Genomic DNA, 144,179 nt, shown 5'->3' with positions numbered 1-144,179 from the left:
GACGCAACAAGCAAGAGTTGCGTATGAAATGTGTAAATTTACATATGAAATGAAATAAGTTTTTCAATGTTTTGAAAGTTGTAAATAAATGTTTTGCCTATGATGATTTTGGTCATTTTCGCCGCCTGATACTAAACATGGTAAAAATATCAGAAATATTTATCTTATCCATCTCAATCTGTAATGCCACTGAGATCATATATTGCACAAGACCGTCTTTCGTCTTCATACCAATGTGAACAGAATCAAGTTGCTCTGAGCTGGATGATGTTGAAAGTTTGGTATTCAGTATGTGGTGATCATGTCAGTCCTGATTACGAAGTGATATTGAATAATGAATGGGAATGAACTAACCTTTGTCCATCCCTTTTGCACACAGTATGGACATGGTTCATCATTTTGAGAATCAGCAATAGTTGCCCCTGGGTTAATTAGCTCGGTGCTAATGAAGATCAGGTGAAATCACGGGGCTTTTTGTTTTTATGCACATTAGCTAGTGATTGTATGGCACTAGTTTGAACTAGGGAATACATTTGTATGCACTCCACAAATCAGTTTGTGGATAAAAGATGAATTAAAAGATTAATATGACAAGGGGTGGGGGGAAGCAGTACTGATGACCATGCCTTTCTAGGGTAACCCTACAAGCTGGTAACTATCCATTTTAACTTTGATCTTGCACGAGCATGAATTTGTCCCTAGCAAAGATTGCATGACAAGAAACATTGCTAATCAGACTAAATGTACAGAAGAAATAGGAAGGTTGTGATTAAGTCCTGGAATGGACGATGCATTATGATGGAAGATAAGGGTGGGAACAGCGCAAAGTCTCAAGTTGGTAACTTGGTGCAGAAGTATTTCAGCTCATACATGGAAGTTTTAATAGAACATCGAGAAACATAATGGCAATTGATGTTGAGGCTCTGCCCACATCAAATGCTCCAGAAACCAAGCACCAAAACCACATGCTAACTGAAATTAGTTTGGAAGCATACATTATATATGCAAGTGACACTGTCACTGAGAGTGCTGCCTCGTTGAAGACTTAGGGCCCTGTCTCAGTATTGGATCTTTGGCACTTTATTAAACAATGTGCTTGTTGGAATATGAGGCTTAGTTAAAAAAAATGTTAATCAAACACAAAGATTTTCACATCTGAATTTGCAAGCGAGTTTTCACCATTTAGTTAAATGGCATCAAAAAACATCTGACACAAACTACAAACATCTACAATTTATACATAAGCAGTGACGGGAAAGACTAAAGTTTTAAGCAGAATCCAAAAGATGGATGAGTCAGATGTGAATTGCTGTTTTGGTCACAGTGAAACTATCTCATGCATGTTTAGCAATTGTAAACGGCAAGATATTTTAGCTGCCAAAAAAATGCACAATAAATCCTCAAAATGTTTGAAACCGATGTGCTAAATTGAAACAATTCAAGCAATAAGATTTATTTATCGAGGGGAAGTTTTGACAGGAAATATACACAGAATGGAAATCTACTTAAACCAACCAAATATCCAATGGAGATTTGGGCTTCTCAAACATCTATACTACCAGCAGAAACTGCAGAAAACAATAACTGCAAGACAAACCTCAAGACAGTGGAGTTCCGCAGGGGTCGTTGCTAGTAGCCGCACTATTCACGGTGTATATTAATGATTTGGACGCGGAGATTGAAGGCTTGGTGACAGAGTTTGTAGATTGATATGAAAATAGGTGGAGGGACAGGTAGTGTAGAGAAAGCAGGGATTCTGCAGAAGGGACCAAGTACAGGCAGGTGGGACTAGTGTAGCTGGGACATGTTGACTGGTGTGGGCCTGTTTCACTCTATGACTCACTGAACCCGGGTCTCTAGCGATGTAAGGCAGCACCTCTACCACTGTGCCACCCCCAGCAACTTTTGTTCTTGAACTATGGGTGACTTTAATAGCCTCGACCAGAAACATCACCCACGCCTTCTCTCCAGAAATGCTGCCTGACCCGCTGAGTTCCCCAAGCATGTTGTGCCCTTTTTATGATAGAGATCAAAGTATCTCAAAAAATCTGTAGGAAGGAACTGCAAATGGTGGTTTACACCGAAAATAGACACAAAACTCTGGAATAACTCAGTGGGACAGGCAGCATCTCCGGAAAGAAGGAACGGATGATGTTTCAGGTCGAGACCCTCCTTCTGACTTCCTCAACAGTCTGAAGAACGCAAAACGTCACCCATTCCTTCGCTCCAGAGATGCTGCCTGTCCCACTGAGTTACTCCAACAGTTTATGTCTATCTTTCCCTCAGAAAATCTGACAAGTATAAATCTGCAACTAATGTGTAGATTTTAAAAAGAGAAAAGTCATGTATGTAAATGTGCAACAGGTATGTATGATGGGTGTACACATGTAGTATATTTATAGTTAAATAAACCTGTGTGGCGCCACCCAGTGGTTGGGCCACTTACTGTGCGAACCCTCGGCGGGGGGGGGTAGGGTCACGTGACTGGGTAATGGCGGGAACAAGTTGTCACGAGGTATAAATATTGAGCCCCAGGTCAGCCTTCCCCCATTCGCATGTGTGTGTTGTCCTCTTTACTTCAGCAATAAAGACCTCTTTGTTTCACCATGCGTGGCTTGCTTATTCGCCCGCCATGCTTGCTGTATATGTCTCCGCAGTTCTGTGTCTTTTCACAACACTCTCAACACTTGACATTGTTGAAGTTAAAGCAATGAATGCCTCCATTACACACACGCACACATTGCAGTTCCAACATGTCAGCCAAAGTTCAAGCTTATCTGGTTTGCCTGAGACCTGCTTCATTGTTGGAAGTGTTCCAAATGAGCTCAGCACCGGTGACTAAGCAACAGACATTGCTCAATGCTAACCTTAAGATGGAGGGTAAGTTATTGATTAAGCTGCAGCAGATGGCATTGGTCTGAGGATCTGTACGGCATGATCCCAAGGTTGCATTGATTATTTTCTAATGGCCGTGGCTTCCTTCGATCTTCTAAAACCATGCAGTGCAAGGGAAGGCTATTCACCTCATCATGCCTATGCTACCTTTGTGTCAGGGTTGTTTCAAACCACTAAAAGATGGCTTCCCCTTGTCCTCGGTTGGGCCTTCAACTCTTGTGCATCCTACTTGGCTGGATGTTGTTTGGAGTTGCAACCAATTCGTCTGATCTCTCCTGCATTCAGCTCATTCCCATTCACTGGATCAGTTGGAAGAAGTTCTCACCAATACACAGACTTGCTGTATATTCAATACATCTTTCGGAGGATGATTAAACATTTATGAGAAAAGAAAAAATAAAGCTTCTGTGAAAGTAGCTGTGCTTTTTTTTTTTACTAATTGCAACCCATTTTATTGTTGCCCGATTGGGAAATTTAGAACGGCAGGTCTCAGCTTCAGAATTAAGGGTAAGTCACTTAGGATTGAAATCAGGACAGATTACATCAGTCAGAAGATTGATAGTTCTATCATAGGTAGACACCTACAGAAGGAAATTCAGCCATCTACTGTAGACTCCAAGGTCCAGAGAGTTGAGATACATATTCTTCAAACTTGACAAGCCAAATACAATTTGTGAAAACCCGTCATTAGCCTCAACCTGTAATTGCGATACATACCTGTAACATGTTGTAATATGCAATGCAAGTCTGCAATATATATGCTGGAGTACCTCAGCGTGACGGGCAGCATCTGCAGTTCCTTCCTACACATTGCAGTACAAATGTTCCCTCAATGGGGGAAAGCACTGTGGAGTATCTAATGCGTCTTGTGCATGTGATGTAATTGTATGTGTGATCAAATCAAACTAGGTCATTAGTTGTTCTACAGAAATATCACATATTCTGAAGATTCTGTGTATATCTTGGAGTGTATTTAACGCAACACAATTCCAGCACACAGGCCACTGGTGAATGAAGACATTTGCGTAGATTGCAACCACAGCATCTTTATTCTTGTCAAGTACATGCTTTAAATCTATAGAATGGAAATCATTTTATCCTGGCGATCTCAGGCCATCGTTTCCTTCAGATCTATAATTTTGCTGAATTCCTGTTAATTTGAGTGGATTCCTGTCCTTGGTTAAACACGCTTCCTTAAGCTGTCCGGAACATCATCCTCTTCCTCCACTTCACATGGGACAGGACAATCATTCAACATGTCCACCACTTCCTTACTCTCATTTACAATAGCTTATCCCTTGCACTTATCAGTCTTCAAGGATCCTCATTAGTCCTGGCCGTGCTCTTTTTCCTATAATAACAATGTAAAAATATGACTATGTTTTATTTTTAAAATGCTTTGTATCACTTCCATTTAACAGGCTGTGTGAGAGTTTGTTTATTCCTTTTAGATTTACATTCTCCGCAACTCTTCAGCTTTTATGGGTGGTGAGTAGAGCTTTACATCTGAGAGGTAGAAACAACTAAAGGGCCTGTCCCACGAGCATGCGATCTGCATGCGGCAAGCGAGACCAAACCCAAAGCGGGGGCCACGCGGAGGTCGAGTGAGTGACGTGAAATTCGAGCGAAGTCCACGTCGAGACGCTGCGCACGCCCATCGAGGCAGCTGCGGGACGGCAGGCCGTTGCCGTGCGGAATGTTTGAACACGGTCAGTTTTTCAGAGCCCCACGCGATGTCCGGACCAGCTCCGCACAAGTCCATACGGCTCCGGTGATTGAAGTGGGACCGGCCCCGCGAGGCCGTACGGTTCAAGCGACCACTTTACGTCGCGCTTGCCGCATGCAGTCGCATGCTGGTGGGACAGGCCCTTAAGTCATCGTGCTCGTGCATCTATTTTGTTGCCTCAGACGTTCTTGTCTTTGTTACCATTTAAATTCCCCTTCCCATTCTCATGCTGACCTTGTTTAGGTGACAACCTTCCTCCTTCCCTGCTGGATCTCCCAAGCTCCCCCCCTTCCCCAACAAGCTCCCCCCCCCCCCCCCCCCCCCCCCCCCCCCCCCCCCCCCCCTCCCCTGTGCTCCCCCCCCCCCCCCCCCCCCCATCCCATCTTTCCTGTGCTCCACCTGTGACTCTAGGACACAATCAGTCTGAAGGAGGGTTATGACCCAAAATGTAATCTGTCCATGGTCTCCAGAGGACCCACCTGACCTGCTGAGTTACTCCAGAACTTTGTGCCATTTTCTGGTTCTTTGTAAAACAGGGCCTTGCTTTAATTTCTTATTTCAAACCCCTCAGTAGCTTCAACTGCTCCCACACACATTTCTCTGCCTCTTTCTATAAATCCCTCAAGCCCTACAACTCTCTGAGATGTCTACACCCCTGTCCCACTTAGGAAACCTGAATGGAAACCTCTGCGCCCCCACCCAAAGTTTCCGTGCGGTTCCTGGAGGTTGCAGGTGGTTGCTGGAGGTTGCAGGTAGTGGAAGCAGGTAGGGAGACTGACAAAAACCTCCGGGAACCGCACGGAAATCTTGGGTGGGGCGCAAAGTCTCCAGAGGTTTCCGTTCAGGTTTCCTAAGTGGGACAGGGGCATAAGGCATCTTTTACACCCTGCTTATAGTTACTGCAACATCTGAGTCTCTGAATGCCGACATTTCTTCAAAAAATAAATTCTTCTGCCTTTCCCTCTTTAAGGAGAAAACCCCAACTTGCCCAACATTCCTTTCCTCTTTAAGATACACATTAAAACCTACCACCTTGCCAGCCTTTCAGTTACGTGCCACAACACCTCCTTATATTACTCAACATCAAAACCTGTTTGCCAAGGGCCCTTTGTAGCAGGTAAGGATATTTTACCACATGAAAGCTGGTTAAATATAATCAGATTGTTGATGCTGACATAAAGTGAAACACCTCAACTTTTGAATGATGTTTGAACTTGTTTTTTTCTTAATTGGAGGATTGGAGAAATACCTTTTAACAATTCAGCTAATTCTGCTCACAAGCAAAAAATTACTTTTTATTACTTATTAATTATTACTTTTGTGGCAGTGAATTTATTCAGGTATCGAGTATGTATGTGAGAAGCATTGGATCTAGTTACAAGAACAATTTACATCACTAGACACAAGGTTTTGTTTAATGGTGAAATTACATTAACTGAAGAGGGGTTAATGTATTACTTATTTTATACTGGGCCATGGAAATTATTATAATACATATTTAAAACGCAAATATCCTTATACATGGCAATGACTCAACTGTGCAATTAGGCAAGGAAAACATTTCTTTAACAGAATAGTCCAAGTGAATGGGTTATCAAATGTGAAATAGAGTCTTTGGATGAATTTCTGTCCACTTTGTGGACATTGTCTTCAGCTGATTTTCAAGTCCTTAAGGGGCTGTCCCACTGCGGTGACCTAATCTGCGTGTTTAGACGAGTTTGCACTAGACTCAAACTCGCAGCATGGTCGACACATTGTCCTATGAGCTCAAGAGAAGTTCCTGCACACCCGCAGCCTCAGTTTGGTCAAGGAAAATTTTTCAGCATGTTGAAAATTTTTCCACGAGTAAAAATTGGTCGGCATGGTTCTTTTGAAGTCGTAGTGCAGTGGAGTGGGGTCGCTATTGAGTTACAGGCAGTCGAGGGCAGCCGTAGGCCATCTCCTTTGCTGGCCAGGCATTTTAATTGGCTCATTGGATTTTTCAGGACCAAGGAAAACCGACCGGTAGGTTAAATGCCTGCTAATCTCTATTGTAAGTTGTCTGGCTTCTTAAAAGTGACACCACTGCCCCCGCCCCCCCCCCCACCCTTCTCCCCCCCCTTCTCCCTCCCCTTCTTTCCCCCCCCCCCCCCCCCGCTATCTAAAGGACTAACCGTACACTGTGCCAGCCGTCTTTTATCTTTCTGTTCATCGCGGGTGTGAATTTCAGACAGCGTTCCCCCGCTTTCCCTGGCCCCCGCCTTTGCGATGCGTTTGTGTGTGTGTGTGTGTGTGTGTGTGTGTGTGTGTGTGTGTGTGTGTGTGTGTGTGTGTGTGTGTGTGTGTGTGTGTGTGTGTGTGTGTGTGTGTGTGTGTGTGTGTGTGTGTGTGTGTGCGCGCGGGTCAGTCACGGTTTCATCGCTGACGGTCGATCAAGCTCGAGGTTTTCCAGGCATGTGCCCTCGAGCCTGAAGGTTGAAGACAGTCCCTGAAAGGTTGCGTCAGTGGGACGGGCCCTTTAGTGTCTGGATTCCTTTTGGTTCACCAACTAAAGACCAAGTGTGAGCATAGAAAGTGTGTAGAAAGCCTGGCAAGGATTACACCACTTGTAGTGGAGTCGGTCTCCATCAACATTCAAATTTTCCATCAGTAGTTACTGGATTGTGACAGTTTCCTCCGAGCTGAATCATCCTGCTACAACCAGAGAGCAGTGCTGAACTACTATCTACCTCATTGGTGACCCGACGGACTATCCTTGATCGGACTTTGCTAGCTTTACCTTACACAAAACATTATTTCCTTATCATGTATCCATACACTGTAAATGGCTCGATTGTAATCGTGTATGGCCTTTGGATAGCACGCAACAAAAGCTTTTCGCTGTACCTCGGTACACGTGACAATAAACCAAACCAAACTAAACTAAACTAATCTAAGCCTGACTGATGTTACTTGTCTCTCCCTCAGCCGCCTGCCCTGCGGCATGTGGAGTTCTGCAAGTGATAAACCAGCAGAAATCAACATTGCATCTGTGAAAAAATCGAACCCATCACCTTCTGCCTGGCAATGTCTGCATTTAGCCGAGCAATCAGGAAACTTGGCTCCAATTAAGGTATTCTTAGATTAGGCAATAAACAGTTCATTCAAAATTGGAAAGCAAACGTCACTGTGTGCTCAATGTCACCACAATGACCACGACAGCAGCAGATACATCAATCAGACTGGTGTTTCATTCAACCCTTAAGCCTGTTATTTCCTATTCCATTGTCTACAATCGCCACATAGGAAAGAACATTGATTTGTGATGATAAAATAGGTACGACTGGCTAGTGAGCAGCGATGTAATTTCTGAAACGGCCAAGGAGTCAATGTTCAAGTGTTTCTCTTTCGGATACCCTCTAGGTATGTCTTTAATTCAGATATAGTCACAAGTCTATTGCTAGATCAAGTAAAGACGGATCACAGTTAGGAAAGGCTTGAACTGATTTAGGGATGCTACACAAATATCAACATCAAATGGGAAATAAGTAGTTGTCCCACTGCCATGAATAGTCAGTGGGACTGGAGTCCACAAGCCTGTTCCATTCATGACCAGATAGTGACAAACATGAGCAGTGAGGCGGAGAGATTCCAAAAGGGAGGAGTGGGCGGGGAGGGGACAGGGGGTTGAAGGGGGCTGGGAAGGAGGGAGGTGGGGAGGGGCAGGGGGGAGGGGCAGAGGAAGGGTGGGAGGGACGGAAGTCTGGGAGGGGGGAATTGAGGAGGGGGGAAGTGAGTTGAAGAAAGCGCTGTTCCCTGGGGCTCCAATGTGAGGGGCTAGCTGGTGCACCTTACGAGTCGGGAGTGGGGTCGGAAGCCGAGATTCTAAACGGCTGGGAAGATGTTGGGAGCTGGGGATGGGTCGGCAGGTCATTCCATCCATCCGTGGTGCTTTGCAGACATGGGGGGGGGGGGGGGGGGGCGATTAGCCGGCCAGGGGTGTATTATCAAGTGAACTCTGTTGGTCCAGAAATCTGAATAATCCAGAAAGGCCGTGGAACCGAGGGTGTCTGAACCTGTACTGCCTCCCTGTCTGTACTCACCATGTTATATTCAGTTGCATCAGAATCTATGTACTGCAGTACCTATTGCTGGGATACACTGCTCACAGTTACAAGATATACTCCTTATCGCAGTCTATGAATTTTTATGAGACAATTCCTGTAATTCATGTAATTTGTTATAGGGGGGACCTCATTGAAACATACACTGGATAGTGGATGTGGAGAGGATGTTTCCACTAGTGGGAGAATCTAGGACTAGAGGGTCACAGCATCAAAATTAAAGGATGTTCTTTTAGGAAGGAGATGAGAAGAAATGTATTTAGTCAGAGGGTGGTGAATCTGTGGAATTATTCGCCGCAGATGGCTGTGAAGGTCAAGTCAGTGGGTATTTTTAAGCAGAGATAAATAGAGTCTTGTCACAGTTTATGGGGAGAAGGCAGGAGAATGAGGTTAGGAGGGAGAGATAGATCAGCTATGATTGAATGGCGGAGTAGACTTGATGAGCCGAAAGACCTAATTCTACTCCTATTCCTTATGACCTTAATACTCACAAAATCAACACTGTGGTCATCCTCACCCTGGCAATGCCCTCTGACCTTTGACCACACTGCAGATGCATACAACACTTGTACTACCAGGAGATTAGCAATAAATCTCTACATCCTTCCTATATTTGGTGAGTATTCTATTTCAAAATTCAGTACAGTATAGTCCAAACTCCTAGCATTAGGATAAAGCAAATACATTTACAGACGTTAGAGACCATCCCATTTCAACTACTTTATAGCATAAATGTGTGGAGTTTCAGCATTCAATTTCAAAGCAAGCCTGAAACCTAGCAGCACAAATATATCACATTTCTAGCACAAAACTCTGCAAAATGGTGTAGCTGGTGGGCAGCCGTGGTTAACTCTGCGTGTTGTTTTTGTGGACGCTAGTGTCCATGTCCTGCACAAGGGCCATAGTCCGCCATCTTTGGCTCGTGAAAGCTTCACAGCTCTTTTCTCAGATGATGCCCATTGTTCCTGTGCACAGCACCTCCCTCAACCCCCATCTCATTAGATCTAGCCAGTGACAACTGCCTATTGCGTGCCACCTCCTGCCTTCTCTATAATTGATGTTATGGTGGGATTGTGGTTTAAGAGGTGACGTTTTTGCAGTCCTGTAGTGGTTGGAAGCTTGACTTCACTTCCCTTTCTTACACTTGCTGGGACTTCAGGCCGAAGCCTTGCAGCTGTTGTCGGCGATGTTGTGGTTCGGTGGCCCCTCAGTCTCTGTGCTGAAAGTGAGTCGAAGTTTTTCTATATGCTGAGGATCAGAGATAAGCAAGAATGTGTATGTTATCTGCCTTACTTGAAACAACATTCTTTAGCTTTTCTAAGTGTAGGAAAGAACTGCAGATGCTGGTTTAATTTGAAGGTAGACACAAAATGCTGGAGTAACTCAGCGGGACAGGCAGCATCTCTGGAGAGAAGGAACGGGTGGCGTTTAGGGTCAAGGCCCGAATCAGTCTGAAGAATGGTCTCGTTGAGTTACTCCAGCATGTTGTGCCTAGTTCTTTAGCTTTTATTTGGATTGTGGATAGATTGATGACATGATGTAAGAGTGTATGGCCACTCAGCTGCAAACTTTCCACAATCTGCGGCCCTTGGCTGCTACGAGCTGGTCTGGAGCATTGCAAGGCGTGAATGATGACTGGAGATACAACTGAATCGATTTTTGGGAAGTTTGCAAATTAATCCACAGCCATGAGAGGCCACAGCCTCTACCCAAACTCAAGGTCTGGACGGCATTACATGTTTCAAAATGGCCTCCTTCAGTCCCACTGTCTCCGTAGATCTGCACATGTATTTGTGTGTGAAATCTTTCACTCTGGGTTCAGTCAACGCCATAACTTCTGCGCTCTCCACATTTGACTGCTCCCTCCCAAACCTGATGAGTTTAGCTGCTCATTCACCTCCGAGAATAAGAGACCGATTCACCTTACGAGAGGATGAATGGTGCAACCTATGCCGCAGCTCATCTAGTTGACCAGCCATCCCCTCAGCGGTGAGGTTAATGGACTTGCCACCTGAGTTCAAGACTATTGATCCCGAGATATGCATTTGAATCCCACCATTGCAGCTGGTGAATCTATTTTTGATTAATTGAACAGATCTGTAGTTTAGTCTAGAGATACAGCACGGAAACAGGCCCTTCGGCCCACTGGGTCCGTGCCGACTAACGATGCAGCTGCAGGGACAATCTATTTTTTTTACATTGCCAAATTAACAAATCTGTAGTTTGGAGTCTAGAGGATACCCCTCGCAGCACGGGGAAACAGTACAGACAGCGCCCGAATCGAACCTGGGTCTCTGGCGCTGTGAGGCAGCAACTCTATCTGCATCATCATATCGCCTCTGTAATTAAAATTAATTTGAGTAATGGTAATCAAAAGTCTTTCTGATTATCGGAAAAAATCACCTTGGTTACGAGTGGTATGGTATACAGATTCAAAATCTGCTGTTCTTATGTTTAATTCCAGACCCACCATCACTGGTTGACTCTTAGCTATCACAATTCGATGGATGCCAATGTTGTTCATGATGTTCGTATCATGTTCCATTATATCGAGCAACTTATTTTTCTATACCTTCTGCATCAATGGCTTTCCAAAGGCAGAGTTAAGTTTAGTTTAGTTCAGAGATACAGCACGGAAACAAGCCCTTCGGTCCACTGAGTCCGTGCCGACCAGCGATCCCCGTACATAAGGTCATAAGTGATATAGTCAGAACAGAACCGTTTAAGCTGCAATTCAATCACAGCTTTTCACTGTACCTCAGTACACGTGACAGTAAACTAAATCAAACTCATCTATCGTTAAAAAATACACACAAAGTGCTGGATGTAGCTTTACAGATCAGGCAGCGTCTCTGGAGAACATGTATGGGCAACATTTCAGCTTGAGACTCTTCTTTAGACTGATTGATATAGGGGGAAGAAAGCTGGATGAGAGGTGAGGAAAGGATAAATCCCGGCAAGTTGTTTTCATTGGCGGATGGTTGGACAAAGTCCAGAGCTAAAAGGACAAGAAGCATGAGATAAGGAAATGAGGAGAGAAGAGACACATAATGTGAAGCAGGGACTGAGGCCAGCTGGAGCTTCCAGTTGCTTACCATGTTATTTCTCCTCCCCATTTACACAGTGACCTTTCTGTCCTGGACCTCCTCCACTGCCAGAGTGCGGCAACAGGCAAATTGGAGAAACAGCATCTCATACTCCACCTGGGTAGCACCGCACGATGGCAGCCTCACCAACGCTGTCTTGTCCTTCTCTTCTTTTGTTGTTTGTAGTCTGTTGTTAAATGTGTGTTTTAGTGTATCTTTAGTTTTGTATTATGTGGAGTTTGGGGGGGGGGGGGGATTTTAAATCTCTTTCCTCGACAGAGATGCGACTTTTTCCGTATGGTGTCTCCGCCCGCACTGTGGCCTAACATCGTGGAGCTGGCGGTCCCTTGGCTGGGGTCAACTACGGGAGCTCCAACTACGGGAGCCTGCGGACTTAACATCATGGAGCTGGCGGTTCCTTAGTTAGGGATCGACTTTGTGAGCTCCAACTGCGGGAGCTTCGATCGCCCCAACTGTGGGTGGTTCGACCGTCCCGACCGCGGGAGAAAAGGAGGGATGATAATACGTTCTTGCCTTCCATCACTGTGCGCCGTGGTGGATGTTTATGTTAATTTTGTTGTAGTTGTGTGTCTTGTTGCTTTTTTGGTATGACTGTATGACAAATCAAACGCTTTGTATGTTTTTACATACATTGGCCAATAAATAAATTACAATTACAATTACAATGATACAAACATTGAATTCTCCAATTTGAAGTGACTAACATACAAATACACCTCCTTCAATCCTCCACCAGTTCCCCCCCTCTCTTCCCTGTGCCCCGCCTGATGCGCACCCATTTCTCCCATTCCCCCTCTCACTTATATTCCTTCCTCTAGCTTCACATTTCACACTTCCTGTATCCTTATTCCTTACCATCGCTGGCCTTTGTCCAATCATCTGCAAATCAAAATCCCCCCTCACCTGTATCCACCTATCACTCGCCCGTCTTTGCCCCACCCACTGCTCTCTCCCAGATTTCTCTCCCCTTTTATCAGTCTGAAGAAGAGTCCCAACCCGAACCAACACCTATCCATGTTCTCCGAAGAACATGACCCACTGGTTACTCAAACACTTTACGACTTTATTTTGTGAACCAGCATTTGCAGTTCCTTGTGTCTACATGCCTTTTGTTCATTTCGCAGTGCTGATGGCCTGATTGCATTGATCGCTTGCTTGTAGTTTGAAAGCTGCTCTAAACCTAGCCATACTTGCCTGTTTCAAGCAATACATTTGCTGAAAGAAGTATCTACACAGTCGCAGAGATTGTCCACCCTATTGATGTTGGATTATTACACAATATCACAGCATGAGACTGCAATGCTGGACAGTTTCTGCAGCCAAGATTAGCTGGAGAGGTGTGGCCTGAGGAGCATCAACTACCCTTTATGTCCATGGCTACTTAGAGTCATAGAGTCATACAGTGCAGAGACAGACCCTTTAGCCCAACTTGTCCACACTGGCCAATGTGTCCCAGCTACGCTCATACCACCTGCCTGCATTTGGTCCATATCCCTCTAAACCTGTCCTATCCATGTACCTGTCTAAATGTTTTTAAACATTGCGATAGTCCCTGCCTCAACGACCTCCACTGGCAGCTTGTTCTATACACCCACCACCCTTTGTGTGAAAAATTTACCCCTCGGATTCCTATTAAAACTTTTCCCCTTCATCTTAAACCTTGTCCTCTGGTCCTCGATTCCCCAACTCTGGGCAAGAGACTCTGTGCATCTACCTGATCTATTCCTCTCATGATTCTATACACCTCCATACCCCTCATCCTCCTGCGCTCCAAGGAATAGAGCCCCAGCCTACTCAACCTCCCCCTTATAGCTGACACCCTCGAGTCGTGACATTTTTAAGGTGGAGATCGACAGATTTTTGATTAGTACAGGTTAGTTAGTCAGGGGTTATGGGGCAAAATCAGTTAAATGGGGTTGGGAGGCAAAGATAGATCAGCCATGGCAGGAGTAGACTTAATGGGCCGAATGGCATCATTCTGCTCCTAGAACTTATGTACATGAGATGTTAGGTTAATTGGGCTCTGTGAATTAGTTGTTCTGTATCAGTGATTGATAGAATTGGGTGGAGGGGGGAGGGGGGCAGGAGAGGGGGTTAATAGAATGTGTTTAGTTTAGAGATTTAATTTTGAGATATTGCTTACAAACAGACCCTTTGGGCCACCAATCCATTGTTCATCCTAGTTCTATATTCTCCTTTCACATGCTGGGGAGAATTAGCAGAGGCCCAATTAAACTATAAAATCTTTGGGAAGTGGGCGAAATTGGAATGGAAACATAGAAACAGAAAATATGTGCAGGAGTAGGCCATTTGGCCCTTCGAGCCAGCACCGCCATTCAATATGATCATGGCTGATCAACGAAAATCAGTACCCCGTTCCGGCTTTTCCCCCATATCCCTTGACTCCCTTAGCCCTAACAGCTAAATCCAACTCTCTCTTGAAAACATCCAGTGAATACCCAGGGAAACCCGCACAGTCGCAAGGAGAACATATAAACTCCACACAGACAGTACCCGCTGCTGCCAGGTCTCTGGCGCTGTGTGGCAGCAGCTCAACCAACATTGCCACCGTGCTGTCTCTTAATACAGGGAGAATAAACAAATATGATTAATGTAAGGTTTGTGTAAATGGGTGATTGATGGCCAGCATGGATTCTGTGATTGGCTTTATGTTTCGAATGAAATGCCTTTTGCCACCTGAAGGCAATGTTGGCATCATTCTGGGGGATCACGTTAGAAGATAGTTTTAATGTCACTCCCTGGCTTGCAGTGCCGAGTTCTCCAATTGAAGCAACACACTCTGACCTCAATGTTTCGAATTTTTTTTATCATGAAATGTGCTATATCTGTAAAGTTCACTTGATTAAAGTTACTGGCAATGCCATTTGTAACGAGGATTCAATCATGTACCTCATGCAGGCAAATAAATTAAAAAACATCTCTGAGGCATCCAAGGTGTGGTTTAAATGGCAACATCCATTTTGAATGTGTTTCTCACAGTATCCTGGTCTGACAATAAAATGTAACAACTTAATTATGAGTTCAAGGATAAACAATGATGATATTATTTCACCAGATTCTGGAAATTTATCTCCACCATAATGGTTCTGATAATCTCTCAAATAGACCACACGTTCAGATGAACTGGAAGGGGTTGTCTACGCAAACATCATGTGTACGCAGATACAGTGAATGAAAAAAGTCTGAGAGCTCAGATGAATGGCAAATGCCAAGGAGATTGAATGGTAATGGTAGCGGTGCAGGCTCGAAGGGCCGAATGGCCTACTCCTGCACCTAATTTCTATGTTTCACCTAATTTCTATGTAATGAAGACAGAAACTAAATGCTGGAGTAACCCAGCGGGACAGGCAGCATCTCTGGTTAGAAGGAATGGGTGATGTTTCGGGTCGAGACCCTTCTTCAGATCGAGAGTCAGGGGAGAGGGAGACACAGAGAGAAGGAAGGGGAAGTGTGAAAAAGAGACAAAGGAGATGAGGTAGGAAAATGTAGAATAGATCATTGTTATCTAGGGGAAGGTGACACCGAAGTGTACAGAGATTTAGTTTTTAGAGATACAACGCGGGAACAGGCCCTTCAGCCCACCGAGTCCACGCCATCCTGATATCCCCGCACATTAACACTGGGGACAATTTTTCACATTTAACAAGTCAATTAACCTACAAACCTGTGTGTCTTTGGAGTGCGGGAGGAAACACAAGATCTCGGCGAAAACCCACGCAGGTCATGGGGAGAACGTGCAAACTCCGTATAGATAGTGATAAGGCGGAATTAAGTTAAAAATATAAGAAGATATGAAATTGGTTCCTGGGCTAGCTTACAGCTTATATTTAGTCTCAAATTAGGCTTTTCTGCAGTAGATTAATACAGAAAGCAAGTCTAGGCCTGCCTCAGCTTGCGGTGTATTGAGATAATAAATGCTATAACATTTGTCTCCCAAGTGATGAGAGAGGAAGCAGAGAAGTAGCTAGATCTGTTTGATGTATTTGAGAGGTAAAATATCTTACACCAAGTGTCCGATGTTTATGAGGGAGGCAGTGACGAGAGAGGAGAAGCTAGATTGATCTAAGGGGTTTTAACAACAGCGCCTGTATTCGGGATTGAACCTGGGTCTCTGGCGCTGCAAGTGTGGTAAGGCAGCAACACTACCGCTGTGCCACCGTGCCACCCGACAGAGAGGAAATGCAATCAGTGGGATAATGACCTCTGTCTAAGTGAGTGTGGACCGCTCATCGGATTTCATTCTTTTCATTGGTACTGTCTCTTCTTTTACAAATTATAATTATGTGAAATTGTGTCATTTATTCCGAGGTGCTTTGGAATCGTAGTCATAGAGGGGTACAGCATGGATACAAATCCTTTGCTCCAATGCATTTAGAATTGACATTAACTGCGTTAATCCTACATTTATCCCATTATTTTAATGCTCTCCGCATTCTCATTACTCCCACAAAGATTCTACCACTCACCTACACATGAGTGCCATTGTACTGTGGCCAAACATTCTCTCGGGTGTGGAAGGAAATCGGAGCAGGTAGAGGAAACAGTCTATGAGAGATTGTGCAAACTTCACACAGACAGAACCCAGATTGTTTAAGAAGGAACTGCAGATGCTGGAAAACCGAAGGTAGACAAAAATGCTGGAGAAACTCAGCGGGTGCAGCAGCATCTATGGAGCGAAGGAAATAGGCAACGTTTCGGGACGAAACGTTGCCTATTTCCTTCGCTCCATAGATGCTGCTGCACCCGCTGAGTTTCTCCAGCATTTTTGCCTACCCAGATTGAACCTGCATCTCTGATAAATGCAACACAGTTCCCCCACCATCTGCAGACAGTGAGTGCTACGATCAAACAGATCCGGCAAATGACCCTTTCCCTTGCAGATGGCTATCTAATATGTTTTGACTACTCAGCAAATGTTGTTTTGCGGGCATCACTTCTGGGCAAGTATTTTCCTGCCTTTTGACAGGCAATTCAATCGGAATGATCACCAGGAAAAGCCGGGAGTGGCTCGGGTATTGCCAGAGTTGCGAAAGAAATTGGATAAGTAAATGTGGTCACCATCCCATTGAACAGGCACTCAACTGATCTTGGCTTGAACAAAAAAATATATTTTCCTTCTCCACTTTCCCCTGCAGGTGTTGACTCATAATGAGACATAAGTCTCCAGGTGCCAGCCAGTCTTCCTCACATCAGAGCAACGATTGTGTGAGAATCAGAAGGTCATGAAGCACAGCCCCTGTCCCACTTAGGAAACCTGAACGGAAACCTCTGGAGACTTTGCGCCCCACCAAAGGTTTCCGTGCGGCTCCCGGAGGTTTTTGTCAGTCCCCCTACCTGCTTCCACTACCTGCAACCTCCGGCAACCACCTGCAACCTCCGGGAACCGCACGGAAATCTTGGGTGGGGCGCAAAGTCTCCAGAGGTTTCCGTTCAGGTTTCCTAAGTGGGACAGGGGCATTATAGAAACATAGAAACATAGAAATTAGGTGCAGGAGTAGGCCATTCGGCCCTTCGAGCCTGCACCGCCATTCAATATGATCATGGCTGATCATCCAACTCAGTATCCCGTGCCTGCCTTCTCTCCATACCCTCTGATCCCCTTGGCCACAAGGGCCACATCTAACTCCCTCTTAAATATAGCCAATGAACTGGCCTCAACTACCCTCTGTGGCAGAGAGTTCCAGAGATTCACCACTCTCTGTGTGAAAAAAGTTCTCCTCATCTCGGTTTTAAAGGATTTCCCCCTTATCCTTATGCTCATTTTGCACACTAATGTTCCTGGTGAAGTTACAGTCTTTCTATCTCTTGGTCAGAGAGATCGCAGCATTGGCATGCTTGTTACCAGCCGGGTATTATTCCTTTGTACCGAAGATAGACGCAAAAAAGCTGGAGTAACTCAGCGGGTCAGGCAGCATCTCTGGAGAAAAGGAATAGGTGACGTTTCGGGTCGAGACCCTTCTACAGATTGAAACATCACCTATTCCTTTTCATCAGTCTGGCGTATTCACCAGTTGATAATTGATGGGAGAGACCAAAATGTAACACTGAAAAAAAATCTGATTAGTAGATTTATCTTTGAAACACCATTTCCTGGGAATTTCTACTTATTAGTACCTTCTTTTCTTTTTCTACATAATAACTGTTGATAACCAAAGGTAGACACAAAGAGCTGGAGCAACAGTGGGTCAAGACAGCATTTCTGAAGAAAAGGAATGGGTGACATTTAGAGTCGAGACCCTTGTTTGGACCTCTGGAGAAAAGGAATGGGTGACGTTTCGGGTTGAATCTGAGTCTGAAGAAGGGTCTCGACCCGAAACATCACCCATTGCTTTTATCCAGTGATGCTGTCTGACCCGCTGAGTTACTCCAGGTTTTTGTGTCTATCTTCGATTTCAACCAGTATCGTCAGTTTCTTCCTACACAGCTGTTGATAACCTCCTTGCAATTTGAAAGCTTGAAACATGAAATCCTTTTCATCACAGCCGATGACTTCAGGAATGTACACCAATGTACACCACAAATGCCATCGGCATGCCTCCAGTCCCACAGAAGCCATTAACACTCTTGATAAGTCTTGCTGGCTTACAGACAGAGACACCAAGGAAAAGGGTAATCACAATCAATCAGAGTCCACGCCGACCAATCATCCCTGCGCGCTAACACTATCCTACACACACTAGGGACAATTTATAACAAAGCCAATTAACCTACAAACCTGTACGTCTTTGGAGTGCGGGAGGAAACCAGAGATCCCAAAGAAAATCCACGCAGGTCACGGGGAGAACATATACAGACAGCACCTGTAGTTGGGATCGAACCCGGGACCCTGGCGCTGTAAGGCAGCAACACTACCGCTGTACCACCGTGGAGCCGTAAGTTCTGCCTTGAGTTGGGGGACTTGGAACGTGTTCAAGGCCATTCCTTTCAGCCTGAATGAGTATATATCAGCTGTCACCGTCTTCATTAAGAAATGCATTGAAGGTTGCCGTCTGATAAAGACAGTTAGGATCCATCCTAACCAGAAACCATGGATGAACAAGGTGATTCACTCGCTGCTAAAGTCCAGATTGGAGAATTACAATAAGGTTACAATTGGTGTGCTGCAATGGCAAGTCAAATTTCACTACACCAATTGGTGTATGCGATATTAATGTCCTTTGTATCCTTCGTAGGGTGGTCCATAAGGCAATCGGGAATGTCAATTGAGAATTCCAGAACAAGCTAGAGGCTCAATTTAATCAAACAGATGCCAGGCAACTATGTGGGGGCTGAATACCGTGACAAGCTGAAACTAGGGGCAATCTCTGGAAACTACTTGTCTCTACTGGATGAGCTCAATAGGTTTTACGCCCATTTTGAACAGGCAACAAAGCTCCACCAGGTTCACCCCTTCCCCCACTGACTCTGTGTCATATATCTTGGTGGCAGAGATGAAATCCTCCATCGGGGGTAAACTCGTGGAATTGTGCGCATATCAACTGGCCACAGTCTTTGTTCACATCTTCAACATCTCACTTCTGCCAACTAATGTCACCATCTGCTTCATCCACCGTTCCAGTCCCCACGACCCCAACCTCCCTGCCTGCCTCAATGACTATCGCACAGTTGCTCCAGTATTGACCAGAATGAAATGCTTTGAAAAATTCCCAATGGCCCACATCTTCCTGACTATCTAGAGGAATGTGTTCAGGAAAGTTAGGTCAATGGAAGACGTTATCTCGCTTACATTACCTTCAATTCTGGATTGTTTCACAATATGAACACTATGTCACGATGCTACAGCATAGCCACCAACACCAGAATACCAAGTCAATGTTGAAGGGGGACCTCTTTGAAACTTGCAGAATGATGAAAGGCAGAGATAGAGTGGATGTGGAAAGGATGTTTCCACTGGTGGGAGAGTCTAGGACCAGAAGACCTAGACACTGAATTAAAGAGCGCTCTTTTATAAAGGAGATGAGGAGGAACTTCTTTAGTCAGAGGGTAGTTAATCTGTGGAACTCATTGCCGCAGAGAGCTGTGGAGGCCAAGTCAGTGGATATTTTTAAGGCAGAGATAGACAAATTCCCGAATAGAATGGGTGTCGAGGGTTATGGGGAGAAGGCAGGAAAATTGTATTAGGAGGCAGAGATCATCTATGATTGAATGGCAGAGTGGACTCGATGGGCTGAATGGCCTGATTCGACTCCTGTAACTTGTGAACTCATCTCTAAACTTTTTGTGCTTGGCATTGGGTCTCCATCTACAACTGGCCTTCCTGACTGGCACACCTCAGCCAGTTACCATTGGTCATGGCATTTCCTCCACCTTGATCCTCAGCACTGGAGCGCCCCTGTGTTAGGTGCCTAGTGCACTGCTCAACTGCCTGTACAGTGTGGCCAAGCACAGTGCCAACTTGATCGTTAAGTTCGTTAATGATACCAGTGTTGTCGGTCAGACCTGCAACAACAATGAGGCAAAGTATAGGAATGAGATGGCAACAGGAGTTCAAAATATCTGACATTGTCTTTTGATTATTAGGACAGGGGATTCCCAAAAACATTTGGGTTTTTCTTATGTCATTGAGTCATAGAGTGATACTGCGTGGAAACAGGCCCTTCGGCCCAACTTGCCCACACCGGCCAACATGTCCCAAATACACTAGTCCCACCAGCCCGCGTTTGGTCCATATCCCTCCAAACCTGTCCTATCCATATACCCGTCTAACTGCTGCACCATGCTACCCATAGATGCTGCTGCACCCGCTGAGTTTCTCCAGCTTTTTTGTGTACCCGTCTAACTGTTTCTTAAATATTGGGATAGCCCCTGCCTCAACTCTGGTAGTTTGCTTCATACACCCACCACCCCTTGTGCGAAAAAGTTACCCCTCAGATTCCTATTAAATCTTTTCCCCTTCAGCTTAAACATATGTCCTCTGGTCCTTGATTCACCTCCTCTTGGTAAGAGACTGTGCATCTATCCGATCTATTCCTCCCATGATTTTATACACCTCTATAAGATCACCTCTCATCCTCCTGAGCTCCAAGGAATAGAGTCCCAGTCTGCTCAACCTTTGATTGTCATTGATCTTTGCAACAAATTTGTGATGTGTTGGGGTACATTGATTCGATAGGTATCTCAATACTAGAAGCAAAACTGTGCTAAACTCACATCATAGTTTGTAAATTGTAACTTACATTGTGCACTTGGAAGCAATGCTGGGAGCTATCCTAATGGAGAAATCGGAAACTGCAGGCATGTGCAACACATGGGAACTGGGAGGTTGAAAATGTGTTGTTGAGTGGGAGATGCGGGTGCTTAGAAACTGGATTTCACCCAAAGCCCAAGCTCATCTCCGACAAGAAATTGTAAGATTGGACAAAAATATATTAGACCAACGTATGAGGATAAACAACAGGAATCGTACACTGAAACAGGAAATGCACAAATCCTCATTGGACACGGTCCTGTTAAAATCAGCTTCTGACAATTTGCTGTATACCTGAATGAGAAGGGAATTTGACCTCAAGACAATTGCGATGGTTCTTGAAGCTTCATTCGATGGTGGAATAGTTCCCGATTAAATCCTAGATTGCAAGATCATCATGGCAATACCTAAGGGTAGTTGAGGCCAGTTCATTGGCTATATTTAAGAGGGAGTTAGATGTGGCCCTTGTGGCCAAGGGAATCAGAGGGTATGGAGAGAAGGCAGGTACGGGATACTGAGTTGGATGATCAGCCATGATCATATTGAATGGCGGTGCAGGCTCGAAGGGCCGAATGGCCTACTCCTGCACCTAATTTCTATGTTTCTATGTTTTCCAAGGCTTCTCAGAGAACGTATTAAGCTGGGAAAATATTGAGTTTGTTCAGGACATAAGGCATTTGAAGCGTGGACATTTGACCAAGTTGGTACCTTTAAATTTGAAACAAGGAATGTGAGGAGAGTGACTTCAATACTTGTTCATTGTCAGAATGCTGTTCACATGTAACCAGGTGATGTAGGAAGTGCCATTGTTATAAATATGAGAAATGTACTAAATGTCATGAACTGTTGACTGCTGTGAAAATAACTCAACAGTTCAAAACAGGAATGGAGAATTGCAGACCATGTGGTTTCTCAACCAAAACGCAACAGGAACAGCTTCATGAAAATGTGTCGGAGAGAACTGCAGATGCTGGTTTAAATCGAAGGTAGACACAGAATGCTGGAGTAACACAGTGGGACATAGGCAGCATCTCTGGAGAGAAGGAATGGGTCGGAAGAAGGCTCAACCCGAAACGTCACACATTCCTTCTCTCCAGAGATGCTCCAGCATTTTGTGTCTACTTTATGAAAATGTACCGGCTCTGAAAGATTTCTTAAGGATACTTTCAATATGGTTATCTTCCATGTGTCACACATAATATGGGAGAACTAAATATGACCAACACAACACCGGCATAAGGAAGTAATGACATATTTAGTTGCATGAATGTGACACAACCACATTAACTGGTTATATGACCTTGCATTAGAGAGAGTCCAAAGTACAAAGTATTTTCACTTTGGAGTTCATTGACTGGATTATCAGTTATCAACATTAGGGAGAAAGAGAATAAAATGTGAGGTCTAATGTGACTCTTGCTGTAAACACGTTATGTACACAACACCGATGCCCTCTACTGGATCTGATGAGCAATTCTGCTTTATCACCATTAACCCACTGAGTCCATGTTTTACACGTTCGAAAAGACATTTAGTCCATCGACACTCTGCAGGATCGTAGATCATGCCAATTCCTGAAGCCTGTCTTCATTAGTCAATAACGTTATTGCTGGCCAATTTGGAGTGAATGAAACCTTCTCTAGTCAGAGGGTGGTGAATCTGTGGAATTTATTGCTGTGGAGGCCAAGTATTTGGGTGTTTTGAAAGCGGAGATTGATCGACACTTGATTAGTAAGGGTGTCAAAGGATACTGGTGGAAGGCAGGAGAAAGAGATAAAGAGAGAAAGATAGATCAGCCATGATTGAATGGTGGAGTAGTCTTGATGGGCCAATTCTGCCACTATGACATAAACGTATTATGAACTATGCTTAATTGTACAGTGGGTACCAAGTTTTGCACTTTTTTGGTGGGTGTGGAATAATGAATGTTCATGACAATATCTTTAAACAATCAGTATTAATTCATTGAGCAAAATGACAGTAAATTGACATCATGCAAGAGGAGCCTCCTGACCTATTTCACCCAAACCCATTTGACGAGGCAGTTGATGAAATAGTCCCAGTCCATGAATGGATTTCTCACCTGAAGTCAAGATAGTCTGATTGGTTTATGAATTTGTGACCATAGTTTCAGTATTCATCGTGGTGTAAGTAGCCACTTACATGTGTTTGGGAACAGTGTCTTTTCTGTAAATGTACCAAATACCTGCAGATGCTGAACGTCAGAAACAAAAGCTGGAAACACTCAACGGGTCAGGCAGCATTTGTGGAGAGAGAAGAAAGGTCTATGTTTTCAGGCCAATGATTCTTCATTAGGAAAACGTTAGGGGGACATGACAGAAGCATCCCCGTGGCGACCCTTGGAAGCGACAACGCGATTCACTCTGTGACGGTCGGGCGACAATTCTGTCAACATGTTGGACGACAACAACAGAGCTACATCGTCTGACACACGAGCAAACGGAGGAAAGCACGAGAAATTATGTGTGTGTTAATTGCAGAGAAGGGGAAGAGTAGAGAGGGAAGGCCTATAATAGAGGGGAGACAAGGTGGCAGTAATAAGGCTCATGTTGGAACAGTGAGTTGTAGAATATGAAAGTTATTAGATATCTGAAACAAAAGATATAAAAAAATGGCTAGGAAGGAACTAGAGATGGTGGTTTACACCGATGAAAGGCCCAAAACGCTGGAGTAACTCAGCAGGACAGGCAACATGCTCCTGCTCCCCAGACAGGCGTTCCTGCTCTCCAGAGACACTGCCTGTCCTGCTGAGTTACTCCAGCATTTTGTGTCTATCTCCAATATTTAAAAAATGTGCTGGACATACCCAGCAGATGAGACAGCATGAATGGAGAGGGGGGGAAACTGGCTTGATGATAACCAAAAATGACCAGCTCAATACAAGCAAGAAGGCCTGTAACCTTAGATCGTTATTGAGTCCCTAAGATTGCAACGTGCTTAGATGGAAGGTGAGTTGCTGCCCTTCAAGCTAACGATGGATTTTTTTGGAATAGTACAGAGCAATTAGAGTGGGAGTTAGATGGAAATTGACATGATGCACTTGAACTACAAGGGAAGAGAGGGGGAAAAAAGGATTTTGAGGACAGGATTGGATCATTTTTTGGTGGAGGCTGGAGGGACAAATTGATACATTGTTCTTTATTCTGTTCCAAATGCCACAGTGATTATTCATCATTGGAGGAACAGTTTTCCCAAAATGAGTTACTGCATAACTTCAGAATACCAAGTTTCAAGTAAGTTATAAAATTTGTAAAAGTCGTAATTATTAAATTTAAAAAACAGGCTGTCATGTTGGTGCAGCAGTAGAGTTGCTGCCTTACAGCACCAGAGTCCTGGGCTCAATCCGGTCTGTATGGAGTTTGTATGTTCTCTCTGTGAACTGCATGGGATTCCTCCAGGTGCTCCGGTTTCCTCCCACAAAAAGACATCCCTGTCTGTATGGAGTTTGCATGTTTGAATCCCCCATGTGGCAACTGTATGGGAAGGTTTTGAAACATCCTGAAGGGAACATGGTGTAGATCCGTTTTCACTCCCTCAAATGCGGGAGCATACATCAAATAAGACAATACAGATTTGTAGCCTAATCGTCTCTGGAATTCTCTAAACTTGATAAAAAACCCCCAAGGTAATTGTCCTTAGTGTGGCAGGTTTGAGAAGACGGGTGGTCAACTCCTATTTTCTTCTTCACTTGTGAGACAGCCCGATTTGTCCTGTGCTCCATTCCCTGCCCTGTACTCACCTGGATAGTGTTAGTGTGTGGGGATCGCTGGTCGGGGTGGACTCGTTGGTCTGTTTCCGCACTAGATCTCTAAACTAAAAAAAAATTCCAAAATGTAGTCCTCAGTTTTAAGTGTGTGTTTATTGGACAGTTATTGGAAAACAGTTTTTCCAATGTAAGGAAAAATAATTTTGTAAAAAAATGATACCTTGCAGTTATCACATCAAAGAATCCCAGAACCATCACAACATTGAAGGAAGCAACTTGACTTGTCAAACCTATAATGGTTTAATATGACAAAACCAGCTGGTCCCACGCCTCTCATAAGCCTGCAAATTATTTCCTTTCAGATACTTACCCAGCTCTCTCAACAAGCTACAACTGAACTGCAGAGATCAGTGAGGAGAGGTGACGACATCTCGTCCACAATAATGTTCACCACTGCCCGGCATGAACACTTTCTCAGTCATTTGCTGTATTCTGCTTACATTCCCAACTGTGTGGCCGAATTGGTGCTCTAACTCTATCTACAAGTTTGCAGATGACACCGCTGTGGTGGGCTGGATCGCGAACAATAACTAGAAAGTGTACCGGAAGGACATAGAGAAGTTAATATCAAGGTGTCAGGACAGCAACATCTCCCGCAAGACGGAGGAGCTAGTTATCAACTTCAGCAAGTGTGGTGGAGTACATGCCCCAGTCAGCATCAATGGTGTCAAAGTGGAAATGGTTTAAAGCTTCAAGTTCCTTGGCATTGATATTGCGACTGATCTGTCGAGGACCAACTACATTGATGTGACAGCCAAGAAGCACACCAACTTCTCTACTTCCTGAGGAAAGGCAGCATAAATCCAATGACTTTTACAAACTTCTACAGATGCACCACGGAAGGCGTATTGTTGGATTGCATCACAGCTTGGTTTGGGGACAACTTTGCCCAAAACCACAAGAAATTGCAGAGTTGTAGATGTGGAATTACACAGGCCACCATTGACTAGGTATGTTGCAAAGCGTACCTGAAACGTCGCTGAAAATCTGTCCCAGCCCGTGTGCGCGATTTTGGCGCCGTTTAGAGGGGGGCGGGTTTAAAACACGATTTTCCCTAGGCTGTTCAAATCGAGGATGTTCAGCCTAGTTAATTATTAACGAAAAATCGCTGGAAGATTCCGTCGCTTTAGCTATTATTACTTTTAAGGGCTTTATCTAATTGTTATAGTAGTGTAAAAATTAACCTCTAAACCCCCGACCGCCGGCAACGGGTCGGATCTCATACAGCAGACAACAGAAGGTAGGCTGTTTATTTTTACATTAAAAAGGGCTTCTTAAGATCCCTTTATACAAAGTTTAAAGTTGCGAGTAGCTCATTTTGGGCCCATTATATCCCGCAGTATTTTTCTGGGCATTTGAGGGCACAAATCTACCGCAATGTGAACGTTCTAAACCAGCGCGTTCACAGGAACCCACTAGAAAGCTGATTTAAATTGACTTTAATTTACAGCAATTGAACACTAAATTCCTTCCATTTGGCCTATAAATTAATGTAAATGAGATTTAAAAATCATGTTTTATTGTGAATTATTTGTGAATATTATTTGGACACTTAGGCTATTTAAAAATGTTAATCATTTATTAAGAAATAGATAGATGTTTAGATCTAGTAATTGAAGTTTGAAATTAGCTCCAATTGGGTAACTAACTAATTATATGCTTTAATTTCAGGTCATCCAAGTAAGATTGGTTTATATTTGTTTCAGAATGCTTCAATCTATGATAACTGAAATTTTCATTCAGTTCTCTTAATTTTTAAGAAAGTTATGGGCTTTTGACTGTCCACGATCACAGCTTTTTTGTTATGTCCATAGAAAATCAATAGGGAACAAGATGCTAATTTCCGAGTATGAAAATGGCCATAACTTTTTAAATACTTGAGATATGAAAGTGAATTAGGTGTCAAATTAAACTTATTTTTATGCTTTATCTGATGGGATAAATTACAGACTTGATTTTTTAAATCTCAAAATTTTGTAACATTGCTACATTGACTCCATCTACACTTCGTGCCACCTTGGAAAAGCAGCCAATATAATCAAAGACTTGTCTTCATAGCAAAAGGATTTGAGTATAGGAGCAGGGAGGTTCTACTGCAGTTGTACAGGGTCTTGGTGAGACCACACCAGGAGTATTGCGTACAGTTTTGGTCTCCAAATCTGAGGAAGGACATTATTGCCATAGAGGGAGTGCAGAGAAGGTTCACCAGACTGATTCATGGGATGTCAGGACTGTCTTATGAAGAAAGACTGGATAGACTTGGTTTATACTCTCTAGAATTTAGGAGACTGAGAGTGGATCTTATAGAAACTTACAAAATTCTTAAGGGGTTGGACAGGCTAGATGCAGGAAGATTACTCCCGATGTTGGGGAAGTCCAGGACAAGGGGTCACAGCTTAAGGATAAGGGGGAAATCCTTTAAAACTGCGATGAGAAGAACATTTTTCACACAGAGAGTGGTGAATCTCTGGAACTCTCTGCCACAGAGGGTAGTTGAGGCCAGTTCATTGGCTATATTTAAGAGGGAGTTAGATGTGGCCCTTGTGGCTAAGGGGATCAGGGGGTATGGAGAGAAGGCAGGTACGGGTTACTGAGTTGGATGATCAGCCATGATCTTATTGAATGGCGGTGCAGGCTCGAAGGGCCGAATGGCCTACTCCTGCACCTAATTTCTATGTTTCTATGTTTCTTACCCGAGTCATTCCTATTTCTCTTTACTCCCATCAGGCAGAGGGTACTGAAGCCCGAAAGCGTGCACACCAGACAGGAACAGCTTCTTCCCCTCTGTGTTAAGGCATCTGAACAGTCCTTCCATTAGCTAGGCTAGGCTACTGTCTGATTCACATCTACATTGAGGACATTGAACATTGTTTATGGAACTGATGCGCTACAATGCTGAGAACCACATTCGGCACTCTTTACCTTCCCCTATGCTCTTTCAATTGTACTTGAGTTTGACGTGATTGTATCTATGTACAGTATATCTGATCTGTTTGGATAGCGTGCATTGCAAAGCTTTTCACTGTCCCGCAGTACATGAGACAATAATAATCCTTAACCTAAGAAAACCTACACCTAATCTTTCACTACAGAGATGCAAGGAACTGCAGATGCTGGTTTACAAGAATTAAATGCTGCTTGACCCAGAGTTAAGCCCCTGTCCCACTTTCAGGACCTCTGCCGAGTTTGCCCTTGATTCATACCCGCAGCATGGTCGCCACGAGGTTGTAGGTGGTCTTCCTCATGCTCATGAGTGGTCTCCTCGTACTCGTGGCCTCAAGTAGGTCGCAGCGTTTTTTCCAGCCTGATAAAAAATGTCCACGAGTAAAAAATGGTGGCATGGAAATAATTTATACTTTTTACTCGTAGGTAGGTCGTGATGGCAGTCGTACATAGTCGTAGGTCAGTAACTGGCCCGAGAAAAAAAATGCAAACATGACCATTTTATTATGTGATCATTTTCCATATAACCATATAACAATTACAGCACGGAAACAGGCCATCTCGGCCCTACAAGTCCGTGCCAAACAACTTTTTTCCCTTAGTCCCACCTGCCTGCACTCATACCATAACCCTCCATTCCCTTCTCATCCATATGGCTATCCAATTTATTTTTAAATGATACCAACGAACCTGCCTCCACCACTTCCACTGGAAGCTCATTCCACACCGCTACCACTCTCTGAGTAAAGAAGTTCCCCCTCATGTTACCCCTAAACTTCTGTCCCTTAATTCTGAAGTCATGTCCTCTTGTTTGAATCTTCCCTATTCTCAAAGGGAAAAGCTTGTCCACATCAACTCTGTCTATCCCTCTCATCATTTTAAAGACCTCTATCAAGTCCCCCCTTAACCTTCTGCGCTCCAGAGAATAAAGACCTAACTTATTCAACCTTTCTTTGTAACTTAGTTGTTGAAACCCAATTTTCCACACGTAGCTAGTTGTGGTTGGTCTTAGGTGTGAAAGACTGAGGTCCAGGGGGGTGGTAGGAGGTCATAGACATAGTGGTAGGAGGTCTTTTACACCGGCGAGTCAACACGGCCGTGACATTTTTTTCAACTGGTCAAGGGTCATCCAAGTGGGACAGGCCCTTTACTTCAGCACTGTTTTTTTTTAAACTGTACTACGATTCTTGGTGTATAATCCAGACACAGAGAATCGATTAGTTGAACTATATTGACATCTCCCACCTTCTGCTGATCAAATCCTGGCTGCTGAATTATATTTTGCCAGGGCAGAATTGAAAAGCAAATGAAACTGGTTCAAATGAGCTATAATTCTTTACTATCTAATGTTTGTCACCATATTTGCTTGCATTCGTATAATGTCTATAATGTCTTGTTTTTGCAGTCATTTTCCTTTCACTGCCTTGTGTAGCTTATGTAACGTTTGTACAATATTTGCTTCTGTGTCATGGTTTATGTGGCTGTGATGCTGCTGCAGGGAAGTTTTTAAAATTTTTTAAACCTGCATGTCATAAAAATCATACCCATAGCAATAAACGTGACGTGACCCACTAGAAAAACCTGTCACCGTATTTGTCAGGCTTAAGACAAATAAAATGGTGCGGAAATAAATGGCGATCCAGAGAGCAAAATTTAGAAAGAGCAAATTAGAAACTTGGCTGTGGAGACATGTTTAGAGAATTTATTTAAAGATAGAAAGTTTTACAAAGGGCGATGCAGAAAGTAAAATTGAGATGATTAATGTTGGTAGACTGAACAAAATGGGAGGAAAGCACAGTTCTGAGGAAACCAGGATAGAGATGTCTATCCTATACCTATTACAGAAAGGCATCGAGCAAATGAAGAGTTCAACCCAATCTAAACACACGATTAGTGCTTGCAACCCAGGACAAGTGCAGTTTGACCAGTGCCCTATAAGGCCTCAGCAGTACACCTTTGCTTTTAGATTCTCGCCCACCCAAAATGAATGCTAACGTTGCATTTGCGTTCCTTACTACGGATTCAACCTTTTGAGACCTGTACCAGCACTCCCAGGTTCCTTTGCATCTTGGTCTTCTGCAGTGCGATCTGGGACGGGGAGGGAGAAAGTCAGGCTTGATCTGTTTCTTCTGACAATTACGTAGAAGTAACCCCGAAGTGAGATCTCCATTTAGAAAATTGTCAAAACTGTTATTCCTCCCATCAAAGTGCATGATATAGTACTTTGCTACGCTGTATTCTATCTGTCACTTCTCTGCCCACTCGCCCAACCAGTCCAAGTCCTGCTGCAATCTCCCTGCTTCCTACACTACCTACCCCTTCACTTATCTTCCTATCATCGGCAAACCTGGCCACAAAGCCTTCAATTCCATCCAAATCATTAATATGTGAAGAGTTGCGGCCCCAGCACCGACCCCTGCGGAACACCACTAGTCACCAGCAGCCAACCCGAGAAAGCCCCCACACTTTGCCTTCTGCCATTCGGCCCATCTTCTGTCCATGCCAGTATCATTGGCTCTCATCTTCATTAGCAGCCGCATGTATAGCATCTTATCAAAGGCCTTTGAAAAATCCAAGTAAACACCATCTCCCTGCCCTCCTTTATTTGTCCTGCTATTTACTTCCACAAAGATTTCCCACAAACATGTCAGGCAAGATCTCCCCTTCACAAAACCATGCCGACTTTGGCCTATTATATTATGGACTCGAAAACCTCATCTTTAATAATAATGGACTCTAAAATCTTACCAACTATTGAAGTCCAGCTAACCGCCTAGAGATGCCCCTCTTCTGTCTCGCTCCCTTCTTAAATAGTGGAGTAACATTTGCAATTTTCCAGTCTTCTGGGACCACTCCTGACTCTAACAATTCTTGAATGAGTACTGCCAATGCCCGCACAATTTCTAAAGCCACCTCTTTCAAACCCTGGCATGTTGTTCATCTGGTCTATGTGACTTATCTACCTTCACCCCTCTCAGCTTCCCAAGCATCACCTCCTTAGTGACAGCAACCCCACTAACACCTGCCCTCCGACTCTCTTGAATTTCTGGCATTTTGCTGGCACCTTCCGCTGTGAAGACTGAAATTTTCAATGTAATGTCTCCACAATTTCTTGAAGATTAAGACTAATTCTAATCTTTGGTCATTCTGTGGCCCGGGACATTCTGCTGTGGGCAAACTCTACCTTTCACCAATGTCAGGAAGTGTTTAAAGCCAGAAAGATCAGAGGTTGAAGCACCAACAATTGCAAATGAGTAGATTTATCAACCGTAAATGTGTTCTCTCTTGTGCAAAACCCAAGTAATTTTATTCTAGAATGTACATGAAAGATTCACATCTATGAATCACGTGTTTTATTAATAGTTTAGAACTGACCCAAAGTACTGTAAGAATATCTGTAAGTACAAATTCTAGAAAAAAAAACAATAGGAAAGCTTTTGGCAACGATATCCTACAAACAGTAACAGTTGATGAACAAGAACACAGATTACATCTTACTGTAACACATCACTTCAAGTGAAAAAAAAGCATAGCTGAAAAATCTTTTAACATTTCTTTCCATCACAATTTGAGCTTGTGTGACTCTTAAAACCTACAATGCCTTGGAATAAGATCTTTGCTTAAAAAAAAGAGGATAGTGTTACAGTAGTGACTCCATTGATGGCACGGGTCTCAATTGGTAGTTGCGGTGTCTTCAGTTGCTACATCATCCTCTGGTTTCCTTCGCCGCTCAGCAGGTGGTCGTGGCGGAGGGTTTGTGGGAGGCTGATGGATACTTTTACCTGGCTGCCGACCCTTAGACTGTTGTTCCTGTATGGGGCTCCATTCCTCTTTCCGCACGGCAGCCTAATGGGGAAAGATAATCAACCGCCTATTCACAAAGCATGACATCATACTCCTCTCACAGCTGCACATATCACTTTAAAGTTGTCTTCAACCATATCTTTCACTGAAAATAAATCTTCAAAGATTACAACGCAAGGTTTTAATGTGAACCGGTATCATTACAGAATACTGTCCAAAGTGTCATAAAGTAGCCACGATTCTCGTCAATACCATTGTGTGCTGTACGCAAGAACTATAACCAACGCATGCAATAGAGTGATACAGCACAGAAACAGGCTGTTGGGCCTAACCTGACCAGGCCGACCATGAATCCCATCTACATTAGTCCCACCAGCCTGTGTTTGGCCTATAACCCACCAAATCTCTCCTTATCCATGTATCTATCCAAATGCCTTTTAGATGTTGTTTTAGTACATTCCTCAACTACCTCCTCTGGCAGCTCATTCCATTTACCCACCACCTCAGTGTGTGAAAAAGTTACTCCTTAGGTTCTTATTAAATCTTTCCCCACTCAGCTTAAACCTTGATCGGCCTGGACAAGTTGGGTCCACGAGCCTGTTCTATGCTGTATGATTGCATGGTTCCCGATTCCCCTACTCTAGGTACCAGACTGTGCCTTTACCCTGTCTATTCCCCTCATAATTGTATACACCTCTATAAGATCACCTTTCATTCTCCTGCACTCCAAGAAATAAAATCCCCGCTTGCTCAACCTCTCTCTATACAGTGCCCTCCATAATGTTTGGGACAAAGACCCTTCATTTATTTATTTGCTTCTGTACTCCACAATTTGAGATGTGTAATAGAAAAAAAATCATATGTGGTAAAAGTGCACATTGTCAGATTTTATTAAGGGGTATTTTTATACATTTTTGTTTCACCATGTGGAAATTAGAGCAGTGTTTATACATAGTCTCCCCCATTGTTAAGCCTAAGGGTTGGCTGATGTTTCTAACAGTTTTATTCTTGTTTCTCCGTCTCATAATGGCTTCTTTGACTTTCATTGACACAACTTTGGTCCTCACGTTGATAAACAGCAATAAACGTTTCCAAAGGTGATGGAAAGACTGGAGGAAAGGCTAGTAACTGAGAGCTCTCTTATACCTGCATCAAGGAGGCATCTAAACACACCCGAGCAATTACAAGCACCTGTGAAGCCATGTGTCCCAAACATTAAGGTGCCCTGAAATGGGGAGACTATGTATAAACACTGCTGTAATTTCGACATGGTGAAACCAAAATGCACGAAAATGGCCTTTAATAAAATCTGACAATGTGCACTTTAACCCCATGTGATTTTTTTCTATTACAAATCTGAAATAGTGGAGTACAGAGGCAAATAAATAAATGATGGGTCTTTGTCCCAAACATTATGGAGGGCACTGTTGCTCAGGCCCTCACGTTCTGGCAACAGCCTCATAAATCTTCTCTGCACTCTTTCCAGCTCAACAACATCCTTTCTATAGCAGGGTAACCAAAACTGAACACAATACTCCAAAAGCGGTCTCACCAACATCTTGCAAAATAAAGTCCATACCCTGAGTACCCGACTCAATACCCTGACTGATGAAGGCCAATGTGCCGAAAGCCTTCTTGACCACCCTATCTATCTGCGACGCCAGTTTCAAGGAACTAAAAAACAAATTCTGTGGGCAGGGAAAGGCACAATTCTGTGGGCAGGGAAATGCTGCAATGGGATTCCTTAGAGGTTAAGAAATCCTGAAAAACACTAAATTTCCATTGGAAGCACTTCAAGGCTGAGGATGGTGTACCCACCCTCGTTCTGAGAGGTGCTGAAGTGTCCTGTGGCAGATGCTGCTGCAGACTGTCGGTGGTGCAACAGGGTGTTAGGGTGGAGGACCATAACCACACACCATGTACAAGTGCAACAGGTAGGGCAGAGAGAAAAATAAACAGCGTGCAGAATGTAGTGTTAGAACTGCAGAGAAAGTGCAGTTTGAAGAAAGTGTAAGGGCCGCAAAGAGATAGGTATACATCAGAAAAACTCGCTGAGTCCAAGTACCATCACAAATTATATCCTAAACATCAGGTGCAAGATTGAGCATCATCAGCTATTTTGTCATTCCACACCAAGAATGTAGTGTAGCTCTGCTGCTCCATCTTTCTGTAAAACTATTCATAGTTTCCAAACTATACATATTAGCAAGCCTTGCTAAAGCTGCTAAAACCAATCGCCTTTGGCTTGGTTTGACAATCTGAAATCTGAGGAAAGACATTCTTGCCATAGAGGGAGTACAGAGAAGATTCACCAGACTGATTCCTGGGAGGTCAGGACTTTCATATGAAGAAAGACTGGGTAGACTCGGCTTGTACACGCTAGAATTTAGAAGATTGAGAGGGGATCTTATAGAAACTTACAAAATTCGTAAGCGGTTGGACAGGCTAGATGCAGGAAGATTGTTCCCGATGTTGGGGAATTCCAAAACAAGGGGTCACACAGTTTAAGGATAAGGGGAAAATCTTTTAGGACCAAGATGAGAAAAACATTTTTCACACAGAGAGTGGTGAATCTCTGGAATTCTCTGCCACAGAGGGTAGTTGAGGCCAGTTCATTGGCTATATTTAAGAGGGAATTAGATGTGGCCCTTGTGGCTAAAAGTATCAGGGGGTATGGAGAGAAGGCAGGTACAGGATACTGAGTTGGATGATCAGCCATGATCATATTGAATGGCGGTGCAGGCTCGAAGGGCCGAATGGCCTACTCCTGCACCTAATTTCTGTGTTTCTATGAAATACAACTCACGGCTGCTTATATATAAACTGGTCACGAGTTAATGACAATGAGTCCCGATTGAGAACTGTACCATATGCTCATTTCATGAGAGCAAAATAAAATTATTGCAACAAACAATTAATCACACTTAATAACAGTTAAAAAAAAAACACGATATAGAAATTGAGAGAGATTACATTTCAGATGACAAATTCTACGAGAATATGAAAATACCTACCAGTAGATAAATGATGCTGGCAATGCCCAGGTTTACGGTGCCCAGAACGGTGGCTAACATAAATCCTCCAGGTACAGCAAGGCTGCAGAGAATTAAACAGAGGTCTGAATCTGTTAGCCTACTACTAAACCGCAACACAAGCCCGACATTGACAACTGGTTAAACATCTGAAGGTTTTATAAAATAACAATACTCTCTAAATGATTAGGCAATGGCACAAGTAAGAAAGTTCATCATACTGAATGTTATACAACCAAACACCATATTTTAAGGAATTGCGATGGAAAGTTGCAAATCCACTCATTATTTGTCTGTAAAAAGAAAATTAGGGGGAAAAAAAAATCCCTCGGATATCATGTTGTTAACGTCGCTGTCAAAACCAGAGACATGATATCTGCCTAGTGAATCGATCCTTGCATCAGGTCCAGTTAAGGCAAGTTGAATTAGAAAATAAATTAGAAAGGCATTGAGAGTGGAAGCTACTTTTTTGTTAAAGAGTTTGGAGATATAGCGCGGAAACAGGCCCTTCGGCCCACCCGTCCATACCGACCAGTGATCCCTGCACATTAATACTATCCTACAGACACTGGGGACAATTTACATTTATACCAGGCCAATTAACCTACAAAACTGCACCTCTTTGGAGCGTGGGAGGAAACCGAAGATCTCGGAGAAAACATACACAGGTCATGGGGTGAACGTACAAACTCCGTATAGACAAGCACCTGTAGTCAGGATCGAACCCGGGGCCCGGGTCTCTGGCACTGGAAGGCAGCAACTCTTCCGCTGCGCCACCGCGCTGCCCTAATCATTGGGACCACAATTGGGATTTTTATTTTCAAGAAAGAACTGCAGATGCAGATTGAAGAAGGGTTTCGGGCCGAAACGTTGCCTAGTTCCTTCGCTCCATAAATGCTGCCGCACCCGCTGAGTTTCTCCAGCACTTTTCTCTACCTGGGATTTTTATTTCTTTTGTCCAAATTTGCATAGAACCCTAGTTAGACTTCAGTTGCAGCACAGTGCACTGCATTCAACTCCATCTCACAAAGAATCCACAAAGATTTACAGTGCCAACTCAGTTTTAATGCACCTCATTATATCATGGTTTGGGATATGTCACAGGGAAATACATAATTGTTAGTTTCATTCATGACATGGGTAGCTTCAAATATGGGTGCAAGTTGACCCTGATGTCTGCATTATACTGAGGTAGTCCTCATCACCGCACATTTTGAAAGATGCCAACAACAAATAAGACAGTGAATGAGAATATACATCATAAAAAATGATGCGTGTCCTCAATTGATGTTTTAAAATGAAGTATTAGTGATTATCATAACCAGATATCATGGCCACCTAGATAGAGGCAGAAAAAGTCAACAGGTAATAAATAGTTATCTTGTCAAAAATGAAAATATGTACATTTGCTGACTAGGTACTGCAAAAATCTGCACAACTTTCATAAAGAACTAGGCAGAGTTTTAAAGGAATGTGCATTTGCAGTTTGTACCATGCGTGGAGAACAGCTCGGACATAGTAGTTCCGGGTCAAGGGACCAAACAATTTCACAACAGCTGCCAGGTAGCTTTGTCCCCTAAATGTAAAAATGAGACAAACAAATGATCAGCAGGTAGATCAAGAAACTACACAAAGCTCATTAAAAAAGTGCATTCTTATTATTTCAGACCCCACTTCCCTCTGTAGTTGCATCATTTATGTACTGTGCAAACTATTTTCATTTCCTTATTTAATTTACTCATGCTTAGTCATTTTTTAGATGTGGTCTGACTTTCACTATTGATATTTCACTTACGGTCTCTCCAAAGTCGTGCCCTTCCTCCTCTTCCCTCTTGGATATTCCAGCAGCATTATAAAAACTCCTGCCGCACTGAGTGGCTCAAGGTAAAGGAAACTAGCACAGCCACAATGATTCAGCAGGTACAATCTTTCGAAGGACATGCAACTTTTCTCCATGACCTATTAATTACGCTAAATTGACAGGACAGATGCTCGAAACTCACCAAAGATAGACACTAAAAAGCTGGAGTAACTCAGCGGGTCTGAACCCAAAACGTCACCTATTCCTTTTCTCCATAAGATGCTGTCTGACCCGCTGAGTTAATCCACCATTTTTTTTCAATCTTCGGTTTAAACCAGCATCTGCAGCTCCTTCCCACACTTGAGAAACTCGCCAGGTTCCTCCGCAATTTATCATACTTCTACATAATCTCTGTCAGAAGAAAAAAAAATTTCATCGCAAGACAGATGCAGATCAGCTAACCCAGGATGATTGTGAACAGCAAGTTGGAGACGGATAGTCCAAAACATGAGATTTTGGGAAATTTTCAGTACACGACCTGTTTGACTTTGGTCTCTACTCACTCAAGGGCCTGTCCCACTTGGGCGACATTTTCGGCGACAGCCTGAAAAGAGGTTGTCGCGGCGTGACACGATGTGACGCATGTAGTGATGCGCGGTGTCTCCCTGTCACCCTGGATTTTGGAATGTTCAAAATCTTCAGGCGACCACTTCATTAACATGTTGCGTGCCGTGTCACACGCTGACGTATGCTGTCCTGCGGGTGACGCCCGGTGACGCGGGTATATAAAGCGCCGATTTATCCATTAAAAAGTTATTGGTCTTTAGATTTATTGTAAATAAGTTCATTCCAATGCGTCTAATCGAGAGCATCCTTACCAACTACATCACAGTATGGTATGGCAACTGCTCTGTCTCCGACCGGAAGGCACTGCAGAGGGTGGTGAAAATTGCCCGACGCATCACCGGTTCCACGCTCCCCTCCATTGAGTCTGGCCAAAGCAAGCGCTGTCTGCGGAGGGCGCTCAGCATCGCCAAGGACTGCTCTCACCCCAACCATGGACTGTTTACCCTCCTACCATCCGGGAGGCGCTACAGGTCTCTCCGTTGCCGAACCAGCAGGTCGAGGAACAGCTTCTTTTTCCGGCGGCTGTCACTCTACTAAACAACGTACCTCGGTGACTGCCAATCACCCCCCCCCCCCCCCGGACACTTATTATTTATTTTTTATTCAAATCGTTTGCTATGTCGCTCTTCAAGGGAGATGCTAAATGCATTTCGTTGTCTCTGTACTGTACACTGACAATGACAATTAAAATTGAATCTGAATCTGAATCTGAATCTATTATACTTCGGTGTAACCTTCTTGTGTTGTGAAGGCGGGTGAAGCGGAGGATCATAGCTTGACGCGATGCTGCCGCGGACTGTCGTACTTGACGGTTTTTAGGTCGGCAGTCACTGACGTTCGCAGTCGCCGAAAAAATCGCAAAGTTAGACAGGCCCTTCAGTCTTCCAGAATGGTAGATCCAAAACAGAATTCAATTTCTGTCTCCTAAAGGGCCTGTCCCACTTACCCGACTTTTACAGACGACTGCTGGGTCGCCAAAATTTTCAACATGTTGAAAATTCAGCGGAGACCAGAAAGACGCTACGACTCTTTGGAGACCTCTCACGACCATACAACCTGTACAGTCGGAGAGTTCTCCAAAGAGTCGTAGCGTCTTTCTGGTCTCCGCTGAATTTTCAACATGCTGAAAATTTCGGCGACCTATCACGGGTGCAAGGTGCTCAAGCTTCACCAGGGATGATTTAGTTTTTATTCCTAAGATTACATCATACCTTAGTAATGAAGAGCAGAAACTGTATTTTGAGGGCCAGGTGAACATCCCAAATCCCTTCTGAAGATACTCATGCAAACTGTGCTTTCTCCAGATCTACAAATGTCAAGTCATAAGAGTCATACAGGGTGGAAACAGGCCCATTGGCTCAAGTTGCCCACACCAACCAACATATCCCATTTACACTAATCCCACCTATCTGCTTTTGGCCCATATTCCTCTAAACCTATCCTATCCATATACCTGTCCAAATGTTTCTTAAACATTGCAATATTACCTGCTTCAACTACCCCATCCAGCAGTTACCCCTCAGGTTCCTATTAAATCTTTCCCCCCTCACCTTAAACCTGTGAGTTTACCCGATCTATTCCTCTCATGATTTTGCACATTCTATAAAATCCACACCTCATCCTCTTGCACTCCAAGGAATAGTCCTAGTCCATTGCCCCTCTCTTCCTGGGTCTCCTCCATTGCCAGAGTGAGCAACAGCGGAAATTGGAGGAACAGCACCTCATATTCCGCCTGGGGACCTTGCGTCCGGATGGCATTAACATTGAATTCTCCCAATTTTGCTAGCCCTTGCTGTCTCCTCCCCTTCCTTAACCCTTTAGCTGTCTCCTCCCACCCTCCCATTCACCCGCCCTCGGGCTCCTCCTCCTTCCCTTTTTCCTTCCTTCTCCCCCCCACCCCCCATCAGTCTGAAGAAGGGTTTCGGCCCGAAACGTTGCCTATTTCCTTCGCTCCATAGATGCTGCTGCACCCGCTGAGTTTCCCCAGCAATTTTGTGTACCTTCGATCTTCCAGCATCTGCAGTTCCTTCTTGAACACGATAGTCCTAGCCTGTTCAATCTCTCCCTATAGCTCAGGCCCTCGAATCTTGGCAACATTCTCGCAAATCTTCTCTGCACCCTTTGCTGCTCGACAACATCTTTCCTAAAACACGATGCCCAAATCTGAAAACAATACTCTAAATGTAGCCTCACCAACATCTTACATAACTGCACCATGACCTCCCAACATCTATACTCAATCCTGTGACCGATGAAAGCCAAAGTGCGACCACTCCATCTACCTGCGACATCATTTTCAAGGAACTATGCACCTGCATTCCTATACCCCCCTGCTCTACAACACTCCCAAGAGCTCTACCATTCACTGTGTAGGTCCTGCCCATGTGGGACTCCTAAATGCAACACCTCACATCTCTCTGTATTAAATTCCATCAACCATTCCTCAGCCTACCTGCCCAACTGATCAAGATAATGCTGCAATTTTTGACCACCATCTTCACTATCTGCAATACCAACCACTTGTGTTTAATCCGCAAACTTCCTAATCATGTCATGTACGTTCTCATCCAAATTACTGATACTGATGATAAACAGCAATGGGCCCAGCAGCAAACCCTGAAGCCATCACTCGTCAAAGTACTGATATTTTTAATCAAATTGAAGAGCCGAGAGTGTTTTATTGTCATGTCCTGAAAAGGAACAATGGAATTCCTACTTGCAACAGCATGACAGGTATGCAGACATCGTTCTCTGTAGGTGCCATAATAAACAAACAAAAACTTTAAGAGTTATTAAAAAAACAAAAACAAAAACAGAGCTTCAAGGCTTCAAAGGCTTGAATCTGCCAACACCTTAGATTCTGTTCCTATTGCTGCCTGACAACAAATGACAAATAAAAGAAATTCCACTTTGTGATTGATGGCATTTGGCTGCAAAAGTTGCTGATTGTCATTTTCAGCTTTTAGCATTCTCTGGAAATGCGAGAACTCATCAGACCTCACCCTAACAGCACTTCAAATATCCACTGATTCATCCAATTAAAATTACATTGAATTAATGTGTAATGTTGACCACCCCCCCACCTCCCGCATCCTACACATACTGCACACAAATCAAATCTGTAGTCTAGTCTCACAACAAAAGGCACCGTCATTTCAAACTATGAGTAAGTCTGAACTATATCACTTTGCTGTACAGATTATCTCCAACCCTCCTCCACTCCAACAATGACTTGGCCCTGTAAACATATGGGTTACGCCTTTGAATGCAATGCAGCAAGTTTGGTAGAAAGATGAAAAGAGAGCTAGGGACCACGAAACAAACAAACAGCGAACAGCCAGTGAACCAATTAACAAGAATAAAACTTCACAGGCACCGTTTATAACTGGAGATCTTTAGGTCAGGTTACTGCATACACAAGGAAACTAATGGAGCGACCATTTGTAGAGTTAGACTAGGAATTCCCACTGAATAAACTGTGATCCTACAAACAATGAATGGGAAAAGGCTCTCTGCCCATAACTCTGTCTTTCTATCCCAATGAAATTCCCAATTTGGATACGATGGTCGAAACAACACATCAAATGGGAACAGAGAGTATTTGCATAAATGTGTCAATCTGGCTTCACGGTCATTAACTTGACCCACACTTGCAAGGCAGAGATAGATTCTCGATTAGTACGGATGTCAGGGGTTATGGGGAGAAGGCAGGAGGATGGGGTTAGGAGGGAGAGATAAAACAGCCATGATTGAATGGCAAGGTCTAGTGTGTCGGGAGCGGATAAGAAAGGGGGATGAAATAGAATTGATGTGAATGGGCGATGGATGGTTGGCATAGACTCGGTGGGCCGCAGAGCTGTATCTCTAATCTAAAGCTTCACAGGCACCAGTACAACAGCAGATCTTTAAGGCAGGTTAGGGCCTACACCAGGAAACTAATGGAGCAACCATTCATGACATAAGTGTGGGTAAAGTTACCCATTCAATAATTCTACCCACATTCACAATAAATAAAATTGCTCGGACCAATGTCAAACCCTTCTCCTAACCTTCGCCCACATCAACCAAGAAGCTGTTCTTGCAAGATGTGTATTGACTGCTTTACGATGTTTCATTCTGTGTGCAGGAGCAACACACTGGATCTCTGCTTGAGATGCAACATCCAATGGCATGACAATGTGGTGGTTGGCAGGTTTAGTTCATTATAAAGAAGATGTTATGTGGCAATATTATAAAGAGTTAGAATCTTTAATTATTTTACACAGTCAGCTTGGCGCATTGAGTTGTACACTCACATCGAAGAAAACCGATCAAACCAGTACACAAGCCGACATTTTGTTTTCTCTTTAATGGAATATTTTTCTTGGAAAGCAGTGACAGCATCAGTTAAAGTTAGCATGGATTTATAATGGGGAAATCATGCTTGACTAGCCTTTTGGAATGTTTTGAGAATGTAACAAGTAGAATGGATAAGGGAGAGCCAGGGAATGTGGTGTATCTGGACTTTCAAAAATCCTTTGACAAGGTCCCACACAAGAGATTAGTGTGCAAAATTAGAGCACATGGTATTGGGGGATAGGTTATTGACATGGATAGAGAACTGGTTGGCAGAGAGGAAGCAAAGAGAAGGAATTAACAGGTCCTTTTCAGAATGGCAGGCAGTGACTAGTGGAGTGCTGCAAGGCTCGGTGCTGGGTCCTCGGTTGTTTACAATATATATTAACGATTTAGACAAGGGAATTAAATGTAACATGTCTAAGCTTGCAGATGACACAAAAAGCTGGGTGGCAGTGTTAGCTGCGAGGAGGATGCTATGAGGCTGCAGGGTGACTTGGATAGGTTGGGTGAGCGGGCAGAAGCATGGCAGATGCAGTATAATGTGGATAAATGTGAGGTTATCCACTTTGGTGACAAGAACAGGAAGGCAGATTATTATCTGAATGGTGTCAGATTAGGAAAAGTAAATTGCAATGAGACCAGGGTGTGCTTGTACATCAGTCACTGAAAGTAAGCATGCAGGTACAGCAGGCAGTGAAGAAAGCTAATGGCATGTTGGCCTTCATTGCGAAAGGATATGAGTTTAGGAGCAAGGAGGTCCTACTGCAGTTGTACAGGGCCCTGGTGAGACCACACCTGGAGTATTGTGTGCAATTATGGTCTCCTAATTTGAGGAAGGACATTATTGCTATTGAGGGAGTGCAGCGTTGATTCACCAGGTTAATTCCCAGGATGTCAGAACTGACATATGATGAAAGAATGGGTCGACTGGGCTTGTATTCGCTGGAATTTAGAAGGATGAGAGGGTATCTTATAGAAACATAAAATTCTTCGAGGATTATATGGTTATATGATTGGATAGGGTAGATGCAGGAAAAATGTTCCCGATGTTGGGGGAGTCTAGAACCAGGGGTCAGTTTAAGAATAAGAGGTAGGCCATTTAGGACTGAGATGAGGAAAACTTTTTCAACCAGAGAGTTATGAATCTGTGGAATTCCCTGCCACAGAAGGCAGTGGAGCCAATTCTCTGGATGTTTTCAAGAGAGAGTTAGATCTAGCTCTTGGGGCTAAGGAAATCTAGGGATATGGGGAGTAAGCCAGAACGGGGTACTGATTTTGCATGATCAGCTATGATCATATTGAGTGGTGGTGCTGGCTCAAAGGGCCAAATGGCCGACTCCTGCACCTATTTTCTATGTTTCTATTCAAAAACACATGTGCTTTCCCCTTGGTGCCAACTATGAGCCTCTGAGACAGAAGGTTTTATCGTTAAGATAAGTAAAGTAGTGCCCAGCTGAATTCTGCATTGTGGAACATGCCGCTTTGGCCAGGACAAGGGGACCAGTGGACTTTTCTTCCACCCCGTCCCCCTCCCCTCGCAATTCCAAAATATCCTCATCAGATTTAGTCAATTAACACCGCAAAAAAATAATCTTATTTGTAAAATAGAGTTTTGAATGCAATTTGGCTGACAGGTGTCACGATATTACAATGAAAATCACAGAAATATTTCGTCAGCTGCAGAAACAAAAATATATAAATGATTCATACACTTACTGGCAGGGTGTAACTATCCCTAATTCTCTGACTTTAGTATTTCACAATATTTATCAATGACATGAAGGAATATATTGTATACCTAAATCTGCAATAATCCTAAAACGATAAGCATAGTAAATGTCGTATAAATAAGTTGATTGTTATAGACAAATTATGCAAGAGGAGAAGAGTGTAGTAAATGAATCCGAAGAGGAAGCCTGGCGTCACTCTGATTAAAGCATGAGGAAACAGAGCATTATCCAAATATTGAAAAATGTAGAGCTGTGGAGAAAATATAAGTTTACATACCACCAAAAGCTTGTGGGCGAGCACCAAAAAAAAAATTAACCAATGCTCATTGAAATGGACATAATGCTGGAGAAACTCAGCAGGTCAGGCAGCATCCCTGAATAACATGGATAGGTGACATTTTGGGTTGTGACCTTTCTCCAGTCTGAAGAAAGATCTCGACCTGAAACATCAGTGATCCATATTTGCCAGCAATACTGCCTGCCCTGCTGAAATACTCCAGCACTTTGCGTCCTTTTATCTATTAACGAGCATTTGGAGTTCTTTGTTTCTAATAATTCTTATGAAATGTTGGTATCTCAAAGAATCTGGATCATGACAGAGAAAGTTATATTTCAATGGTATAGAACATTGGAAATGCAAGTCAATTTGTCATTATGTCCTCAGTAACACACAGGCATTCAGCGGCACTTTTGTGTACTGATACTGATGATCAGTGTTTACACGTTGGCCAGTATCGCTGCACTTTGCGTGTTGGCCTTCTCCACTTGGATTGCCTATACATTCCTTGACCACTGCCTTCAGCTGCTTAGAACAAAACTTAAAATCTTCAGCCTTACTTGTAATGCCTTCCTTAGAGTAGCTCTTGTAACCAATATTTTTCGCACATATCCTGAATCATTCTTGCTCAATGTTAAATTATTGTTTGATCATACACCACAAATCATCTTGGAACACATCTCTATGTTAAACAGGTCCTATTAAAATGTAAGTCATTGCTTTAAGATGTCAATATAACAATAGGATTTTACACACATCACAGGAACCTAACTAACAATTCAGTTGTCTTATATAGAGTCTAAGGATATTGCTGCCAAAACAAACAGCTACTGCCCATGAGAAGCTGGGATTCATCCTCCTTGAACCACTGTCTAACACAGATTTATCAGAAGCGACTATCGTTGGACCATTGTTAATAAACGACACATTATCCTGGTGTACAACGTTACAAGGAGGAACAGAAACAGTTTAACTCACTGTTACGCCATTCCAGCATGCAATGGAATTCCAATCATCTGCCATCTCTCATTTCATATAATACTGCTCTAAATTATAAGCCCAGTAATCTCTAGTCAGTTTTATGCGCTGGCAGCCAGAGAATCGCTCATGGAATGATAAATGGGGTGGCTACATATTTTGTTTCTCATATCAACAGAAACCAAACGATGACACCTTTCCTGAAATCAGCATCAGCTAGAGGGTATTCTTAATGACAAAGTAAATTTGATTTCTAGATTATTCTGACAAAACTAATTTTTGATCATTTTCTGTAACTTTTATAAAAATCAATTAACATATTTTGCTACAACACGCTGTTACTGATGAAAACATTCATGTTTTGAAGGGGGGGGGAAGAGCACTGATGTGGGAGCAAAAATAAAAGGACAAGTTATAAAGAGCAAGTGGAATTTACGGGCAGTATAAAAGATACTGTAGATGGGAGGGGTTGATTGCCAGATGAGTGTGGAGGGTGAGAGGGTGGTGAAGTGAGAAACCAAGGTTGGAGGAAGAAAAGACATGGATACAATAGGTTTCAGGGGATCTGGACCAGCTGAGATGGTCGTAGTGGATAAGTTGGGCCGAAAAGGGCTACTACTATGACTGTAGTCATACTGCATGAGTGAAAGATGTGCTTAGAGTTTAGAGATACAGCATGGAAACAGGTCCTTCAGCCCACCAAACCCATCGAATACGTGCACACTAGTTCGATGTTATTCAACTTTCGCATCCTACGCACTAGGGGCAATTCACAGAAGCCAATTAAATCGCAAAACTCTGGACGTGGGTTGAAACCGGAGCAGCCGGAGGAAACCGACATGGTCACAGGTAGACCGCATACAAACTCCACACAGACAGCACCCGTAGTCAGAATCGAGCCAGAGTCTCTTCCACTGTGCCACCCTAAGTGCAAATGGTGGAATCTGATGGTGAAGGAGTGAGGCAAGAATTGGCAAGGGATCGGTGGATTCAGGTGGGGGGGCTGATGGCAGACATCAGGTGGAGGGATAGAAGGGTGGAGATAGTCCCCAAGGCAGGCAGAGATATGGAGAAGACTAAAAAGGGTGCACACCATGGAATCTGATAAGGGAGGTGGGCGGTGAAATGGAACAACAGTGGGAAGTAAGGTGGGTATCAGAGAAGGAGAGAGGGGGGAGTGAAAACTGTGAAGGGGTGGGAATTGAGCGGGTGGTGGAGGGGGAAGGATTGGGTGATGGGGCGGGATGATTTGAAGATAGCTGCGCATGGAGACCCCTCACGATAAAAAGGATACATGCCATACGCTGCAAACTGCCAGCCTTTAAACTGGCCGGCCACTCCTACCACACCGCCGATCACCAGAACTAGAATAAGGAAATACAAATGAAAAAGAAAATTGGGTTAAACATGGGGGAAAAAAAGCCAGATTACATCCCCAGACCCAAATATCATCATGTTGAAAATACGGATGGAATTACTGCACTGGGAACTGGTAGCTTCATACAAAAGACACATTCTGACATTCAAGGTGAGCAGATGAATCCCAGTGTTTAGTTTGTTGTTTAAAGCAGAGCAGAGACATGCCCTTTTACACCGGGACAGCGGCAACCCCCAGGCATTCCCGATCTGTAGAGGCGAGGGGAAGTTCGCCACTTAGTGCATGGAAGGTTGGCGGGTTCACCCTCCACGCCTAGTGGAGGACTAGTGGACACAAGTTTAGCGGAGTTTGGCGAGTGGCCGGGTTTACTCACTGAGGCCGGCGGCCAGCGCCTGCTCGTTTGCCCACATTGCCCACTCGATCTGCCCCATGGTCAAGCGCGCTGCCTGGCTCCCGGTCCGGTCCGATGTGATGTGATGTGGTCACGGCGGCTCCCGGGCTGAAGCTGCGACCCAGCACCGGCGGAGCTGAGCTTAATTGATGCTGTATTGCAGCAGCTCACTGAAACTCAGCGTCATTTCCCCCTTTGCCCTCTCGCTACGTGACCAATAGCGACTGCAACTGGGCGTTGTCAACAAACTCGGCTCCGAGAGACAGCAGAAAGAGGAAGCGAGCCCACATACACTGCTGGGCGGGCGGGCGGGCTGGTGTTCACCCGCTCAATCACACTCACTTCCTCATCGTCCCTCTAAGTCAGTGCTGTCTCGAATGGCGATCAACAGGGTACAAATCTATAATCTTTGGTACAAAGGGCGGGGGGAGATCTTCTAGTTTGCAAAAGAGGAGTTTCCTGGCGATTTCGCCAGGAAACTCCTCTTTTGCAAACTAGAAGATGTCGTTCAGCTTAGATAGACACACAATGCTGGAGTAACTCTCTAGCTCCAGAGATGTTGCATGTCGTTCAACTTGTTTCCTCTAAAACTCCTGCCACCCGTTTGCCCACGAAGTGAACTAGTGTAACCTCTGAGGTCAGGGGAATGGGCAAGAGTCGCTGGTTCGCACAATGTAACGCGAGCAATGGGTACCTGGAAATAGACACAAAAAGCTGGAGTAACTCAGCATCTCTGGGGAAAAGGAACGGGTGACCTTTCGGGTCGAGACCCTTCTTCAAACTGAGAGTCAGGGGAAAGGGAAACGAGAGATATAGACGGTGATGTAGAGAGATATAGACCAAATGAATGAAAGATATGCAAAAAAAGTAACGATGATAAAGTAAACGGGCCATTGTTAGCTGTGAGCTAGGTGAGGACGAATATGTGACGTGCTAAATAGGTAACTCAGAATTTAAGAAGCACTGTATTTTCCAAAGATGATCAGCCAAAAGAAACATTCGACCTAAAATAAACCAAAGATACTAGAGGAGCTCTATCATATTTGAAATAAACGTTGTTTCTCTTTCCGCGGATGAAACCGAGCTGCTGGGTATTGCAAGCATTTTCTATGTTTTTCTATTTTTAATTAAATAGTGATGTGACGCTGTTCAAAGCGTGAAAGCCAATTTGCAGGTGCAGCGAGTGATGAGGAAGATAAAAGATATGTGGAGCTTTTTTTTAAACAATAAAAAATGAACAGACAAGGAAGTAACTGCAATTTGAATAAGAGGACCATGGTGAATTTGCACGTAGACGTCGTGCACAGATTTGGATCTCTTGCCTGTGACGGAGTCAAGACTCACTAGGCAGGTTTGGCATGAGAGAAGAAATAGATAAGGACAATACGTTTAGAAGAATGTGAGGCCATCTCATTAGTTGACAATGATTGTTACAAAGTATGTAGACTGAATGTAGAAAGGACTCGATTTTGTTTGGGGAGGTAATGTTGAAAGTGCAATGCACAAAATGGGTATTGGAGAATCAACAATCCATTTCTGCGCCATATTTCACTTGGGCAGCTTACAACCCATCAGTATGAATTTTGATTTTTATAACTTCAAGTAACAATTGCATTTTTTTCTCTCTGTCCCTCCCCCACCCTCGTCATCCTACTAGTTTCACTGTCGTTCTGCTTAGTGTCACTGTTTATACACTCACCACCTTCTCTCCAGTCAACAATGGACCATTGTGGGCCCTGCCTTTCTTTGATCATGATTGCAGGCTTTGATTTCTCATATCTTTCATTCATTTGTTCTTTGTACCTTTTCATACCTCCAGTCTCTCTCTCTCTCGTGTGAAGGGTCTCAACCCGAAACATCACCTATTCTCTCTCCAGAGATGCTGTCTGACCCACGGAGTTACTCCAGCATTTTGTGTCTAAGGCATTCTACAACTCTACCAATTTTCTTTTCCACTGATTTCAAGTGGAATGTGTGTAAAGCAATCAGATGATTTATTTCACCAATTTGATTTTGTTGAAGTGAAATTTCATCACTAGTAATTCAAATGTTGTAAGGAATTGTTCCATTGTCAACAGGGTCAAAGTTTCAAGTGAATAACTGAGACACATAACTAAACTTTAAGGATTGCTATGACGTCTGTCATAATGGTTGTTGGCCAGGGTGGGCATTGTTTGCAAGTTGTGCCGAAGGGCCTATTTCCACACTGTATCACTCTATGACTCTATATGAGTTAGCTAAAACAAGCATTTCAATTGCAACATCTCAAGTATCATATTAACAAGGAACTTTACAATCATTATGCAATATTGGAAACATTATGGATAGATCACGCTAACCTGCATCATACACTTAGAAGACTGGGGAAAATATGCTTGCATCTATTTAAAATAATGACATAAAAGGGTGACACGGTGGTGCAGTTGGTAGTGTTGCTGCCTCTCAGTACGTGTAGTTCTGCCCGTGTCCTCCCACATTCCAAAGATGTGTAGGTTTGTAGGTTATTTGGATTCTATAAATTGCTCCTGATGTATAGGGAGTGGATGAGAAAGTGAGATAACCATAGAACTACAGTGAACAGATGATCAATAGCAGGTGTGGACTCAGTAAGCGAAAGGGCCTGCTTCCATACAGTCTTAGAAGTAAACTTAATGACACCGTTCAGTGGCCCCGACATCCACCATCGTGAAGTGCTTCAAGAGACTGGTGATGGTGAATGTTAACTCCAGCCTCCCTCTGCAGTTTGCCTACCATCACAACAGACCCACAACACACAGATGTCCTTGCTCTGGCTCTGTACGGATCAGCTGGCAGAGGTATTCACAGACATCTTTAACTTCTCACTACTCCATTCTGATGTCCCCACTGCTTCAAGACAACTATCATCCTGGTACCAAAAAGCAAGACAGCATACCTTAATAACTAGTCATACAGCGTGGAAGCAGGCCCTTTGTATCAACATGCCCCGTCTACACTAATCCCACCTGCCTGCATTTGGCCCGTTTCCTGCTAAATCTATCCTATCCATATACCTATCTAATGCTTCTTGCACATTGTGCTACCTGCCTCAACTACCTTCTCTAGCAGCTTGTTCCATACACTCACACCCCTTTCACCTTAAACCTATGACCTCCTGTTCTTAATTTCCCCTACTCATGGCAAAAGGCTCTGCATTTATCTGATCCTTATCCTCCTGCGCTCCAAGGAATAAAGTTCTAGCCTGGTCAACCGCTCCCTATAGCTCATGTTCTCGAGCCTTGGCAACATCCTTGTAAATCTTCTCTGCACCCTTTCCAACTGGACACCATCTTTCCTGTCACATGGTGACCAAAACTGAACGCAATACTCTATATGTGGCCTCACCAATGTCTTATATAATTGTAACATGGCCTCCCAATTTCTATACTCAATACTCTGACTGATGAGAGCCAAAGTGCCAAAAGCCTTTTTGACCACCCTATCTACATGTGACACCACTTTCAGGGAACTATGTACCCGTACTTCTGGATCCTTCTACTCTACAACATTCCCCTATCATTCACTGTGTAGGTCCTGTCCTGGTTGGACTTCCCTAAATGCAACATGTCACATTTTCCTGTATTAAATTCCCACAACCATTCCTCAGCCCAGTTGCCCAACCAATTAGGATCTTGCTGCAATTTTTGACAACCATGTATTGTATTGTATTCAAATTTAATGTCATTGTCTCAATTAGAGACAACGAAATGAATTTCCCTTTAGTCAGTATCATAAAAATAAATAATTAATAAATATTAAAACATATTAAAAAAATAAAATAGAAATTTTAAAAAAAGCACAAACATAGAAAGTCCACGACACAACACAACACAGTGGCACCAAGGTGAGGAAGGCACCATAGTCCAGCCAGCCTCCCCTCCGATCTTCCCAGATGTTCATCCGTGGTCGGGGCCTTCCGAGCACCCGCAGTCGCCGCACCGGGCAGCCCGATGTTCAGGCCCTCATGACGGGCTGGTGGAACGCCGACGCCGAACCCCGATGGTGAGCATCCTCCTCCTCCTCAGCGGCCCGGACCTCCCGATCAGTTGCCTCCCGCAGCCAGAGTCCGCAGCTCCCGAGTCTGCAGGTCGAGCCGGGCAGAGTCGCAGGACCCCGCGTTGTTAGTCAGCGTCGCCCGCGTTGGGAGCTCCGCAAACCGCAGCTCCATGATGTCGGTGCAGCTGGTCCAGCACTCCAGGCTCCAGACGGCGACCCCCGGTAAGGCATCGCGAGCCCCGCGATGTTCCAACGCTGTCCCGCCGCTGCTGGAGCTCCGGTCGATCCCGGCAGGAAAGGCCGCGCCAATCCAGGTAGGCCGCTGGGGAAGGGGGGGGGGGGGGGGGGGCAAGGACGAGACTCGAATAATAGTCGCATCCTCACCAGGAAGCGGCTGAAGGACGGTATCCCCCGCACCGTGCCCTCATCCCCCACATAAAGACATTTAAAAAATCATAAAAAACACACTTCGACATAACTAAAGAAACAAAAAAAACAAAAAGATACCCGGCTGAAGGTGGAGGCTGCTGGCACCAGCACAACCATCTACACTATCGACAATACCACCAAAATGGCCAACTTTCTAATTATGCCTGCATGCTCTCATCCAAATCATTGATATAGATGACAGATTAATGGACCCAATCACTGAACCCTGAGGCACTCACTAGTCATAGGCCTCCAGTCTAAAAAACCTTTCCATTCTCACGCTCTTGAAGCCAAATTTCTATCCAGTCGGCTAGCTCTCCTTGGATCCTAACCTTCCAGAGCAGCCTACCATGCCAAAGCTTGTCAAGTGTCTTGCTGAAATTCATGAGATACAATCTCCCACGTACAAAACCATCCTGACTTCCCCTTGTCCATCGCGATTAATATATACCATGTTCCTCACTGTGAATACTCTCTAGTAACTTTTCAACCACAGATGTTTGGCTCACTGGCTTGTAGTTCCCAGCCTTTCCCCTGCAGCCCTTCTTGAATAGAGGCACAGTCGCCATCTGCCAGTCTTCGGGCACCTTACATGTATTTAATGGCCACCTGCAAATCTCAGCCAGAGCATCTGCAATTTGCTCTCTAGCTTCCTACCATGTCCTTGGATAAATCCAACCAGGCCCAGGAGATATGTCTATCTTCATATGTATCAGGAACTTAGGCACCCCTGATGGTAATACTGACTACTCTCGAGCCACTTCCATTGACTGCCCCAAGTTCTTTGGTCCTCTTACCTTTATTCACAGTAAAAACAGAGGAGAAATACTTCCCGAGGACCTTACCCATCTCCCGTGGCTCTACAAGTTGACCGCTTTGATTCCCGAGGGTGCCCATTCTCTTTCACTGGACTACTGTCCGATGGCACAGACATCCACATCATGAGGTGCTTCGAGAGACTGGTGATAGTGTACCTTAACTCCAGCCTCCCAGCCAACCTTCATTCACTTTGGTTACGGTCATAACAGCTCCACAATAGATGCCATCTCTCCGGCTCTAATCTCTGGAACACCGCGGCATAAAGATTCCTATTTATAGACTATAGATCTGCTTTCAACGCCATTATCCCATGGGGTGAACAAAGGGGGGAAAAACCTAGGTGGATATGTGAGTGTGCGTGGGAGAGCAGTGGAGTAGGTCCTATTTCAGGTAAACCACACCCTTTGTATTCCCCTCCCACACACAATCACCCATCACTGATTTTTCTTCATCCTTCCACACACCCATTTCCATCTGCCCATCATCCACTCTGCATCTGGTTCCATTTACTTACTTTTATGATCATCTCCATCCCTATCTAATCATACTGCTATTTACTGGCAATCTTTCCTCTCAGTCCTGATGCATAATCTTAACCCAAAATATCAACTTACACATTTTACCATCACAGATGCTACTTGACCCACTGAGCTCTTCCAGCATTAGACGCTGGGACCTTTCAGACATTATAAATTTTGATAAAAGTTTGAAAATAGTAATGTACCTAGTTTGTGCTTTACTTGATATTAAAATAGGATTTTCAAATTAGGAAAATATTATTTGCTAAGAAACTAACATTTCTATTTATTTGATATGCAAGTTTCACTTCAATACATTATTAAAAATGTTGCTACTTCCTTAGAGTAAATGAAAATGATACTCTTAGATATACTCTTAATAGACTTACACTCTTAATAAACTGGGCGGCACGGTGGCACAGCGTCAGAGTTGCAACCTTACAGAGCTTGCAGCGCCAGACCCGGTTTCGACCCAAACTACGGGCGCTGTCTGTATGGAGTTTGTACGTTCTCCCCATGACCACGTGGGTTTTCTCCAAGATCTTCGGTTTCCTCCCACACACCAAAGATGCACAGGTTTGTAAGTTAATTGGCTTGGTATAAGTGTAACTTGTCTCTAGTGCGTGAAGGGATCGCTGGTCGGTGCGGACGCAGTGGGCTGAAGGTCTTGTTTCCACGCTATGTATCTACACTAAAAAAACTAGACTAAAATTATTCACGCAATAGCATAATCTGTTGATGATTTAATTATATACAAATTCAGTTTTTCCTCACTGTAACTTCTGCATTGCATGGTTTATTTAAATACTGTTTGGCATGTACAGCTGCTCCAAAATTGGATCTAGCACAAACAGATATATACAAAATCAGCAAAAGTATCCAAAATAACAACGTTTTATAGTTCACGGTAGAATGTTGGCTCACCACTATAAATCACCTTACACAAAATAAAAGAGGTAAATAATTTTGAAAGCCCCAAGTAAATCAGAATATGAACTCAAATTGCATATATTGACGCCCATCCCACCTCATCAAATGGACTGATTATTGGCTGGTGGGTGGGAAAGAAAGCACGGCAAATAAAACCATTTATTTGTAAATAACCAGAAATAATAAATATAAAATGCCAATAATCCTGAGAAAGTGTACAATAAAAAAAAACGGGCATAGATAACCAATTTGCCAACTTTGCCATTAAACATGTGCTTGAATAACAATGTTCACCTCCGCAAGCACAGCTTTTCCTACAAATGTACCATTAGATTTGGATTTAAGTCAGTAATACTATTTCAAAATATTCTCTTTTAATAAATTTTGTATGTTTTTTGGGAAAAAGTGTTAATATATTTAATAAATGTTGTATGTTCTTTGGGAAAAAGTATTATTCTGATTGCACACATGACCAATTTAACTTTTTGAAAAAAGCAAAATCTACTGCATTTACAGTTGCAATTGCAAATTCTGCAGTTTATCAGTTATTACAATGTGCATGTAAAGGAAATACAGTAGTTAACTAATTAGACACAGGGATGTTACACTACTTTGGTGAATCTCTGAGTGGTGAATCTCTGGAACTCTCTGCCACAGAGGGTAGTTGAGGCCAGTTCATTGGCTATATTTAAGAGGGAGTTAGATGTGGCCCTTGTGGCCAAGGGAATCAGAGGGTATGGAGAGAAGGCAGGTACGGGATACTGAGTTGGATGATCAGCCATGATCATATTAAATGGCGGTGCAGGCTCGAAGGGCCGAATGGCCTACTCCTGCACCTAATTTCTATGTTTCTACTTGTTAAAGCCAAGTGATTTTTCAGATGTGCAGCTTATCGTTTTGCACATCAGCAGAATTCACCCGAGTGAAACACTAATTACAAATTCTACATCCTGAATTTGATTGGGAGCAAATGATTAGTTCTAGTAAGAATATTGACTGGGATTTCATTAGGTTACATTAGAAAGTTTTGGATAAAGATATTGCTGAATATACACAGCAGTTATTATTGCTGTACTAGCAGCGATTTTGTGCTCTTTATTTTAACTAGTGGATATGACCAGGATTCGGGAATACAAATTTTAAATTATAATAATAGGCTGTGAGTTCTAAGGGGAATGAGTTGATGAACAATATATTGAAAACCATACTTCACATTTCCACCTATACACCGTGTTAGGACTGTATCCAAGCACCATTTGTATTTTGTTGATACAGACTAAAAGCAGTGACTGCATCTTGAACATACAAGTTATATCATACATACAGGTCAAGATTGTTAGTTAACATGAACGTCTTGCAACTTGTCCACTTTTTGCAAAAAACTGTCGTTCAGTCACTATTGCTTGGCAAGTCCATCTTCTCCAATGAGATGGTGGTTGATGTCTTCTATCAACTGTGGCCCTGGTCCTGCCTTTATAAAATGATACAAACATTTAGAGCAAATATTAAATTCAAAAAAGAACAATGTGCCATGAACAAAGAAACATTTAACTAGTGGTACTCTGCTTCTGAAGGAGGTATTAGGGTATTTCTACTTTCAATCATCTCCAGAAATAAATACAGGCAGCCTTCAAATTAGAAAATTTTGAAATTCATTCCAATCCCAAGGTGGAAAAACATCCTCTCAAAGGAAACTATTTCAACGTTATTTCATCTAACCTATATAATTCTATACAAAACAATCTTATTCAGAACAAGATGGGAGATTCTAAATACATTTCAACTGTTTCTAAAGTTAGAACAGCTCTACTGGTTCTAAAGTTAGTAAAGTAGTATGAAACAGGTGAACTCTTATTCTGGAACAAGGTGCCCTCTGAAGCTAGCTACCCCAGATATGGCAAACAACCTCTTAGCACCCATGTTATAAATCCACCCTCATTCTTCCACACTCCAATGAGTATAGGTCCAATTTTCTTGACATGTCAACCCCTTTATTCCGGGAATCAACTTAGTGCATCTTCACTGTGCTGCCTCAAATGCATACAAATTCTGCTTCAAATACATAAGCAGTACTCAGCAAAATTCTGTAAAGTTAAAATAACACTTCCCTAATTTGTATGTTGCATATTGCTTTCAACATTCCATTAGCTTTTCTAATTAATTGCTGTATATACATGCTGACCATTTATGTTTCATGTTTGTGGACTCCAGATTCCTTTGTAATGCAAACAAGTTATCGTCTCTATGTAAATAACAATGTTCTTTTTTCATTCTTTCTGAAGAAGACAACCTTGCATTATGCTCCAATCTGCCAATATCTTTCCCACTCGCGTATCCTTATCTATATCCCTCTGCAGACTCTTTATTCTTCGCACAACTTGTATTTGCTTTAGGCATTGCAGGTACACTCTGTCCTTCTATTTAAGATCAATATGGATTAGAATAGAAGATGCCCAACACTAATTCCAGTGACAACTGGCTAGTTACTTGATTAGAATTCTTACCAGGATTAGCCTGGGACAGCATGCAATGCATATCTGTGGTATATAGAAATGACAGGGAATACAAACGATGTGAAAAAACATTTAGCTGCAAGTGAATTAAAAATATTTTAAAAATATATATATGTTTTAAAACTCAAAACTCTTGAGAGTCTATTCTATCCTGAGTATTGGAATTATTTATGTAATTCCCAATTTCCAGCAATTTCTCTGTTCTTAGCCTTGTCAGTGAAAAAAAATAATCAATTGTATATAAAGGTAATTTTATAACAATTATATTCAGGGCTTCTGTATTCACAGATCGAGTTCCAGAACCCCAGTAGTCTGATCAAGAATATTTTGCTTCAACTATCCTCTACTCTAATTATGTTAAATTCATGCTTCTAATTTGGGCCTTTCTGCTCAGGTAAATCAGGTTTGTGTTTGTGCTTCTCATACTTTAATGCACCTTGCAGAAATCACCCGTGTACATAGATAACAATCCTGTTAATCAATCTCACCTTAGAATTAAACTTCTTCACTTCAGGTGACATCATTGTGAATTTCCCCTGCACCCTCTAATGTTATCACATGTTTCATACAACTGTTAACTGATCAGTTTTTCCCCTTACATTTCCCTGCAGTTTTAATCAATGGTTTGGTTAATAAAGTATACCAATCCATTCTAAACCACCTCATCCTTTCCTATGAGATCTGTAGATGCAGCCTCAGCACCCAACCATTTATTGCACAATCCTCATGCCTTCCATGTCCTCCCCAGGTGCATTAGCTCACATTTCCTGCAATGATTTCCGATGCTACTTCTTTTGCCAATCTGACCAGTCTATTGGTGTGTTCCTGCTACCTTCTTCCTCGCTATTAAGATTGACAATAATGCCCCCAACAATGTCTTTAAAGAAAAGGAATCAAATGATGCAAACCACAAAAAGGTGCTATTACAGAATCCAATTCCACACAGACTGAAGCAGTTAAATCAGGAGGCAAGGCCATGTTCTGAAGATATAGATTTGCTAAACAAAGAGCAGACAGAATAAAACATTTTCATGCAGACAGAATCCTGAAACCGGGGAAAAAGCAGCAGAGAGGAAGTAATATTTTAAAGAGTTACTTGAGTATTAATGATGTATCGAATGCCACCCTTAATTGGATCCATGCGGATGCTCGACTTCAGTGGCTCTGATAGAGGGACTGGATTTACAGGCAAACCTTTCAGGAACCTAGAAAACAAAAGTTGTGAGGAATGTTAGGAGAAAAAACACCGTTCCTTGGTATTCACAATTTCCCTCTCAAACAAATAGAGAAGTTTTCATTGCACTATTTTGTGGAGCATAGGAATTCTCATGCAATACAGGAGATGCAACCCTTATAATTTACCTCTTCGCTTCCCACCATCTTTCCTCACAGGGTAGCGGAGAAATTTTCTACGTGAAGCAGCAATTCACGTACTTCTTTCAATCTAGCATTCTGCATTCAGTGTATACAATGTGATCTTCTCTACACAGCGGAGGCCAAATGCAGATTGGGTGTCAACTTGGTGAAGCATCAGATTCAGTCCCCGGATGAGAGCTCCCTGCAGCTTGACACATTCATTCTCCATTCCACTGACTAGTCTGTGGTCTCCTGCACTAGGCGAACAAGGCCAAATGCAAACTTGAGAAACAGCACCTTAACTTCTGTCTGAAATTGCTGTAGCCTTCCAGTCTTGTTACTGATTTCTTCAAATTCAGGTAACTAATTTATCTGTATACATAGAAACATAGAAATTAGGTGCAGAAGTAGGCCATTCGGCCCTTCGAGCCTGCACCGCCATTCAATATGATCATGGCTGATCATCCAACTCAGTATCCCGTACCTGCCTTCTCTCCATACCCCCTGATCCCCTTAGCCACAAGGGCCACATCTAACTCCCTCTTAAATATAGCCAATGAACTGGCCTCAACTACCCTCTGTGGCAGAGAGTTCCAGAGATTCACCACTCTCTGCGTGAAAAAAGTTCTTCTCATCTCGAAAGGATTTCCCCTTCATCCTTAAGCTGTGACCCCTTGTCCTGGACTTCCCTAACATCGGGAACAATCTTCCTGCATCTAGCCTGTCCAACCCCTTAAGAATTTTGTAAGTTTCTATAAGATCCCCTCTCAATCTTCTAAATTCTAGAGAGTATAAACCAAGTCTATCCAGTCTTTCTTCATAAGACAGTCCTGACATCCCAGGAATCAGTCTGGTGAACCGTCTCTGCACTCCCTCTATGGCAATAATGTCCTTCCTCAGATTTGGAGACCAAAACTGTACGCAATACTCCAGGTGTGTTCTCACCAAGACCCTGTACAACTGCAGTAGAACCTCTGCTCCTATACTCAATCCTTTTGCAATGAAAGCTAAAATACCATTCGCTTTCTTTACTGCCTGCTGCACCTGCATGCCTACCTTCAATGACTGGTGTACCATGACACCCAGGTCTCGCTGCATCTCCCCCTTTCCCAATCGGCCACCATTTAGATAATAGTCTGCTTTCCTGTTTTTGCCCCACCAAAATGGATAACCTCACATTTATCCACATTACACTGCATCTGCCAAACATTTGCCCACTCACCCACCCTATCCAAGTCACCCTGCAGTCTCCTAGCATCCTCCTCACAGCTAACACTGCCCCCCAGCTTAGTGTCATCCGCAAACTTGGAGATATTGCCTTCAATTCCCTCATCCAGATCATTAATATATATTGTAAATAGCTGGGGTCCCAGTACTGAGCCTTGGGGTACCCCACTAGTCACTGCCTGCCATTGTGAAAAGGGCCCATTTACTCCTACTCTTTGCTTCCTGTTTGCCAGCCAGTTCTCTATCCACATCAATACTGAACCCCCAATGCCTTGTGCTTTAAGTTTGTATACTAATCTCTTATGTGGGACCTTGTCGAAAGCCTTCTGGAAGTCCAGATACACCACATCCACTGGTTCTCCCCTATCCACGCTACTAGTTACATCCTCGAAAAATTCTATAAGATTCGTCAGACATGATTTACCTTTCGTAAATCCATGCTGACTTTGTCCAATGATTTCACCACTTTCCAAATGTGCTGCTATCCCATCTTTAATAACTGACCCTAGCAGTTTCCCCACTACCGATGTTAGACTAACTGGTCTGTAATTCCCCATTTTCTCTCTCCCTCCCTTCTTAAAAAGTGGGGTTACGTTTGCTACCCGCCAATCTTCAGGAACTACTCCAGAATCTAAAGAGTTTTGAAAGATTATTACTAATGCATCCACTATTTCTGGAGCTACTTCCTTAAGTACTCTGGGATGCAGCCTATCTGGCCCTGGGGATTTATCGGCCTTTAATCCATTCAATTTACCCAACACCACTTCCCGGCTAACCTGGATTTCACTCAATTCCTCCAACTCCTTTGACCCGCGGTCCCCTGCTATTTCCGGCAAATTATTTATGTCTTCCTTAGTGAAGACGGAACCAAAGTAGTTATTCAATTGGTCCGCCATATCCTTGTTCCCCATGATCAACTCACCTGTTTCTGACTGCAAGGGACCAACATTTGTTTTAACTAATCTCTTTCTTTTCACATATCTATAAAACTTTTGCAGTCAGTTTTTATGTTCCCTGCCAGTTTTCTTTCATAATCTATTTTTCCTTTCCTAATTAAGCCCTTTGTCCTCCTCTGCTGGTCTTTGAATTTCTCCCAGTCCTCCGGTATGCTGCTTTTTCTGGCTAATTTGTACGCATCATCCTTCGCTTTGATACTATCCCTGATTTCCCTTGTTATCCATGGATGTACTACCTTCCCTGATTTATTCTTTTGCCAAACTGGGATGAACAATTTTTGTAGTTCATCCATGCAGTCTTTAAATGTCTTCCATTGCAATAATTTCTGTTGCAATTTGTTTTTATGTATAGAGGCAGTTTTCCCTCTCCTAATTTTCTTCATAGCAACTCAAGATAAACAATATTTCGTTCACTCAACTGAGTATTCCAATTCCTTCAAACTGCGAAATCCCTTCAAATTCAGCTCATTAAATTCCCTTTACTTCAGATCCAAGGCCTGTTTATTTACAAAATCTATAATTTCTTCACCAGTATTCACTTCAACTCACTGATTTGACTTGCTTTACTACTGTACTTTTCAGAAATCCCTAAATTCAAACAAACCTAGTAAATTGTTCAAGAAGGAACTGCAGATGCTGGAAAATCCAAGGTAGACAAAAATGCTGGAGAAACTCAGCGGGTGTGGCAGCATCTATGGAGCGAAGGAAATAGACAAAGTTTCGGGCCAAAACCCTTCTTCAGACTCAATAGGCAATGTTTCGGCCCGATACATTGCCTATTTCCTTCGCTCCATAGATGCTGCCACACCTGTTGAGTTAAACCTAGTAAACCAAGCCGGCGCCCTGTCAGGAGCATGTCCATTTTTTTGAATTGAAGATTCTCCTGACAAACATTTTTCTATAAATCACCTCACATGACATATTGTATTTTGTTGATTTGTTGGAAGAAATAGCAGATTCATTTAACTTAAAAAAAATATATATATACGAATACACACAACCCTGACATCCTTAGAAATGTCAGAATTAAATTTTTGTAACCTTTTCGGTTAAGGTAGAACTACTTGTATCATGGTACGAAAACAATTTACTAATTAAAGTGTACATCAATTTACAACAGTGTTTTTGAATCCATCTGAAACACCGGAGTATAGTCTTGCTATAGTCGGACTATGGGTCCATTATCAGCCAGGGCAACATTCGGCTAGCCAGGCCATCTCAGACGTCAAGCTCACCAACCACGCTGTCCGTGCTCCACCCAGCCCCATTGGATTAAAACTTCTCCATTCTTGGACCCCAGTCTTTGTGGTCTGACTAATGCAGAAACATTCCTTGGACTTCTTACATTCCCTCTCAGTGGTGGAAGTGTTATATCTCTTGCCAGCTTTGGCCTGTTAATCTCCAAAATCTTATTAAATTCTTCAACTCGTGCTGCCATGATATGCATAAGGCAAAGGACCGATGGAGTGCAAGGTGAGGTTTGGAGGCGAGTTAATTATAGTGAGGGAATAAGGTGAAAGAAAATAGAGTGGGAGGAGGCGATAAGAGATGAAGCTTGGGGAGGGCAAGGAAAAAAATTCAAGGACATTTTTGATCGAACTGTGAAATAACTGTACCATGGAATATTCACATTCTGAAGAGAAAAGGATGACATTGGTGCAAGTAGCAGAGCTGCTGCCTTGCAGTGTCAGAACCTACAGTACTATCCTGTGTGTTGTCTGTGTGGAGTTTGCTTGTTGTCCTTGTGATCGTATGGATTTCTCAGGGTGCTCTGGTCTCCGCCCAAATACCAAGGATATGCGATTTAGTAGGTAAATTGCCCATTGTAAACTGTCCCCATGTGTAGGTTTAGGGAATTGATGAGAATAAAATAATGGGATTAACATAGGGTTAGTGCAGAACCCAAAACGGAATGGATTATATTTGGAATAATAGGAGAAGATACCAATTTAAATAAAGATCAAAATGTTTTTTTTTAATTATGGGTTAATAATTGGAAAGAAATTGATACTTAAATTTTGGAAAAATACAACCACACCAACTGTTAAAATGTGGATTAGGAATATGATGGACATAGCACGCCTTGAAGAAATGAGACTCCGACTAATAGATAAATATGACCAATTCTTAAAGAGTTGGTCTCCTTTCATCGACTTTTTGGAATCATGTGATGCAGCGGTGCCGTAAGGATTGCTGATTTCAGTTCATGACGCGGATAGAGCTACATCTCCGAATACAGATTTGAAAAATTCTCTTTTAAGGGGCCTTCTCTTCTATTTCTACTTTCCTCTTTCTCTCTTCCTTTTTTTATTTTTTATATACACACTTCACGTTTTTCTACTCTCTACCATCTATTTTTCCACTTTTTCCCCTTTCTATTGCTTTCTTTTTCTTGTTCTGCTTACTTCTTTCTTATAACATAAAACTAGAGGTTGTACATAGAATGGATTACGGTATTACATAGTTGGCACCTAAAATTAGGTGCCACTGTACTGTTTTGTGCTGTATTAACTTCTAATAAAAAAAAACAAAACAAAAAAAAAAAAACAAAAAAAAAAAAAACAAAAAAAAAACATAGGGCTAGTGCAAATAATCATTAATGGATAGGGCAGGTTATGGGTTTAAGGGCCAGTTTCCTTGCTGTACAACTTTTTTTTCCCCCCAATGTAAACATAATGGCTTTGGCATCTTTTTCTCTCCTACCATAATACCATCAACCCCATCGTCCTTCTAATATTTTACCTTCTCCAACCAGCCACTGACCCTAATCCTATCCTGGCAACAGAACACCTCTTGTATTACCATGGGCCAGTTTTCTAATTATGTATCTCTGCACTAAATGTCTTTTTTTTTTTGCAGTCTTTTTCTTTTCAGTCTTGTAGAATTTGTAATACTCATGTATAATTTCTGTTTTTGTGTACTATCGGAATCTATGTGGCTCTGTTGCATTTTCATTGTATCTGTCCTTCACCGTACTTGTGCATGTAACAATAAGATTGATTTGTATTTTGACTTGTTTGACTGACTATCTGGCTCCTAGTTGCATTCTGTTTTTTTGTGCATAATTCTTTGTGGTACATCTAATCCCATTACGTCCTCTGTTGCAATCAATGGAGTTCTGGTATGGATGCAAGTTTCTGTTTTGCAAACCTTGCAGTCAAGGAATCATTTGTCCCGCTGAGTTACTCCAGCATTTTGTGTCTACCTTTGATTTAAACCAGCATTTGCAGTTCTTTCCTAATCATTTGTCCATGCAGTGTACAGCTAAATAACAGTAAAAGTTAAATAACAGTATTCATTTGGGAAAATAATCTACTGTTGAAAGCCAAGCACCTAGACAGTTAAGACTTTTCAGATTTAGCCTAGCTGTAGCCTATTCTATAACTCAAGCCGTCCATTCCGTACAACATTCTTGTTAATCATTTCTGCATTCTCTCACATGCTTCATATTGCAGTTTTGTTTGCCATGCTCCATATTCCAGATACACAGTCTCACCAACAACCTACACAGCTGAAACATTATGTTACAACTCTTGGATCATTTTCGATAGTGACAAGCGTGCGATAGAAAGAGTCAATATTTCACTTGCATACCAGTATATTTGGTAATTGGTAATGTTATATCCAGTAACTGCCTCTTCCTTCTACATTAAAAATGAAACTACAGAACATTTTTCCTTAAATACACTGTTGATTTGCAATAGGAATATACCGTTAAAAGACAGCCATCTGGAATTTTTAGATTGTGTCTAGCTGTTGCCAAATAGCAAAATACGTGCCAAGGAAGTGAATAGCAACCGCATTAATTTTGGGTGAAGGCAAATTAAAATGGCTGTTTGCCAAATGACACATTTAATGTTCACAGAATTATCCCTCTACAATTGAGGAACCTTTTATATTCCTGAAATTTAATTATAATTTAGATGAACAAGATTAACCAATTTGCAATACCACATCATATGATCATGTGATAAGAGTAGAATTAGGCCATTCGGGCCATCAAGTCTACTTCCATTCAATCATGGCTGATCTATCTCTCCCTCCTAACCCCATTCTCCTGCCCTGCCTTCTCCCAATAACCTCTGACACCCATGCTAATCTCACATACAACTTAAAATTTCTCCAATGCAGCAGAAAATTAAGCCATTATTAATTTAAATAAAATTGACCATAGCTTGTGCACATAATGCAAAGGCAAAGACAACTCTACTTGTCTGTGCATCGAACACTAAAATTAAAGTTTACGATTTGAGGAAGAAGGCAGCTAGAAATTTATGATAAATATTGAAACTGCCAACTAGAGAAGAGTTTTCACTTCCAGATGTACAACTACCCTCCAAAAAAAAAGTAAATGGTTCACTCATTAGACATCAGACAGTAAATTAAAAAGACTGTCGTGTGCAGTGGTAAGAGAGCCACATTCATTAAAAAGTATCTACATTAACAACATACTGTTCACCATTTTCTTCCGGAGGAAAATAATGCTTCACAACTTCAACAAACTTATCCACTTGCTGCTCGAGTGTGAAAATGACTGCATTGGGGCCAGCATCAAACGTGTATGCTACCTAAAAAGAAGGGTAAAGTAGATCAGAAACAGGTTATATTTCCAAGTGCAATTCAAAGTTTTTTTAATCCATAGACAATCTATATGTTTAGTTTAAAGAACCATGCACATCATAAAGAATGCTGTCTTTCAACTATTAGATGTTCATTTCAATTAACTATTGTAACAATAGGGAGCACCAACATGCAAATGTAATGATTGAGCAAATGCTATAATGCAACAGAAAAAAATACCATTAGATTCTTAATAAATAGACAGCAGCCTTTTACCACCATAAATAGAATAAAGTTATATTTAAAGGTAACAGTAATGCTGAAACATATGGAATTTGGATTGTTAGATCAATTACTCCTAACAAATATCTTAGCTGGAGTAATAGATTAGCTCTTTTGGAGTTAAATAAAAGTTGTAAGCTCTCTGAAAAAAGTTATTTTGTACAATTTTTCTGCAGTAAATAAATTACCCGATTAAAAATCTTGAATCTGCAACAATTTGGTATACCAATCCAAATTACATTGCTTTTGCAGAAACAAGATCCTGCATGTAACCACTGTAAATGTAGTGAGTGGCAAATCACATGTACACTCGCAAGCACAGAGGGCGGGGGGGGGGGGGGGGGGGGGGGGGGGGGGGGGAGAGAAGTTAGAATGTAAGTTGTAAATGTTGAACTTAGTTGGGCTGCAGTTATTCGCCATATTTAAATTTTGATTCCATTCACTCCAAAACAAGAGAATTTCGGAGTGCACTACTTTACTGTCGGTTCACTCCAAGCAGCAACTCCAAACAGGGAGTTTCCCCCCTCCCATTCCCAATCTGACCTTTCTGTCCTGGGCCTCCTCCATTGTCAGAGTGAGGCCCAGTGCAAATTGGAGGAACAACATCTCATATTTTGCTTGGGTAGCCGACACCCCAGCGGTATGAACATTGACTTCTTTAACTTCAAATAGCCCTTGCTCTCCCTCTCTCTCCATCCCCTCCCCTTTCCCAGTTCTCCCACCAGTCTTACTGTCTCCGACTACATTCTATCTGTCCTGCCCACTCCCCTGACATTAGTCTGATGAAGGGTCTCGACCCGAAACGTCACCCATTCCTTCTCTCCAGATGCTGCCTATCCTGCTGAGTTACTCCAGCATTTTGTGTCTCCTTTCTTTTCAGGGTATTGATTTATTTTTGTCAGATAACACCACTTAGCTGGGGCCTGCTGTCTCTTTATTTCACTTTAGACATACATCGTGGAAACAGGCCACTGAGTCCACGCCGACCCGCAATCACCCTGTTCACCAACACTATCCTACACACTAGGGACAATGTCTTTGGAGTGTAGAAGGAAACCAGAGCACCTGGACAAAACCCGACAACTGCATACCGACAACGCCTGTAGTGAGGATCAAACCCGGGTCTCTGACGCTATGAGGCAGCAACTCTACTGCTGCATCCCTGTGCTGCCCGGTGCCATTCTTAATATACAAAAATGAAGAAGATTAAATGAAGTTAACATGTGGCCCTGCTGATTAACTCAGCATTGGGGAATAAGGAAAGGGAAATGTAATTAAACAAATATTCTCTATACACCTTCCCAAAAAAGACAATACAAAACAATGGAGTACTATAGGTAAATAATAGATGGGAAACTAAATAAATTACCATTGGTTTAAAAAAACCTGGAGAAATTGAAGGGACAAAATGGTGATAAACGCCAATGATTAAATGAGCTGCATCCAAAGGATCTGAAGATGGCAACTATACAGATAATGATTGAACCAATTGTCATCTTCCAAAATTCTTTAGATTCTAGAACAGCTCCTAGACATTGTAAGAAGAAAAATGCTGGAATCCAATATTCAAGAACTAGATAATTAACATATTTATGAAAATCATATTTGTGGTCGTCATTGGCAGAATGGTGGATAGGTGATATGGTATATTTGGACTTTGCACTCAAGATTACCAAACCAAAGTAGGGTACACAATGTTGGAGGTATAGACTGGCATGGATTGGTTAACAGACTTAAGGTTTGGTTAATTGACTAAACAGTAAGAACAAATTGATTATTTTCAAGTTGGAAAGCTGTGAGCAGTGGGTGACCATGAAATCCATATTGAGCCCCGGCTGCTCTAAATCTTTTAACTGGATTGTGACCAGGGATCTGGTTTGTTTGTGGCACGCATTAGATTGCTAAATGGACTAAATATGATGTTTTGAAGGATTTTTTTTCAGTGAAATGAATGCATTCCGTCTCCCATGTCCTGACTATTTGAATAAATGTGATGTCATCTACTTGGTATAAAAATAGAACTGCAGAGCAACTTTTTTAAATGGTTAGTGTGAAAACTGTTGATATTAAGAGGAATCAGATTGTCTTTATACACAAATCATAAGTGGGTGGGCGGCGCGACCGACGTCGCAGCGGCCTCTGCAGTCTGTCTGTGTTTTTTTTTTCCTGTTGAGGGTATAGTTTGTAGTGGACTTTTAAATGTGTATGTGTGGGGGGTGGGTGGGGGAAACTTTTAAATCTCTTCCCTGCACGGAGACCCGACCTTTTTCTTCTCCCCCCCCCCCCCTCTTCCCTCCCCCCCCTCTTTCCTCCCCCCTCTTTCCTTCCCCCCCCTCTTTTTCTCCCTCCTCCGCCCCCCTTCCCCTCTTTTTTCTGAATCCTCAAATTCAGATCATTTTTCTTAACTTTAAACTTTAAAACCGTGTTATTTGAAGGTTAGGGAATAATCTAGGGCAGAAAGTGGAATGTCCTTGACAACACAAATTCTGTTTTTTCTTGCCCAATTAAAAATCTGATTCTTAACAGATGTCAAATATTTTGCAGCGATCAAATTCTAAATTGCATCGGTTAATTGCAGTTGTTTGAATTGTGTACATGTAGTTAGGAAGGGTAACAAACATTTCATGTCCTGAAGCTCAGTAAGGAATGCAAATAAACTTTTGTTACACCAATTAGTGTCCAATGGCGTTTCAGACTAAAGCTTTAAGAATAGTACAATATCATTTAAATGTTCTCAGAGCAATTCAGTCAGAATATGCATTAAACTAGTAAAATACTTTGTTACATCAATTTTCCAAACAAAAAAATTCAAGTATTAAAAATATTTTAGGAGAGAGGGTGAATTTTAGAGTAGGCTTATATACATATATACCTTTTAAATGTCAATGTCAGGAATATCGAGATAACAGTGGTCAACGTACCAGTGTCTCATCAAAGTGAGAGTTATATCTATGTACCAAATTAATGATACATTTGGAAATTTCATTCAGATAGAAGATTGGTGGAAAGGTATCAAGACACGTAGCATGAAACTGGTTGCTGTCCTTCATGGTTAACTGAGCAAACTTTTCAAAATCTCGTTGTTTGATCGCTTCACTCATTTCCATCATTCGTTTTGGAACAATTTCAGCACGATACTGCAAAACAAGAAATTCACACATCAACCAGAAATCACTGGAAATACTCACCAACTACATCTTTGGAAAGAATGAATGAAATGAATGAAAACTTAGTCACATGTGACAAGTCACAGTGAAATTCTTTGTGTGCATTGCTTGCCAAAATATTACAACCCCACCCCACCCCGCCAGTCCCCCCTTTGTTATTCTCCCATCTTTCATGGCGGTCCCCCCACGCCAGGTCCTCCAAGAGAAACAGCTTTAATGCTTCAAGTCCCATAGAATATAAAAATTGACATTGTTTTGGTTACAAACTGTTTCTCACTAGTTTTCAACTCAAGTTTAGGTTTATTATTGTCACCTATACAATCAAAACCTTTGTTTTGCAAACCTTTGATATCCAATCAAATCAGATAATACTATACATAAATACAATCAAGCCAAACTCATGTACCATAGGTAGAGTGCAACACAGTGGCACAGCAATAGAGGTGCTGCTGTGTCAGAGGATTCAATCCTCTGGTGCTGCCTATTCGGAGTTTGTACGTTCGCCTTGTGACTGCATGGATTTTCTCCAGGTGCTCCGGTTTCCTCCCACTCCAAAGACATACAGGTTTGTGGGGTACTTGGCTTCTATAAGTTGTAAATCATCCCCAAGTTGCAAGTTGTAGGATAGTATTAGTGTATGGGTGATCGCTAGTCAGCCTGGACTCAGTGGGCCGAAGGGCCTGTTTTCACATTGTATCTCTAAAGACTGAAGGGAAAGATACAGTGCAGAATTGACTCAGTCATCTACTTTTTATTATCTGCTGATTGAGCTACAATCAACACAGAACAAATCCTGCAAGGATTGTGGCTGCCTCAGAGTCTGATGGGTGCTTCCATTATGGTTGCATGCAAAATGAGGAAGTGTGCATGAATGTACACAAAAAAGCTGGAGAAACTCAGCGGGTGCAGCAGCATCTATGGAGCGAAGGAAATAGGCAACGTTTCGGGCTGAAACCCTTCTTCAGACATGAATCGTGTGTCCTCTCAGGTTGATACAAGGAATCTCATAGCACAATCGAAGAGCAGCAGTGGAGCCAACATTTGATGCCTTAGCCACCGTTTATCTCTCATTTAACATAGAAAAACAGGCCATTATTATACTGTTGTCTACTGGAGCTTTGTGTAAAATAATCGCCTTAGCTCTTAGCCTCACACACTGAGTTTCTCCAGCATTTTTGTCTACTTTAGTTCTTACAGTGGCCAGCCTTCAAAAATACCTAATTCACTGTAGAGTATAACCCTAGGCCATAGAAGGAGCCATATAAACACAAATCAGGTTTCCCTACACATTTCACACCTCCGGTGGCGCTGCGATCTGGCTGCCTCGCCTGCAGCGGGTTTGTTGTTTCAAGAATTTTTTGTTTTTTAAAGTATGTTTTAGTGTTTCTCTGATAATAATAATAATGCATTTTATTTATGGGCATCTTTCAGGGCTCTCAAGGACACCTTACAGATTAAGACAAGCAACTTACAAACATATAAACAAAATGAAACAAAAACAAGTAGTAGTAGGGACAGCAACAATACACAAATCGACAAGAGAGCAGCAGCAGCTAGTCAAGTCAGCATTGACTCTCACTTCCGGCAGCCATCTTTGAAACAGAACAATCAAAAACACATTTTAACTGAAGAAGGGTTTCGGCCCGAAACGTTACCTATTTCCTTCACTCCATAGATGCTGCTGCACCTGCTGAGTTTCTCCAGCATTTTTGTGTACCTTCGATTTTCCAGCATCTGCAGTTCCTTCTTGAACACATTTTAACTCTATGTCTTGCGTGGGGGGTGGTGGGTGGAATAGGGGGAAACCGTTTTCAGGCACCTACCTCGATGGAGATGCGAATTTCTTCCTTGTCGCTTCTTTGCCCAACCCCTCCTCACGGCCCTACAGCTGGTTTGGTGCGGCCTTTCCCGGAGTCGGGCCCAGAGCTTCAGCGGCGGCCCTGCAGGGACTTTAACCGCGGACCCCCCTTGCTGGGGGTTGCCGGGGAAGCGCTCCGACCGTTGGCTTGCGGCCTACAACATCCTGGAGCCTCGGTCTGTGGAGCTTCTGGCGGCAGGCGTGGAGCGGATCTTTCATCGTGGTGTGGGCAACCCCTCGCCGGGGGTCGCCAGGGAAGAGCTCCGACCGCCGGCCTGCGGCCTTTAACATCTGGAAGCCGCGGTCTCCAGTAAGGAGGTGGCCGATTTGGGAGCTCCGGTCCGCGGGGTGTGCTCGACCTTTCCTGACGTCGGCGTTCCGACCATCCCGACCAGAGGGCTTGAACATTGGGCCGTCTGTAGCAGTGACTAGAGGTTCAGGATCCCCACAACGGGTGAACAAGGGAGGAGGACTGTCTGAACTGTATTGCCTTCCACCACAGTGAAGAATACTGTGGTGGATGTCTGTGTTGAATTATGTTGTGTATTGTGTCCTTTTTTGATTGTAACGCTGCATGGTAAATTACATTTCACTATAGTGCATGTGACAAATACATTTGAACTTGAACAGTTGATAAACCACAGCACCAATCATTCACAAAATCACAACTGGTTAACTGTTAATTAAATCAAATAGATCATTCATCAATTATCAAAACTGAAGTCGTTCACCTGCACTTTTGAACAGATCATTTGTCTAATGGTGCAGCAGAACGACTTCAGTTTTACCAACAAGATGGAATGGTTAAATCGATGCCAATTTAAATATGGAGTGAAAATGATCTATTTGATGCTAACATAAATGTTGCCAGATTTATTAAATTCAAATATTCAGTTTACAACAATAACATTTGACATGATCTCTGGAATGATAATACAATAATGTAAACACTATATTGCCATGACCACGAGTTATCTGGAGTTTGCCTCAACCACCATTAAATGTACTATAACTTTAGCTTATCCTGCATTGGTACTACTTAAGTTCCTTGTTCTTACATTCTGTGATTTACACTGTTTCCTTTAAAATAATATTTTTTATACCAAAGCACAGAGAGGAGGATGCAGTCACCAGTTGAGATTAGGACACAATGACTGGCTGCAAGAAGGACTGATGAAGACGGTATAAACACATGCTGGAGCAACTCAGCGGGACAGGCAGCATCTCTGGAGAGAAGAAATGGGGATCTGTATCTCTAAAGTCTAAAGAGTGAAGGGAATGATACAGAGTGCATAATTGACTCACAGTCATCCACTTTTTATTGTCTGTTGATTGAGCCACAATCGATACAGAATAAATCCTTATGGTATTAGTTTTGCATGCAATAACATTTTAGTTAAACAAAAATTCAGAGAATACTTCCAAAGTAAGAATTTCACACCTTCAGTAGAGGACTCGTCTTGACAGTAGTTTGCATCCCAGCAGTACTACTAACCACCTTTTGCTCTGCATTAACCTGAAAAAAAGTGGATCAAAAGATCAGCCATCCACTACCACAAGAGAACAAAACACTCAAAAGGAACTTTATAACAAGAGGAATCAAATATAGGAGCAAAGAGGTCCTTCTGCAGTTGTACAGAGCCCTGGTGAGGCCACACTTGGAGTATTGTGTGCAGTTTTGGTCCTCTAATTTGAGGAAGGACATTCTTGCTATTGAGGGAGTGCAGCATAGGTTTACAAGGTTAATTCCCGGGATGGCAGGACTGTCAAATGCTGAGATAATCGAGCAGCTGGGCTTGTACACTCTGGAGCTTAGAAGGATGAGAGGATATCTCATTGAAACATATAAGATTGTTAAGGGCTTAGACACGCTAAGGGATGGAAAACATGTTCCCGATGTTGGGGGAGTCCAGAACCAGGGGCCACAGTTTAAGAATAAGGAGTAAGCCATTTAGAACGGAGACGAGGAAACACTTTTTTCTCACAGAGAGTGGTGAGTCTGTGGAATTCTCTGCCTCAGAGGGCGGTGGAGGCAGGTTCTCTGGATGCTTTCAAGAGAGAGCTAGATAGGGCTCTTAAAAATAGCGGAGTCAGGGGATATGGGGAGAAGGCAGGAACGAGGTATTGATTGGGGATGATCAGCCATGATAACATTGAATGGCGTTGCTGGCTCGAAGGGCCAAATAGCCTACTCCTGCACCTATTGTCAATTGTCTATTGAGATGGATAATACAAGAGTTAGGTTTCAGGTTCATACTAATATTCATGGGCTAGCCTGAATATGAGGATTACCTTTTTCAGAAACTGAGTTTAGTATAAACAAGGTTTCCTTCAAAGAATAACAGAAACAGAAAGCATAGAGAAAGAAAGAGCAACATGCTATTTTCTAATTAATATTCATGAATGCATTTAAATGTTAGTACATTCCTTTCTTTGCCAACATAGAAATAATGGGTTCATATTAATAAACAATAGACAATAGGTGCACGAGTAGGCCATTCAGCCCTTTGAGTCAGCACCACCATTCAATGTGATCATGGCTGATCATCCCCAATCAGTACACCGTTCCTGCCTTCTCCCCATATCCCCCGACTCCACTATCTTTAAGAGCCCTATCTAGCTCATGATCAAATTATAATATTTATCTGCTGAAGGTCACAGGGACTTGGGTCAATATTATTACCGTTGTAAGAGGAAGAAGCAGATTGTATAGCGAAACGTTTCTGATAAGTTTAGACAATTAAAAAATATCTGATATCACAGAAGCATGGTAGATTGATGACACAGGAGGTCATTTCCTCCATACCGTCTGTGCCAGTCAAAACAAAACGCCCAATCTAATCCCACTTTCCAGCTCAAGGTCCTTGTAAACATTTTTTTTAATTATCCTGTTTAACTTTATTTTGCATTCATTTTTGGGTGGAGTTCTTATAACAAGACCGCTTATTGCAATCTTTAATTGTCTTTGAGAAGATATTTTTAACCATTTTCTTACCACTTTACCTGTGGTTGAAAGTTTTGATATGATTGAGTGCTCTGAGGCAACTTCCAAACAAAACGCAAGACAGTGACAGTGCCGTGGGCAGCCCAGAAGGGAAACATGACTGCTTTCTTTCATCTAGTGACGTACGTGATCAACTACCTGTATTAATTTTTTCATTACAGATATTGACATTAGCTATTTTTACTCCTTAGCTATATCATAAAATTATTTGACTGCTTTGATTGTTTGCTGTAAATACATGTTTTTTTATTATTCAAACTATAACACTGTTCTACTGTACTCCAAATAACTGTTTACATGCATCTTGAACTCTTCAAAACCACAAAAAAATCGCCATGTTAAATGATAATTAACAAATATCTGAATCAAGAAGTTCTTTACAAAACAAGATCATTATTTCTGCGTGGTTTATGTTGTGGTTGCTTCAGAAGAGACATTGATAATACACTACAGTGAAATTCATCACCTGTTAATAACACCATACAAGCACACACATTGGAACATATTTTCAAACTTCAGCTCCATTGAAATCAACAGACATTTTGGTGACGGTACAGCAAATTGTCTATTCGACATGATGCATGTGACACTACCAACTGGTGATGAATTTCTTGGCATTTGTCTGCATAAGTGCACTTGTTTCCTTTTAACATTACCATGACCTCTGGAATGGTCCATCTCCCAATTTGAAAACCTTGACAATGCAACAAGCCCATGCAATCCAACTTCTTAAGTGTAAATTAATTAACTTTGAATAATTTAAAAATATTGACGTTAAGTAGTTCCTCATCAGAACATTATCAGAGTACATATAATTGATATCATGCCTCATTTAAGGGTCCATTTACTAATACAGAGATGCATAGAACTACTTGCCTCCTCTACCCCATCCTTCTCAATGTATAATTAGTCAAACTTTTATTCAATCTTTTACAGAAATATTTAGAGACAATTAATAGAAAGAAATTAGGCCAATGGTTTCTCGTGCCATATATTCTACATATTAATAACAATGCACAGAAAAAATGTCATCATATGTTTTCCTTCTGACAAACATTTTGCTGCATTGTGTTCACCACTCAAGTGGAATGGAAGGAACTACACTATGCTATAGAAATTATGACCAGTTTAGTCTTTAATGAAACACTCTCTCCCACACATCATTTTATAGATATACAACAGCTACTCCATCTACTTTATCATTTACTTCTCTACTTATTGCCTCCTTTTACACCATTTCGTGATTCTGTCATGCATCTGTCCATCAACCAAATCACAGACCAATCTTTATATAGCCAGTCCCCCTACTCTACACCAGTTGAGTGTTTAAAGCTCTGAAGTTGTCTTATTTCAGTGCCTCTTTTAATTTCAAACATGGTCCGTGAAAAGTTTCACATTAAAATTGTTTTTGTGTAGGAAGGAACTGCAGATGCTGGTTTACACTGAAGATAGACACAAAATGCTGGAGTAACTCAGCGGAACAGGCAGCATCTCTGGAAAGAAGGAATGGGTGACATTAAGGGAAACATCACCCATTACTTCCAATCAGAGATGCTGCCTGTCCCGTTGAGTTACCCCAGCATTTCTGTGTATCTTCAAAAATAAATCTTACTTGCCTACAACTTACTGTTTGGACACAGCCAATCCTGCACGAAGAATAAAGCAACATATTTTGGATGCTATTGTTACAAGATGCAGTATCTGCAAAATGTAGAGTCAATAAGGTAAAATATCTAGGGCATATTATTACAGAACAAATGACAGATGATGAGGATATTTATAGGCAACGACGCATGCTGTATGTACAGGCGAATATTCTCTTGTGTAAATTTGGTGCGTGTGCAGATGTGGTGAAGATGTCGCTATTTAGAGCATACTGCACACCACTCTACACTGCGCACCTGTGGTCGAACTATGGAAAGACAAGTTTGCAGAGACTAAAGGTGGCATATAACGATGCCAAGAGAACACTGCTAAGGAAACCTAGATGGTGTAGTGCCAGTAATATGTTTGTAGCTGCAGGAGTCAGTACTTTAGAAGCTATCCTAAGAAATCACATGTATAAATTCATTTGCAGAATAAATGACTCTAAAAATGTAATTATTGTGTCCTTGTCAAACATAAGGGTTAGCACTACACGCTACGAGTCCCAGCTGTGGAGACATTGTCTCGTTGTAGGACATTGATCATTCTTTTAATCTGGATTTTTAACTTATGTATTGTGTTTTTAAAAAATATATAATTTACTAGACTAAGTGGGACCCGTTGGGTCCAATGTTCACATGGGAGGGCTGGTCCCCCGACGCAATATTCCACCTCTCCACCAATTCCAATATTGGTGGCCAGTGGGGGGGGGCTTTCTGGAGTGCTGGTATGGGTTCTTGGGGTGGCAGCTCAGTCCCTCAAGCCTGATCTGCTGGCAGCTCACTCACGGCTGGTGGGCTGGCAGTTGACTCATGACTATTCCTTGAAATTCAAATACGTGTTCCTACCATTTGAAGCAGGGTGCAAGGCCACCAAATTCAAGTGCAGTTTCTTACCAGTATGAGCAGGGTGCAAGGCCACCAAATTCAAGTGCAGTTTCATACCACTTCAAGCTGGATCCAAGGCCACCAAATTCAAGTGCAGTTACATACCACTTTCAGCAGGGTGCAAGGCCACCAAATTCAGTGCAGTTTTATTCCACTTCAAGCAGGGTCCAAGGCCACCAAATTCAAATGCAGCTTCATACCATTCCATGCAGGGTGAAACCACCATAAAACCACACAAAACACCAAACACACAGTTCAGTAGGCATTCAGTGTGTTCAGTTGATTCACAACTCAGACAGTCATGACCTCTCCCTCCACCATCATGCAGAGACTGAGCCACACCCACACTTCCGGGTTTTATAACCCCTCCCCCTCCCACCGGAAAAGGTGTGGCTTTCAGGGCGTGATTGACAGGAGAGAGATTCTCAACATTTATTAAACACTAATAACACTTTTATTTTTCATTGATGGGAAGAATTCTCTTCACCTGCTCAGCGGAGGGGGGACTGAGTAAAATGGCCAAAAATCACAGCCGTAAGTGTAGCATTTTATCCAAAATCAATATACAGTGAAAACAGGAAGTGCATTTGCAGTAGTGCATTTTAACTTCAAGCCAAAGCACCCAAGCCACCATTTGCAGTAAGTAGTGCCTATCAACTTCAAGCCAAAGCACCCAAGCCACCATTTGCAGTAAGTAGTGCCTTTCAACCATGCCAAAGCATGCCACCATTTGCAGTAAGTAGTGCCTTTCAACTTCAAGCCAAAGCTCCCAAGCCCCCATTTGCAGAAAGTAGTGCCTTTCAACTTCAAGCAAAACACCCAAGCTACCATTTGCAGTAAGTAGTGCCTTTCAATTTCAAGCAAAACACCCAAGCCACCATTTGCAGTAAGTAGTACCTTTCAACCTCAAGCCAAAGCACCCAAGCCGCCATTTTCAATAAGTAGTGCCTTTCAACTTCAAGCCAAAGCTCCCAAGCCACCATTTGCAGTAAGTAGTGCCTTTCAACTTCGTCAAAGCACCCAAGCCACCATTTGCAGTAAGTAGTGCCTTTCAACTTCAAGCCAATGCTCCCAAGCCAGCATTTGCAGTAAGTAGTGCCTTTCAACTTCAAGCCAAAGCCCCCAAGCCAGCATTTGCAGTAAGTAGTGCCTTTCAACTTCATGCCACCATTTGCAGTAAGTAATGCCTTTCAACTTCAAGCCAAAGCTCCCATGCCCCCATTTGCAGTAAGTAGTGCCTTTCAACTTCAAGCAAAGCACCCAAGCCACCATTTTTCAATAAGTAGTGCCTTTTCAACTTCAAGCAAAGCACCCAAGACACCATTTGCAGTAAGTAATGCCTTTCAACTTCAAGCCAAAGCACCCAAACAAACATTTGCAGGCAGTGCCTTTTTACTTCAAACAAACCATATTTTCATTTTCAAACCACATTAAGGGTACTCACAGTTGTGTAGACATTTGTTCAGTGTTATTCAGAGCTCAGAGAGACGTGACCCTTGGCTTCATCCATCTTGAAGAGACTGAGTGAGGCACACCACTTCCTAATTTTATAGTCCCTCCCCCGCCCTCCAGCGGGGGCAGCAGAGAGAATCGTGATTTTTTAAAACATCAAGCCAAAGCTCCCAAGCCACCATTTGCAGTAAGTAGTGCCTTTCAACTTCATGCCACCATTTGAAGTAAGTAGTGCCTTTCAACCAAGCCAAAGCACCCAAGCCACCATTTGCAGTAAGTGCCTTTCAACTTTAAGCAAAGCACCCAAGACACCATTTGCAGTAAGTAATGCCTTTCAACTTCAAGCCAAAGCACCCAAGCCACCATTTGCAGCAAGTAGTGCCTTTCAACTTCAAGCCAAAGCACCCAAACAACCATTTGCAGGCAGTGCCTTTTTACTTCAAACAAACCATATTTCATTTCCAAACCACATTAAGGGTTCTCACAGTTGTGTAGACATTTGTTCAGTGTTATTCAGAGCTCAGAGAGACGTGGCCCTTGGCTTCATCCAACTTGCAGAGATGGAGTGAGGCATACCACTTCCTGGTTTTATAGTCCCTCCCCCTCCCTCCAGCAGGTGCAGCAGAGAGAACGGTGATTTTTTAAATCTTCAAGCCAAAGCTCCCAAGCCAGCATGTGCAGTAAGTAGTGCCTTTCAACTTCAAGCCAAAGCACCCAAGCCACCATTTGCAGTAAGTAGTGCCTTTCAACTTCAAGCCAAAGCACCCAAGCCACCATTTGCAGTAAGTAGTGCCTTTCAACTTCAAGCCAAAGCTCCCAAGCCACCATTTGCAGTAGGTAGTGCCTTTCAACTTCAAACCAAAACACCCAAGCCACCATTTGCAGTACGTAGTGCCTTTCAACTTCGTCAAAGCACCCAAGCCACCATTTGCAGTAAGTAGTGCCTTTCAACTTCAAGCCAAAGCACCCAAACAACCATTTGCAGGCAGTGCCTTTTTACTTCAAACAAACCATATTTTCATTTTCAAACCACATTAAGGGTACTCACAGTTGTGTAGACATTTGTTCAGTGTTATTCAGAGCTCAGAGAGACGTGACCCTTAGCTTCATCCATCTTGCAGAGACTGAGTGAGGCACACCACTTCCTTGTTTTATAGTCCCTCCCCCTCCCTCCAGCAGGGGCACCAGAGAGAATGGTGAATTAAAAAAACATTAATATCTCTCTGATTTGTCATCAATGGGAAAAAATCCTCCGCACCCGTAAGGCGGAGGGGGGCTCTGAGCAAGGTGGCCAAAAATGACGGCCGTAGGTGGCGGCGTTCTGTCGGAAATCGCCGCACAATGGGCCAAAAGCGGTCAAGATCAGAGATTTAGTAATATAGATGATGCTTTTATGTGATATACTAAGATTGTAAATGTACTTTATGATATTTTTTTAATATGCAATGCATTTTTATATATTTTATAAAGGCTCCTTATCTGGACCTCGAGTCTGTAATAATAATAAAGTAATAGAGGCATTCCCAAAATAGGTAGACAAAAATGCTGGAGAAACTCAGAGGGTGAGGCAGCATCTATGGAGCGAAGGAAATATAACTTCCCGAAACAGAAGTTCTTTACTGGGTTTCTGCACTCACCACTAATACAAGAAGTCGAAGCTCAGGCCAGTGTGTTTCTGGTTCAATCTGCTGAGCGATGCTATCACTTCCATCTTCTTTCACTCCCATAATCCACTGAACAAACCCTCCATACATGCTTCTACATGCACTTCCCGAGCCCTGGCGAGCAATCTCTGATAGCTCCCCTTCTAAACCATACAGCTTGGCAAGTGCATACACTGCAAAACAAAATTAACATGATGTAACGTATAAGACATAATATACCAGGAATGGATGGGTGTCAGCAATATTTCCGTACCAAAGTATTAAAAGCACCACACAATTGAATTATTTTCTCTCAATTTGTGCATTTGGTATTGCTAACAAACCAAAAATCAATGTTCTTATACAGGCCTTACTATAACTGTATTTTGACTGTAGTTAAAGCCCATGATATAATCTCCAGAAAACAATGGACCACTGCATGTTAAAATGTTTGTAAAGAATTTCCAACTTACTTACCCAGGCAAGCATAACCAGCTGCAGAGGATGCCAGCCCAGCTGCTGTGGGGAAGTTATTTACAGAGCAGATATGAACTTTATGGTTGAGAGTTAAGGTGTTGGAATTTTCATCACCACTGTTTCTTCTTTTTCTTGCCAGACGACGGACTGGGAGGGGAAGAAAATCCAAATTCAAGCATATTTGCAAACCCAAATAATTATGCGACAACAGAGTAGTTATGTAACTACTGTTTAATGGCATCAGAACCTTGCCAGAAATCAACTATGTCTGAAATTGATATGCATGCAAATATGAAAGCCAATTCAACCAGCAAAGTGTGGCACATTTTGGAAATTGTGAAATGTAAAAAAAAAATTGGAAATAGTCAGATACAGTATCTTTTACTCAGCAAGTCAGGCAGCAGAGACAAATTCTGAGGTCAATTACCTTTCTTCAGGGAAATGTTTTGGTTGCAAAGACAGAGGCATGTAGAGGACTTAGGGAATACTTGTGACAGGCTGGAGAGCAATAAAAGCTGAATGGCAAAAGTGGTGTGGGTGCTAAAGGGTTGTTAATCACAGCTGATCTGTCTGTATAAGATGGATGACGGAGAACAAAATAAATGCAAGAACCATGGGACGCAGACACAGCAGTTGTTGGAAATAATCAACAGGCCACAGTGTAACTGGAAAAAAGAAAGAATTAAGAATGCAGGTTGTTTAAGAAAGAACTGCAGATGCTGGAAAAGGTAGTCAAAAATGCTGGAGAAACTCAGCGGGTGAGGCAGCATCTATGGAGCGAAGGAATAGGTAACGTCTTGGGTTTTCTTCAGACTGAATGTCAGACGCAATCTATCTAAGAATGCAGGATGATGACTCTACATCCAAACTGATACAAGCCAGAAGGACATCTGTAGTTTAGAATTTAACTGAGTCCTAAGGGAATACAGATGCAATTTGTCAAATTTATTCAAGGCTTCATTGGAATGGTGCAATGGAAAGAGGTGTCCGAGTGGGAGTGGAAAGCACAAGGCTACCTGTACAGATTGAATGAAGACATACTGCAGACCGTCACTCAATTTGAAAAAATATTTATATAACTGAATTACAGATTTCCATGATCGAAGGTATAGTCTGCAGCTGCATATTGCACATTTCTGAAGAGATACAAATTACTGAATAACCATACATATTAAGGTTGGATTATTGCAAAATGTACCAAGATTCAGCATGCTATCCTGTCAAATTAAACTATACATGAATACATCAGCCATGCTCAAGTAGAAAAGTCAAAAGCAAAAAAATGTAGTGTATATTATAGTATTACAGCATTATAGCATTACAAGTACAGAGAACGTGCCATGAAAAAATGCAAGGTCTGCAATGAGGTAGGCTGGAAGATCAGAACTACACCCTAGCTTATGAGAGGACTGTTCAGTAGTGTGATAACAGTGGGGAAGCTGTTCCTGAATATGGAGTACATGCTTTCAAGTTTTTGTACCTTCTGCCCAACGGGACAGGCCACTAATACAAGAATCGAAGCTCGGACCACTGGGTTTCTGGTTCAATCTGCTGTGGGATGCTATCACTTTCATAATCTTTCACTCACATAATATACTGAACAAACCCTCCGTACATGTTACGGATGAAAATATTCTTCTATTATGATGTCTGCTTTACCGAGGCATCGCAAAGTGTAAATGGAGTCAATGGGAGTGGGGAAACGAGGCTAGGTTGTGTGATGGATTGGACTAAATCACAATTCGCTGCAATTTCTTGTCTTGGGCAGGTCTGTTGCTAAACCTGGAATATCTAACAGTGAAATTCCATCCCTAATACTTAATACGAGAATTTACTTTGGCTATCCGGACAACAATTTAAATTGATTCTTCTTACATTGATAAAACCAAAGCTCAGCTGTGATCGGAGCAAAGCCGTGTACAGTTGAGGCACAATTTTCTCTGTACAAAAAGGCCCACATTCCTGAAACTGAACTATGATTTTGTCTCCGTCACCAAACATCCATACCTGTTTATCCCCAAAAAACTGAACTGAAAAAAGTGAGATATATTGTTGTAATATGTAGAGGAATCAACACCCAACACGCAGCAAGCACCAGCAGAACATATTCTAATGTGACAGGCTACTTAGATTGATGTACACCTTCTCGTAAGCAAGTCTGCAGCCTTGGGTTTCCGATATTCTCCTCTTTTCCATTTATCCATATTCTGTCCTCCTTGAAATGTCGACTTGCACCAACTGTCGTTGTACTTTTCAACTGAAATGACAGAAATCAGAAAGGACATGTAAATTAAATAATTTGAACAGCATTTAAGATCTCAATTCTCGAGAGCATCCTTACCAACTGCATCACAGTATGGTATGGCAACTGCTCTGTCTCCGACCGGAAGGCATTGCAGAGGGTGGTGAAAATTGCCCAACGCATCACCGGTTCCACGCTCCCCTCCATTGAGTCTGTCCAAAGCAAGCGCTGTCTGCGGAGGGCGCTCAGCATCGCCAAGGACTGCTCTCACCCCAACCATGGACTGTTTACCCTCCTACCATCTGGGAGGCGCTACAGGTCTCTCCGTTGCCGAACCAGCAGGTCGAGGAACAGCTTCTTTCCGGCCGCTGTCACTCTACTAAACAACGTACCTCGGTGACTGCCAATCACCCCCCCCCCCCCCCCATCTCTTCAAAGGAGATGCTAAATGCATTTCGTTGTCTCTGTACTGTACACTGACAATGACAATTAAAATTGAATCTGAATCTCAATTGGATATGATCCATCACAGAGATTTTTTACAGCAAATATTAACATTGCTATTTGTTAGAATAGTGAACTCCATACCAGTTAATACAATAATTTGTTCAAGTGATTTTCATTCTCATAATTAATTAGTTTAACATCGATCAACACATCCGTAAATGGTCCTTCAGTTATCTTGGACGTATTGTACTTCCGGTGGCGCTGGTGTCAGCAGCCTCCACCTACAGCCCGGTATCTTTTTGTTTTTTTGTTTATTTAGTTATGTAAAAGTGTGTTTTTTTGGTGTTTTTATGTGGGGGAAGAGGGCACGGTGCGGGGGATACCGTCCTTAAGCCGCTTCCTGGTGAGGACGCGACTATTATATATATACCTGGATTGGCGCGGCCTTTCCTGCCGGGATCGACCGGAGTTCCAGCAGCGGCAGGACAGCGCTGGAACATCGCGGGGCTGGCGATGCCTTACCGGGGGTCGCCATCGGGAGCCCGGAGTGCTGGACCTGCTGTACCGACATCCTGGAGATGCGGTTTGCGAAGCTCCCAACGCGGGCGGCGCTGATGGACAGTGCGGGGTCCTGTGACTCTGCCCGGCTCGGCCTGCTGACTTAGGAGCTGCAGACTCCGGCAGCGGGAGGCGGCTGATCAGGAGGTCCGGGCCGCTGAGGAGGAGGATGCTCACCATCGGGGTTCGGCGTCGGCGTTCCACCAGCCCGGCGTGAGGGCCTGAACATCGGGCCACCCGGGGCGGCGACTGCGGGTGCTCGGAAGGCCCCGACCACGGATGAACACGGAGGGGAGGCTGGCTGGACTATGGTGCCTTCCTCACCTTGGTACCATTTATGTTATGTTGTGTCGTGGACTTCCTGTGTTTGTGCTTTTTTTAAATTCAATTTCAATTTTATTTTTAATATGTTTTATTATTTATGTATTATTTTTTTTATGATACGGCCTGTAAGGAAAATTCATTTCGTTGTCTCAAATTGAGACAATGACAATAAATTTGAATACAATACAATACAATCATTCCTTCATTAAAAACAAGGGAAAGGTTTGACTTTAGACAGTGCTTTCAAAACTCAAAACCTTCAAACTGTATTTTATCCTAGTAATTTCTTTAAGCATTTGTGTGGCAATGTAGGAAATGTTGCACACAGAAAATTACCATTATATAAAAGTAAATTACCATGATAGAAAACAGATCTAAGTTGTTAAACCAGTGATAGTATAAAGGTAAATCCGAATTACTTAATCTTCTCCTTTTATGACTATTTTCTGTTAGTATGAAAAAGGGCAGCTACAAGGATGGAAGGATACCTTCTTAAGGATGAGATGGGCAAAAGGTTTGGCACGAATGCAGTGGAATGAATTCATGTTTCTGTACTGTCCAACTCGATGACAACATTGAAATCATCTTTTATTTTTTATGACGCCAAAGTTTTAACATGTTTCAGTTCAACAGGTTGATCACCTTCAAATAAATTCCTAACATCTGACCAGCCTGTATGGTGTTGCCGTCAATAAAAGTACTGCAAAAATAGGCTGGGATTTAGAATTTGTAAAGAAGTCAAGTCTGGCACACTTGTAACTTTACTGAGTATTTAATAAAGGCACATGTAAGGCACGTCCCAGTACTGACTGCATCTAGTCTTCAGGCGTACTGGAACCAGGGGAGGAGCAAGGGGAAGATATCACCATTATACTGGGATAATTAAGGCGTGGTTAGTGGTATTGAGGTAGCTACATTATAGGTTGCAGGCATAAACCATCTACAGAATTCAACAATCAATATCAAGGGTTAAAGACTACATAATGCATGAGTCTGAAGAGAGAGAGAGTCAAGAGTCAAGTGAGAGAGTTTATTGTCATGTGTCCCAGATAGGACAATGAAATTCTTGCTTGCTGTAGCACAACAGAATCTTGTTAGCATAAATACAGAACAGTTCAGTGTGTCTATACAGCATAGACCATATATATACACACACACATAAACAGATTAAGCGCAATAGGCTGTTATAGTTCAGACCCGAGTCTTGACACGAAACATCACTCATTCCTTCTCTCCAGAGATGCTGCCTGTCCCACTGAGTTACTCCAGCTTTTTGTGTATAATGCAGAAAGCAAGATATTAAATTGCTCAAAAACTGGGTTTATTTGAAGGTGTTCAACCTGTTTGACTAAAACATGTTAAAACTTTGGCACCATTTAACAATTATATTCAGACTGAACAGGGAATGTAACAGTGCAGCAAACACACAAAGGAAACTGTCTGATGGAGACAGCCAACAAATATTCACTGTGACAAAATGTGACAAATTTACCCCTTCAATGTCTTCACTCACCTTAAACCTGTTCCCTCCATCTCCATTGACCACCGGGTGGCGCCACAGTGGCTGCATCGCCAACAGTGTGCCTCGTCCTTTTCCTTGTTTGTTGTTTTTTAGTATGTGTTAAATGTATGTTTTAATGTTCTTTAGCTTGTTTTATGTGGCAGGTGGGGGGGTTTGGGGAAAACTTTGTTTAATCTCTTACCTCGACAGAGATTAATTTTTTTTTCTGTATTGCATGTCCGTCCGCACTGAGGCCTAACATCGTGGAGCTGGTGGCCTCTTGCTGGGAACGGACTTTGGGGAGCTCCAACCGCAGGAGCCTACGGACTTTAACACCGTGAAGCTCACGGTCCCTGGTTAGAGACTGACTTCTATGTACTTTTATGTACAATGCCCTCCATAATGTTTGGGACAAAGACCCATCATTTATTTATTTGCCTCTGTACTCCATAATTTGAGATTTGTAATAGAAAAAAAAAAAAATCATATGTGGTTAAAGTGCACATTGTCAGATTTAAATAAAGGCCATTTTTATACATTTTGGTTTCACCTTGTAGAAATTACAGCAGTATTTGTACATAGTCCCCCTATTTCAGGGCATCATAACGTTTGGACAGCGATATAATGTAAATGAAAGTTTAAGAAGGAACTGCAGATGCTGGAAAATCGAAGGTAGACAAAAATGCTGTAGAAACTCAGCGAGTCAGGGAGCATTTATGGAGCGAAGGAACTATGCAACGTTTCAAGTCGCTCCATAGATGCTGCCTCACCATGCCTATATTGCAGCCATCTTAGCTTATGCTTGTTTTGGGGGCTAGTCCCCTTCAGTTTTCTCTTCAGCATATAAAAGTCATGCTCAATTGGGTTCAGATCGGGTGATTAACTTCGCCAGTCAAGAATTGACAATTTTTTAGCTTTGGAAAAACTCCTTTGTTGCTTTAGCAATATGTTTGGGATCATTGTCTTGCTGTAGAATGAACCGCAAGCCAATGAGTTTTGAGGCATTTGTTTGAACTTGAGCAGATAGGATGTGTCTATACACTTCAGAATTCATTATGCTACTACCATCAGCAGTTGTATCATCAATGAAGATAAGTGAGCCAGTACCTTCAGCAGCCATGCATGCCCAGGCCATAACACCCTCACCACCATGTTTTACAGATGAGGTGGTATGCTTTGGATCTTGGGCAGTTCCTTTTCTCCTCCATACTTTGCTCTTGCCATCACTATGATATAAGTTAATCTTTGTCTCATCTGTTCACAAGACTATTTTCCAGAACTGTGGTTGCCCTTTTTAGTACTTCTTGGCAAACTGTAACCTGGCGATCCTATTTTTGCAGCTAACCAGTGGTTTGTATCTTGCAGTGTAGCCTCTGTATTTCTGTTCATGAAGTCTTCTGCAGACAATGGTCATTGGCAAATCCACACCTGACTCCTGAAGAGTGTTTCTGATCTGTCGGACAGGTGTTTGGGGATTTTCTTTGTTATAGAGATAATTCTTCTGTCATCAACTGTGGAGGTCTTCCTTGGCCTTAATGATGTTCCAAACAGTTCATTTTGGTAAGCCTATGGTTTGGCTGATGTCTCTCACAGTTTTATTCTTGTTCCTCGGTCTCAAGATGGCTTCTTTGACTTTCATTGGCACAACTTTGGTCCTCATGATGATAAACAGCAATACAAGTTTCCAAAGGTGATGAAAAGACTGGAGGAAAGACTAGGTGCAGAGAGATCTCTCATACCTGCATTAAGGAGGTATTTAAACACACCTGAGCAATTACAAACATCTGTGAAGCCTTGTGTCCCAAACATTATGGTGCCTTGAAATGGGTGGGACTATGTATAAACACAGCTATGATGAAACCAAAATGTATAAAAATACCCTTTAATAAAATCTGACAATGTGTACTTTAACCACATGTGATTTTTTCTATTTTAAATCCCAATTGTGGAGTACCGAGGCAAATAAATAAATGATGGGTTGTCCCAAACATTATGGAGGGCACTGAAGTTGTGTGTCTTGTTGCTTTTTTTAGTATGGTTGTTTGGTAATCGAGTTTCACTTTACCTTAATTGGTGCAAGTGACAATAAATGAGTTTTGAACCTTTGAAGAAAAATAAAATCTTTATATCCTATTTTAGCCGCTCTCAATTTTGACTTCTATAAGTCACCCCATCAAACTCATATTTCAGCAAGAATAAATCCAGCCTATATAATCACTCCTTATAACCACAGTCCTCCATTCCAAACTATACTTTGGCGAGTGTCTCCTGCACTCTCTCTATTACGATCAGATCCTTCTAATGGCGATCAGAACTGTACACAATACTCTATATGTGGTCAAACCAATGTTAATAATTCATAGACAGATACAAATTACACAGAAAGAACACCCTATTATTTTAGGAAACAATTAGAACATCTATACATATTCTCAATTAGAGGAACAAAATGGAATTTCTTCAGACAATGTTAAATTCAAAGTCAGCTGCAATATCACCAAGCTCGGCAGGTTACAGAGTTTATTGATAAATGCTACAAAATATCACTATCGATTCACTCATATTGAAAAAGTATTCCTTAATTAATAATCTAATTATAGTCGACTTCAATAGTCCATTCCCTTTTCTTTGGAAATCCTAACAGTTCAGCATTTTGCTCACCTGGTGCTGAATCCCACACTTGTATTATACTCACAGCGGCCCCTTCCCTACTTCTTTTTCAATTCCCAGGGCCTCACTGGAAAGTTTAATATACTACGATGTAACACCTAAAAGTAAAATAAAAGTGCACATACACTCCCCGATTTACGCAACGATTACATTGCGTAAAGCCTTATGCAAGTCAGATTTTAAACGTCAGAATCCTTAAGACCAGGCAGAAACAAAGAACTACAGATGCTGGATAATACACAAAACAACACAAAGTGCTGGAGTAACTCAGCAGGTCAGGCAGCATCTCTAGAACATGGAATTGGTACCATTTCGGGTCGGGAGCCTTGTTCAGACTGAATCACCTTAAATCTAATAGTTTCACCTGAAGCTTAGATGCCAGTAATGGCAATTTCTTAACATTCCAATGTCCAACCTTTGATTGCCATTACTACTCGGGGATGTGGTTTCAAGCTTAAGTGGAATTTTTTAATGGTTTCGTAGATAGGAGTGGATTTATGTAGATGGGCGAGACATACATAGAACTAAGCAATACGACAGTAGTTCAGTTCAGACGAGAGCTGGCACCGGAGTGAAGACATAGTTTTTACTTTAATGTAATGGCAATTTCAAACTTTTCCATTGTCATTACTACGCTGGCAGAGAGAAGAGGATCGAATTTACGCAGTACGATAACAAAAACAAATATTCCAGACATTTCCATTTTAATTGATTCTTTATTGAAGTTGTTATAAAGACAAATAAGTATCTCATGCAAATTGTAGCTTTCCTACTGCTTTCTTCAGCTTTTAACTTGTAAGCTCTTAGCTTTTAAAGAAAAAGAAAATAGTTCCATATACGACAAAGTAGCCGTTCTTACTCAAGAATCCCTGTGCTTGGCTTTCAAAGTGTTCAATCTTCTTTCTTCAGATGGCACAGACTAACCGTGTCGATTTGCCTGCATCTGGCAGATTCTTTGTTCCAGGATTTCAAGCTCTAATCTCACTCGTAGAGATTCAGCTTTCTTCTTCAGTTCCACTCCACTCGTAGAACCAGTTTTTTACTTTAATTTAATGGCAATTCCTTAACCTTCCAATGTCCAACCTTTGATTGCCATTACTACTCAGGGATGTGGTGAAGATATAGTTTACAGACTCACCGATAGCAAAAACAAATCTTCCAGTCATTGTTTCTTCATTAATTAGTATTTTATTGAAGTAGTACAAAAGAAAGAAACGATTCATATAACTTTTTGTTCTTACTAACTGTCTAATCCATGTCGTGTAAAGTACAAGTGAGTCCTTATGGTAGTGATCGTGGTAAAAAAACTGTTGTCTTCACCATCCCTCGAGGCTAAACTGAACTCCCAATCTATGTGTGTGCAGTAGCCTCTTCAGATATAGACACTCCCCTCTATGTATCAAATCCCACCCACAAGCATACAAAAAGATAAAATTAGAAATATCTAGAGATGGCTATAATATACTAACTTAAGCATAAATGACCAATGCATCTGGTCAGCACCAGCAAGTCCTTCTTCACCGGCTGCCGCACTGTCTGGATGACATGGATGACACCTGGAGTATTGCGTACAGTTTTGGTCTCCAAATCTGAGGAAGGACATTATTGCCATAGAGGGAGTGCAGAGAAGGTTCACCAGACTGATTCCTGGGATGTCAGGACTGGATATACTTGGTTTATACTCTCTAGAATTTAGGAGATTGAGAGGGGATCTTATAGAAACTTACAAAATTCTTAAGGGGTTGGACAGGCTAGATGCAGGAAGATTGTTCCCGATGTTGGGGAAGTCCAGGACAAGGGGTCACAGCTTAAGGATAAGGGGGAAATCCTTTAAAACCGAGATGAGAAAAACTTTTTTCACACAGAGAGTGGTGAATCTCTGGAATTCTCTGCTGCAGAGGGTAGTCGAGGCCAGTTCATTGGCTATATTTAAGAGGGAGTTAGATGTGGCCCTTGTGGCTAAGGGGATCAGGGGGTATGGAGAGAAGGCAGGTACGGGATACCGAGTTGGATGATCAGCCATGATCATATTGAATGGCGGTGTAGGCTCGAAGGGCCGAATGGCCTACTCCTGCACCTAATTTCTATGTTTCTATGGTTGTTGTTGTGACTCACGGTGTAGCCCCTGGCTGACAGCGCTTTCTTCAGGCCGCCGCCTCACACTTGGTCACTCTGCGGCTCCCTCCCCCCATATTAGCTGCCGCTTCGTCATGTCAGCCATCGCTTTGTCCACTCCGCCCGCTCCCACCTCTACCACCACCTTCTCCCCTGGAGTCGTCTTCCATCATGGGAGAAGGTAGCAGAGGAGGGGGGAGTGGTGGAGTGGCCATAACGACGGACGGAGAACAGAATGAGTGAACGGTGAGGAAACAAAGCAATAGTAGCATTTCAATTGGTGCCCTGGCTGTGGTCAATTAACATAGAGCCAATGGCCAAACCAAAGAAATTGTCAGCCTGGCTTACCACTGCGATAGTTTAATTAATTAGATCGCCAGAGGACCACTTGATTGACGATGAAGTAAAGAACAAATATATACAAATGGTTTTGATTTAGTCGTGTAAAATTTCAATTACAGGTACCTTCAAAATCCTTATAACCTCAAAGCTTACCTGATCTTGATGTAAAGTTACACTCAGCGATGAATTAATTGGTAAAATCAAGTCTGCATTTCGTTTCCCCCCTATGTGCAAGAAATAAAATAGTTTTAGGTTCTCATGATTTTTTTGGGATTTTTTTTTTTAAATCAAAAAACCCCAAAAGTATTGAAATCTAAGTCATGGCCCATACCAGAGAAATCTTAGCATTTAAAAACGCATTAACAATAAAAAAAATTATGAATACTGTTACTTTACGTGAGGCAGCACAGTGGCGCAGCAGTAGAATTGCCGCCTTACAGCACCAGAGACCTGGGTTTGATCCTGACTACAAGTGCTGCCTATACGAAATTTATATGTACTCCCAGAGACCACGTGGGTTTCCTCTGGGTGCATCGCTTTCCTCCTGCACTCCAAAGACATACAGATTTTTAGGTTAATGGTCTTCGGTAAAGACTGTAAATGGGCCCTAGTGTGTAGGAGAGTGCTAATGAATGGGGATCGCTGGTTGGCACGGACTCAGTGAGTTAAGGGCCTGTCCCAGTTGGCGCCATTTGTGTGTAATTTACGCGTCATCATTTATGCGTCACATGATGTGCGCATTACGCACGCATGGTGCGTGATGACGTAGGCAGTGACGCGCGGCGCCCCAGTATTTTGGGATGTACAAAATCTTCGCGCCATCTGCGTGCCGCGCAAATGACGCAAAAGTTGGACAGGCCCGTTTCTGTGCTGTATCTCTAAACTAAACTAATCCCTTACTGTTCACCGTTCATCCAAAGTGACATTGGTTATGCTAACAGATTTCCCTGGTTAAATGGTGGGGAATTGGTCCAATGATGGGGTTTACTCCGAAAATACTGACTAACAGTTGGAAGAGGTTGTGGACGTCCTCATTCGTGCAGGAAGGTTATACAGGAATTTCCACGCTCATGGGCAAAAGCTTCATGTGAAATTCCTTGCAACTCCCCACAATAAACTGGGCTACAATTTGATCGCTATCCTCAGTATTTCATTAACATCCTGTTCATGGACTATGGAGGAACATAAAAAAACCTAACCAAATCCACATTTCCCATTCTATCCTTTCAGTATCCAGGGATCAACCTTGCCAATGCCTTTTTATCCTACTGACCACTCATCATTGTCCCTTAGTTACTGCCTAAGAATCATAAGCTAGCTCTCTACTTCCCTCGAAAAACATACATACTCTATTAGAGGTATTCAAATTGACATCAGCCATATCGAAACTGGTTTTTGCTATGGGTTGCATCTTATCACTAAATCATGTTTTAGTCTCCAACTTCCCGGGACCCCTTCTATTTTGGTAACCTCATCTTCTGTCCTTCCAGATTTTTTTAATTGTCTATTCTCCACCTGAAATTTGCATCACGGTATCCTACCTCCTTTATTTTTTTTAGATCCTTCTAATGGAAATATGTCATTTTCACCAATTGCAATTTCAATCTGAGTTCCTCTTGCCCCTTTCCCTCCAATTAAATTTGGTTTTCAGGCATCTCTGCATCACCTTGCATATATCTTGGTAATTTTGGTATCTATATTCCCTTAATCACACTATTAAATTTCAATATTTCATTTACATGACAACATTTGCCAAATTCTCTGCTTACTCCCAGTTACACATTGTTTACATCTCTTTCAATGTCACATTCTCCTATGTCTCAGAGGTTTTCCCTGCAGTAGTAGGCACATGTTTAATAGTTCCTCAAACTAATCCATCAGGTCTTTGGCTAGAAAATGTTACTACACCACCACTGTGATCTGCCTCACCACCCTTATCAATGTCTTTCATGCTTTGGCACTATGTGACGCAGCAGGTAGAGCTTCTGCCACACAGCGTCGGAGACCCAGGGTTCAATCCTGACAGCAAGTGCTGTTTGTGTGGACTTTGCATGAGTTGTATGGTCATCCCTGTGACTGCATAGGTTTCCAATAGGTGCTATGGTTTCCTCCCACATCCCAAAGATGTCAGTGTTTACAGGTTAATTGGCCTCAGTAAATTGCCCCTAATATGTAGGGAGTGGATGAGAAAGTGAGATAACACAAGTAGCGTGAACGGGTGTTTGACATGGACTCAGTGGGCTGAAGTTTCCATTCTGTATCTCTAAACTAACCTAACACTAACCTAACTCTGTTACCCATTCCTGACCAATGCCCTTGCTGTGGACACTCTTTGCTTCCTCAAGTACAAATGGGTGCAAAGTTAAGGCCATTCAATGGATATTCAACAGACTTGTCAAGAACAAGCACTATCGGGCATCAACTCCTCATCTAACCATCGACTGCTTCTTGGACAATACTAAAAAATGCTACCTAACCAGCTGTTAGTTTGTATCAAGCACAACCTTGCAAACGTTATATGCCAAAGCTGCTGTTCTTTTCAGGGAAAATAGCAACCCAAAGCAAACAGAAAGGAAACTTAATTGTTTTAACTATTTTTTTCAAAGCTTGGCAACTTAAGTTATTAAGAATGCGAACCGTAACAGGAAAGCATCTATAATGGCTCAGTAACTACCTGATAACAGGCATTATCTAGTTATACATTGCTCCACAAGTATTATTGGGTGGAATTTAAGATCAGCAACAAAAAGATGATCCTCTCTCAACGTGAAAATGAAAATGCTCACAAAACTTATGCACTAGAGCTTCAACTATGTTTACCATTACTTTGGATCCAACACCTCATAAGGAACACAAGATCATCAAATCAGTTGAACAGCCAAATTGGGTTTTTTTCTGACAGAAAACCGTAGTGAAAAGCAGTGTTTGCAATTTAATCATCTAGATTATTTTTCTGTAAAAGTTTGGTTAAACTCATGGCATTGAGGCCAAGTCGGAAATAAACATTGAAAAAAAGCAATTTACAATAGTGTTAGGTATATACGACTCCACTTTGTAAAATTAGATTTTCAGTCAGTTTTGTTCAAACGTAATCATAGCACCTCGCTAAAAATAAAGTTGTTGCTCTTTTGTCAGTCATGTAGTGCAGTTTAGTTTAGAGATGCAGTGTGGAAACAGGCCCATCGTCCCACTAAATCCACACCGACCATCTATCACCCATACACTAGTTCTATCTATCCTTCACATCATGGAATTTATAGCAGCCAATTAACCTACAAACCTGCAAGTCTGGGAAATGTGGGAGGAAACCAGAGCACCAAGAGAAAACCGATGCAGTCACAGGGAGAATGTACAAACTCCACACAGACAGCACCCTTAGGCAGGATCGAACATGGGTGTCTGGCACCGGGAGATAGCAACTGTACAGCTGCGCCACCATCATAGTCAGACAGCACAGAAATAGACCCTTCAGCGCAACTTGTCCATGCTCACCAAAATATCCCTTCTACGCTAATCCTATCTTTCTGCGTTTGGTCCATATTTCTAAAAACTTTCCTATCCATGTATCTGTCCAAATGCTTTTTAAGGGTTGTTTAGGTACCTACTTCAACTACCTCCTCCGGCAGCTTGTTTAATACTGAAAACAATGCCACTCAGGTTGCTATTAAATCTTTCCCCTTTCACATTAAACGTATGCTTGGTTCTTGATTCCCCAACTCTGGGTAAAAGACGTCCGTTAACCCTTTCTATTTCCCTCATGATCTTATGCATCTCGATAAGATCACCCCTCATCTTCCTATGCTGCAGGGAATAAAGTCATAGCCTGTGCAACCACTCTCTATAGCTCAAGCCCTCGAGTCCTGGCAACATTCTCGTAAATCTTCTCTGAACTCTTTCCACCTTAATGATATTCTTCCTCAAAATTGAACACATTATTCCAAATGCTGCCTCACCAACATGTACAACTGCAACATAATATCCCAACTTTTACACTCAAAAAACCCACTCTGACTGACTAAAAAGCATTCCTTGAACAAGGTGGTATTGGAGGATTTTGCACCCTCCGGCTTGCTTTAAACCCAACAACTTTTCCCTTGGGCCTTAAGGCATTCAATTTCTGAAGCCGCCCCTGGTCAATCCAGGGAAAAACTTCACACTTATCTGAATTTTTACTTCGGAGTCACGTGAGTGATACAGCCCAGGGCGGCTGATTGGGGCATTATCGCCACAGCTGTGCCAGAGCGGCCAACACTCTGACTGATGAAAGGCAATATACCAAAGCCTTCTTGACCCTATCTCCCAGTGACGTCACTTCATAGTATGATGGGTTTGCACTCCTCTGCTCTACAACACTCCCTTGGGCCTTACCATTCATTCTGAAGATCCTGCCCTGGTTTGGCATCCCTTGGCATCCCAAAATGCAACACCTCACACTTATCTGAATTCAACTCCATTAGCCACTCCTCAGCCCACTTGCCCAGCTATCAGCCTTCCCATTCTCATACTGACATATCTGTCCTGGGCACTGCAAGGGCCAAGAAGCGAGCGGGTAAGGTCATCTCTGACCCTGGCCACAAACTCTTTAAAGCTCTCTGGAAGGCGACTCTGGACTTTCAAAGCTGCCATAGCCAGACATAAAAACTGCTTTTTTTCCCATGAGTAGTAGCTCTACTCAATAACCAAAGTCTGTAGCCTGATTTTGCTCTGGTATTTTATTTCATTCACATGTTTAAACTAATGTTTAATTATTAATGTTTTATGTGTTATTCTTAATTGTTACTGTGTATGTCGTGTTGTTACTTGTGAGCGGGGCACCAAGGCAAGCTCCTTGTATGTGTATAGACTTGGCCAATAAAATAGACTTATTCATTCATTCGTTGTTCAGACTGATGGTAGTGGGCGGTACAGAGATAAAATGTAGTCCATTAGTTTCACAATTCACAACTCTTCAATCATTTTGTCTCGCATTCTCTGTCTTTTCATTTCTAGCCTAGTTTGTCCAACCTTCATCTGTATCCATTCACAACAGACAATCAGACTGAAGAATGGTCCCGGCTCGAAACCTCACCTATCCATGCTTTCAAGAGATACTGTCTGACCCGCTGAGATACTCCAACACTTTTTAATACTTTATACAGTTATACAGTTCCTTGTTCCTGCGATAGATGCTAAAGCAGGGAAGATGGTCATTCGGTTTGAAAAAAGGTGTCACATTTAATCCCACGTTCCCGATACAATATAATTTGAGCACATCAACATAACAGGTGCGCTGATGAGGATAAAAAATAGGAAGCAATAGGAAATACTGGGAGCAAGACGAAGCCAGTCTTAGGTTCAGCGTGGATACATACTCACAGTATTTGATCACAGCAATATTCACCGGAGCCGTGCAGGTAACCCGCGCAATGTTGCCGTCCTCAGCCATCACCACGGCAGATGCGGTTTTACACCGAGAATAGACACAAAATGCTGGAGTAACTTAGCGGGACGGGCAGCGTCTGTGGAGAGAAGGAATGGGTGCCGTTTGGGTGGGGGTCGAGAACCTTCCTCACACTGACAGCAGCTGGGATCACGGAGCGCGCGCCGCCGACAGTCACGCCATCCCGCCTCCTCGCCGTCGCTGCACGGCGATTGGCTGAGAGCTCGCACCATGCAGACCACCCACCAATAGGCGACCGCGTCTCGTCGGACGGAACAGCCATCCACCAATAGACGAGGGCGTTTCATCGGACGGAACAGCCATCCACCAATAGGAGACGGCATCTCGTCGGACGGAACCGCCAGCCACCAACCATAGGAGACGGCGTCTCATTGGACGGAACGGCCGTCCACCAATAGGCGACCGCGTCTCGTCGGACGGAACCGCCAGCCACCAATCAGGAACCTGGCCAGCGTCACCACGTGGTGTCGGCAGCCGTTGACCAGGGCAGGTGGGCGTCGTCGCCGTGAGAGGAGTGGACTGATGTGGACGCGGGGTGAAGGGCACGATGGCCCCCTCGCTGTAACACTGGTTATTGTTGAAGATTCAGGTCGAGACCCTTCCTCACGCCCGGAACGTCGCCCATTCCTTCTCTCCAGAGACGCTGCCTGTCCCGCTGAGTTACTCCAACATTTTGTGTCTGTCTTCGATGTAAACCTGCATCTGCAGTTCCCTCCAACTGAGATTGTTTAATGATGGGGTCTAAAGGGGTCAGGGTCTTGATAGTGAGGAAGGGGCTTCTGGCAAGCGTGTATATTAGTGGCGGTGCATGTTTGGTAGTCTTAAGGTGTGAGCTGGGTGAGGTTACTACAAGCTGCTGATTTGCAATTTTGCTGATTAGTGTCGTTTTGGTCAGGCAGCAACTGGAGGGAAGGAATAGTTGACGCTTCAGGTCGGGACCCTTCTTCGTTTTAGGTCGAGATCCTTCGAAATGTCACCCATTCTTTCTCTCCCTCCAGAGATGTTGGCTGTCTCCAGCATTTTGTGTCAATCTTTGGTGTAAACCAGCATCTGCAATTCCTTCCGACACACTAGGTTTTACGCCAGCCTTCGCTGTCAGACTGGTTATTGTTGAAGATTCAGATCGAGACCAAAGATTATACAGCTCTGCTCTATAATCTTTGATCGATACCCTTCTTCGGGGTCCTGACCTAAAACGTCACCTATCCATGTTCTCCAGAGATGCTGCCTGACCCGCTGAGGTACTCCAGCACTCTGAGAGATGTCACCTCTCCCTGTTTTCCAGAGATGCTGCATGCAGGACCTGCTGAGTTACTCCAGCATTTTGTGTATTAACCTGCATCTGCAATTCTTTGTTTCTACGGGTTATTGTTGATTTTAGACTGTTGATAAAGTTGAAAGCAAGCTGGATCTTCTCATGTTTCTACGGTTGTTCAATTACTCGCAGCTGCAAATGACATCAATCTCTTGTTGGACTTGAGCGACATTCGAAGTGCGGCGTGAGTCTCAACCTGTTCGTTAAACGTGGTGTTTTGCCACCCCTGGATGGTGCCAGCACAAAACTATCCAGTGGTGTTGGATAGACAGGTGTAGGAGCTCATGGTGGGTCTTGTCATGTTCTTGACAGCAACACCAACAAACAAAAAAAATAAATGTGTAGGAAGGAACTGCAGATGCTGGTTTACACTGAAGATAGACACAAAATGCTTGAGTAACTCGGCGGGTCAGGCAGCATCTCTGGAAAGAAGCAATGGGAGACGTTTTGGGCCGAGATCCTTCAGACTGAGAGTCAGGGGAGAGGGAAACTAGCCTGGACAAGCCGGGAAGTCAGAGTCATGTTTTGTTTTTACTTCTCCAGTGCTTTTAACACGATTCGGCCTGCACTGCTAGGGAGCAAACTGATGAAGATGCGGCTAGATGCTCCATTGGTGTCCTGGATCACAAACTACCTAACTGGACGACCACAATATGTCAGGCTACAGAACTGTGTCTCGGACATGGACGTGAGCAACACAGGGGAAGGTCTTCTCTCCCTGTTTACCATCCACACCTCGGACTTCAGATATAACTTCCCCGCCTGCCATCTGCCGAAGATTTCAGATGCCTCTGTAATGTGGGCTGCATCAGTGAGGGGAGGGAAGATAAATACAGAGATGTAGTCAACGACTTTGTTGAGTGGTGTGGGCTGAATCACCTGCAGCTCAACACTGACAAGAATAAGGAATTGGTGGTGAACTTTAGGAGGAGGGGACACCCATACCAGGGGGTTACAATGCTATGTCTTCATCAATGGTGTGGATGTGCAGTTTACCAGGGAGTACAAATACTTGGGAGTGTACCTGCACAGTAAACTGGACTGGTCGAGGAATGCTGAGGCCCTGTACATGAAGGGACAGAGCCCACTACTTATTGAGAAGGCTCCGCTCTTCAACGTCTGCAGTGAGATGCTGAAGACTTTCAACCAATCGGTGGTAGCCAGTGCCATCTTCTTCGCTGCCGTGTGCTGGGGCAGCAGGGCGAAGGCTGCGGGTGCCAATAGGATCAACAAACTCATCAGGAAGGCTGGCTCCGTCCTGGGGCCTGAGTTGGATTTGTGGGAGGTGGTCTTGGAGGGGAGGATGCTCCTCAATCTGCGGAGCATCTTGGACAATACAGCTCACCCCCTCCATGACACACTGGTGAACCTGAAGAGTACCTTCAGCAACAGACAGGGCAGTACTTTACAACTCCTCCCCCTTCTGTCATGGGGTAGACTGAGACTGATTCCCCCCACCTCCTCAATCATTGCCCATCCGCAAAGCCTTTCCACTCATTTTAATTTCATGTATTTTGTGATTTTTATGACTTGGCAGATTAATTTTCCTCTTGGGATAAATAAAGTTCTATCGTATCATATGAAAGGGTAAGGTGTAAAAACAATAGATTAAAGCAAATGCTGATAAGGAAATGTAAAATGGTTTATTGTTAGTTGAATGGAAGGTGACAACGAGGCATACAATCCTTAAAATTAATTAGGGATGGTGAAACTAGTTCGAGAACTACGGTGGGGAATGGACAGAGAGAGAAGGAAAGCAAGTGTTACTTGAAGTTAGAGAAATCAAATTCATACCGCTGGGTTGTAAGCTGCCCAAACGAAATATGAAGTGTTGATCCTCCAATTTGCGTCGGGCCTCACCCTGACAGTAGAGGAGATCTAGGACAGAAACGTCATTGTGGGAATGGTAGGGGGAGTTAAAGTGTTTAGCAACTGGGAGATTGCGCTGGCCACGGTGGACTAAGTGGAGGTGTTCACTGAAAGGCCTTTGCCAGCGTCAATCCACGCAAAGCTGCAGGGCCGGACAACATTCCAGGATGCGTTTTAAGAGACTGCGCCGAGCAACTGAAAGATGTCTTCACAGACATTTTTAACATCTCACTCAGCCAGGCAGTAGTGCCCAACTGTCTTAAGAGTGCCACCATCGTCCCTGTCCCGAAGAAACCAAACCCAGCCTGCCATAATGACTTTCGACCAGTGGCTCTAACACCCATAGTAATGAAGTGCTTTGAGCGACTGGTTATGCAGCATATCAAAAATAGTCTACCTGCTGACCTAGACCCACTGCAGTTCGCCTACAGAGCCAACCGATCCACAGAGGACGCAGTCTCAACAACACTGAATCTCGTACTGTCACACCTTGATCGGAAAAATACTTATGCCAGGATCCTCTTCATAGACTTCAGCTCTGCTTTTAATACAATCATTCCGCAGCAGCTGGTGGAGAAGTTGGAGCTATTGGGGGTTGATGCTGGCACATGCAACTGGGTCCTGAACTTTCTGTCGCAACGGCAGCAGACAGTCAGGGTGGGCAGTAGGACATCAAAAACCATAGCCGTGAGCACTGGCTCACCCCAAGGCTGTGTCCTAAGCCCCCTGCTGTTTAGTCTGCTGACACACGACTGTACTGCTAGACTCAACAACAACTTCATCAACAAGTTCGCTGATGACACAACAGTGGTGGGTCTCATCAGTGACAATGATGAATCGGCGTACAGGATGGAGGTGGAGCTGCTCACAGGTTGGTGCAAATCCCACAACCTCATTCTCAACGTGGGAAAAACTAAGGAGATGGTGGTTGACTTCAGGAGGGCGGGGAAACAACACCATACACCTCTGCACATCGATGGAGCTGATGTGGAAAGGGTCAGCAGCGTGAAGTTCCTAGGACTACACCTGTCAGATGACCTGACGTCCACGGCCAACACCACAGCACTGGTCAAGAGAGCCCAGCAGCGACTACACCCTCTCCGAAGACTACGTAAAGCAGGTCTCCCCACTACACACCTACGGACTTTTTTATAGGGGGACAATCGAGAGCACATTGACCTACGGCATCACTTCCTGGTTCGGGAGCTGCAAGGCGTACGAACGGCACCAACTAGACAGGATTGTGAAGACCGCCAGCAGGATTATTGGTGCTCCACTCCCTTTCCTGCTGGACATATACAGGAAGAGATGTATCAGCAGAGCCATCTCCATCATCAAAGAACCCTACCACCCATCGCATCACATATTCTCCATCCTGCCATCTGGGAAGAGGTATAGGAGCATTAGCTGCAAAACCAGCAGGATGCTCCTCAGCTTCTTCCCACAGGCTATAAGACTGCTAAACGGACTTTGCCCCCTGCCAAAGTATCGCGCATCAACCACCAACCTGGACACACTGCAGCAGAGCCACTGTTGTGCCGCTGCCGATCGGAATGCCTGTTGAATGTTTAGTAGAGTGTTAAATTTGTTCATGATATATGTATTTTTATTTCTATTTATTTTTAATGCACACTGAATGGACACTGGTTGAGCAACGTTTTTTTGTTTCATCTGGGTATGTGAATACTCAGGAAATGACAATAAAGATATACAATACAATACAATACAAACGATCGCCGAGCCTGGGCTTGGTGGCAAGCAAATTACATTTTGTAATTTAGCAATTTCATGTTAATTTGGATGACTTATTTCAAAATCTCGAATGGGAGAGGGGGCTGGCAAAGAAAATGGTTAACATTTGCCTGCTCTCGGCCATCCTGAGTATGGCTTCCATCCACTGACTTAATTTAGCTGGCTGTGAGGTAAGAAAAGGAGAAGAAATCTGCCAATGTATTAAAGAGTCCTTTACTATATTATTGTTTGGTTATTTTTGGCTTTCCTTTATTATCCCTACATCCACGTAAGTATCTGGTGCCTGACCTGTGACATTCAAAACATTCAAACCAGCCTAATTCAGATTAGGGGTTGATTTAAAGACAATGCTATCGCATATCTACTGTTAATCGGGTAAACCTGTAACAGGTTTGAGTCATAAAATAATAGTCTGGAAATAGGACATTGGGCCCAACTTGCCCACGCCAACCTAAATGCCCAGCCACACTAATCCCACATGCCCGTGCTTGGCCCATAACCTTCTGAACCCATCCTATTCGTGTACCTGTCTAAATATGTTTTAAACATAATGATAGTACCTGCCTCAACTAACTCCTCCGGCGGTTAGCACCATATACCCATCGCCCATTGTGTAAATAAGTTACTCCTCAGATTTCTATTAAATCTACCCCCCAACTTAAACCTATGTCCTCTCAATTCCCCTATTCTGGGCAAAAGACTGCATTTATCTGATCTATTCCACTCATGATGAGATCACCCCTCATCCTCCTGCACTCTAAGGAATAAAGTCCCTGCCAACCCAACCTCTCCCTATAGCTCAGGTCCTGGCGACAGCCTCGTGAATATTCTCTGCACCCTTTACAGTTTGACAACATCTTTCCTATAACATGATGACCAATACTGAGCACAAAACTAAATAGAAGTCAAGCGATCCTGAGCAGTATAAGAAAGCCCACCATGAACTCCGCAAAACCATCAAGGATGCCAAGAGACAATAGCTGGCCAAACATGAATCCCAGCATACTCAGACACAGGTAGCAAGTTCTGAATAAGATAACAGGTTGCAAAGCAAGGTCAGGCAACATCATTTGTGATAGTGCAACCTTACCCGACGAACGAATGCTTTCTATGTTCACTTCGAGCAGAAGGCCTGCGGTGACTCCTGGCCCTTCAGACTGCAGTGTGCCTCTCTCCAGGGTGACGAGCAGAAGTTAGATCGGCCTCCCTAAGGGGAAACCCACAAAAAGCAACTGGCCCAGATGGAGTTCCTGTCCATGTCCTTAGTAGCTGCAGGGACCAGTTAGCGGGAGTATTCGCAGACATCTTTAATCTCTCTTTACTCCGTTCTGAGGTAACCTCCTGCTTCAAGAAGACCACAAACATGCCAGTGCCGAAGAAAAGCAAGACCTCATGCCCAAACGACTACTGTCCAGTGGCATTGACATCCACCATCATGAAATGTTTTGAGAGTCTAGTTATGGAACAAATTAAATTCAGTCTACCCATCAGCCTTGACCCACTGCAGTTTGCCTACCGCCACAACAGGTCCATGGACAATGCCGTCTTCCTAGCCCTACACTCAGCCCAAAAATACCAGGACAAGTGAAACACCTACGTCAGACTCCTATTCATAGACTACAGCTCTGCCGTTAATCTATCTATACATAACAAACTCTGATCTTGTTATCTTCCGGTTTGGCGGTCATTCAATTTGTGCAAAAACAGTACGCGATAGCGCTACAATTTTTCACCAGCTTACTCATCGTTCTCCTGTGCTGCGATTGCAGCATGTTTCGTTCCAATCGGTGGAAGCTGGTAAGAGTTATCGAGGTTTAAAAATCTTAAAAAGATCGCGGATTGGTTCCTCCTACTGTCACTCCGCGAGACGGTCCGCCCCTTCCTGCACCATCGCGTCTTTACTGCAGCTGCAGGAGGCTCTGGATGGCTGGCGGAGGTCTCCAACCGGACACAATCTTCGGAGGGAGGGACCGGAAATGGCCCGACCCAGGCTAACCCATCCCTGCCCAGCCGGCGAGGAGTTGGAGATGCCACTGACGTCGCCAAACGGAAAGTGTAGACTCTGATCCCGGCGGAGGAGAACGACCAGCGAAGCGACCAGCGCCCGCTGAGTGAGACTCCTCCCCTACCAGACCCCCTCCCCGTCCCCTCTTCCCCACAACCCCCATCCCCGAGCTCTCCACACACCCCTCCCCCAACGCTGCCCCCACAATCCCCTCCCCCCCCCCTCCCTCCCACAAACCCCTCCCTTCCACACAACCCTCCCCTGCCCACACCCCTCTCCCACACCCCTCCCCACAACCCCCCCCTCCCCCACAACGCCCCTGCCCACACATCCCCCCCTACCCGCCACAAAACCCCCTCCCCACCCCTCCCCCACACAATCCCCCTCCCCACACACAATCCCTCTCCCACAAACCCTCCCCCCCCCCCCCCTCCACAACACATCCCCCCCACCCACAACCCCCTCCCCCCACAATCCCCCTCCCACAACCCTCCACAAACCCCCTCACAACATAACCCCCGCCCCCCCACACACCCGCACATAACCCCGCCACACACACACCCCTCCCCTCCACACCCCCCGCCCACATACACCCCTCCCCCAAACACACCCCCTCTCCCCTCCCACAACCATCCCTCCCCCCTCCCCCCTCCCGTCCACACACACCCCCCCCCCCCACATCGCAAACCCCTCCCGTCCACATACACACCTCCCCTCCCAACCCACATCCCCCCCACCACACACCCCCCGGGGGTGACTGGGACCCAACAGATCCCACTTAGTCTAGTACCATTATACTATCCAAGCTTATCACCAAACTCGCAGCACATGGTGTCAGTACTCATCTCTGCATCTGGATCCTCGACTTCCTGACCAACAGACCCCAATCAGTGAGGATAGGGTACAAATCATCCTCTATGATAATCCTCAACACGAGGGCTCCACAAGGATGTGTTCTCAGCCCCCTTCTTTACTCCACAACTGTGCAGTCATGTACAGACTTAATTCCATTTTTAAATTCACAGACGACCACCATTGTGGGCCAGATATCAAATAATGATGAGACGTAGTATAGGAACGAGATTGAGTACCTGGTGTCAAGACAACAACCTTTCTCTCAATGCCAGCAATACAAAGAAGGTAGTGGTTGAGTACAGGTAGTGAAGCAGTACACATACCCCAGTTTGCATTGACGGAGACGAAGTAGAGATGGTTGAAAACTACAAATTCCTGGGAGTCGATATCGCCAACAACCTCTCCTGGACCACCCATATTGAAACAACAAGCCAGAAAGCACATTAACACCTCTACTTCTTTGGAAGGCTTAGGAAGTTCAGCATGTCCACTACAACTCTCACTAACTTCTACAGATGCACCACAGAAAGCATTTTATCAGGATGCATCACAGCTTGGTTTGGGAACAGCTCCATCCAAGACGGCAAGAAATTGCAGCGAATTGTGGACGTAGCCCAGACCATCACACAAACCAGCCTCCCTTCTGTTGACTTCACTTATACCTCACGCTGCCTCGGCAAAGCGAGCAGCATAATCAAGGACGAGTCACACCCTGGTCACTTCCTCTTCTCCCCTCTTCTGTCAGGTAAAAGGTATAGAAGTGTGAAAACGCACACCTCCACATTCAGGGACAGTTTCTTCCAAGCTGTTATCAGGCAACTGAATCATCCTACCATGACTAGAGAGCAGTGCTGATCTATTGTCTATCTCATTGGTGATGGTGACCCTCGGGCTATCCTTGATCGGACTTTGCTGGCTTTACCTTGCACTAAATATTATTCCCTTATCATGTATCTATACACTGTAAATGGATCAATTGTAATTGTGCATTGTCTTTCTGCTGACTGGGTAGCACGCAACAAAAGCTTTTCACTGTACCTCGGTACACGTGACAATAAACTAAACTAAATGTGGCCTCACTAATGCCTAATACAACTGTAACATGGCCTTCCAACTTCTATACTCAGTACTCTGACGAATGCCAATGTGCAAAAACCCTTATTGACCACCCTATTTACTTGTGATGCAACTTTTAAGGAACTGTGCTGCTCTGCTAGATCCCTCTGCTCTACAACACTCCCCAGAGCCCTACCATTCACTGCGTAGGTCCTGTCCATGAGAGATGTCCAAAAATGCAAACTTTTCATTTCTCTGTATTCAATTCCATCCACCATTCCTCAGCCCACTTGGCCAACCGATCAAGAACCTGCTACACTTTTTGACAACCATCTTCACTATCTGCAATACTACCCACCTTAGTGCCATCTGCCTACTAATCATGCCGTACACTCATTCAAATTATTGATAGAGATGACATACATCAATGGGACCAGCAGCGAACCCTGGGCCACACCACTGGTCACAGGCCTCCAGTTCGAAAAGCAACCTTCTACCATTACCCTCTGCTTCCTTCCATTAAGCCAATATTCTATCCAATCAGTTATCCTTGGATCCCATGCAATCTAACCTTCCGGAGTAGCCTACCTAAAACATGATTATAATACCTGCCCCAACCTACCACCTTGCCAAATGTCTTGCTGAAATCCATATATATGTCTACAGCTCTGCCCTCATCAACCTTTTTGATCACAACTTCAAAAAAACTAATTCATATTTGTGAGATACAAACTACCACGTACAAAACCGTGCTGATTATCCGTAATCAGCCCTTGTCCATCTAAGTGCATGTATATCTTATCCCTCAGAATACTCTCTAGTAACTGTCCGACCACAGATGTTAGGGTCCCTGGTCTGTAGTATCCAGTCTTTTCCCTCCAGCCCTTGTATAGAGCACAACATTTGTCTCCCCTCCAGTCTTCTGGCATCTCACCCATGTTTAGTAAGGACTCATAAATTTCTGCCAGGGCACCTGTAATTTCCTCTCTAGCTTCCCAGTGTCATCGAATATATCTGATCAGGCCCGGGAGATTTGTCTACCTTCATATGAGTCAGGACCTTCAACACCTCCCTGACTGTTATGCCCCTGTCCCACTTAGGAAACCTGAACGGAAATCTCTGGTGACTTTGCGCCCCACCCAAGGTTTCCGTGCGGTTCCCAGAGGTTGCAGGTGGTTGCCGGAGGTTGTAGGTAGTGGAAGCAGGTAGGGAGACTGACAAAAACCTCCGGGAACCGCACGGAAACCTTGGGTGGGGCGCAAAGTCTCCAGAGGTTTCCGTTCAGGTTTCCTAAGTGGGACAGGGACATAATACTGACTGCCCTCAAGATGCTCCCATTGACTGCCCCAAATTCCCTGGTTGTTATGTCTTTCTCCACAGTGAAAACAAGAGAAATACCCATGGAGGACCTTGCCCATTTCCTGTGGCTCCACCCCATGGTTGACAGCTTTGATTCCTGAGGTGTCCCATTCTCTCTCTGGTTACCCTTTTCCCTTTATGTACATACAATCTCTTGGGATTATCCTTAATATTACCTGCCAGAGTTATCTCCTGTCCCCTTTTTGGCCTCATGATTTCCTTTTTTGGCTTATTCCTTAGTTCCCAAAACTCCTCCAGAGATACACTTCATCCCAGTTGCTTATAACCTACCCCATGCCCCCTTGTTATTCTTGGACTGAGCCTCAATTTACCTCATCATCCAAACTTCCTTACGCCCACATGCCTTGCCCTTCACTCTAACAAGAACATGCGTGTCCTGGACTCTTGTCAGCACACTTAAAAACACTCCTGCTTCCTGACTTGCCTTTTCCTTCAAACAACCTGCTCCAATGAAATTGACCGAGTTCCTGTCTATTACCTTCAAAGTTGGCCTGCCCCAATTTAGAATTTCAACTTGTGGGCCCGCCCTGTCTCTATCCATAACTATCTTAAACCTACTGTAGTAGAACAGTGGTCGCTGGTCTCAAAAGCTCATCCACGAAAACCTAATGCACCTGCTATTCACAATTTCCCAAGACAAGATCAAGTGTTGCCTTCTCCCGTGTAGGGTCCTCTACACGTTGCCGGGATGAAACTTTCCAGAACACATTTGACAAATTCTGCCCCATTTTCATAAGTCATACGAGAAGTAGGCCATTTATTCCATCGAGTCTACTCTGCCATTCAATCATGGCTGATCTATCATTCCCTCTCAACCCCATTCTCTTGCATTCTTCCCATAACCCTTGACACACTTACTAATCAAGAATATGTCAATCTCCACCGCAAAAATACACATTGTCTTGGCCTCCACATTCTATGGCAATGAATTCTGCAGATTCACCACCCTCTAAAGAAATTCATCCTCTTCTCCTTTCTAAATGTAAGTCCTTTTATTCTGAGGTTGTGCCCTCTGGTCCTAGACTCTCCCACTCATGGAAACGTCTATACCTTTTAGACCATTTTGGTGCCAGTCAAATTGGGAAAGTTAAAATCCCTTACTACAACAACCTTATTAGTCTTACAGCTGCCTGCAATCTCCTGGCATATTTGGTCTTATTCCCATTGACTGTGGGCTTGTAGTACACTCCCAACAAGGTGATCATCCCTTCCTTGTTTCTCATCTCCATCCATACATCCTCACTGGCCAGACCATCAGTAGTGTCACCTCTGACAGCTGCCGTGACATCCTTCTTAATCAATAACACAACTCTCCCTCCTCTTTCACCCACGCCTCTGTCTCTCCTGAAGCACCAGCAAGTTCATTCAAATGTGACCCACTCATTGTAAGTAACTGTTTATTGGAACAAGCAATTTAAGCACTGAATTTCATAGTCCGTTACCAGGAATGATCTTTGTCTGAACTCTATATACTGTATATCAGGCAATCATTAGAAAGTGAGCAATGATTTACCTTCATTTTTAACTTGTCTAGCTGCAAAAAATGTAAATGGTATAATTTGTTACTTGCATTTGGAAAATTAATTCTATATTTTCATTTTCTTTCAAGCTGTCATCTCTACATTGTTCCTGGTCTGCAAACATTATTACAACCTGGATCATGAGGATATTGCTGCGAATTGCAAGAGTTATCGCAATCCAGCACATCAGTTTTCCTTTTTTGACATAATAATTAGATTGAATAGTAAGTTATAATAATAGAGATGTAGCTATGTGGTCAAATATGGTGAAACTAGGAAGAGTAGAACTTTTAGAAGACTTAATTTACATACGTTGTTAAGTTTACTAGCTTCAGAGTTTCTCACTTTTGTGCCATGGATTGATTTGCATATGGAAAGTATTTTGGAAATATTACAGTTATTTTCATTGTAGCTGAAATGATCAAATATTACAGCACAGGGAAATAGCTGCTGCCTCACTGCGCCGGGCTCTATCCTCACCTTGGGTACTGCCTGTGTGGAGTTTGCATGTCTCCCTGTGACCACAGGGGTTTCCTACAGGTGCTCTGTTTTCCTTCTTCATTCAAAAAAATGTGCAGGTGTGTAGGTTAATTCACCTCTATAAATAGCCTCTAGTGTGTACGGAGTGGATGAGAAACTCAGAAAACAGAGAACTTGTGCGAATGGGTGATGAATGGTCGGCATGGACAGTGAGATGAAGAGCCTGTTTTCATACTGTAATTCTAAACTAAACTAAGAATAAGACCATTAATCCAACATTCTTGTGTGAACACCTTGGTCAAATTATCGGATAAATCCTCCCCAATTAATAATAGAAACAAGAGAATGATAGTATTTTGTTTAATTCATTGTCATAAAGAGAGACATCGGGAAAGTTGAACAGTTTATAGTGGAGAATCCCACCGTCTAAATTATATTTCCTCCTGGAAGTTTTCTGAATACATAGATTCTTGACTGGTTGAGCATTGAAAATAGATCCTCCATTTCTCCAAGCCACTCACAGATAAGTCCTCGGAAGAGAAAGAGACATTTATCATAACTGGACTCGAACATTTCAGAGCAATTTAAAAAGGAGATCATTTTAGTTTTGTTTTATTTAGTAAGTTAACTGTCTAAAGCAATGCAATACATTTTAAAAGATGTTAATGTTATCAGATGTTAATTTTATCTTTTTGTTCGTAATTTTACTTCTGGTTTGTGTATTTTTGATGCCATTTAGGGTAGCAGGAAGGGATGGGTATCAAGTATAAGCTTACGATCCAGAAGACAAAAAAATAAATAAAAATCAGCACATTGTTTGTTTGCCATAGGAACTGCATAATATAAAAGATAGAATGCTAGAAATTGTGATGTAAATGAAAATGCCAAAATACTCTGCGAGTCAGGTAAAATTTGTGGAAAAGGAAACAAAGTTTCAGATTGACACCTTTCATCAGAATTGTAAAGAAATAGCAGCAGAGAAGATTTTATGTTAGAAGCAATTGTACAAAAAGAAAATGATCGACATAACAATTTTCGTACTGCTTCAGCTTTAACATTTTATGAACTAATAACTAGATAGGAAAAATAGAAAAAGGAAAAAAAGGGAAAGAAAGAAGAAAAGAAAAAGAAAAGAAAAGATTTTTTAAAAAAGCAAGAAAAAAACCCCGGAACTAACAAAGGTGTAAAAGAAGCAGAGATATATCCAACTATCCTTCCCTATGCCCGCTCACCTGACTCTACCATCGGTTTTGAGTTTGTGTTCAACCATTATATTGTTGAAGAAATTCAATAAAAGGAGACCATATTTTTGAAAATTGATCTGGTTTGTCAATCAAGACAAACCTTATTTTTTCTAGATGTAGTGTCTCGGTCATTTCTGTGATCCACATCTTCACTGTGGGGACTGTTATCTTTTTCCATAATTTAAGTATAAGTTTTTTCACAGTTATTAAACCGTAGTCAAGGAAGCGTCTTTGAAATATCGTTAGATTAGGGCAGCCCTCTGACATTCCTAATATTATTAGTTTTGGATCTGGCTCCAATTGAGTTTGAAGTGTTTTAGAAATAATATTAAATATTTCTGTCCAGAAGTTTTGTATTTTTATACAGGATACAAAAGTATGAGTTAGGGTGGCTTCTTGAAAGTGACATTTATCACAAAGAGGAGATAGTTGGGAAGATCTTGTTCAATTTGGTCTTTGAATAGTATAACCTATGCAATACTTTAAATTGTATCAGGCAGTGCCTGGCATTTAAAGAACAGTAATGTATGTATTGTAGGCTTTCATCCCATATATCCTTCGAAATGGGTAAACCTAACTCGTCCTCCCATGCTCGCCTATAAATCTCAGAAGGTGGAGTGTCAATATTTAGAAGAGTGTTACAAATGTAAGATATCAACAGAGAAGATTGTAATGTGTCAAGCAAAATATCAACAGCTTTTTCTTTTTGCTGACAACCATATGTATTGGGTGGGGAATAAAAATAATAAAATTAATTACCAATTTATTCTGATTCACTGCGAATATTGAACGGAAAATACTGACATTTTAGACATAATGTACATTATATGCAAAGGAAGAATTATTTGGTCTTTTTGGAGGTGTAAAGTAACTATTGCCATTACACCAAAATAGCATCTTGGTCAAGTTAGTCTGGTTTGGTCGCCGAGGAGGTTTAGCAAACCAACACTAGGTGGCACATAACACTAAAATTGTAAAAATGTACTGATTACTCCCTCTAGAGCAGTGGTTCCCAACTTTTTTTTGGCCATGCCCCACCTAATCACCTCTAAAATCCTGATGCCCCCCTCCCATGTGGTGATATATAATTTTTATCATTTAAAAAGTGAACTCCGTTTCAGCTGAAGAAGCTTAAAACGCCAATACCTTGGTTTAAACAAGCTTCAAAAGAACATGGCATCCATGAAAAAGAAAAATGAAATAAACAAAAGACAGTTATTTACTCAAAATAACATCTGAAACATAAACTACATATGTTTACCTGATGGAAAATCCAAAAAAATTAAAATCGAAAATTTGGACCCAGACCTCCTCAGTCGCACTCAATTGCCCCCCTTAAAAATCAAATTGCCCCCCTGTGGGGCGTACGCCCCACGTTGGGAACCACTGCTCTAGACAGAACAATTATAAGAGTTCTCTTAGTCCTTGCCTTTCACCCTACCAGCTTCCACATCCAACACATCAATCTCTGGCATTTCCACTACCTACAATGTGATCCCACCACCCGTTATGTCTTCCCATCCCCACCCCCATTCGTAGAGACCATTCCCTCTGTAAATCCTAGATTTGCTCACCCTTTCCCACCCTAACCACCCCCTCCCCAGGTACTTTTTCCTACAGCTGCAGGAGATGTAACACTAGTCCCTGTACCTCCTCCCTCAGCTATAGCCAGGGATCCCAGCAGTCAATCCAGGTGAGTCAGAGGTTCACTCTAACCTCATCTACTGTATTCAATGCTCCTGATGTGGCCTCCTTTATATCTTGCGAGACCAAGTGTAAATTAGGCAACCGTTTAGCCTAACACCTGCGCTTGGCTGCCAACGTGTGCTGGATTTCCCCATTTTAATTCCCCTTCCAATCCCCATACTTACCTTTAAGTCCTGGGCTTCCTCCATTGCCAGAGTGAGGCCAAATTTTAACTGGATGAACAGCACCTCATATTTCGCTTTGGTAGCTTACAACACAATAGAATTAACAATTAATTCACCAATTTTAGGTAAACCCCACCCCTTTTCTCCTTCCCATTTCCCCCTCTCTTCCCTATAACCCACCTGGATGTGCACCTATTTCTCCCTCCCCCATCCCCTTCCAGATATTCCTTCCTCTGGCTTCATATTTCACCAATACCTACCTCATTTTTTTTGTTCCTGTCTTTTCATCTCTGCCCTTTAGTCAACCATCTGCCAATTAACCCCCTTCCCCCTCCTCACCTGTATCCATCTATCACTTGACAGGTTTTGTCCCGCCTCCATCTCTGTTCTACCGTTCTCTCCACCCCACTATTTAGTTTAGTTTAGAGATACAGCGCAGAAACAAGCCCTTCGGCAAACCGAGTCTGCACCGACCAGCGATCCGGAACATTGACATTATACTACACACTAGGGACAATTTACACTTATACCAAGCAAATGAACTAACAAACCTGTACATCTTTGGAGTGTGGGAGGAAACCGAGGATCTCGGAGAAAACCCACGCAGGTCACATGGAGAACGTACAACCTACCGAAAGATAGCACCCATAGCCGGGATCTAACCCGGGTCTCTGGCGCTGTAAGGCAGTAACTATATCGCTGCGCTACCCTGCCATCACTATAATTAGACTGAGGAAGGGTCTGACCTGAAGCTTTGCCTATCCATGTTCTCCAGAGATGCTGCTTGTCCCACTGTGTTCCTGCGCACGTTTACTGTTTTTTAATTGAATAAGTAGCTTGTTTGATTCGTTATCATCTGGATAATGACTTTATCCTCTTATCTGGTTTACTGGAGACTTTACTTTTTCAAAAACTCTGAATTTTGCTTATTTTTGTTTCTTAAATGTTTTATGTGATTTACAACAGTAAGCAACTGGTAAAACAGCTGACAAAAAGGAGTGAAGCTTTTGGCATCAATAACAGGGAAAATATTTAAAAGCCGTTGGATGGAAATAAATTTTTAATAGGTTGCCTGTATATTGGTGAGCCAGCTTTATTGAATAGTCCATCATTGCAATTCATTAATATCAATAGTTGTTCATGTTTTACTTTTCAGCTTTGAAAACCATATATATATTTTTAAACTGTTGTACAACTTTTAGCTTCTATGGTCATAGCTGAGCTTCACACATGTCGTAAGCCAGCTTCTGCATATCTAGGAAGTATCTGAGTTTGGGAATTCAGGCTTTTTCCGTTCACTCCTATTTGTCATGGGTATCATAATGTAGTTCTACATTCATCCTGTGTAATTTGTACAATCTGGAATCTTTTGCATTTTAACTAGGCTTAGGGATTGCTGGAGCTATGTGATTTTAACTAAATAAAATATACTTAGGTAACCATATTGTTTATCTCTTTTTTGACACTTGATGTGAAAGGTAGTGTACATTTCCTTGGAATGATGAAAGTTCCAAACCTTTCTGCATAGGTACATGGGTTTCAAAACAGTAGCATTAGTGCAGCTAGTGAATTACAGTTTTGCTCAATCATCACTCCTAATACAGATAAATAACTCATACCAACAAAATCAACAAGTACAGGTCCACCACCATTTCCCCCCCGCAACTTTTGGACCTTCTGGCACTTCCTTTAATCCAAACAAATGACGAGTGCATTTGAAATCTCCCCCGGAAATCCCCCAAAAATGTGGAGTCCAAGCCGGTGAAACGACCAATCCTGACCTCATTAGGACTTCCGTGTCGATCGATGGGTGAAATTTTCCCCCTGCAGCCGGGGCTCTGAAACTCCAGCTCAGCCGGAGCTGGCAGATCCGTACCCATTATCGACTGCCATGGCCAACATTACAGCCCAATATCTCTGCTCCCTGAGGCCGTGACCTCTGTTAGTCTGACAAAATGGATAATCCAGCAAGGCTGTGGAACCAAGCGTGCCGGATAATCGGTGGTGGGCCTGCATTATACAACCTGCAATGCGAACTCTGCCATGTTTGTACATGATAATAACAGAGTAACATCAAATCAGTCTGAGGAAGGGTCTTTCCTGAGGAAGAGGAAATCAAAATGAATCCCTTCCACAGATGCGGCCTGACCTGCTGATTTCCTCCAGTAGTTTATTTTGCTTAAGATTCCAGTATTTACAGTCCTTATGTCTCCATCTTAGACATTAAATTGTGTTTGTTCTATAGTCCTTTTATAGAGTTTGAAACTGTATATGTGTAAAGTACATTGTATTTCCATGAATAGATGGTAAACAGCAAATGAAACGTTGTACAAAGCAAAAACAAACTCAAAGCTACTACAAATCACCATTTGTTGCAAAGCAACAGAAAACAATTCTATTTATTTAAGAAGGAACTGCAGATGCTGGGAAATCAGAGGTGGACAAAAGTGCTGGAGAAACTCAGCGGGTGCAGCAGCATCTATGGAGCGAAGGAAATAGGCAATGTTTCAGGCCCAAACCCTTCTTCAGACAATTCTAACTATTTACACAGGTAATAAATGAAGTTGGCAACAACAAAAGATGAAGACTAGTACGTAGCGAGTTGTAGACAGAGACCAAATATATAATACCAGAATTCTTTATGTTAGGGCACATTTTTTCCCCCTAATTTATTGTATTGGTTACATTGTACTATTTTTACATATTCTGTTGTGCAAGTAAGAATTTCATTGTTCTATCTGGGACATATGACCATAAAACACTCTTGACATTCAAAATTCAAAATTAGATGTCAGAAGACACAATGCAGAGGTAACAGGGGGCTCAGCTGTGCCGGACATGGAGAACAAACCCTGGGAATAGGATAATTGATATGAATTGAAGGTTGGAGGGAGGGTAGATGAAAATTCTCATTCTGATCTTTCTGCCCTGCGTCTCCTCCATTGTCAGAGTGAGGCCCAACGCAAATTGGAGGAACAGTACCTCATGTTTTGCTTGGGCAGCTATGAATATTGATTTCTCTAATGAATATTGATTTCTCTAACTTCAATAACCCTTACATCCCCTCTCTCTCCACCCCCCCCCCCCCCCACCCTAATCTTTGTACTAGTTTCACTGTCGTCCCGTTGAGTTTCATTGTCTTTATAACCCGTTATACAATGAACTTTTTCCTTGATCATCATTACTTTCTTGTATATCTTTCATTCATTTGTTCTATATCTCTCCATATCACCATCTATATCTCTTGTTTCCCTTTCCCCTGACTCTCAGTCTGAAGAAGGGTCTCGAGCAGAAACGTCACCTATTCCTTTTCTCCAGAGATACTGCCAGACTTGCAGCTTTTTGTGTGTATCTTCAGTTTAAACCAGCATCTGCAGTTCTAACACAAGATGCCTTTCAAGCACCTACACTATCCATATTTTTCAAAAATCTCAACGTTTCATAAATCACCTTGTTTAAGAAGGAAATGCCGGAAAATCGAAGGTATGCAAAAATGCTGGAGAAACTCAGCGGGTGAGCCAGCATCTATGGAGCGAAGTAAATAGGCAACGTTTCGGGTCGAGACCCTTCTTCAGACTCACCTTTGATGTTGCCCTCTCTCACCTGAAAGGTAATTTGACATTTCTACCCTGGGAAAAAGACTCTGACTGAACTAAGGGAGTTTTTGTTCCTCCATTCAATAGAGGTGCCACACTAGTCATTATTCATTTCCTCCGGTCATTATACTTCCTGCTAGTTTTGCTTCGGAAAGTTCAGATATTCAAATGTATTACAAATCGGTTGTCCTGTTTGGCAACTTGTACCACATTTCAATAAATAGCAACTAAAGCCATTGCTATTTTGTCACTCTTTGAATGTCATCTTTTGTAATTTATTTTTTAAATATGGTCATTTGCATAATCGTTACAAAATGCTGATGTTAATAAAATAAATGTAGGCCAGGTCCCTGCATTCATTGTTTGATATTTTGACAAAAGATTTATTGCTGTAGCTTCCAAAAGTTGCAATTTATTTTGTCCAATGTAATTCCTAGGCGCAGTTCTCCTCGTTTCTAGGCTGGGCTAACTTTAATATTCTCCTTCACCCTTAACCAGCGAAACAGTTCAGAGATGAACCAAAAGCATCTCTCTTAAGTTAGCAGCAAATGTAAACAAGCATTGGACTAGATCACGCTCCAACATACATGACTGTTCTGTTAGGAACTGATGCCCTTTCAGCCATGGATGTTGATTGCAACTTCAACTTCAATGTGTGCCAGTGGTTCTATCATTCTTCCCCATCACTAAGTAAATGTGCCATGGTGTATGATACTGGTGAGCAATCACATTCCAGTGTATTACAAAGGTACGATCTGTTTTATTTTCCTTAATGACAAAAATCAGGGACTACCTGTGTATATATATATGAAAGATATATAATCCTATAAGAGGTAGAATCCTTGTGGGTAAAGTTAAGAAACTGCAAGGGTAAGGAGATCCTGGTGGGAGTTGTATATACAGGCATCCGAATAGTGGTCAGGATGTAGGATAAAAATTACACCTGGAAATAGAAAAGACATGTAAGAAAGGCAATGGTACAGTGGTCAGGGTGATGTCAATATACAAGTAGATGGCAAAATTAAATTGGTTCATGATCCCAAGAGAAGGAATTTGTAGAATGCCAGCATGATGGCTTCTGAGAACAGCTTGTGGTCGAGGGGAAAGGAAATTCTGGATTTGGTGTTGTACAATGAACCAGACTTGATTAGAGAACCCTAAGAACAGTGAAGTGATCATAATATGAATTAATTCAACCTGCAGTTTGAGATGGAGAAGCTGAAACCAGATGTAACGGTATTACTGCTGAGTGAAGCTAACTGCAGAGATATGAGGGGGGAGGTGGCTAAAGTTGATTGGAAGGGGACTCTAGCAGATGTGATTGTGGGGCAGCGACGGCAGGAGTTTCTGTAAGTAAATTGGAATTATGCCACTGTGGCTGACAAAGGATGTCAAAGATAGCATAAAAGCAAAAGAGAAGGCATCTAACATGGACGGTTCGACGGAGGGGCCTGATGGTTCGATGAGGGAGCCTGATGGTTTGACAGGGCCATCTGATGGTTTGAAAAAGTGCTGATGGTTTTACGGGGGGGCTTGATGGTTTGCCAGGATGGCCTGATGGTTTGATGAGGGGGGGGGGGGAGCCTGATGGATCCACGATGGGTCATGATTGTTTGACAGGGGGGGGGGGGGGGGGGATAATTAGTAAGGATGTCAAAGGTTGTGGGGAGAAGGCAGGAGAAAGGGGTTAAGAAGGGAACTTAGATCAGTCATTGAGTGGCAGGGTTGATTTGATGGGCTGAATGGCCTCATTCTGCTCCTATTTCATGTGGTCTAGGACAAGTGTATTGTGGGGAATTTAGGGTGATGCAGCGGCCTCTAGACTGTGGCAACCATAAATTACACATCTATAGCGAGCCCATTTTCCAGCACTTGGCCCGTAGCCTTATTCACCTTAGCGATACGTGTGCTTGTCCACATCCTTAAATATTATGAGAATATATTCTTCTACTACCCACTCAGTAGTGGAAGTATGTTTCAGATTCCAACCGTCTTCTGAGTGAAAAAGATTTACCTCACATCTTACCTAAAGTCGTTCCCCGTCAAACTTCTTTGTCCTCTGGTTTTCGACACCCTGTTATGGGGAGAGGTTTTCTACTGTCTACTGGAAGAACTCAGTGAGCCAGGCAGCATCTGCGCATAGACAATGTTTCGGGTCAGGACCCATCATCAGACTGATGGAGTGGAAGAATGATGACTGATAGAAAGAGATGAGGGGGAGGCATGGGGCAGGAGCTGGTAAGTGATAGGTGGAACCACTGCTGAATTCCTCCAGCAGTTGTTTATGCAAGATTCCTACTATCTACCTTATCTGTGCTCTCATAGTTTGTGCATCTCACTCAGGATGCCTGTGATGAACCATGCCTTTCTTCTCATAAGTGAAACATACAGGTAACATCCTGGTAAATCTCTCCTCTACTCTCTATCATCCAATGGTTTCCTTCCCATGGTGTAGTGACCAGATACAGTATGTGGCCCAACTACAGCTGAGGCCTAACCAATGTTTTCTAAAGCTGCACCATAACCTCTGCTCTTGTATTCTATGCCCCGGCAATTGAAGGCTTTATAATAGTGGAGATGGAGAGGGGCATTCTACCGATTTCATAGTCTGTCACAGGACGGCTGTTTCGCTGACTGTCGCTGGAGAATTTCTGCAGCTCAAGAATGGAGTGGAAGTCCTGAAGCTGCAGTCAGGGTCAAAGTCCAATGATGTCAAAACAATTGCTTAATCCTAGCTAATCTCTCTTAGCAAAGAATGAATTCTCTCTCATCGTATTCATCGAATAGAAAGCTTAATCTTAGGTTAAAAAATCTAAAGATGATAGTTTTTAGATTTAGAATGTATCCAGTTCCGGGCCACATCATACTATTAATGAGTCATTAATATGCTTAATCAGCCTGCTCCTTATTACCTGGTGCTGTTTCAAGAACCTCCATTTGATATTGTGAACAATGAATGGAAAAAGTTATTCTGCATGAAGCAGAGGACCTTTGGTTTTGGGTTATTATTGGATTATTTTCAATGAACATTTCTCTATCATCCGTGTTCATTAAAGAAACAATATTGAGCATTTTAAAAATGGTATCATCTCAATGAGATTTGAGTACTGGCCACAAACGCTGGGCACGACCTTGCCAGGTTCAGCATTTCAATACAAAGGCACACTGGTGGGGTCACAAGATTGTGTCTCCGGCTCCATTGCTAGGATATAAATCACAGCACTGGCTTTTTTTTTTAAACCCAGTTTGTCAATGGAGGTGGAAGTTTTCTCAAGATCCTGATGAATAAAAATGACTATTTTTATTATCCATTTTGTTTCGTCCTGTTATTTTCCATTTTTTTCCCCTCGTTCATTATAAGGAAACTTTTACAGGACTCAAAAATTAAAAAAAATATGTTGCAGCTTGAGTCAAAAATTATTTCTGTCGAAAAGGGACAACTTCTGCGATCAGAATTTGCAATCATAAACCTGTTTGTTTATGGTTGGAATTCCTCTTCGATCTCACAATTTGATTAGAGTTAAACATCCTGGAGTTGTTCAGTGGAATAGAGAATGATTCTTTTTGCTCTAATTATTTGACAGCATGGGTCCTTTTCCATGCCCTGCCCTGTCTCCACGTTTCTGCCTTTGTCAAAAATTAGCATAACCTCAGAACCTCTCAGTATTCAGGCTTGAAAGGTTCCCCGCAGCAATGCATTGATGGTGCATAATGGGCACAAAATGGCTGGATTTTTGCATGAAATGAAACAGGTTGCACAAAAGACTCTCAATGGAAATGAAGAACATTGATGGACATTTTACCTTCTTTAAAATGGGAATGAGCTGAAGGTTACATTTCAGCCTTTAAATTCCACCACAGTTATTTTCATCATACTCTCTGTGTTCCTTTCACTCTAATTTTTATCATGCTCTTTTATTTTTGTTTGAAATTAACCCCTTGCCCATAATTGGAATGCCTTGAAGGAAATTAGCATCCTGAAGAAGACCCCAATATTTAAATGATTGCTTCAGCTGGCATTTACCATCTCCTAGAAACTAGGCTGTGTCAATCTGAGGTCATCCAAATGTAGAACAAAAAATGGTCACTGCAAGAGTGGGTAAGGTGGTGAGGAAAAAGTGGAGATTGCCAATAACCATATTCATAACTTTATTCAAAATTATTCATCGGGATAAATATAGTTGATGAAAATGTAGCCCAAATGAAAAAGAGAACAAAATCTGAAAGATATCACAATAATCCCCACACAATATTCTGCGCAGTAATCTAATCAGCATTCCAAAATTGATAAAACAATTGTAAATTTCAGGGTATGAAACAAAAATTGATAGTGGTGATAAACTCTTGACCCTAGAATATCTGTCTAATGATTGAGACAAATGTATATCGTATTAAATTGCAGCACCTGATATTTGTTATAATAACATTTTGCATTGCATCCAATCACATATTAAATGCACCATATTATTCTAACAACCAGTCTTTGTATGATTTGTTATTTTTGTTCTCACCCAAGTGAAGACAATATGTTGATTTGATTCAAGAGAGTAAGAATGAAATTGGCTTTGATGGCAAGAGAGTTTACATAGCGTGCAGTGTCGTGGAATTGATTTAATGTGGGAGTTTTACATGGTAATTCCTTGAAATCAGCAGTTGCATTACGAGATCGATGCAACATTATATAACTAGATATCATTTCTGATAGTAACTTTCAGCATTTGGAATCTTAAAATTTTTGTTAAAATTAAAACACTTATTTTTACAGCACCTATATCATTCTTCCCAGCTTTCTCTCAACAATCCATATAACCTTTAAGAATGAATGACCTTATTTATAAAGATGAATGCTTCATTCCGTAGAATCATAAACATTTGTTTATAATAAAAACGGCATCTATTTTTTATAAATCACAACCTTTTGCTTCATAATGCATAAACATTTTAAAATTTTGAATATTTCACAATTTGATTTTCCAAAGTTATTGCAAGTCTGTGATGAGTCTTTAGTTCGGAATATGAACTGATAACGTTGGAAAATCAAATTGTGAAATATTCACAATAATAAAAATGTTGGGAGTACTGTATCTGTGTTTACTCTAAAATGCAAAAATATACATGGTAATTTAAGATCTTTCATGGAATGCTCAAGTTAAGTCACTAAAGGTTTAATTGGCTACTACAGTTTTTAAAAAATGCAGTTATATGATTAAAGTGAAAAACTAATGTTGAAGGATAAGTGTTTGAAAGAAGAAAACATCGATACACTATAAAAATAATAGTGATTTAGAGACCAGAGAGAAACAAGAATTATACATTACAAAGATTCTGGGGCCAAATGACCTATTTCTACATTGTATTATCTGTGTGATTCTATGTTTGTGAAGAGTGAATGAATGGAGGAAATTGTGGAATGGAGGAGAATAGGGAGCCAAATGTAACAACATAAATGAAAGAAGAATGAGGTGACAGGGAGCAGCAACTTACGAAGGGAGATGGTTTGGGGGGGGGGTGAGCAAAGGCAGGAAAGCTTCGAGTAATTTAGCACGTGGGAACCACCAGTTTGATGAAATACGGGAGTACAAAGCTACATTCTTTCAAAATTGGGCTTTACTTAATTGTACCCTTGAGTTTCCCTTAAAAAACTTTACATATCAACAACAAGTTTTACTTCGTTAAGCATTGCAGGACTATTGTGTAAGTGATGGGGAGTTGGGGACGGCCAATGAGTTGCGTTGTACAGCGTAATTATCTAGAGTGAATAGGCTCCGAGAGACTGCAGGGACCTCCATTCTGTCCCTTTCTTCTCCGTGAGTGCCACGGCAGTGCAATCTTGGCCAACGAACGTAAACAAACAGCTGTTGCCATGGCGAGGATTCCCTTTAAAATCCTTTTTTTGGTAGCTGTGTCTGTGGACACTGAAAACCCTTAATGCCATAGAGATGGAGGAGGATGAGAAAGCATCCACAATCTGATCAACTTTGTACAGACAGTCACAAAGCACCTGCAAGTAAGATGAAATCTTAAAGCTGTGCTGTCCTTAGACTGGCCGAGGTGCGGAGGAACAATGTGAGGGGGCTAACAGATGAAATGTGACTGAACATTTTTTTAAATGCAAAACCAAATGAAGTGTAACTTAGTTTAGAGATACGGGGTGGAAACAGGCCCTTCGGCCCACCAAGTCCATGCTGACCAACGATCATACATTAGTTCTATCCTAAACACACTAAGGACAATTTACAGAAACCAGTTAACCTACAAGCCTGCACATCTTTGGGATGTGGGAGGAAACCCGAGCACCTGGGCAAACCCACGCGGTCACAGGTCGAATGTACAAACTCCATACAGCCAGCACCCGTAGTCAGGATCGAACCCGAGTCTCTGGTGCTGTAAGGCAGCAACTCTACCGCTGTACCACTGTGCCACATTGTTAACTTTTGATGAAAGAACAATTGATTTGAAAATCCCATTTGAAAAACTATTTTTAGTTACATGAGTAATGTGTATGTGGTCTATTGTATCTGTTTACATAGAGCGTAGAACATGGCAAAGTACAGCACATGAACTGGCCCATCAGCCCACAGTATTCGTGTTTAACACGATGCCAAGATAAACTAAGAGTCAGAGAGTCAGAGTCAGAGTCAATTTATTTGTCATTTGGACCCCTGGAGGTCCAAACGAAATGCCGTTTCTGCAGCCATACATTACACACAAATAGACCCCAGACACAACATAATTACATTTAACATAAACATCCATCACATAACTGTGATGGAGGCCAAATAAACCTCTCCACTGCACTCTCCCCCCCCTCGAAAGTGCCACTGGCGATTGTATTTGAAGCCTTGCGCCACCACCTTGGTGTTGGACCACATCATTCCAGCACTCTCCATGTAAAGCTCTTCGACCCCGCAACTCGGGCGGGAGAAGTCATGCATGAAACCTACCCAAGACTGACAAGTCAAGTCAAGTCAAGTCAAGTTTATTTGTCACATACACATACGAGATGTGCAGTGAAATGAAAGTGGCAATGCTCGCGGACTTTTGTGCAAAAGACAAACAACAAAACAACCAAACAAATTATAAACACAATCATAACACACATAACAACATCTACGTACTCTCTGGCATTGTACCCCCTGGAATCAGAAGAGCTGTCGCTAGTCAAAAAGAACGCCTCAGACAATCAGAGGATGAAAGACACCCCTCTACATGACCACCCTTTGCTACCTCAGTGTTTGAAATCACACAGAGGTTTCCTCTCTTCTGTCCACCCCACGGAGTGCAGTGCATCCTCCAGAAGGCTCGAACTCTGGGAAGAGAGACTAGAGAAATCTCCGGAAGACATTCACACGGCAATCGATCGATCCGAGAAACTCCCACCAGCTTCCGACCGACCGTGGGTAACCTGGCACAGCCTCAACAGACAGGGGCGGGGAGGTGCAAATCGAAGATGCTGGAGTGGAGTGGAGTGAAGATGCGGCAGTCTGCGAGTAAGGACGGGGCCTCCAGACTGTGAAACATCCCCTGAGCTGTGACATGCTGCACGACACATGCACTGTAATGGACCTTGCAGAGGCAGCGATGTGGGGCACTAAAATGTGCTCGCTATTTTATCTAACAGTTTTGTGATGACACAAAATAAAATAAAATGTAAGAAAAATGCCCCACACATCACCATTAAACTTGCCCCTGTCGCCTTAAAGCCATGCCCTCCAGTCTTTGACATTTTCACTTAATTGAATGCAGTCTTGCTGTAAAAATATTGAATTAAATGGAGCGTCTTTTTAGACAAGTCGCCATGGCTTTCAATGAAACATAAGATCCATAAATGTGATATTAAATAACTGGGGGTTCGTGAGTTCTATCTGGTCGGTTTTAACAAAAAATTTAAGATGCTAAAATAAAGGATTCTATTCATAGATTGTAATAAGAAGAATAAACAGCATAAAGATATAAGGCCAATTCTAACTTAACTAAGTTGTTGATGAAGCCACTGTTGTTGGGTACAGTGCTAGTTTTTCACAGCCTAATTTTCAGTAAAGCCAATGGGAAACATTATTAGGTGAAATATTAAAAGGACAGTCTGCCTGGGATGTCGGAATCTACCTACACTTCAAATTAGAACTCACCTTCCCGGTTTGCACAGATCATTTAAATATTCAGTAGAATAGGTGTAAAATTCAGTAAAGCCCTGTAATATTCAATTCCCATTGCATCTCCCAGCTTTCCAACGAATGTCCAGGAACCTAATGTGTAGTTTGGCGAAGTGGCTGGAATGGGAAGGTACGGATTTAAGGTAAACCCAAAAGGTGGAAGATAGGAATAAAACAGCTTTCTCAAAGAATAATTAGAATTAAATTGTTGAGAAACATCTCTGAATAAAAGTCAGTCATGATGCTACACCGAGGAGACCACTCAACCCTCGGAGTCCATGACGGCTCCTTTTAGAGTAATCCAATCATTTACACTCAGTGCCACTTTAATTTTGTCTAAAAGCTAAACCCTATTCAATATATTTTGCAGCAAGAAGAATACCCTGAATTATAAAAAACGTGTACACTCAATACTATTCATATTGAATTATTCATATATATGTATATAATATTCATATACATGTATATATGTGTGTAGTTTGTTTGTTTATACTATTCTTATAACAAATGTAAAGCACTCGGGCCAACGAGAGTTGTTTTTTAAATGTGCTATATAAATAAATGTGACTTGACTTGACTTGAACTGAATGGAATCTCATCATCTATCTAATGTCCTATCTACATTGCTGTGTAGTTCTGCAACTTTGAATCTCTCAAATGTTTATCTAATTTATTTTTAAAATTATTAATCACGTCAGCTTCCAGCTTCCAGAGAGACAAAAAGATCGTGGTTGTTACAAATCACTACAAAAAAGAATGTTCTTCTGCACATCTTCCCGAGATCTACTGCTCAAAACCTCACACACACCTTCCCTAGTCCTGACACCATGAACTAATGAGAAGTAGTCGAAGGTAGTCGTAGATAGTCTTCATCATAGTTGAAGGGAGGTCGAAGGAGATCGAAGGAGGTCGGCTTTCACTCTCTACTATTCGGCGTCCAATTTTCCCAAAGTTAGTCGTAGTTAGTCGTAGCTAGTCAAAGCTACATTGGCGAAGGAGGTCTTCAACATGTCATTTTTTAAAACTCTTCTAAACTCGCCAATTAGGTCACCCAAGTGGGACAGCCCTTTAGACTGTATTACTCTATGTGAGATAGGACAATGCAGAAGCATTGACGGAGCAGTGCTCAAACACAATCATATATATGTCACGAATCATTCCCACCATTCATCTTACTTTCCTGTAATCCTTGCCACATGATTCATTTGTCCATGAGTGGATTTTCACAATAATTAACTCTTATACAGCAGAAATCACACAGCCCATCACCTGACTATGAAGCATAATTTTGCTGGGTGCGTACCTATTAGCTACATTTGATGGATTGTTATTGCACATGTTTTGTTTTCGGCTATTTGATTGGTGCTGTAATCTGTCACTGAAATCTTGCTTAATCAAGGTTTCTGTTTAAAGATGACATCCACTTTGAGGGCAGAAAAAGGGAATAGATTCCTTTCTCATCTCTCCTTCAGTTGATCTTCAGCTGTTGCACTGTGATTTAGATAGGCCAATATGGCATTATTGGGCTAATGATGATTGAGCGATAGAGCATGGAAACTGGCCCGTCAGCCCATTGAGTCCACACTGACCATTCATCTCCCATTTCATATCTATATATAACTAAAAGTCTTCATCTTGTTTGTGTGTGTGCCAATCTGGGTCTCCTATCTTGTTCCAAACGCTAGGCCACAGCCTTCCCAATTTCAAACATCCTACCCACATATCCCCACTGGGGGTGATAAACATCTTCCCGTCGCATTTCCACCTGTATTTCCGAAGTTATTAATCGTTGAAATTTTAAAAACAGCCAAACCCGCCTTCTCACATACAGCTTCCAGCCTTCTCACAGTGATGATGTCACAATGCCTCTCACAGTGCACCAATCACAATGGGTTCTCAAGCTGGCTGCCAACTGCCACGATGTCATCATAATGGGACGTTGCCAACGGTAACGAGGTTGCTGCCCCTCTACCAATATCTGAAGGGGCTGCTCATCAAGTTCTGGTTGCATTTTGGTCCCACGATCCTGGTGTTTGGGCACAAGGCATGGAGTGGGGAGGGCCGATCGGGGGGTTGGGAAACACACACGCCCCCCTCACCCCCCCCCCCCCCCCCCAAACCCCCCCCCACACACCCCATGTCCCCCCCACACCCGCCCCCCCTGCCCCCGCACCCTGCGTGAGAAAGAATGGATGGAATGGAAGAAAACTAATGGCTAGTGATCGTAGTTTTCGGTGAAACTGTTGCTTAAGTGCGTGTGGAATGAGTTTATGGATTTTGGACACAGAAGTTTAGTTTAGTTTGGTTTAGTTTTGTTTATTATCACATGTACTGAGGTACAGTTGCGTGTTAACCAGTCAAGAAGGGTCTCGACCCGAAATGTCAGCCATTCCTTCTCTCCAGAGATGCTGCCTGTCCCACAGAGTTACTCCAACTTTTTGTGTCTATCTTCAGCAGAAAGCCAATACATGATTACAATCCTTCCATTTACAGTGTATAGATACATGATAAGGGTATAACTTTTAGTGCAAGGTATAGCCAGCAAAGTCCGATCAAGGGTTTAAGAAGGAACTACAGATGCTGGAAAATCGAAGGTAGACAAAAGTGCTGGAGTGAAATGTAAAATCAAAACTCAGCGGGTGCAGCAGCATCGATGGAGCGAAGGAAATAGACAACGTTTCGGGTCGAAACCCTTCTTCAGATCCGATCAGTCCGATCAAGGATAGTCCAAGGGTCATCAAAGAGGTAGATAGTAATTCAGCACTGCTCTCTGGTTGTGGTAGGATGATTCAGTTGCCTGATAACAGCTGGGAAGAAACTGTCCCTGAATCTGGTGGGGTGCCAGAAAGGAAAGGACGTGGCTCTACAAGAGTTACCAAGTGCTCTGGTTGAGCTCCCTCTGAATCTGGTCTCTGGTGATTTTGCAGGACAGAGCACTCAGTCTGACCTGAGGTCGCACTCCACAGCACCATCCAGAATCATGGCTTTTGCAGAGCGCTGGGAAACTCTGCCGAAGCCCATCTACAAGTAGATTGATGAGCTCTCAAGTTGTTTTTTAATGCAGAGAGGCTTTGTATCTCTAGTGCGAATGCTCAAAGGCTGTGGAGTGGAGCAGGTGTAAGCTCAAAATACTGGAATCATTAAAGAGGCAGCAGTGATACGATGCAACAGAAAAGGTTTTATTTGTTTTCTTTATATTTTGTGTCGTTATTTCCTCACCCGCAGCGCAAAAGCAACTACAAAAGCCTTTCATTGGCTGTGAAACACTTTAGGACACCCTGACATTCTGAAAGATGCTAAATAAGTGTTTCATTCATTCTTTTTTATTTAATTTGTATTTAGCGACCTGTTCTTTTCTGAAATCATCTTACGTTTTATTTTTTGATGAAAAAAAGACACAAAGTGCTGGAGTAGCTCAATGGACCAGGAAACATCCCTGGAGAACACGGATAGATGATGTTTCTGGTAAGGACCACTTCTTCAAAGTTCTTTGATGTATCAGTTTGGGGGGGGGAAACGGAAATGAACAAATGTGATTGATAAAGTGAAGGCTATAGGAAGTTAAATGTAAGAATAATAAACTGTATAACATTGAAGAAGGGTTTTCTGCCTGATATGATAATGGCAACCAGCCTAATCCTGCTTCCCAATTGATAACCTGGAGCCTCGTAGTATGATCATTAAATGTTCATCCGTGTACATTATACTGTAAATGTGATGGACATTACTGCTTCCTTTGCTCTTTCAGGCAGTGAGTTTTAAACCTGCACCTCTTCATTTTTGTTTCTCCTTCAACTCCCCTCTAACTGCGCAACTCCTCCAGTTCTACATCTGAAGGAACATTGCAACACAGACCAATAGTGTAAAATTTTACAAAGAATGCATTTCACAACTATTTTTAAACATAATTCTGCAGCAAACGTTTGAACGGCAACCTGAAAACATACATGCATTCAAACAGACACACATAGACTGACCCGCACAAACCGTGCAGAGTTTGGTGATGGGTAGGCTGGGTTTGTTCTCACTAGAATATAGGAATATATAGGTGACCTTATAGAGGCTTATACAATTACTAGACTAAGTTCACACGGGAGGGCTGGTCCCCCAGTGCAATATCCACCTCCCCACCAATTCCAATATTGGTGCCGGGGGGGGGGGGGGGGGAGCTTTCTGGAGCGCTAGTATGGGTGTTGTGGGCGGAAGGGACTGATTTCTAGAGAACTAGTATGGACATTGTGGGCCGAATGGATTATTGGGCTGGCAGCTCAGTCATTCAGGCCTGGTGGGCTGGTAGCTCAGTCACTCAAGCCTGGTGGGCTGGCAGCTCAGTCACTCAGGGTTTGTGGGCTGGCAGCTCAGTCACTCAGGGCTGGTGGGCTGGCAGCTCAGAAACTGCCAGAGGTTCTGCCCAAAACAGGTGAGAGACTCTGTGAGAGAGAAAGGGGAGCGGGTGGAGAATCAATTTTAGACATTTTTCATCTATTTCTGCAGATCACAGCAATGAAGGAGGAAAGCCTATCCTGGCCTGGATCTCACAGGGAGCCAATGAAAGGAGGGAGAAAAATACTGGGATGAGGTTTAATACCTGCAGGGGGAATGCTTACTGATGTGCTGAAGGGACTCTTCCTGGGCTAGTACAGGCCTGATGGGCTGAAGAGACTCGTTTAAAAAAAACAATCAGTGTGAAATCTCAGTGAAAGGCACCTTTTCTGGACTTTTCCTGGCCTGGCACATTTTTGGGCCAAAATGCTCTGTGCTATTATACTGGCATTTTGGGCAAAAGGGACTGGTTTCACCACATATAGGGACCGGAATGAGCGATTTCAGGCAGGCCAAACAACACATTTCATTTCATTTCCTTTGCCATATCAGTTTCAAGCACAGGGCAGGCAAAACAACTCATCTCATTTTCATTTAATTTCATTTCCATTACCATTTCAGTTTCAAGCACAGGGCAAGGCAAACAACTCATCCCATTTTTATTTCATTTTCATTTCCTTTGTCATTTCAGTTTCAAGCACAGGGCAGGCCAAATAACTCATTTCAGTTTCAAGCACAGGGCAGGCCAAATAACTCATCTCAGTTTCATTTCATTGCCATTGTCATTTCAGTTTCAAGCACAGGGCAGGCCAAACAACCCATATCATTTTTATTAAGGGCTAACAAATCATTAATTGCAAGTACATTGCAGACTCACAGTTCAGTAGACTCACAGTTCAGTTGACTCACAGCAGAATCAGAGTTGTGGCCTCTCCCTCGCGGTGACTGACTCACGTCCAGGCATCGGGGGGTTTATAGGCCTGCCCACCCCGCCCCCCTGAAGGCGCATTTCCTTCATCATGATGATTGTCAGGTGAGAGGACCAATCAGCTTATCTCAAGATTTTTTTAAACACTCATAACTTTTTTACTTTTCATCAATCGGATAATCCTCAGGGCTGCCTTAGCGGAGGGGACTATGAGCAAGATGATCAAAAATCATAGCGATAGAGGGTAGCGTTTTTTCTAAAAGCAATATACAGCACAAAAAGGAAGTGGTCAAGATGAGAATTTTAGTTATAGAGATGATCTGAGGGACAACCTTTTTACGCAGAGGGTGTTCTGTATTTGGAACGAGCTGCCACGGGAAGTGATGGTGGTTTTGTGAACTGTAATGACATTTAAAAGACACTTGGACTAGCACATGGATAGGAAAGATTTGGAGGGATAAGGAATTAGCACAGGAAAGGGAATAGTTCGGTTAGGCAACTTTGACTAGCTGGGCCAAAGGGCATGTTTCTGTGTTGTATAGCTCAATTACTCAATGAGAAGCTTCAGGAGAGATAGTGGCAATCTTTTTCCCAGGGCAGGAGAATCTAAAATTAAAGGGTGCAGGTTTAAGGTGAGATGGTAATAATTTAAGGGAAATCTGAGTTTGGTTTTCCACACAAAGGGTGGGGAATATCTGGAACGAGCTGCCAGAGGAGTTAGCAGAGCAAAATACAATTACAATGTTTAAAAGGTATTTGGTCAAGTTCTTGGACATAAAGGGACATGGGTTTAATATAGGCAAATGGGTATAGCGCATACACACACCCCATACCACATGTGCATACTCCACACATGCACACGATTATCACACGTGCACACACAAAGCACAGATGTGCCCGCATAGCATGTGAGCACTCGGAGCATGTGCACATACAACATGTGCACACACAACACATGCACACGCGTGCACACACATGCACATAAACACAGAGTGCACACACACACAGTGCACACACAACACACACAAAAAAACACACAGACAAAATGCATGGACGCACACAGCCAGACGCAACACACACACACACATACACACAAACACACACAGTATCTGATTTCATTCTAACAAGTGCATACATACTCTTCATTCACTCCATGCTTGCCAGACCAATCTGCGGTATTTTTATACACAAACACACACAATGGAAACTATTTAGCAAGGGTTAGTGGAAGGCACAGCAAGCTCATAAATAAATATATCCGAACCAGCTTTCAGCAAGTTCTGGATATTTATAACACAGTATTCCTTCAGTCGGCATTTGAGATCAAGTCTACACATCTGAATATTACAATCAGATTTTCCAAGCTGAAATCTGAGTTGCACTGTAGTCTTTTAAATAAAAATAAAGAAAATCATCACAAGTGTTTAACTGATCTGCAAAGTCAAGTTTAGTTTAGTTTTGTATATAGATACAATGTGGAAACAGGCCCTTCGGCCCACTGAGTCTGCACTGACCAATGATCACTCGAACACCAGTTCTATCCTACACACACATTAGGGACAATGCACTCAAAGTCAATTAACTTACAAACCTCCACGTCCTTGGGATGTAGGGGGAAACTGGAGCACTCGGTGAAAACCCGCACAGTCTCAGGGAGAACGTGCAAACGCCGTAGAGACAGCACCCGTAGTCAGGATCGAACCCGGTCTCTTGCGTTGTCAGGCAGTGACTCTACTTCAGTTTGAATAAGGGTCTCGACCTGAAACGTCACCCATTCCTTCTCTCCAGAGATGCTGCCTGACACGCTGAGTTACTCCAGCGCTTTGTGTCTATCTTTGGTATAAACAAGCAGCTGCAGTTCCTCTTTATTATACTAGTCTAAAGGAAGGTCTCCACTCATGAGCCCCAGAGGACAGTCGTCAAAAACGAAACTTCCTTTAAAAGCACAAGTAAAGAATTTAATTCCCTGTCCTTTTCCCACTATTTTACAAAACACTTATTATATTAATTGCTTTTTGTCACAAGGAGAACACAGAATTGTTGGGCAAATCACCTGATCCGTTGAGAAGAGTCTGTGGGTCACTTCATCGGTTAAATCTCAGTTCCCTGCCAAATTGCTAGGATTATACCACACAATCTTTTTTACAGAGGTATTTTTAAATTAAACAGAAATAATTAGCTAAGGCATATCATTTCTCTTTTGCTGTTCTGCTTTACGACGTGAGCAGATATTATTCAGTTACCACAATGGTACAATATTACTCACTAACTTGTGCATAATTGTTCCACTTCTCTGTCGAATGCATGGTTTATATCTCGACACATTGTGGCAAATGTTTAATATGGTGAGAAGTGGCTTTTCAATACGAGTCCAAACCCATGCCTGGAGTTTCCTGTAGCTCTGGCTGAATTCAGTAGTAAAGGCTGCAGCAAAGCAAAGCAAAACCAGTTCCCTCCGAACTGATCAGCGTTAAGACCCTGTCCCACTGTACGAGGTAATTCAAGAGCTCTCCCGAGTTTAAAAAAGCGGGTGCGTCGGAGCTCAGGACGTCTCTTAGCGGCTTGTAACGCTAACGGCAGGTACTCGGGAAACGCGGTAAGCTCGTGAAGATTTTTCAACATGTTGAAAAATGTCCACCAGAGCCCTGAGTACCTACGAGCGGCTATTATGGTAATTCTCCGAGTTCGAATCAGGGGAAGCTCGGGAGAACTCTTGAGCCCTTTAATGAACAAAGGAGGATAAATGAGATAATGGTTGAAATGACAGACTGTATCATTGGTCTAAGTAGTTTTGAAATATTGGTCGAGTGGTCACCAATAGTTTTAAGTGTGATTAATGTAAGAAGGTTCTTTAAGGTGACAGAAACAAAGGAAATAATACCAACAACAAGTGGTTGCTAAAACAGGGGTTTGCTCAAAGATTTAGTTTTAAAAGAAAGAGTTTAGATGAGGGTAGGATGGTGACCAGACGTAGGGCACTTCCAATGGAACCAGTGTAAATATGCAAAGGAAAAAAAGTGAGCACAACAAGATGAGCAAAAACCTCTGTCAGCCCACATTGAAGCAATTGTACCTATATAGCTATAAATGAAAAGCAAGTTATACCAACGGATGGGGCAGCATCTATGGAGCGAAGGAAATAGGCAACGTTTCGGGCCGAAACCCTTCGAAGAAACGTTGCCTATTTCCTTCGCTCTATAGGTGCTGCCTCACCTGCTGAGTTTCTCCAGCATTTTTGTCTACCTTCGATTTTCCAGCATCTGCAGTTCCTTCTTAAACATACTAACGGATGGGTTGGGCACAATGGAAGTGCATTCATAAATAATACAATTTCCACTGTTCAGGGTTGTACAGTTTTCATGGAGTGCTTTCACTCATTGGAAACAAGATTTCAGTCTGACAGGACACACTCCCACTTCAGTAGCAGGTCTCTGTCGATTTGTAGTCCTTATAATAACTGTGGCCTCACACCATACCAGGTTATATAGGGATTATTGGGTACAAGCAATACAACTTCTCACTTAAGAGTTCACTTCTCCCCATTTATTTCCTAATTCTGAGCCCCCTGCCTTCTTTCCCTGTAATCCCACCTCACGCTCCTATCCTTGGCAGTTTGATCCCCTGTCCCCTCAAACCAGTATTGCTCAAAGCAAAACAAGTAAAAATGAACACCTTCAACTTCATTGATGGCTGGTGTCAGCTTTTCAAACACCAAAGATAGACACAAAATGCTGGAGTAACTCAGCGGGTGAGGTGGAATGTGTAGGAGGGAACTGCAGATGCCGTGGTTTAAACCAAAGATAGGCTGGAGTAACTCAGCGGGCCAGGCAGGTTCTCTGGAGAGAAGGAATGGGTGACGTTTCGGGTCAAGACCCTTCTTCAGACTTCGAGCACCAACTGGTTTTGGTGCAACTCAATCAACAGTCAAGTAAACTGAACGAGGGAAGACGGATATATTGGCTCTGCCAATTCATACGCATGGCTGTATCATGAACCCTAGCAACATTAACAGGCAAGTTACTGATGCTACTGAATAGCCTTGTTTATCAAGCCATCATCTTGATAGCAGCCTGTTTAGTCTTTGGTTGGATTTATTCCCACAGTTAAAGGATGATTGAAACCTGTTGCTCTTTATCACAGGTGTTCCCGTTGGCATTCAGCTCATTTGCAGAGTCTGTTTTTGGAGTCTCAGCAGCATATGTGGTTCCACACACGGCTGCCAGTGGTTTATTCTTAGGCGTGGAGGTCTGTCGACACGGGTCATGGTATAATTAGCAACAGAGGAACTATTTTCAAACCATCACCTCTAATAACTACAAGGCTAGATTTACCTCATTCCAAAAGTAGGTTATTTTTAGCAAGTAGTAAGCATCTAGTGGAGACGATTCATTAAAAACAGACCTTACATTGGCTGTATCCCAGGATGCTCCACACAGCTGGATACTATCTATTGCCGGCCTGCAAAACCAAGGCTAAGGGTATTTATTAATAGTATTTTTCCATAGTAAATAATATGCAAACTGTTTGACATGCTGAGATTGATATCCATTTTGCTTTAAACCCAAATGAAAAGTTGTCATTGGTTTCGTAAGAATTAAAAGGTTTAGATTTGAATTGAAATCAACATTACATTAATGAAGGTTGCACTGTTAAACTTAACTTTTGAAACATTTAACTTAAAAGGATTGGAAATATTTCAATTTCTACAGACTTTGAGCTTGTTCCTCAAAGAAACCATCCTCTCCTTTAAGGACGGAGTGAGCTTGAAGGAGTCAAGGATAAGATAAGCCGTTCAGCTCTTTGATCTGGCCCTTAATATTCCTTTATACTCACTTTAATTTCCAAACACAATTTTTAATATTTGTTATATATGATTCCACTTGCTTACTAGGCTTTTATCCTCCAATGTCTGTGTTACACGCACATCAGTATTATTCACTCTAGATAATTACCATGCAAAAGAACCTTGCAAAAAGATATTTCTTCATTTTGGTTTTTATAGATTACTCATCAGTGAAAGATTTATGGACATACAATTTGTCTTTAAACTGTTGACAAAGTCAATGGTGTTCTGGGTTACTGGACCAGCCTCTAACTTGAGCAGACTCAACATCAACTCTCCAACGCCCATCAACCCTCCCAGACAGTCACGAGCTTCCAGTGGGAATCATCCTTCCACAAGCTACAACCTCATAGTTGCTTTTACTTTTCTCCATATGACTCACAGTGGGTGCAGCAGTGATAGAAACATAGAAACATAGAAATTAGGTGCAGGAGTAGGCCATTCGGCCCTTCGAGCCTGCACCGCCATTCAATATGATCATGGCTGATCATCCAACTCAGTATCCTGTTCCTGCCTTCTCTCCATACCCCCTGATCCCTTTAGCCACAAGGGCCACATCTAACTACCTCTTAAATATAGCCAATGAACTGTGGCCTCAACTACCTTCTGCGGCAGAGAATTCCAGAGATTCACCACTTTCTGTGTGAAAAAGGTTTTCCTCATCTCGGTCCTAAAAGATTTCCCCCTTATCCTTAAACTGTGACCCCTTGTTCTGGACTTCCCCAACATAGGGAACAATCTTGCTGCATCTAGCCTGTCCAACCCCTTAAGAATTTTGTAAGTTTCTATAAGATCCCCCCTCAATCTTCTAAATTCTAGCGAGTACAAACCAAGTCTATCCAGTCTTTCTTCATATGAAAGTCCTGACATCCCAGGAATCAGTCTGGTGAACCATCTCTGCACTCCCTCTATGGCAATAATGTCTTTCCTCAGATTAGGAGACCAAAACTGTACGCAATACTCCAGGTGTGGTCTCACTAAGACCCTGTACAACTGCAGTAGAACCTCCCTGCTCCTATACTCAAATCCTGACGCAGCGGTAGATTTGCTGCCTTGCAGCACCAGAGTCCCGGGTTCGATCCTGACCACGGGCACTGTCTGTATGGAGGATAGAACTAGTGTACTGGTGATCGCTGGTTGGCACGGACTCGGTGGGCCGAAGGGCCTGTTTCCACGCTGTATTTCTAAAACTAAAACTAAAATTAAAAACATAAACACGATTGACTTGGTTGATCCATCATTTCAGCCCACTTTACACACAGAAATAATTGATTTGGATCTTTTGACTTTTTTTCTCCCTTATCCACATCAATGACATTTTATCTACATTAGACCTCATTTACTGTGTCTGTTGTTCAAGGTGTGGACTCTTATACATTGGCGAGACCAAACACAGACTGGACGATTGTTTCATGGAACACCTTCGCTAAGCCAGCCTGAACCTACCTGATCTCCCGGTTGCTGGACACTTTAATTCTCCCTCCTATTCCTACACCGACCTTTCTGTCCTCGGTCTCCTCCATTGTCAGAGTGAAGCTAAACGCAAATTGGAGGAACAGCAGCTCATTTTTCGCTTGGGCAGCTGACGGCCCAGTGGTATGAAATTTTGATTTCTCTCACTTCAGGTAGGCCCGGCATTCCCTCTCTCTCCATCCCTCCCCCACCCAAGTCACACCAGCTTCTCATTTTCACCCTACAAACAGCTAACAATGGCCTGCTTCTTTTATCATTGTTACTTTTTTTGCATGCATTTCATTCATTGTCCTTTATCTCTCCACATCCCCGTCTATATCTCTTGTTTCCCTTTTCCCCAACTAGTCTGAAGAAGGGTCTTGATCCGAAACGCCACCCATCCCTTCTCTCCAGAGATGCCGCCTGTCCCGCTGAGTTACTCCAGCTGTTTGTGTCTATCTTCAATTACATTTCTGTTGTCTTGTGTGTTTCCAGTTTCCTTGCCCCAACCAGCTGATCTTCATCAAGGACACCCAATTATTTACAATTCTCTAATCATATCTGGATGACCTTAAGGACCTTTGTTTCATCTTTGAGCAGATGTCCACTGAGTTCTTCTCCATGACCATCTTTCTTCACATCTCTGAACACATTTTCAATGTTCCCTTGTGATGGAAACTTTTCATATTTTCCTTCTGCTGTGCTGGCTCCCAGAGCAATCCCTTCCATCACGTCCCACTACTTATTTCCCTGCGAGTTCTTATTCTCATGTTCATCCCCTCCACCCTGGTTCTCCTGCCGCCCATCAAGGGGAACGCAGTAGCTAAATAACCTAACAGCACATCTCTGGTATACAGGAGTAAACTGGAACGCCTTGGTCAAGATTGAACCCAGGTCACTGGAGGTGTGAGGCAGCAGCACTAACTGTTACACCATTGTGGATCCAAGCACTTATTTTCACTATGAAATATTTTTGGTTTCACTCTTACCCAAACCTCCTCCCTCACCTCTTTTTCTGGTATTGACCATCACTTCCTGCTATCACCCACAGTCGCAATGCTTTTAGTAACTCTCCTGTCTATTTTGACCTAGTTTTCATCTTTATGCGGTCCATCTCTAACTCTTTACTTCTTTGTGATTTCTCTACCTCTTATCTCCATTTCTGATGACAGGTTGGTGATCAGGATCCATTACAACCCCACAGACCCCCATCCTGCTTCCTGGAAGGACCCTATTCCATTCTCCTAGTTCCCCCATCTTCTCTGCATCTGTTTCCATGGTAGTGCCTTTATATCACACCACAGTTTCTGATATGTTTTCCTCTTATCGGAACACAGATTCTCCCTTATGGACAGTATTCATTCTATTTCACACACTATCTCCGACTCCCATCTCCCCATTTGCAGAACCAGGATAAAATCCTCTATATCCTCACTTCTCCAGACACATCCCCTCTCTTCCTCAGTCACTATTCCAAAGGGATCGGTCATTCCCTCCAGGATGATTCTGTCCACTCACCCATGTCCGTTCTATTTCCCATGCATACTCGTTGGCCTCTCTCCTAGTGAGTTACTCCAACACTTTGTGTCTTTTTTGGCAAACCGGCATCTGCAGCTCCTGGTGTCTACAACTTCGATCTCTCTTCTTCCAGGAAGACTAACAGGCGACAAGCACCATGTTAAAGATTCTGGCCACAGTGAAGATGGAGCAGCGTTCACTCACAGTTCACACACTATGGCTAAAATGACGCAAGGTTGTTGTGTATAGCCGCATAAAAGACTGAGAATCATTGCCCTTTTAGTGCATTGGGAACTTACATGAAGTGCACAGGGAAGAAATCAATACCCAGTAGCATTGGAAGAAAATTGTGTCTCTCCATATAGTGCCACTCAGCAAACAATGAATTTCTAGGTGGCTAAAATTTGTTACAGATTTCACACAATTTCATATTCAGCTTTATTTAAAATATAGTTTTAATTCTTCAATTATTATTATTATTTTAAATTTTAAATGTCTGCCCTTTTTACCACATGATCTAACTATATTTAAAGTTATATGTAGGCTTTTCTCATGTTTAATGTTTAAAATATATCAGTGGACTCATATGTACTGCCTTGACCTTCTCAGTAAAACATCAATGGCTCCAGACTTTCCTTCCTTCGTCTCTTAGCCCATTCTCATTCTGCATCCTATCCAAAAACGACAGTGTAAAACCTGCCCCTCTCACAGGTCTAGCCCCAACCCCAACCCCCCTGTAGGCAGGTAACATTGAAGTACTCGAGCACTGAGATGATCTGGGGGGAGTTTAGTTACTAACTCTTCAACCCGTGTTATAATTTACTAAATGTAAACTTATTCATAAATATCTACCTACCTACAGCTGTTACCAGATGGAATGTAGTGGAGAAAAGAAACAAAATGAATGAAATTGAAGGGTTAATATGAGAATTGCAGGAATCATTATTTTATCTGAAGCAGTAATATTGTCTTAAACAGCAAGTAAAAGGCGTCCAAAAATACAGCATGTACAAGTAATCAAACTGGACCATCTTTGTGGCCAAAGCTGGAGCAGTTTAATGGACTGATGAGAATATAGTCTTGATCCTTTTCCACCTGGCCCAGCCAGACTTTGCCTCCATATTATTATAATTATCATTTTAGCCCATTATCAGTTTAGAATCTCAAAGATATGAATGCAATCAGTATTATTACACCAATGACTGGTGCTAGAAGTTGGCACATGTGGATCTTTGCTGAGCATAGGGTTTAACTCAATTGAATGTCTAAATTTGTTTGAGGGACTTGTCATTACTCAACGCTTGCGTAACACCAACAAGGTCACAGGGAGAACGTACAGTGCAGACTGCACCCGTAGTCAGGGTAGAACCCAGGTCTCTGCCTCTGTAAGGCAGCAGTTCTACTGCTGTGCCACTGTGCTGCCACTGTGATGGGGTGAAGAACTGGTAGAACATCTTTGAAGTTACTTCCATGCAAAGTGCACATTTCCCCACTTGCACACACACACACACACACACACACTGTTCATAATTAAGGGTCCTGCTGAGTTACTCCAGCATTTTGTGCCTATCTTTAGTCTTGGTACATCTGATAAAAATGGCTCATGTTAAAATGTTCTCAAGAATTCTTCTGTTAAACAGGCATTTTATTGAACTGCTATTATGGTTATATCACCATTATCACATAGTAAAAAGTACATGACAAGTGAAATGATGTTTTCACAACCTAATATGCAAGAAAATCACAGCGTCATTTATATTTACATTGTGTACAGTATTTGCACATGTCCATTCTCCTTTCATTGAAGTTCCAACTGTTGTTTTTGTACATTTTTTTTAAGCACCATGGACTACATTTATTTCCAATGTTGCTGCCTCCGAAAGTATGGTGGTTGTTGAGTTGACTTAGATTTATTGAGGTAGAACAGTTAGGATTTTAGTCCGACTTCCAGCATGAGCAGACCGTAGCAAGAACAAAGGCAGTCTTTTGTAAAGTGGAATATTGGCTTCTTCTCTCCAAAGTGTGCTGGAAAGCGCAATCAGATGCCTGAAGAAGGGTCTCGACCCGAAACGTCACCCATTCCTTCTCTCCAGAGATGTTGCCTGTCCCGCTGAGTTACTCCAGCATTTTGTGTCTAAGCACAATCAATCAGAAGCAGGATTTAAGCATTCCACAACCACTTTTCCTTCAGAATAATATAGACGCGAACTTTGTGACAGTAAAACAGAACCCTCCATGACATTGTTTTTTAATGAAATGTTCCAACTAAATCCTTGTATGTAGGTATTTTAAATGACCAAAGAATGAACTTAACCATGGATTAAAAACCTTACAGAGTACAGCAGTGTTTTAGTGTTGGAATAAAGCCTGCTAGGTAATCCATAGTTGCAATCCATAGGAAATCTAGATGCAAACTGGCAAAATAAAAAGTACCCATCACAAGTATTGAAAGTTAAGTTTTATAAGCTGATGCAAGTTAATAAAAAAAACATTCTAATAACCAAACTTAAAACTTTATGGAATACTAGACCAAGGGGGACCATTTGGGTCCCGTCCCCTCAACGCGCGGTTGCGGGGGGGGGGGGGGGGGGGGGGGGGGGGTTGTAAAAACCCAGAGCACAATTAGACAGGCCAAAGGGGGCCATGAAATACCTTTGTTTAGTCAGTTGAATGCAAATCCCAAACTTCTTAAACCTATATTAAAAACAAGGTGGTAATCAGGGAGAAGGTAGGACTACTCAAGGATAAAGAAGGGAATTGATGCTTGGAGTCTAGGCGAGATTTTCACCAAGGAGAAGTACATTGTGAGGTCAGTGTGAAGAATGTCAAAACGCAAGGATAGTTTGAGATTAAAAAGGAGGATGTGTTGAGGCTCTTGAAGAGCATTAAGGTGGATGTTGTCAACATGGATTTTAGTAAGGCATTTGATGAAGTCCCCCATTGAAGGCTGATCCAGAAGATTAAGATGAACAGGACTAACAGTGACTTAGTCGTATGGATTCGGAACTAACAGTGACTATCGATAGAAGACCGATAGAGCATTGTGAAGGAAGGACAATACTCTGGCTAGAGGTCTCTGGCCAGTGGAGTTCCACAGGGATCTGTGTTGGGACTGATGATTGTGGTATATATAAATGACTTAAATATAAACGTAAACTGAATGGTTAGTAAGTTTGCAAATGACACCAACATTGTTGGGGTCACAGACTATGAGGAAGACTGTCAAAGTATACAGTGGGATAGAGCTCAACTACAAAAATAGGCTGACACATGGCAGATGGAGTCTAATCTGAACAAGTGTGAGGTGTTGCACTTTGTGAGGTCAAATGCAAGGGGAAAATATAACATTCACGGCATAACCCTTAGCAACATTGGTGTACAGAGGGATCTTGGGGTCCAAGCCCATAACTCATTGAAAGTGGCAAAACACAAGTGGATAGGGAGTTAAAGAAAGCATATGGTCTGGTTGCTTTCATAGGTTGGGAAAATGAGTATAAGAGTCAGGTAGGCATGATGCAGCTTTATAGGGGTTAGGTGCGGCTACATTTGGAGTATTACGTGCAGTTCTCTTCACCCATTACAGGAAGGTTCTGGAGCCTTTGAAAAGGGGCAGAGGGGGTTTAGAAGAATAATGGGTGGAATACAGGGTACTGGCTACAGGGAGAGGCTGGACAGACTTGGATTTTGTTCTCTGGAATATTAGAGGGAGTGGGGCAACCCGATAGAAGTATATCAAATTATGAGGCTTAGATAGTGTAGACAGCCAGAACCTTGTTCCTAAGATGGAAATAATCAAATAATAAAGGGAATAGTTTTCTAGTGAGAGGGGCAAAGTTTAATGGAGATGTGCAAGGCAATTTTTTTTTCATAAAACAGAGGGCAGCGAGTGCCTGTAACACGCTGTGATGGTTGCAGCAGATACAATAGAGGTATTTAAGAGACTTTGGATAGACATGCAGATATGCAGGGAATGGATGGATATGGTCTTGGAGTATTGCGTACAGTTTTGGTCTCCAAATCCGAGGAAGGACATTATTGCCATAGAGGGAGTGCAGAGAAGGTTCACCAGACTGATTCCTGGGATGTCAGGACTGTCTTATGAAGAAAGACTGGATAGACTTGGTTTATACTCTCTAGAATTTAGGAGATTGAGGGGGGATCTTATAGAAACTTACAAAATTCTTAAGGGGTTGGACAGGCTAGATGCAGGAAGATTGCTCCCGATGTTGGGGAAGTCCAGGACAAGGGGTCACAGCTTAAGGATAAGGGGGAAATCCTTTAAAACCGAGATGAGAAGAACTTTTTTCACACAGAGAGTGGTGAATCTCTGGAACTCTCTGCCGCAGAGGGTATTCGAGGCCAGTTCATTGGCTATATTTAAGAGGGAGTTAGATGTGGCCCTTGTGGCTAAGGGGATCAGAGGGTATGGAGAGAAGGCAGGTACGGGATACTGAGTTGGATGATCAGCCATGATCATATTGAATGGCGGTGCAGGCTCGAAGGGCCGAATGGCCTACTCCTGCACCTAATTTCTATGTTTCTATGTCTTGGCAGCATGTTCAGCACAGGCAGTGTGGGCCAAAGGGCCTCTTCTTGTGCAGTAGTACCACTCTATGTTCCATGGACAAAATGGTTTTATGTCATAACTAGTAGAGTCAACATTGGTAGAGCTTTAGCCGATTACATCTGCAGGTCTCCATTAGGGTGAAATTATTTTGAGAGTTAACAAACCAACAAGTACAGCATTTCGCAACCATGTTCAATGATATAATGCTAAAATAATAGGCCCTCAACACTTTGCAAAACTCCAGCCTGCTATCAAATCAGAATTTAATAATATCACAGAGTTTGCATCAAGATAAGGGGCAGCATCCGGCTTCCTTGTGTTTGGATAGAAGAGACATTCTGGAGAAAGTCTTTGAGCAGCTCTTGCAATGATATCTCTTCACATCCGAGTGTGTCTGCAGATGTGCACGCAGGTTTGAGCGATCTGCAAAAGCCCTGCTGCAGTGTGGACAGGCAAACGGCTTCTCCCCTGTAAAGGGCAAAAATATAAATCAGGGAGGAATGTTTCACATCACCCTTAGCAAGAAGGATGTACCATTTAAAAAGAAACCAGGATATGGACATCACAACATTGATTTTCTTTTGACTCAGAAAAATAACCATACCCCATCCCACAGTACACCATTGGTGAAAGCCCAATCCCCTGTTATGTTTAACAAATACGTAAATAAACAAACTATAATAAAACCTGTGAAATAATTTGCTAAAACACCACTATAAACTGTATACTATATCATGCACTTTATAAAGCCATTTGCTTTTGAGTGGCAAATATTTTGAAATCCTAATTGAATTCCATATGCATGGACATTCAATTAAATTCAATCCAGAGAAAATGTCAGTGTTCTACTGTATCTAGAGCATTTTCTATCACCAGTCAGGCATTAATAATATTGGAGCTCCATCTTCAGAATTTAGCCAGATGTCTCCAGCAATCCTTACAGCAGGTATGTTGGCTATTGGACCTGCTTTGCAAATAGCATGACATGAGAGTTCTGTGCTGGTCTGCCAGCAAGCAGTACTTTGGGCAACTTCAAAGGTCATCGAAATAGTTAAAAACAAAACAAAAACTCAAATTAAGATTCACTTAATTTTCAGCAAATCACAATTGCAGCTTTTGCTACGAACTGTATTACGTAAATGAGGTGTTTGCTATCTATCCTACATGGCGATTCACAGCTGGATAATGGTAATCCATGTGGGGAACTTGGAGATTTCATAGCAGAATGATAGAGGAACATAACCGCAATGCCCATTGCTTCAAACATATTATGGTTCCAGCAGAGTAATATCATGTAGCATTGAAGTACACCGATATATTTCTGAGTCCGTCTTAGGAAAGGACTATTTTGTTGAAATAAAAAGACAGACACTAAAAATCTGGAGTAACTCAGCGGGACAGGCAGCATCTCTGGAGAGAAGGAATGTGTGACATTTCGGGTCGAGACTCTTCTTCAGACCTGACCCGTCTCAACATGAAACGTCACTCATTCCTTCTCTCCAGATATGCTGCCTGTCCCACGGAGTTACTCCAGCTTTTTGTGTCTATCTTTGGTTTAAACCAAAGATACCAGAGGAGATACTACATCCTCTAGTATCTTTGGTTTAAACCAGGATCTTCAGTTCCTACTTACACAAATGAAAAAGGTTACATTTTGTTTTCCCTTATGCAAAAGGTTAAATCTACACTTTAATAGTCTTTTTTTATTAAATTGGAAACCCTGATGGTGTTAATGCAAAATTCCTGCAGCACAATAAGTGTAGAGATAACATTTAATTTAATTAACATGTACTTTATATCCAATCATTTTTGCCTCCCCAGTGTTTCCCTTCAGGGCAGCCCTTTGTCAGACTGTATGTACGAGCCACACAGTGAGTGCTGTGGGCAATGTTGCTTTGAGGCAAGGATACAAGCGCAAGGGGAGGCAAGCGGCAGTGCCGGTGGTAAAGAAGACATCACTGCTGCGCCTCCATCCTGTTCTCATCCTCATTTTCATTGATGAACTTTTCAGCAGGTCACTGAATAATAAGCAGTGGGAACTTGGTGGTTTTTCACCCCTTTCCCCGACCCTAATGCTTTATTTGTACTTACCGGTATGTGTTCTGATGTGCCCCTGGAGGAGCCATGGTCTCGAGAAGGCTTTGCCACAGATTTTGCAGACACAGGGCAGAGTGTGAGTCCTTATGTGCATCTTCAATGCACCCAGGCTGACATATTCCTTATCACAATACTTGCAGTTAAAATATTTTGTAGTCTGTGATTCACAATGCAGCTGTCTGTGTTTAGAAAGACCAGATGAAGTATTGTATGCCTTGTGACAATGAAAACACTCAAACCTCTCCAGGATTGCTTCAACAGCACTTTCAACCTCAAGGGTTTTCTCCTGGGTTTCACCGTCTCCTTTAAATGTGCCATTGTTTGTCTCCCTTCTCTTGGCTCTTTTGGAAAGGGACAGGCTGAGGTCATTCACAGTGTTCCTTAGTGGGGTGTTGCTGTCCCTGACAGCCAGGCATTCCTTCACACTGATCTGCAGGCCTGGCTGGCTGCTGAATGATGCTTCTGTTCCAATCTCAGCATCCAGGGGCAGGGGCAGGGGCAGGCACATTCGGAGACTGATTGGAGCCCTGTCCCACAGTGCTGGTGGGTCACAACTGATGGGGGCGAGAACTTCAGGCGGTGCCATCAGTGGAAATGTCAATCCCTCGTATAGATATGGCAAAATAGCCGAGGCTGCAAAGAAAGCAGAGTCTCAACTCGTGCAAGTCGATAGAAATACTAACTGGTGAAGCATGAAAAAGGATTGCCTTACCCATAATTAACACCCAGATCAAATAATATTATTTCACCTAATCATTGTGTTTAAACAAGTTTTCCAGTCCCAGCAATGAAGTATTTTTAAATGAATGGTAGTGAAAGTCTTCTTTAACAGGTAAAAATAGAGAATACAGAAGTACAATTCTTTGTGCTAAAACTAAACACTTTTCCCCATGAGGAAATTGATGACCATTGAAAGATCAAATCAAATGCTGTTTGTCAGTCTCTTTAAATCCCGAATCCAAATCCCGAATATCTTTACAAAAGGAATGGATCTATCCACCACTCGTTGCTTGCATGCATTGATTTTTGTACCAAACAGTTAACTCCCTTTGTCATTCACACTTCCACCACCACCACCACCACCACTTCCCCTTTGCAATTCATCTATCCCAATGCGAAAACCAGGCTGTGCTGCCTTCCCTTTTGTGAGGTAAAAACCCTGGGCAATTAGCAAAAAAATTCGAGAGGAAATGATTCACTTAAAATAAGAGACCAACGTACCTCAGAGTGGTCCCCACAAGCCAAAATGGGAAGTCTAGTATGGAACAGAAAACAAGCCACTAAAAATAAACGACACGGGGGACTTCTGAAGAAAGAAGTTTGCTTTACAGTGAAGCGGTTTTTGTTTTAGTAGGGTGCAGCAAACAGAATACTTCAGAAAGCAGCCCAAACATGCTTGTTGCTTATTTAAGACGAATACCAGCCTGGTGCTGGAGGGCGATGCTGTGAATAAGAATGGGGACCCGCATGCAAGTCGATGCACCTGCTGAATCGCCCTTTATCTAATAAACCGCGCTCTGAAAACTATTTACTCAGTGATTCTACCTAGAAGAATTTTTACTCTTCGATTGTGACGGGGAAAGCGCGCACATCACTGCGCCAATATCAAGGCAGTGCAATTACATGAAATTGACAAAGTTAATGAGAACATTCTGTCTCAACAGAAGCGAACAAGTACATTATACTCCAAACTAAATGTTTAAAAGTCAAAGAAATACAGTTTATTTGCACAGCTAATAATAACAATGTGAAAGAAATCACAGTGATGTTCTTACCATTCTGGATCTCCAGTTGACTGTAGTTGGGTTTCTTGGTGCTGAAGTGTTTCTTGATCAGGAAGGAACGGGGCATGACTGTGTATTCCCCCTTCTCCCACCGGGAGCACACAGCCTGAATGAAGTGTGCTCCCAAAGCCGCGGTGCCCCAGCTCAGGTCTCAAGACGGGGGAAATTAAAATAATGACAGGAATAACCAGTGCATCAGCAGGACGCGTCCAGCGAGGCCGCCCCTCGCATTCCTCAATGTGGAAACTATCTGGGCAGCAGGTGCCAGCGGTCAGACCTTGTGAACATGGACCTCACGCCGGCCCAATTACACACACACAGCCCTCCACACCAGGAGGAGCTAGCGCCTGTCGATCTGCGCCCTCTCATCTGTCCCTGCAGCAGAACAGGTGGATCTCAGAACCACAGCCCGGCACTTGGTGTTGGTAACGGGACCCTGCTATAACGGACTGCAGCGGGCGAAGCACTCACTGCACGCTGCACATGCATTACAGGTGCCGAGAGTCAAGAGTGCTTTATTGTCACGAATGTGTAGGAAGGAACTGCAGGTGCTGGTTTACACCGAGGACAGGCGCAAAATGCTGGAGTAACTCAGCGGGACCGGCAGCATCTGTGGTGACCCTTCTTCAGACTGTCAAACTTCAGTCTATCTTCGGTGCTTTGTTGCCATGTGTCCCAGGTAGAACAACGAAATCCCTACTAGCAGCAGAGCAATTGAATATGTAAACATAGTACACTGCAAACAATATGATCAAGGAGAAATAAAAGTTCAGTGTGTGTATATGTACACAAATACAGTACATAAATATTAAATATATATATGTCCATCTTATATATATATCTCTAAGCTGGAGTAACTCAACGGGTCAGTCAGCATCTTAGGTGGAAAAGAGAGAGAGAGAGAGAGAGAGACACACACACACACAAACCAAAAACAAACAATAATAGTGCAAAATGACAAATCAGCAGAGTTTTCAGTGTTTATTCATCCTTTAGATTCAGTCTGAAGAAGATTTTTAAGGGGGGGAAAGAAAATGGGGAATTACCTGCTTCAGTTAAAAGATGGGATAGCGAGATGAGAAGAACTTTTTTCACGACAGAGAGTGTGGTGAATCTCTGGCAACTCTGCAGTATTGATGTGGATACAACTGGCTGGCAGGGTAGTTCCTTTTCACAATGAGGCCAGTTCATTGGCTATATTTAAGAGGGTTAGTTATAGATGTAAATGGTGGCCGATTGGGAAAGGGGGAGATGCAGCGAGACCTGGGTGTCATGGTACACCAGTCATTGAAGGTAGGCATGCAGGTGCAGCAGGCAGTAAAGAAAGCGAATGGTATGTTAGCTTTCATTGCATAAGGATTTGAGTATAGGAGCGGAGAGGTTCTACTGCAGTTTTGTCTCCAAATGGAGAGAAGGACATTATTGCCATAGAGGGAGTGCAGATGGGCCCTTGTGGCTAAGGGGATCAGGGGGTATGGAGAGAAGGCAGGTACGGGATACTGAGTTGGATGATCAGCCATGATCATATTGAATGGCGGTGCAGGCTCGAAGGGCCGAATGGCCTACTCCTGCACCTAATTTCTATGTTTCTTATGTTTCTAAGAGTCCCGATGGGACCCAAAACACAGCATCCTGCATAGATGCTGGTGAATCTGACCTCTGCTACAGTTCCAGTCCAGCACTTCAATAGACAATAGGTGCAGGAGTAGGCCATGAGGCCCTTCGAGCCAGCACTGCCATTCACTATGACCATGGCTGATCATCATCACAATTAGTACCTTGTTCTTGCCTTCTCCCCATATCCCTTGACTCCGCCATCTTTAAGAGCTCTAACTCGTTCTTGAAAGCATCCAGAGAATGCCTTCTGAGGCAGAGAATTCCACAGATTCACAACTCTCTGGGTGAGAATGTTTTCTGTTTTCTGTTCCGTATTTTATATTTATTTTTAAATTGTTCATTGGTTTAGTTTAGTTTATCGTCACGTGTACCGAGATACAGTGGGAAGCTTTTGTTGCACGTTAACTAGTCAGCAGATTACATGATTACAACCGAGTCATTAAAGTGTACAGATACATGACAAAGGGAATTACAT

General features: G+C 42.7%; 3 protein-coding genes across 3 annotated transcripts; all 3 read right to left on the bottom strand.

Moving 5' to 3' along the window:
- Positions 1-31,067: 31,067 nt before the first annotated feature.
- LOC129705439 (cytochrome b-245 light chain) lies at positions 31,068-46,339 on the bottom strand. Its single transcript, XM_055649007.1, has 6 exons — positions 46,087-46,339; positions 45,630-45,699; positions 36,380-36,454; positions 36,077-36,160; positions 34,567-34,648; positions 31,068-31,594 (listed from the first exon to the last, which is right to left on the bottom strand). The coding sequence occupies exons 1-6, from the start codon at positions 46,142-46,144 to the stop codon at positions 31,421-31,423; spliced, it is 543 nt and encodes a 180-aa protein (XP_055504982.1). The 5' UTR covers positions 46,145-46,339; the 3' UTR covers positions 31,068-31,420.
- Positions 46,340-52,647: 6,308 nt separating this feature from the next.
- Positions 52,648-93,642, bottom strand: mvda (mevalonate (diphospho) decarboxylase a). The gene is made up of 10 exons (XM_055649006.1): positions 93,395-93,642; positions 88,193-88,263; positions 79,983-80,097; positions 77,841-77,987; positions 77,358-77,557; positions 70,175-70,249; positions 66,630-66,845; positions 63,319-63,434; positions 56,424-56,532; positions 52,648-54,285 (listed from the first exon to the last, which is right to left on the bottom strand). The coding sequence occupies exons 1-10, from the start codon at positions 93,462-93,464 to the stop codon at positions 54,211-54,213; spliced, it is 1,194 nt and encodes a 397-aa protein (XP_055504981.1). The 5' UTR covers positions 93,465-93,642; the 3' UTR covers positions 52,648-54,210.
- Positions 93,643-136,266: 42,624 nt separating this feature from the next.
- snai3 (snail family zinc finger 3) lies at positions 136,267-142,491 on the bottom strand. The gene is made up of 3 exons (XM_055649004.1): positions 142,079-142,491; positions 140,298-140,936; positions 136,267-138,674 (listed from the first exon to the last, which is right to left on the bottom strand). Exons 1-3 carry the CDS (start codon positions 142,152-142,154, stop codon positions 138,493-138,495), a joined length of 897 nt encoding a protein of 298 aa, XP_055504979.1. The 5' UTR covers positions 142,155-142,491; the 3' UTR covers positions 136,267-138,492.
- Positions 142,492-144,179: the final 1,688 nt, after the last annotated feature.

This window comes from Leucoraja erinacea, chromosome 17 (genome assembly GCF_028641065.1).
Source record: "Leucoraja erinacea ecotype New England chromosome 17, Leri_hhj_1, whole genome shotgun sequence".
Taxonomy (NCBI): domain Eukaryota; kingdom Metazoa; phylum Chordata; class Chondrichthyes; order Rajiformes; family Rajidae; genus Leucoraja; species Leucoraja erinaceus.
The sequence above is the reverse complement of the archived record's forward strand: the minus strand, read 5'-3'. Positions and strand labels throughout refer to the sequence as shown.

Excerpts from the sequence above, each read along its gene's own strand:
- snai3 (XM_055649004.1), bottom strand. The coding sequence starts at position 142,154 with ATGCCCCGTTCCTTCCTGATCAAGAAACACTTCAGCACCAAGAAACCC. Across the intron at positions 140,937-142,078 it reads TCAACTGGAGATCCAGAATG|CCTCGGCTATTTTGCCATAT; the intron begins GTAAGAACATCA and ends CTTTCTTTGCAG. Across the intron at positions 138,675-140,297 it reads GCACATCAGAACACATACCG|GGGAGAAGCCGTTTGCCTGT; the intron begins GTAAGTACAAAT and ends TGCCCTTTACAG.
- mvda (XM_055649006.1), bottom strand. The coding sequence starts at position 93,464 with ATGGCTGAGGACGGCAACATTGCGCGGGTTACCTGCACGGCTCCGGTG. Across the intron at positions 66,846-70,174 it reads AGACGAGTCCTCTACTGAAG|TATCGTGCTGAAATTGTTCC; the intron begins GTGTGAAATTCT and ends CTTGTTTTGCAG. Across the intron at positions 56,533-63,318 it reads CCGGAAGAAAATGGTGAACA|GTTCCTGAAAGGTTTGCCTG; the intron begins GTATGTTGTTAA and ends TTTGTTTTCTAG.
- LOC129705439 (XM_055649007.1), bottom strand. The coding sequence starts at position 46,144 with ATGGGGCAGATCGAGTGGGCAATGTGGGCAAACGAGCAGGCGCTGGCC. Across the intron at positions 45,700-46,086 it reads GGCGCTGGCCGCCGGCCTCA|TTCTGGTGATCGGCGGTGTG; the intron begins GTGAGTAAACCC and ends TCCTTATTCTAG. Across the intron at positions 31,595-34,566 it reads CCAGCATCATTTATCTACTG|GCTGCCGTGCGGAAAGAGGA; the intron begins GTAGGTATTTTC and ends TTTCCCCATTAG.